At 44.4% G+C, this 121896-nt stretch overlaps 1 protein-coding gene across 4 annotated transcripts; it reads right to left on the bottom strand.

Annotated features, from left to right (window-relative positions):
- Nucleotides 1–1172: 1172 nt before the first annotated feature.
- LOC138638345 (high affinity immunoglobulin gamma Fc receptor I-like) lies at nt 1173–60345 on the bottom strand. 4 transcript variants are annotated; one of them, XM_069727583.1, is made up of 10 exons: nt 60025–60345; nt 49548–49568; nt 49063–49320; nt 46205–46465; nt 44717–45013; nt 43900–43941; nt 39702–39836; nt 38844–38918; nt 23675–23760; nt 1263–1420 (listed from the first exon to the last, which is right to left on the bottom strand). In XM_069727583.1, exons 1-9 carry the CDS (start codon nt 60059–60061, stop codon nt 23690–23692), a joined length of 1197 nt encoding a protein of 398 aa, XP_069583684.1. In that variant the 5' UTR covers nt 60062–60345; the 3' UTR covers nt 1263–1420; nt 23675–23689. The 4 variants fall into 4 exon arrangements, with proteins under 4 accessions (XP_069583697.1, XP_069583676.1, XP_069583691.1 ...); XM_069727596.1 differs by lacking the exon at nt 43900–43941 and having other exon boundaries at nt 1173–1420; nt 60025–60312; XM_069727575.1 differs by lacking the exon at nt 23675–23760 and having other exon boundaries at nt 1187–1420; nt 60025–60195.
- Nucleotides 60346–121896: the final 61551 nt, after the last annotated feature.

The raw sequence follows: 121896 nt of genomic DNA, 5'->3' as shown, positions 1-121896 counted from the left end.
TGCGGATTTTGCAAATCCGCTGTGGAAAATTCCGCAATGGAATCTGCAGCGTGTGCACTTAGCCTAAGGGTCACTATGGGGGAAAATACTAGGTGGTCCATAGAAGGTCATAGACAGGTCCAATATGAGCTCTGCTATCCATAATGACACTACCCTGGCATACGGTCTGCGCCTACATATGGGGTTGTCAGCATTTATGATTGATTGTTATTGTGACATTTGTGATATTTAGCAGCTTGTCCACTATTTTATTTTAGGCAGCGCTGTACATAGTGATGACGACATGTATGGAACTGTTAGTCTATGTTCACATGTTGCATTTTTGTTAATGCAAATTTAAAGCTGCATTTAAGCTGCTTAAGGTACCGTCACACATAACGCTATCGTTAACTATATCGTTGCTTTTTGTGACATAGCAACGATATCGTTAACGAAATCATTATGTGTGACAGCGACCAACGATCAGGCCCCTGCTGGGAGATCGTTGGTCGCTGGGGAAAGTTCAGAACTTTATTTCGGCGCTGATCTACCGCTGACATCGCTGAATCGGCGTGTGTGACCCCGATTCAGCGATGTCTTCACTGGTAACCAGGGTAAATATTGGGTTACTAAGCGCAGGGCCGCGCTTAGTAACCCGATGTTTACCCTGGTTACCGTTGTAAATGTAAAAAAAAAAACACTACATACTTACATTCCCGGTGTCTGGTCAGGTCCCTCGCCTTCAGCTTCCCGCAGTGCACTGACTGGTGAGCGCCGGCCGGCAGTTAATAAATTGTTTTTCTAAAGCTTTATAGTGTAGTTTTAGGTCAGAGTGGGATGTTGGGGATGAGCTAGCAAGGTGCAGGGACAGGTAGTGATGGCTACTTGCGGACATGTGCGGCACTTGCAGTTTTGCACTTGTGGTGAGACAAAAACACTGCTAACCGGATCGTGGCAAGTGCCACACATGTCTGCAAGCCCCATATTGAACGAATGAGGCCGAACACAGTGTTGCCGTAAGTGATCCGTTACGTGGCAGATGCAGAAAAACTGCTGGATCTGCCGCAAATGGCAAAAATTGCTGATGTCAAAGAAGCCTAAGTCACTGTCGGCAGTATCTGCATTAGTCATACCAATGGGGGAGGCAGCACGAAAAGTGCCTAGGGCAGCATAAACTCTAAATACGGCCCTGCCTTTGGAGGAGTTTGGGATTCATTTGGTGGGATCTCAATGGCTCTCGAAATCGAATTGCTAGACAATGTGGACCATTTCTATATATTTTTGTGGACATCTCATTTTTATTTTGTTCTTCACTGTGAAGATTTTGTGTGCCATCGTCTTTAGATTAACGGATAAATTCAGAGTGCTGGGTTTATTGCTTCATTACATGGCATCAGGCGACGTACAAAGGAGCAGATATTTCCAAAGGAGGAGCTGCTGTCTGTTCCAGGCATCATGGTTGAGAAATCGTTCAAGTAGAAGGAAGGAGAAAGAAAAGAAGACGTTAGTTGTTACTTACAGCACATCTGCAGCCATTTACTACACCATTTGTAAAACACCTGACATTTTAAGTCACAAAGGTACTCTTAAAGCTAACCTTTGCTTAAAGGGGTGTCCATATAGAACATTTATCAATGACCAAGAGACTGAAGCCTCAAGTGGGACCACCACTGCTATAGACGGAGTATGGAATGGTGGTCACACATGAAAAGTACTGCTCCACTGAGACCACCTCTTAGTCACTGAACCTCCGCTGATCATATATTTATCATCTATCCTGTATATAGGTGATAGTTAGATTTTATTTTGCAAGACAACCAATATTTTAAGTGACAAGCTTTTACATTTCCATTGCCTAGTGTGTGGTTTTGTGTGACTTTAGTTCTGTGCTTTTTCCCTGCAGCTTCCCTCCTTTTTCCTTCAGTTAGCATGTCAGGTTTATATTGTGGTAGTCACAACCCAGCATGGTCTCTTTAGGATGATATCACATGAGAGCAAACCTGTCTATGGTGAGAGAGAAGGAGACGGGCCTCTACTGTGGCCGGTTCTGGTGATTTCAGGGTCTTGTTTGGAAAGCTTCATCCACATGCAGCAAAAAAAAAAATTCAACAGATAAAAACGGATTTTTCACTATGGAAGTCACTGTTTACAGAGGTGAGATCTGCTGCAAAATCCACATATATAACATACTGTAAAACATGCCTTTTTGGGGTGTGGAATCACACCCAATCAACAGCAGAAAACTTTTGCCACATGTGACCTTATCTTTAAGTGTCACGTCATGACATTTCTTTCTCCTGAATGTTCCCCCCATCACCTGTGACTGATATTGAAATTTGGAAGGAACCACGCAACTCAACCATGAAGTGGGGACCAATTAATGTTACAGAAAGGGCCGGGCGCTGAGGAGTAGATAGCAAAAAAGTCACCTTCGCTCTGCTGACTCCATAACTGCAGAGTCCAGACCTCCCCTGGTATAACATCAGCACAAACCCTGTGCCCTTCATGGCCGATCAGCTACATGCCGCCATATACAGTATCACCAAGCACAATGCCGAGCTTTGGCTGTTGGAGTGGTGTAAATCCACCACCAGTGGACTCTGAAGGAAACGTGTTCTGTGCAGTGATGGATCGCACTTTTATAGAGGAGTCTGGGTTTGGTGATGCCAGGAGAACGTTACCCGCCTAACTGCACTCTGCCCGCTGTATAGTTTGGTGGAGGAGGATAATTTCTATGGGATTGTATCAGGGCTCGGCCTCTTAGTTCCAGTGAAGGGAAATCTTAATTATTAGCACAAGACGTGGATAATTGTAGATTCCAATTTTGTGAGAATAGTTTGGGGAAGGCCCTTTTGTGTTCTCCAAGGTTCATTAAGACGCGGTTCGGGGAGTTTGGTCGAAGAACATGATAGGCTGCATGAAATCCAGACCTCAACCAACACTTAGAATGGAGATTGTGGGCCTGATGTCTCCCCAACATCAGGGTCTGACCTCACTAATTCTCTTCTGGATGAAAGGGCATAAGTTCCCAAAGAGGGCTCCAAATGTTCTAGAAATCCTTCTCATGAAAGTGGATGCCATTATATCTACAGAGGAGCCAACTTCATATTAATGTTTATGCTTGTAGAATGTGAGGTCAGAAAACCTCCTGTACGAGGAATGTGGAGGGAGAACATACTTTTGTTCATGTGATGGGTGCTGCAAACTCTGCATTTGCCTCAGGAGACGGTTTTTACTATCCGTGTGGTTTTCTTTTGGCCATCCGTGTGTACAATCCTTGTGATAGCTGTGTGTACATGTGTGTGATACATGTTCCGCCCATGTGACCCAAACCAGTATAGAATGCAGAACAGAAATGACAGATTTTTAGGTATTAAAGATGTGCAATCTATCTATCTCTCTATTATCTATCATCCATCTATCATCTATAGATTTAGCTATTTATTATCTATAGATTTATCTATTATCTATCTAACTATACTTCTGTCTATTATTTATCTAATCTATATTATCTATTATCTGTCATCTATCTATTATCTATCTATCTATCTCATCTTTCTATCATCTATAGATTTATCTATTATCTGTAGATCTATCTATAATCTATCTATTATCTATCTAGCATCCATCATCTATTATCTATACAGTATATGTATTATCTATCTATTTTCTATCCATCCATCTATGTGTTATCTATATCATCTATCTATCATCTATTATCTATCTATTATTTATCTATTATCTATATATCATCTATCATCCATCCATCTATTATCATCTGTCTATCTATCATCTGTGTATCTATTATTTACCTATGTATAGATCTATTTATCTTATCTATCTACCGTATATATTGACACCTCTTCAGCGCATAAAAATATGTAATTTCTATTCTTCATTGTATTCCGGTATGTGGCACACGAATGTCACACTTACGTAATCCGTATGCAATATGTATTATCATCTGTGCTGCCGGAAAAAAAGGACATGGCTATGTGTGGGTCACATGGACAAACGGTTTGTGTGAAAACATGGACATGAGTGCAGACTCATAGATTAAAATGGTTGTGCATGTGTACGTTTCTTCAGTACTGTATATGTGAAAACGGACATGACGCGTACCGGAAACATGGACCTGTGAAAAGGCCTAAGGCTTGCGTCACACTAGCGAGTTTTACGGACTTATGAGAGGCGCCGAAAATCCACATTGCACACGGACCTATGATTTTCTATGGGGCAGCTCCTATCTGCCGTATTTTACGCATCCTTATTATACGGTATTGTACGGGCGTAGAAAATCGCAGCATGCTGCGTTTGTCAGCGTATTGCGCAAAAAATTCGCCAATGAAAGTCAATAGGGGCGAGAAAAATACAGATTACACACGGACCAACAGTGTGACTTGCGAGAAATACGCAGCGGTGTTCCTGTTATGGCTGGCAATCAGGCAACACAGCGTGCAGTAATCAGCGCACATACAGAGATCTGGCAATAACCAAAAACAATAGGACGAGCTCTGAGACGTGGAATCTCTGTAGACTGCAGTACCTGATCTATCCTCACACAACTATAAGCAGCAGTGGATTGCGCCTATCACTACCTATGCAACTCGGCACTGCCTGAGGAGCTGACTAGCCTGAAGATAGAAATACAAGCCTGACTTACCTCAGAGAAATACCCCAAAGGAATAGGCAGCCCCCCACATATAATGACTGTTAGCAAGATGAAAAGACAAACGTAGGAATGAAATAGATTCAGCAAAGTGAGGCCCGATATTCTAGACAGAGCGAGGATAGCAAAGAGAACTATGCAGTCTACAAAAAACCCTAAAACGAAAACCACGCAAAGGGGCAAAAAGACCCACCGTGCCGAACTAACAGCACGGCGGTGCACCCCTTTGCTTCTCAGAGCTTCCAGCAAAAGTTAATAGCAAGCTGGACAGAAAAAACAGAAAACAAACTAGAAGCACTTATCTAGCAGAGCAGCAGGCCCAAGGAAAGATGCAGTAGCTCAGATCCAACACTGGAACATTGACAAGGAGCAAGGAAGACAGACTCAGGTGGAGCTAAATAGCAAGGCAGCCAACGAGCTCACCAAAACACCTGAGGGAGGAAGCCCAGAGACTGCAATACCACTTGTGACCACAGAAGTGAACTCAGCCACAGAATTCACAACAGTACCCCCCCCTTGAGGAGGGGTCACCGAACCCTCACCAGAACCCCCAGGCCGACCAGGATGAGCCACATGAAAGGCACGAACAAGATCTGGGGCATGGACATCAGAGGCAAAAACCCAGGAATTATCTTCCTGAGCATAACCCTTCCATTTGACCAGATACTGGAGTTTCCGTCTAGAGACACGAGAATCCAAAATCTTCTCCACAATATACTCCAATTCCCCCTCCACCAAAACAGGGGCAGGAGGCTCCACAGATGGAACCATAGGTGCCACGTATCTCCTCAACAACGACCTATGGAATACATTATGTATGGAAAAGGAGTCTGGGAGGGTCAGACGAAAAGACACCGGATTGAGAATCTCAGAAATCCTATACGGACCAACAAAACGAGGTTTAAATTTAGGAGAGGAAACCTTCATAGGAATATGACGAGAAGATAACCAAACCAGATCCCCAACACGAAGTCGGGGTCCCACACGGCGTCTGCGATTAGCGAAAAGCTGAGCCTTCTCCTGGGACAAGGTCAAATTGTCCACTACCTGAGTCCAGATCTGCTGCAACCTGTCCACCACAGAATCAACACCAGGACAGTCCGAAGACTCAACCTGTCCTGAAGAGAAACGAGGATGGAACCCAGAATTGCAGAAAAATGGAGAGACCAAGGTAGCCGAGCTGGCCCGATTATTAAGGGCGAACTCAGCCAACGGCAAAAATGACACCCAATCATCCTGGTCAGCGGAAACAAAACATCTCAGATATGTTTCCAAGGTCTGATTGGTTCGTTCGGTCTGGCCATTAGTCTGAGGATGGAAGGCCGAGGAGAAAGATAGGTCAATGCCCATCCTACCACAAAAGGCTCGCCAGAACCTCGAGACAAACTGGGAACCTCTGTCAGAAACAATATTCTCAGGAATGCCATGTAAACGAACCACATGCTGGAAGAACAAAGGCACCAAATCAGAGGAGGAAGGCAATTTAACCAAGGGCACCAGATGGACCATTTTAGAAAAGCGATCACAGACCACCCAAATGACCGACATTTTTTGAGAAACGGGAAGGTCAGAAATGAAATCCATCGAAATATGTGTCCAAGGCCTCTTCGGGACCGGCAAGGGCAAAAGCAACCCACTGGCACGTGAACAGCAGGGCTTAGCCCTAGCACAAATTCCACAGGACTGCACAAAAGCACGCACATCCCATGACAGAGACGGCCACCAGAAGGATCTAGCAACCAACTCCCTGGTACCAAAGATTCCTGGATGACCGGCCAGCACCGAACAATGAAGTTCAGAGATAACTTTACTAGTCCACCTATCAGGGACGAACAGTTTCTCGGCCGGACAACGATCAGGTTTATTAGCCTGAAATTTCTACAACACTCTCCGCAAATCAGGGGAGATGGCAGACACAATGACTCCTTCCTTGAGGATACTCGCCGGCTCAGATAACCCCGGAGAGTCGGGCACAAAACTCCTAGACAGAGCATCCGCCTTCACATTTTTAGAGCCCGGAAGGTATGAAATCACAAAATCAAAACGAGCAAAAAATAACGACCAACGGGCCTGTCTAGGATTCAAGCGCTTGGCAGACTCAAGATAAGTAAGGTTCTTATGATCAGTCAAAACCACCACGCGATGCTTAGCACCCTCAAGCCAATGACGCCACTCCTCGAATGCCCACTTCATGGCCAGCAACTCTCGGTTGCCCACATCATAATTACGCTCAGCAGCAGAAAATTTCCTGGAAAAGAAAGCACATGGTTTGAACACTGAGCAACCAGAACCTCTCTGTGACAAAACCGCCCCTGCACCAATCTCAGAAGCATCAACCTCGACCTGGAACGGAAGAGAAACATCAGGTTGACACAACACAGGGGCACAGCAAAAACGACGCTTCAACTCCTGAAAAGCTTCCACGGCAGCAGAAGACCAATTAACCAAATCAGCACCCTTCTTGGTCAAATCGGTCAATGGTCTGGCAATGCTAGAAAAATTACAGATGAAGCGACGATAAAAATTAGCAAAGCCCAGGAATTTCTGCAGACTTTTTAGAGATGTCGGCTGAGTCCAATCCTGGATGGCCTGAACCTTAACCGGATCCATCTCGATAGTAGAAGGGGAAAAGATGAACCCCAAAAATGAAACTTTCTGCACACCGAAGAGACACTTTGATCCCTTCACGAACAAGGAATTAGCACGCAGTACCTGGAAAACCATTCTGACTTGCTTCACATGAGACTCCCAATCATCTGAGAAGATCAAAATGTCATCCAAGTAAACAATCAAGAATTTATCCAGATACTCACGGAGAATGTCATGCATAAAAGACTGAAAAACAGATGGAGCATTGGCAAGTCCGAACGGCATCACCAGATACTCAAAATGACCCTCGGGCGTATTAAATGCCGTTTTCCATTCATCTCCCTGCCTGATTCTCACCAGATTATACGCACCACGAAGATCAATCTTAGTAAACCAACTAGCCCCCTTAATCCGAGCAAACAAGTCAGAAATCAATGGCAAGGGATACTGAAACTTAACAGTGATCTTATTAAGAAGGCGGTAATCAATACACGGTCTTAGCGAACCATCCTTCTTGGCTACAAAAAAGAACCCTGCTCCCAATGGTGACGACGATGGGCGAATATGTCCCTTCTCCAGGGACTCCTTCACATAACTGCGCATAGCGGTGTGTTCAGGTACGGACAAATTAAATAAACGACCCTTAGGGAATTTACTACCAGGAATCAAATCGATAGCACAATCACAATTCCTATGCGGAGGTAGGGCATCAGACTTGGACTCTTCAAATACATCCTGAAAGTCCGACAAGAACTCTGGGATGTCAGAAGGAATAGATGACGAAATAGACAAAAATGGAACATCACCATGTACTCCCTGACAACCCCAGCTGGTTACCGACATAGAGTTCCAATCCAATACTGGATTATGGGTTTGTAGCCATGGCAACCCCAACACGACCACATCATGCAAATTATGCAGTACCAGAAAGCGAATAACTTCCTGATGTGCAGGAGCCATGCACATGGTCAGCTGGGCCCAGTACTGAGGCTTATTCTTGGCCAAAGGTGTAGCATCAATTCCTCTCAACGGAATAGGACACCGCAAAGGCTCCAAGAAAAATCCACAACGTTTAGCATAATCCAAATCCATCAGATTCAGGGCAGCGCCTGAATCCACAAACGCCATGACAGAATACGATGACAAAGAGCACATTAAGGTAATGGACAAAAGGAATTTGGACTGTACAATACCAATAACGGCAGAGCTATCGAACCGCCTAGTGCGTTTAGGACAATTAGAAATAGCATGAGTAGAATCACCACAATAGAAACACAGTCTGTTCAGACGTCTGTGTTCTTGCCGTTCTACTTTAGTCATAGTCCTGTCGCACTGCATAGGCTCAGGTTTACTCTCAGACAATACCGCCAGATGGTGCACAGATTTACGCTCGCGCAAGCGACGACCGATCTGAATGGCCAAGGACATAGACTCATTCAAACCAGCAGGCATAGGAAATCCCACCATTACATCCTTAAGAGCTTCAGAGAGACCCTTTCTGAACAAAGCCGCTAGTGCAGATTCATTCCACAGAGTGAGTACTGACCACTTCCTAAATTTCTGACAATATACTTCTACATCATCCTGACCCTGGCATAAAGCCAGCAGATTTTTCTCAGCCTGATCCACTGAATTAGGCTCATCGTAAAGCAATCCCAGCGCCTGGAAAAATGCATCAACATTACTCAATGCAGAATCTCCTGGTGCAAGAGAAAACGCCCAGTCCTGTGGGTCGCCGCGCAAAAAAGAAATAATAATCAAAACCTGTTGAATAGGATTACCAGAAGAATGAGGTTTCAAGGCCAAAAATAGCTTACAATTATTTCTGAAGCTCAGGAACTTAGTTCTGTCACCAAAAAACAAATCAGGAATCGGAATTCTTGGTTCTAGCATCGATTTCTGATCAATAGTATCTTGAATCTTTTGTACATTTACAACGAGATTATCCATTGAGGAGCACAGAGCCTGAATATCCATGTCCACAGCTGTGTCCTGAAGCACTCTAATGTCTAGGGGAAAAAAAAGACTGAAGACAGAGCTAAGAAAAAAAAATGATGTCAGGATTTCTTTTTTCCCTCTATTGGGAATCATTGGTGGGGCTCCTTGTACTGTTATGGCTGGCAATCAGGCAACACAGCGTGCAGTAATCAGCGCACATACAGAGATCTGGCAATAACCAAAAACAATAGGACGAGCTCTGAGACGTGGAATCTCTGTAGACTGCAGTACCTGATCTATCCTCACACAACTATAAGCAGCAGTGGATTGCGCCTATCACTACCTATGCAACTCGGCACTGCCTGAGGAGCTGACTAGCCTGAAGATAGAAATACAAGCCTGACTTACCTCAGAGAAATACCCCAAAGGAATAGGCAGCCCCCCACATATAATGACTGTTAGCAAGATGAAAAGACAAACGTAGGAATGAAATAGATTCAGCAAAGTGAGGCCCGATATTCTAGACAGAGCGAGGATAGCAAAGAGAACTATGCAGTCTACAAAAAACCCTAAAACGAAAACCACGCAAAGGGGCAAAAAGACCCACCGTGCCGAACTAACAGCACGGCGGTGCACCCCTTTGCTTCTCAGAGCTTCCAGCAAAAGTTAATAGCAAGCTGGACAGAAAAAACAAAAAACAAACTAGAAGCACTTATCTAGCAGAGCAGCAGGCCCAAGGAAAGATGCAGTAGCTCAGATCCAACACTGGAACATTGACAAGGAGCAAGGAAGACAGACTCAGGTGGAGCTAAATAGCAAGGCAGCCAACGAGCTCACCAAAACACCTGAGGGAGGAAGCCCAGAGACTGCAATACCACTTGTGACCACAGAAGTGAACTCAGCCACAGAATTCACAACATGTTCCATAGAAAAGCCGGTAATTCAGTGCGGTGTACAGTAAAATCACACTGACAGGTTAGAATAGAATAGCTAAAATAAATGTCTACACATAGAATAGGGATATATATATATATATATATATATATATATATATATATATCAGTGAGACACACACATATATATATTTATATATATTTATATTTCATACAGCGCTTGATAGCAGAAAGGCCGGTAATTCAATTGCCGGCTTTTACTATCTCCTTCCCAAACCCGACAGGATATGAGACATGGTTTACATACAGTAAACCATTTCATATCCCTTTTTTTTGCATATTCCTCACTACTAATGTTAGTAGTGCGTATGTGCAAAATTTGGGGGCTCTAGCTGTTAAAATAAAGGGTTAAATCGCGGAAAAATCTTTAAGATGCGCCTTCTCTGGCACTTAGCCTCTCTCTTCCCACTCCCGTGTAGCAATGGGATATGGGGTAATAAAGGGTTAATGTCACCTTGCTATTGTAAGGTGACATTAAGCCAGGTTAATAATGGAGAGGTGTCAATGAGACTCCTATCCATTATTAATCCAATAGTAGTAAATGGTTAATAAAACACACACACATTAGGAAAAAAGTATTTTATTGAAATAAAGACACAGGGTGTTGTAATAGTTTATTATACTCTCAATCCAATTGAAGACCCTTATCACCTGAAACAAAGTTAAAATAAAAAATCAACAATATCCCATACCTTCCGTCGTTCTGTCTTGTCCCACGCTGTAAATTCATCGTGTGAATTTTTCTGAATATTTTCTCACGCTCGAGTTCATCTGAGGTCATGCCAGCAAGGGGCGCAGCACCGCAAGTCTAGGTAGCTACGTTCCCCTGCTTTCCATTCATTCCACACTTTTTACAGGCAGGAGCGGCTGCATTAGCAGGCTTCTGCTTGTAAAATTATTTAACCCCTTCAGATGGATTTACAGCGTGGGACAAGACGGAACGACAGAAGGTATGTGATATTGTTGATTTTTTATTTTAACTTTGTTTCAGGTGACAAGGGTCTTCAATTGGATTGAGAGTATAATAAACAATTACAACACCCTGTTGTGAATTCTGCTCTTGGGCTCCCTCCGGTGGTTGTTGATGGTAATGCAGTTATTCCTGAGCAGCAGTCTTGGACAGGTGTTTCTGCTAATTGCAATTCGGACTGGGGTATTTAGCTGTGCAGGACTCATTAGTCCTTGCCAGTAGTCAATGTTCCTTTGGAAATGTTGGTCATCTGCCTGGCCCCTCCTGCTTGCTGCCAATTCAGCTAAGATAAGGGTTTTCTTCATTTTTTTAGACACACTGCTGTGTGTTTATTTTCTGTGCTTATCTTGTTTCTATTTTGTTCCTGCTAGACTGTGCCTGATGATTTTCTCAGTCTAGTTGGAGTCGCATATATACTCTCCACATCTTTAGTTAGGTGGTGGAGTTTTTGTATTTTTCTGCTGTGGATATTTTGTAGTGTTTTATGCTGACCGCATAGTATCCTGTACTATCCTTTCCTATCTAGGTAGAAGTGGCCTCCTTTGCTTATCCCTGTTTTCTGTCTGCGTGTGTCTTTTCCTCTCCTACTCACAGTCATTATTTGTGGGGGGGCTACCTATCCTTTGAGGGTCTACTCTGAGGCAAGAAAGTTTTCCTATTTCCATCTTTAGGGATATTTAGTTCTCCGGCTGTGTCGAGGTGTCTAGGTCTGGTTAGGCACACCCCACGGCTACTTCTAGTTGCGGTGATAGGATCAGGGATTGCGGTCAGTAAAGTTACCACTGGTCCAGCGAAGGTCATTTCATGCTGCTCCAAGGCCACCTGATCATAACAACACCCTGTGTCTTTATTTCAATAAAATACTTTTTTCCTAATGTGTGTGTTTTATTAACCATTTACTACTATTGGATTAATAATGGATAGGTGTCTTATTGACACCTCTCCATTATTAACCTGGCTTAATGTCACCTTACAATAGCAAGGTGACATTAACCCTTTATTACCCCATATCCCATTGCTACACGGGAGTGGGAAGAAGGAGGCTAAGTGCCAGAAAAGGCGCATCTTCCAGATGTGCCTTTTCTGGGGTGGCTGGGGGCAGATGTTTTTAGCCAGGGTGGGGCAATATCCAAGGTCCCTCTCTAAGCTATTAATATCTGCCCTGTTATGATCTGGTGGTTTAGGAACAACATGAGACAAGCTCTGAAGGAGGTGGTATCTGTACTGACCGCAAACCCTGAACCTAGCAGCGCAACTAAAAATAGCCGTGGGGGGTACCTGACGCTCCCTAGACCCCTCGGCACAGCCTAAGATCTAACTTCCCCTAAAGATGGAAACAGGAAATCTATCTTGCCTCAGAGAAAATCCCCAAAGGAAAGATAGCCCCCCACAAATATTGACGGTGAGAGGAGGAGAAAATAACATACGCAGAAATGAAATCAGATTTTAGCATAGGAGGCCAGTCTAGCTTGATAGATAGGACAGGAAAGGATACTGTGCGGTCAGTATAAAAACTACAAAACAATCCACACAGAGTTTACAAAATCTCCACACCTGACTAAAGGTGTGGAGGGTAAATCTGCTTCCCAGAGCTTCCAGCTAACAGAAAAAATCCATACTGACAAGCTGGACAAATATAGAATGCACAGAACAATAAGTCCACAACATATGGACTGAAATGAGCAAAGCCAGAACTTATCTTTGCAGAACTGGTCAGGAAACCAGGAGAATCCAAGCAGAGATGTGAATCCAGCCAGGAAACATTGACAAGTGGCACAGGCTGAAGAAAGAGCCAGACTTAAATAGCGGACGATAAGTGGAGGCAGCTGATGACAGCTAACTCCAAGGAGCAGCCATACCACTAGAAACCACAAGAGGGAGCCCAAGAGCAGAACTCACAAAAGTGCCACTTACAACCACCGGAGGGAGCCCAAGAGCGGAATTCACAACAGTACCCCCCCTTGAGGAGGGGTCACCGAACCCTCACCAGAGCCCCCAGGCCGATCAGGACGAGCCAAGTGAAAAGCACAAACCAAATCGGTAGCATGGACATCGGAGGCAACAATCCAAGAATTATCCTCCTGGCCATAACCCTTCCAGTTGACAAGATACTGAAGCCTCCCCCTTGAAAAACGAGAATCCAAAATCTTCTCAACCTCATATTCCAACTCTCCCTCAACCAACACCGGGGCAGGAGAGTCAACCGAGGGAACAACGGGCACCACATATCTCCGAAACAAAGATCTATGGAAAACATCATGAATGGCAAAAGAGGCAGGAAGAGCCAAACGAAAAGACACCGGATTAATAATTTCAGAAATTTTATAAGGACCAATAAACCGAGGCTTAAACTTAGGGGAAGAAACCTTCATAGGAACATGACGACAAGACAACCAAACCAAATCCCCCACACGAAGCCGGGGACCAACACACCGACGGCGGTTAGCAAAACGTTGAGCCCTTTCCTGAGACAACGTCAAATTGTCCACCACATGAGTCCAAATCTGCTGCAGCCTGTCCACCACAGAATTAACACCAGGACAATCAGAAGGCTCAACCTGCCCAGAAGAAAAACGAGGATGAAAACCAAAATTACAAAAGAAAGGTGAAACCAAAGTAGCCGAACTTGCCCGATTATTAAGGGCAAACTCGGCCAACGGCAAGAAAGGCACCCAATCATCCTGATCAGCAGACACAAAGCATCTCAAATAGGTCTCCAAGGTCTGATTAGTTCGCTCAGTTTGGCCATTAGTCTGAGGATGAAACGCCGAAGAAAAAGATAAATCAATGCCCATCCTAGCACAAAAGGCCCGCCAAAATCTAGAGACAAACTGAGAACCTTTGTCAGACACAATATTCTCCGGAATGCCATGCAAACGAACCACATGCTGAAAAAACAATGGAACCAGATCTGAGGATCTGAGGAACTTAGGCAAAGGTACCAGATGGACCATTTTAGAGAACCGGTCACAAACAACCCAGATAACAGACATCTTCTGGGAAACAGGAAGATCCGAAATAAAATCCATGGAAATATGCGTCCAGGGCCTCCCAGGGACCGGCAAAGGCAAAAGCAACCCACTAGCGCGGGAACAGCAAGGCTTGGCCCGGGCGCAAGTCCTACAGGACTGCACAAAAGCACACACATCGCGAGACAAGGAAGGCCACCAAAAGGACCTAGCAACCAAATCTCTGGTACCAAAAATCCCAGGATGACCAGCCAACACTGAACAATGAACCTCAGAAATTACCATACTTGTCCATCTATCAGGAACAAACAGCTTCCCCACTGGACAGCGGTCAGGCCTATCAGCCTGAAATTCCTGAAGCACCCGCCACAAATCAGGGGAGATAGCAGAAAGAATCACCCCCTCCTTAAGAATGCCAACCGGCTCCAGGACTCCAGGAGAATCAGGCGAAAAACTCCTAGAGAGGGCATCAGCCTTAACATTCTTAGATCCCGGAAGATACGAGACCACAAAATCAAAACGGGAGAAAAACAGGGACCATCGATCCTGTCTGGGATTCAGCCGCTTGGCCGACTCGAGGTAAATCAGATTCTTATGATCGGTCAGGACCACAACACGGAGTTTATAGCTCCCTCAAGCCAATGTCGCCACTCCTCAAACGCCCACTTCATAGCCAACAACTCCCAATTGCCGACATCATAATTGCGTTCCGCAGGCGAAAACTTTCTGGAAAAAAAAGCACAGGGTTTCATCAAAGAACCATCAGACTCCCTCTGAGACAAAACGGCCCCTGCCCCAATCTCAGAAGCGTCGACCTCAACCTGAAAAGGAAGAGAAACATCTGGTTGACGCAACACAGGGGCAGAAGTAAATCGGCATTTAAGCTCCTGAAAGGCCTCAACAGCCTCAGAGGACCAATTCGTCACATCAGCGCCTTTCTTCGTCAAATCAGTAAGGGGCTTAACCACACTGGAAAAGTTGGCAATGAAACGGCGATAGAAATTAGCAAAGCCCAAAAATTTTTGAAGTCCCATCACAGATGTGGGTTGGATCCAGTCATGAATAGTTTGGACCTTAACAGGATCCATTTCTATAGACGAGGGAGAAGAAATAAAACCCAAAAAAGAGACCTTCTGAACTCCGAATAGGCACTTAGACCCCTTCACAAATAAAGCATTATCACGAAGGATCTGGAACACCATCCTGACCTGCTTCACATGAGACTCCCAATCATTGGAAAAAATCAAAATATCATCCAAATATACGAACATGAATTTATCAAGATAATTGCGGAAAATATCATGCATGAAAGACTGGAACACAGATGGAGCATTAGAGAGCCCAAATGGAATCACAAGGTATTCAAAATGGCCTTCGGGCGTATTAAATGCAGTTTTCCATTCGTCACCCTGTTTAATACGAACAAGATTATATGCCCCTCGGAGGTCAATCTTAGTAAACCAACTAGCCCCCTTAATCTGAGCAAACAAATCAGTAAGCAAAGGCAAGGGGTATTGGAATTTGACCGTGATCTTATTAAGAAGACGATAATCAATACAGGGTCTCAAGGAGCCATCCTTCTTAGCAACAAAAAAGAAACCCGCTCCCAATGGTGACGAAGAGGGCCAAATATGCCCCTTCTCCAAAGATTCCTTAACATAGCTCCGCATGGCGGCATGCTCTGGCACACACAGATTGAAAAGTCGGCCCTTAGGGAACTTACAACAAGGAATCAAGTTAATAGCACAATCACAGTCCCTATGTGGAGGAAGGGAACTGGACTTGGGCTCATCAAATACATCCTGGAAATCCGACAAAAACTCAGGGACCTCAGAAGAGGGGGAAGAGGAAATTGACATCAAAGGAACGTCACTATGTACTCCTCGACAACTCCAACTAGTCACCGACATAGCTTTCCAATCCAGCACCGGATTATGTTCCTGTAACCATGGAAATCCCAGCACAACAACATCATGCAGGTTATGCAACACCAGAAAACGGCAATCTTCCTGATGTGCAGGAGCCATGTACATAGTCATCTGTGTCCAGTACTGAGGTTTATCCTTGGCCAAGGTTGTAGCATCAATGCCCCTCAAAGGAATAGGGCTTTGCAAAGGCTGCAAGGAAAAACCACAGCGCCTGGCGAATTCTAAGTCCATTAAGTTCAGGGCAGCGCCTGAATCCACAAATGCCATGACAGAAAAGGACGACAATGAGCAAATCAGGGTCACAGATAAGAGAAATTTAGGCTGTATAGTACTAATGGTAACAGACCTAGCGACTCTCTTAGTACGCTTATGGCAATCAGAGATAACATGAGCCGAATCACCACAGTAAAAACACAGCCTATTCTGATGTCTGAATTCCTGCCGTTCTGTTCTAGTCAAAATCCTATCACATTGCATAGGTTCAGGACTATGCTCAGAGGATACTGCCATATGGTGCACAGCTTTGCGCTCGCGCAGACGCCGATCAATCTGAATGGCTAGAGACATAGATTTGCTCAAACAGGCAGGCGTAGGAAAGCCCACCATAACATCTTTAAGGGTTTCAGAAAGACCTTTTCTGAAAATAGCAGCCAGAGCCTCTTCATTCCATTTAGTGAGCACAGACCATTTTCTAAATTTCTGGCAGTATAACTCTGCCGCTTCCTGACCTTGACACAAGGCCAACAGGGTTTTTTTTGCATGATCCACAGAATTAGGTTCGTCATACAATAATCCGAGCGCTTGAAAAAATGCATCTACATTCAATAATGCCGGATCCCCTGTTTCAAGAGAAAAAGCCCAGTCTTGAGGGTCACCACGCAGCAAGGATATGATGATTTTCACCTGCTGAATGGGATCACCAGAAGAACGGGGTTTCAAAGCAAAAAACAATTTGCAGTTATTTTTAAAGTTCAAAAACTTGGATCTGTCCCCAAAAAACAAATCAGGAGTAGGAATTCTGGGCTCTAAAGTCGGAGTCTGGACAACATAGTCCTGGATACTCTGTACTCTTGCAGCAAGTTGATCCACACGAGAAAACAAACCCTGAACATCCATGCCAAAACATATATCCTGAACCACCCAGATATCAAGAGGAAAAAGAAAAAAAAAAAAAGACAAACCAAAGCACAGAAAAAAAAATGGTTCAGAACTTTCTTTTCCTTCTTTTGAGATACATTTAATTCAATTTTAGCCACTTGTACTGTTATGATCTGGTGGTTTAGGAACAACATGAGACAAGCTCTGAAGGAGGTGGTATCTGTACTGGCCGCAAACCCTGAAACTAGCAGCGCAACTAAAAATAACTGTGGGGGGTACCTGACGCTCCCTAGACCCCTCGGCACAGCCTAAGATCTAACTTCCCCTAAAGATGGAAACAGGAAACCTATTTGCCTCAGAGAAAATCCCCAAAGGAAAGATAGCCCCCCACAAATATTGACGGTGAGAGGAGGGGAAAATAACATACGCAGAAATGAAATCAGATTTTAGCATAGGAGGCCAGTCTAGCTTGATAGATAGGACTGGAAAGGATACTGTGCGGTCAGTATAAAAACTACAAAACAATCCACACAGAGTTTACAAAATCTCCACACCTGACTAAAGGTGTGGAGGGTAAATCTGCTTCCCAGAGCTTCCAGCTAACAGAAAAAATCCATACTGACAAGCTGGACAAATATAGAATGCACAGAACAATAAGTCCATAACATATGGACTGAAATGAGCAAAGCCAAAACTTATCTTTGCAGAACTGGTCAGGAAACCAGGAGAATACAAGCAGAGATGTGAATCCAGCCAGGAAACATTGACAAGTGGCACAGGCTGAAGAAAGAGCCAGACTTAAATAGCGGACGATAAGTGGAGGCAGCTGATGACAGCTAACTCCAAGGAGCAGCCATACCACTAGAAACCACAAGAGGGAGCCCAAGAGCAGAACTCACAAAAGTGCCACTTACAACCACCGGAGGGAGCCCAAGAGCGGAATTCACAACACTGCCCTCAGTCACTGGCTTTACCACTCTGGCGGAGAAAATTGCGCGGGAGCACACGCCAATTTTTTCCGCGATATAACCCTTTATTTTAACAGCTAGAGCCCCCAAATTTTGCACATACACACTACTAACATTAGTAGTGAGGAATATGCAAAAATATGTATGTAAACCATGTCTCATATCCTGTCGGATTTGGGAAGGAGATAGTAAAAGCCAGCAATTGAATTACCGGCTTTTCTGCTATCTAGCATTGTATGAAATATATATACATACTAGCTGAAGAGCCCGGCGTTGCCTGGGCATAGTAAATATCTCTGGTTAGTTATAGCACCTCACTTCTCTTTTTTTCCCATCACGCCTCTCATTTTCCCAATCACATCTTTCATTTTCCCCCTCACATCTCTCATTTTCTCCCTCACACCTCTCATTTTCTCCCTCACTCCTCTCATTCCCCACTAACACTTGTCATTTCAACCTCACATCTGTCATTTTCTGATCACTCCACTATTTTTCCTCACTTCTCTCATTTTGCACTCACACCTTTTCATTTTCACCTCACACCTCTCATTTTCACCTCATCACCTCAGTATATACATGTTTGTCATCTCCCTTATATATAGTATACATCTGTATGTCATCTCCTGTATATAGTATATACCTGTATGTCATCTCCCCTGTATATAGTATATACCTGCTGTGTGTCATCTCCCCTATATATAGTATATACCTGAATGTCATCTCCTTCTATATATAGTATATACCTGTATGTCATCTCCTCCTGTATATAGTATATACCTGTGTGTCATCTCCTCCTGCATATAGTATATATCTGAGTGTCATCTCCTCCTGCATATAGTATATACCTGCATGTCATCTTCTATATATAGCATATACCTGTATGTCATCTCCTCCTGTATATAGTATATACCTGTATGTCATCTCCTCCTGTATATATATGTACCTATATGTCATCTCCTCCTCTATATAGTATATACCTGTGTGTCATATCTCCTGTATATAGTATATATCTGTGTGTCATCTCCCCTGTATATAGTATATACCTGTGTGTCATCTCCTCCTGTATTAGACCTCGTTCACACGTTATTTGCTCAGTATTTTTACCTCAGTATTTGTAAGCTAAATTGGCAGCCTGATAAATCCCCAGCCAACAGGAAGCCCTCCCCCTGGCAGTATATATTAGCTCACACATACACATAATAGACAGGTCATGTGACTGACAGCTGCCGTATTTCCTATATGGTGCAATTGTTGTAGTTTGTATGCTTATTAATCAGATTTTTATTTTTGAAGGATAATACCAGACTTGTGTGTGTTTTAGGGCGAGTTTCGTTTGTCAAGTTGTGTGTGTTGAGTTGCGTGTGGCAACATGCATGTAGCGACTTTTGTGAGATGAGTTTTGTGTAGCAACATGCGTGTAGCAACTTTTTGTGTGTCGAGTTACATGTGACAGGTTAGTGTAGCAAGTTGTGTGCAGCAAGTTTTGCGCATGGCGAGTTTTGCGCGTTGCGAGTATAATGTGTGGTGCCTTTTGAGTATGTGCAAGTTTTGTGTGAGGCAACTTTTGCATGTGTTGCAACTTTCGTGCATGTGGCAATTTTTCCGCGTGTGCAAGTTTTGCGTGTGGCGAGTTTTTCATGAGGAGAATTTTGCACTTGTGGCGAGTTTTGCAAGAGCCTAGTTTTTGCATGTGGCGAGTTCTGCGCGTGGCGAGTTTTGAGTGGCGACTTTTGTGTTTTGACTTATGTGGCGAGGTTGGTGTATTTGTGGTGAAATGTGTGCTGAGGGTAATATGTGTTCAAGCACGTGGTAGTGTGTGGCGCATTTTGTGTGTGTTCATATCCCCGTGTGTGGTGAGTATCCCATGTCGAGGCCCCACCTTAGCAACTGTACGGTATATACTCTTTGGCGCCATCGCTCTCATTCTTTAAGTCCCCCTTGTTCACATCTGGCAGCTGTCAATTTGCCTCCTACACTTTTCCTTTCATTTTTTCCCATTATGTAGATAGGGGCAAAATTGTTTGGTGAATTGGAAAGCGCGGGGTTAAAATTTCACCTCACAACATAGCCTATGACGCTCTCGGAGTCCAGACATGTGACTGTGCAAAATTTTGTTTCTGTAGCTGCGACGCCTCCAACACATTTCCTTTCACTTTTTTCCCCATTATGTAGATAGGGGCAAAATTGTTTGGTGAATTGGAAAGCGCGGGGTTAATATTTCACCTCACAACGTAGCCTATGACGCTCTCAGGGTCCAGACGTGTGACTGTGCAAAATTTTGTTGCTGTAGCTGCGACGCTTCCAACACTTTTCCTTTCACTTTTTTCCCCATTATGTAGATAGGGGCAAAATTGTTTGGTGAATTGGAACGCGCGGGGTTAAAATTTCCCCTCACAATATAGCCTATGACGCTCTCGGGGTCCAGACGTGTGACTGTGCAAAATTTTGTGGCTGTAGCTGCGACGGTGCAGATGCCAATCCCGGACATACACACATACACACACACACACACACATTCAGCTTTATATAGTAGATATCTAATATATAATTGCCTAGAATACTACTTCCTGCAATTTGTGTCAACTTCCGTGGCTTTGTCCGGAGCTAATGTCCGGAGCTAATGTCCGGAGCTAATGTCCGGAGCTAATGTCCGGAGCTAATGTCCGGAGCTAATGTCCGGAGCTAATGTCCGGAGCTAATGTCCGGAGATAGGTGACGTCAACAGTGTCCAGTGTCTGATTGGTTGCCGCCTGCTGCGAGCGACACACTCTGTCTGTGTCTGTGACACACTCCGCCCGCCATTTTGGTGTGATTTTTGAATTTTTACCTCACAGCAAGTTTCTACTGCGTGGAGGCGGGCCCAGTGACGTTGCTCTTCAAGCTCCTGCCGAATTTCAAGTATATATGGATTCTAGACTCCCGATTCTTTAGAATCGGGCTGCCATCTAGTATATATATATGTGTCTCACTGATATATATATATATATATATATATATATATATATACACAGTCATGGCCAAAACTATTGACACCCCTGCAATTCTGTCAGATAATACTCATTTTCTTCCTGAAAATGATTGCAAACGCAAATTATTTGGTATTATCTTCATTTAATTTGTCTTAAATGAAAAAACACAAAAAGAATTGTCCTAAAGCCAAATTGGATATAATTCCACACCAAACATAAAAAAGGGGGTGGACAAAAGTATTGGCACTGTTCGAAAAATCATGTGATGCTTCTCTAATTTGTGTAATTAACAGCACCTGTAACTTACCTGTGGCACCTAACAGGTGTTGGCAATAACTAAATCACACTTGCAGCCAGTTGACATGGATTAACGTTGACCAAACCTCTGCCCTGTGTCCTTGTGTGTACCACACTGAGCATGGAGAAAAGAAAGAAGACCAAAGAACTGTCTGAGGACTTGAGAAACCAAATTGTGAGGAAGCATGAGCAATCTCAAGGTTACAAGTCCATCTCCAAAGACCTGTATGTTCCTGTGTCTACCGTGCGCAGTGTCATCAAGAAGTTTAAAGCCCATGGCACTGTGGCTAACCTTCCTAGATGTGGACGGAAAAGAAAAATTGACAAGAGATTTCAACGCAAGATTGTGCAGATGTTGGATAAAGAACCTCGACTAACATCCAAACAAGTTCAAGCTGCCCTGCAGTCCAAGGGTACAACAGTGTCAACCCGTACTATACATCGGCATCTGAATGAAAAGAGACTGTATGGTGGGAGACCCAGGAAGACCCCACTTCTTACCCCGAGACATAAAAAAGTCAGGCTAGATTTTGCCAAAACTTACCTGAAAAAGCCTAAAACGTTTTGGAAGAATGTTCTCTGGTCAGATGAGACAAAAGCAGAGCTTTTTGGGCAAAGGCATCAACATAGAGTTTACAGGAGAAAAAAAGAGGCTTTCAAAGAAAAGAACACGGTCCCTACAGTCAAACATGGCAGAGGTTCCCTGATGTTTTGGGGTTGCTTTGCTGCCTCTGGCACTGGACTGCTTGACCGAGTGCATGGCATTATGAAGTCTGAAGACTACCAACAAATTGTGCAGCATAATGTAGGGCCCAGTGTGAGAAAGCTGGGTCTCCCTCAGAGGTCATGGGTCTTCCAGCAGGACACACACTTCAAAAAGCACTAGAAAATGGTTTGAGAGAAAGCACTGGAGACTTCTAAGGTGGCCAGCAATGAGTCCAGACCTGAATCCCATAGATCACCTGTGGAGAGATCTAAAAATGGCAGTTTGGAGAAGGCACCCTTCAAATATCAGGGACCTGGAGCAGTTTGCCAAAGAAGAATGGTCTAAAATTCCAGCAGACCATTGTAAGAAACTCATTGATGGTTACCAGAAGCGGTTGGTCGCAGTTATTTTGGCTAAAGGTTGTGCAAAGAAGTATTAGGCTGAGGGTGCCAATACTTTTGTCTGGCCCATTTTTGGAGTTTTGTGTGAAATGATCAATGTTTTGCTTTTTGCTTCATTCTCTTTTGTGTTTTTTCATTTAAGACAAATTAAATGAAGATAATAATACCAAACAATTTGTTTGCAATCATTTTCAGGAAGAAAATGAGTATTATCTGACAGAATTGCAGGGGTGTCAATACTTTTGGCCATGACTATATACGGATGCCATACGGATTACATACGGAGGAAGACATGCGCAAAATACGCTGACACACACTGCCTACGGATGACATACGGATCACTATTTTGGGAACATTTCTGCATATTACGGCCGTAAAAAACGGACCGTATTTTCATACGCCTAGTGTGACGCCGGCCTAAAGGTGTAAAAATGTGACTTTGAAGATAAAAAATTGTTCATGTCGATCTAAGTTTGAGGTTTTCATTTCTTGGTCTTTCTCACCTTGGAGGAAGCAGTAAGTATTTTGCTACTTGTTTGGGTTTGTGTGCTGTGAATAAAGCATAGCATTTCTTCTCTGACTCCTGGAGAGCTGTCGATACCGGTCAGTGAAGAACACTGCAGCTTCGGGGTTGAGTATGCGGGAGGGACTTTGGACTAAGTTCTATGTGATTTTTGCTCTTTTTCCAAGATGCTTTCACTTATGCTGGAAAGATGTTTATGTGATACAGACATACTTGTTTGCCACTGCTTGTCCTGGGAAGTCTGCAGATAATGATGTAGATGGTAATCTGTATCCACACCTGATAAAAGGCTGCCTCGTTACTACACTACCTGGGACATAGAGTACACACTGCTCGACCACCTGAGTGCTACTGTTTATGGGAGAGCCAAGCTTGAGATGACAGTTGTTCAGTAAGTGAATGGTGGTCTTTAGTGTCAAAGAGGTAGAATGGCTGGTTGGTGCATATCAGTATCACCATCTAATTTATGACAAGCTATTCCGTTCACATGGGTCAATGTAACTACAGAACGAGTTCAAAACCTCCTGGAATCTATGCCAGGGAGAATTACTGCAATACTACTAGTTGTGTCTCCCATAAAGTGGTCATTCAGGGTGTATTGCTGTCACTATAGACCGAAGTTAGGCTGAGTTCTCTAAAAACATCCTTCATCCTCGACTCCTATGTAGAAATCTTAAAGGATTAAGAGACAGCTGACAAAGACGTTGAACACCTTACCGAAAAGACGCTAAATTAACACACGATGATGTGATTTTCTTTCACCAAGTCGTTCACGTCTGCTTTATGAGGATTCTGTGAAAAGTCTGTGGAACACATACAACAATCATTCTGTCGTCTTTCTGCAAGCAACATGATTCTAAGGCATGTTCATACACACAGTGACGCAAGCCGAAATGCCGCAGCGTCTTCAAAACCCGGTACAGTTTGCTTTAGGAAAAACAACTGTTCTTTCCTAGTCCTTCCTGGGGCCAGCACTCCAGGTGTATTATTTTCGGGTGTGCTGACATCACTTCTACAGTACTGAGATCAGCGGCTCTGAGCGACTCGTGCCTATGGCTATGTGCACACGATGCGGATTGGCCGCTGCGGATACGCAGCAGTTTTCCATGAGTTTACAGTACCATGTAAACCTATGGAAAACAAAATCAACAGTGCATATGCTGCGGAAAAAAATGTGGAAACGCTGCGTTGTGTTTTCCGCAGCATGTCAATTCTTTGTGCGGATTCCGCAGCAATTTACACTTGTTCCTCAATAGGAATCTGCAGATGTAAAACCGCAGGTGGAATCTGCAGTGCGTTTTACCTGCAGATTTTGCAAAAACGGCGCGGAAAAATCCGCACACGAATCCACAATGTGGGCACATAGCCTAAAACTTACAGTAGATTGAGCTTCTGATCTCATGAAATGGTTAAAGCGCTGTCCATGTGACATCAGAACTGCAGACAATAACATGCACTATTGTGGAGGCTCAATGCTCTATGCTGGTTCCGGCTGAAGGATGACTATAAAATAATTTGTTTATTATAAAACAAACTGCACTGGGACACTGGGTTTTTCCGAAACGAAGGGCATGTCTTGTGTGTCAAGCTGCATACAGACATAACAGTTAAGGTCAGGTAAGGCTACTTTCACATTTCCGTTTATTTGGATCTGTCACAATGCGTCGTTTTGGTAAAAAACCGCATCCAGCAAATTTGTCCGCAGGATGCGTTTTTTTCCCATAGACTTGTATTGCCGATGGATCGCGACGTATGGCCACACGTTGCGTCCGTCGTGCACTGGATGCGTCGGGTTGTGGCGGCCCATCGTTCAAGGGAACGTTTTTCCGTACATCGCATCCAGTGTTTCACACTGCTCATGCCCAGCAGGAAATATCGCTCTCACGATCTTTCCTGCTGGGCAACGCAGACGGAAATGTGAAAGCAAACACTTCCGTCGGTACGTCGCGCCGACGCTTCGTGACGGCCCCGTACCAACGGAAGTGTGAAAGAAGCCTAAGGCCTCTTTCACACTTCCGTCTTTTTTGCTCCCGTTGAAATCCGTCGAGTTTTGAAACAGGATCCTGCAAATTTTCCTGCAGAATCCTGTTTTTCCCCCTAGACTTTAATTAGCGACGGATGGCCAACCGTTTCATCCGTCGTGCACTGGATCCGTCCGAAAATAGCGGTCCGTAGTGTGGAGAAAACGTTCAGAGGAACGTTTTGTTTTCTGCACGTCGGAAAATCGCTCAGCGACGGGTCCTACTGTCCGTCATTGGCTATAACGGAAGCCTATGGACGCAGGATCTGTCGCTGACCGTCAAATCCAGCGACATATTCCTTTTTTTATTCTGAGCATGCCCGGAACCATTTTCCAAGTCAGGGAATCTCTCTCTCTCGACGGAAGTGTGAAAGAGGCCTAAGGCTAGGTTCACATTACGTTATGTGAACCCGTTTAACGGACTACGTTACACCGCGGCATAAAGCGCAGCGTTTGCAGCGTTCGTGGTCCGTTCCTCGCTAGCGCAGATTGGGGATCTGCGCTAGCGGGATCGGCAAACGTGATCCCTTTTGGGACATTGCTATGCGCTAAACGGACCGCCCTAATGCAATGTGAACCTAGCCTAAGGCCGGCGTCACACTTGCGAGTTTTACAGACGTAAGAGCGCAGAAACTACGTCCGTAAAACTCGCAAAAAATACGGCACAATTATTCTCTATGCCCCTGCTCCTATCTGCCGTATTAAACTGATCCGTATTATACAGCTTTCTACGTCCGTAGAAAATCGCAGCATGCTGCGTTTTTCACCGTATTGCGCAAATAAAACATCAATGAAAGTCTATGGAAGCCCCAAAAATACAGATTACACACGGACCAGCAGTGTGACTTGCGAGGAATACGCAGCGCTGTTAGAGAGAAAAGCCGGTAATTCAATTACCGGCTTTTGCTTTCTCCTTCCTAAACCCGACATGATATGAGACATGGTTTACATACAGTAAACCATCTCATATCACCATTTTTTTTTGCATATTCCACACTACTAATGTTAGTAGTGTGTATATGCAAAATTTGGCCGTTCTAGCTAGTAAAATAAGGGGTTAAATGGCGGAAAAAATTGGCGTGGGCTCCCGCACAATTTTCTCATGCAGAGTAGTAAAGCCAGTGACTGAGGGCAGATATTAATAGCCTGGAGAGGGTCCACGGTTATTGGCCCCCCCTGGCTAAAAACACCTGCCCCCAGCCACCCCAGAAAAGGCACATCTCGAAGATGCGCCTATTCTGGCACTTCGCCACTCTCTTCCCATTCCCGTGTAGCGGTGGGATATGGGGTAATGAAGGGTTAATGCCACCTTGCTATTGTAGGGTGACATTAAGCCTAATTAATAATGGAGAGGCGTCAATTCTGACACCTATCCATTATTAATCCAATACTAGGAAAGGGTTAAAAAAAAACACACACACATTATTAAAAATTAATTTATTGAAAAAAATCACAAAGGCTGTGGTATTAATTTATTCTACTCTCAATCCACTCACTGAAGACCCTCGATCTGTAAATTAAAAAAAAAATAATAAACCAACAATATACATACCTTCCGAGGATCTGGCACGTCCAACGATGTAGATCCATCTGAAGGGGTTAAAATATTTTGCAGACACGAGCTCCGCTAATGCAGGATGCTCATTTCTGCAAAACCCCGGCGAATGAAGCTGAATATAGGTCAATGATCTATATTTAGCTTCATTTGCGGTGAGGCGCCCTCTGCTGGTTGTCCTCATATGAACTCGAGCCAGGGAGCTTTCTAGGAAAGTTCCCACGATCTAGGAACAGCCAGCAGAGTGGCCAAGTGCCAGAATAGGCGCATCTTCCAGATGTGCCTTTTCTGGGGTGGCTGGGGGCAGGTGTTTTTAGCCAGGGGGGGGGCCAATAACCATGGACCCTCTCCAGGCTATAAATATCTGCCCTTAGTCACTGGCTTTACTACTCTGGCGGAGAAAATTGTGCGGGAGCCCACGCCAATTTTTTCCGCCATTTAACCCCTTATTTTACTAGCTAGAACGGCCAAATTTTGCATAGACACACTACTAACATTAGTAGTGTGGAATATGCAAAAAAAAATGGTGATATGAGATGGTTTACTGTATGTAAACCAGGTCTCATATCATGTCGGGTTTTAGGAAGGAGAGAGCAAAAGCCGGTAATTGAATTACCGGCTTTCTGCTATCTCGCGCTGTATGGAGTAATAATATATATACATATACCGTATATACTCGAGTATAAGCCGACCCGAGTATAAGCCGACCCCCTAATTTTGCCACAAAAAAACTGGGAAAACTTATTGACTCGAGTATAAGCCTAGGGTGGAAATGCAGCAACTACCGGTGAATTTCAAAAATAAAAATAGATACCAATAAAAGTAAAATTAATTGAGACATCAGTAGCTGCGTTCATATATCCCCATATCTGCCCCATACTGTGCTCTGCTGCGTTCATATATCCCCATATCTGCCCCATACTGTGCTCTGCTGCGTTCATATATCCCCATATCTGCCCCATACTGTGCTCTGCTGCGTTCATATATCCCCATATCTGCCCCATACTGTGCTCTGCTGCGTTCATATATCCCCATATCTGCCCCATACTGTGCTCTGCTGCGTTCATATATCCCCATATCTGCCCCATACTGTGCTCTGCTGCGTTCATATATCCCCATATCTGCCCCATACTGTGCTCTGCTGCGTTCATATATCCCCATATCTGCCCCATACTGTGCTCTGCTGCGTTCATATATCCCCATATCTGCCCCATACTGTGCTCTGCTGCGTTCATATATCCCCATATCTGCCCCATACTGTGCTCTGCTGCGTTCATATATCCCCATATCTGCCCCATACTGTGCTCTGCTGCGTTCATATATCCCCATATCTGCCCCATACTGTGCTCTGCTGCGTTCATATTGCCCCATATCTGCCCCATACTGTGCTCTGCTGCGTTCATATATCCCCATATCTGCCCCATACTGCGCTCTGCTGCGTTCATATATCCCCATATCTGCCCCATACTGCGCTCTGCTGCGTTCATATATCCCCATATCTGCCCCATACTGCGCTCTGCTGCGTTCATATATCCCCATATCTGCCCCATACTGCGCTCTGCTGCGTTCATATATCCCCATATCTGCCCCATACTGCGCTCTGCTGCGTTCATATATCCCCATATCTGCCCCATACTGCGCTCTGCTGCGTTCATATATCCCCATATCTGCCCCATACTGCGCTCTGCTGCGTTCATATATCCCCATATCTGCCCCATACTGCGCTCTGCTGCGTTCATATATCCCCATATCTGCCCCATACTGCGCTCTGCTGCGTTCATATATCCCCATATCTGCCCCATACTGTGCTCTGCTGCGTTCATATATCCCCATATCTGCCCCATACTGTGCTCTGCTGCGTTCATATATCCCCATATCTGCCCCATACTGTGCTCTGCTGCGTTCATATTGCCCCATATCTGCCCCATACTGTGCTCTGCTGCGTTCATATATCCCCATATCTGCCCCATACTGTGCTCTGCTGCGTTCATATTGCCCCATATCTGCCCCATACTGTGCTCTGCTGCGTTCATATATCCCCATATCTGCCCCATACTGTGCTCTGCTGCGTTCATATTGCCCCATATCTGCCCCATACTGTGCTCTGCTGCGTTCATATATCCCCATATCTGCCCCATACTGTGCTCTGCTGCGTTCATATATCCCCATATCTGCCCCATACTGCGCTCTGCTGCGTTCATATATCCCCATATCTGCCCCATACTGTGCTCTGCTGCGTTCATATTGCCCCATATCTGCCCCATACTGTGCTCTGCTGCGTTCATATATCCCCATATCTGCCCCATACTGCGCTCTGCTGCGTTCATATATCCCCATATCTGCCCCATACTGTGCTCTGCTGCGTTCATATATCCCCATATCTGCCCCATACTGCGCTCTGCTGCGTTCATATATCCCCATATCTGCCCCATACTGTGCTCTGCTGCGTTCATATATCCCCATATCTGCCCCATACTGCGCTCTGCTGCGTTCATATATCCCCATATCTGCCCCATACTGCGCTCTGCTGCGTTCATATATCCCCATATCTGCCCCATACTGCGCTCTGCTGCGTTCATATATCCCCATATCTGCCCCATACTGTGCTCTGCTGCGTTCATATTGCCCCATATCTGCCCCATACTGTGCTCTGCTGCGTTCATATTGCCCCATATCTGCCCCATACTGTGCTCTGCTGCGTTCATATTGCCCCATATCTGCCCCATACTGTGCTCTGCTGCGTTCATATATACCCATATCTGCCCCATACTGTGCTCTGCTGCGTTCATATATCCCCATATCTGCCCCATACTGTGCTCTGCTGCGTTCATATATCCCCATATCTGCCCCATACTGTGCTCTGCTGCGTTCATATATCCCCATATCTGCCCCATACTGCGCTCTGCTGCGTTCATATATCCCCATATCTGCCCCATACTGCGCTCTGCTGCGTTCATATATCCCCATATCTGCCCCATACTGCGCTCTGCTGCGTTCATATATCCCCATATCTGCCCCATACTGCGCTCTGCTGCGTTCATATATCCCCATATCTGCCCCATACTGTGCTCTGCTGCGTTCATATATCCCCATATCTGCCCCATACTGTGCTCTGCTGCGTTCATATATCCCCATATCTGCCCCATACTGTGCTCTGCTGCGTTCATATATCCCCATATCTGCCCCATACTGTGCTCTGCTGCGTTCATATATCCCCATATCTGCCCCATACTGTGCTCTGCTGCGTTCATATTGCCCCATATCTGCCCCATACTGTGCTCTGCTGCGTTCATATATCCCCATATCTGCCCCATACTGTGCTCTGCTGCGTTCATATTGCCCCATATCTGCCCCATACTGTGCTCTGCTGCGTTCATATATCCCCATATCTGCCCCATACTGTGCTCTGCTGCGTTCATATTGCCCCATATCTGCCCCATACTGTGCTCTGCTGCGTTCATATATCCCCATATCTGCCCCATACTGTGCTCTGCTGCGTTCATATTGCCCCATATCTGCCCCATACTGTGCTCTGCTGCGTTCATATATCCCCATATCTGCCCCATACTGCGCTCTGCTGCGTTCATATATCCCCATATCTGCCCCATACTGCGCTCTGCTGCGTTCATATATCCCCATATCTGCCCCATACTGCGCTCTGCTGCGTTCATATATCCCCATATCTGCCCCATACTGTGCTCTGCTGCGTTCATATATCCCCATATCTGCCCCATACTGCGCTCTGCTGCGTTCATATATCCCCATATCTGCCCCATACTGCGCTCTGCTGCGTTCATATATCCCCATATCTGCCCCATACTGTGCTCTGCTGCGTTCATATATCCCCATATCTGCCCCATACTGTGCTCTGCTGCGTTCATATATCCCCATATCTGCCCCATACTGCGCTCTGCTGCGTTCATATATCCCCATATCTGCCCCATACTGTGCTCTGCTGCGTTCATATATCCCCATATCTGCCCCATACTGTGCTCTGCTGCGTTCATATATCCCCATATCTGCCCCATACTGTGCTCTGCTGCGTTCATATATCCCCATATCTGCCCCATACTGTGCTCTGCTGCGTTCATATATCCCCATATCTGCCCCATACTGTGCTCTGCTGCGTTCATATATCCCCATATCTGCCCCATACTGTGCTCTGCTGCGTTCATATATCCCCATATCTGCCCGATACTGTGCTCTGCTGCGTTCATATATCCCCATATCTGCCCCATACTGTGCTCTGCTGCGTTCATATATCCCCATATCTGCCCCATACTGCGCTCTGCTGCGTTCATATATCCCCATATCTGCCCCATACTGCGCTCTGCTGCGTTCATATATCCCCATATCTGCCCCATACTGCGCTCTACTGCGTTCATATATCCCCATATCTGCCCCATACTGCGCTCTGCTGCGTTCATATATCCCCATATCTGCCCCATACTGCGCTCTGCTGCGTTCATATATCCCCATATCTGCCCCATACTGCGCTCTGCTGCGTTCATATATCCCCATATCTGCCCCATACTGCGCTCTGCTGCGTTCATATATCCCCATATCTGCCCCATACTGCGCTCTGCTGCGTTCATATATCCCCATATCTGCCCCATACTGTGCTCTGCTGCGTTCATATATCCCCATATCTGCCCCATACTGTGCTCTGCTGCGTTCATATATCCCCATATCTGCCCCATACTGTGCTCTGCTGCGTTCATATATCCCCATATCTGCCCCATACTGTGCTCTGCTGCGTTCATATATCCCCATATCTGCCCCATACTGTGCACTGCTGCGTTCATATATCCCCATATCTGCCCCATACTGTGCTCTGCTGCGTTCATATATCCCCATATCTGCCCCATACTGCGCTCTGCTGCGTTCATATATCCCCATATCTGCCCCATACTGTGCTCTGCTGCGTTCATATTGCCCCATATCTGCCCCATACTGTGCTCTGCTGCGTTCATATATCCCCATATCTGCCCCATACTGTGCTCTGCTGCGTTCATATATCCCCATATCTGCCCGATACTGTGCTCTGCTGCGTTCATATATCCCCATATCTGCCCCATACTGTGCTCTGCTGCATTCATATATCCCCATATCTGCCCCATACTGTGCTCTGCTGCGTTCATATATCCCCATATCTGCCCCATACTGTGCTCTGCTGCGTTCATATATCCCCATATCTGCCCCATACTGTGCTCTGCTGCGTTCATATATCCCCATATCTGCCCCATACTGTGCTCTGCTGCGTTCATATATCCCCATATCTGCCCCATACTGTGCTCTGCTGTGTTCATATATCCCCATATCTGCCCCATACTGTGCTCTGCTGCGTTCATATATCCCCATATCTGCCCCATACTGTGCTCTGCAGCGTTCATATATCCCCATATCTGCCCCATACTGTGCTCTGCTGCGTTCATATATCCCCATATCTGCCCCATACTGTGCTCTGCTGCGTTCATATATCCCCATATCTGCCCCATACTGCGCTCTGCTGCGTTCATATATCCCCATATCTGCCCCATACTGCACTCTGCTGCGTTCATATTGCCCCATATCTGCCCCATACTGTGCTCTGCTGCGTTCATATATCCCCATATCTGCCCCATACTGTGCTCTGCTGCGTTCATATTGCCCCATATCTGCCCCATACTGCGCTCTGCTGCGTTCATATATCCCCATATCTGCCCCATACTGCGCTCTGCTGCGTTCATATATCCCCATATCTGCCCCATACTGTGCTCTGCTGCGTTCATATATCCCCATATCTGCCCCATACTGTGCTCTGCTGCGTTCATATATCCCCATATCTGCCCCATACTGTGCTCTGCTGCGTTCATATATCCCCATATCTGCCCCATACTGTGCTCTGCTGCGTTCATATATCCCCATATCTGCCCCATACTGTGCTCTGCTGCGTTCATATATCCCCATATCTGCCCCATACTGTGCTCTGCTGCGTTCATATATCCCCATATCTGCCCCATACTGTGCTCTGCTGCGTTCATATATCCCCATATCTGCCCCATACTGCGCTCTGCTGTGTTCATATATCCCCATATCTGCCCCATACTGCGCTCTGCTGCGTTCATATATCCCCATATCTGCCCCATACTGTGCTCTGCTGCGTTCATATATCCCCATATCTGCCCCATACTGTGCTCTGCTGCGTTCATATATCCCCATATCTGCCCCATACTGTGCTCTGCTGCGTTCATATATCCCCATATCTGCCCCATACTGTGCTCTGCTGCGTTCATATATCCCCATATCTGCCCCATACTGTGCTCTGCTGCATTCATATATCCCCATATCTGCCCCATACTGCGCTCTGCTGCGTTCATATATCCCCATATCTGCCCCATACTGCGCTCTGCTGCGTTCATATATCCCCATATCTGCCCTATACTGTGCTCTGCTGCGTTCATATATCCCCATATCTGCCCCATACTGTGCTCTGCTGCGTTCATATATCCCCATATCTGCCCCATACTGTGCTCTGCTGCGTTCATATTGCCCCATATCTGCCCCATACTGTGCTCTGCTGCGTTCATATTGCCCCATATCTGCCCCATACTGTGCTCTGCTGCGTTCATATATCCCCATATCTGCCCCATACTGTGCTCTGCTGCGTTCATATATCCCCATATCTGCCCCATACTGTGCTCTGCTGCGTTCATATATCCCCATATCTGCCCCATACTGTGCTCTGCTGCGTTCATATATCCCCATATCTGCCCCATACTGTGCTCTGCTGCGTTCATATATCCCCATATCTGCCCCATACTGCGCTCTGCTGCGTTCATATATCCCCATATCTGCCCCATACTGCGCTCTGCTGCGTTCATATATCCCCATATCTGCCCCATACTGTGCTCTGCTGCGTTCATATATCCCCATATCTGCCCCATACTGTGCTCTGCTGCGTTCATATTGCCCCATATCTGCCCCATACTGTGCTCTGCACCGTTCATATATCCCCATATCTGCCCCATACTGTGCTCTGCTGCGTTCATATATCCCCATATCTGCCCCATACTGTGCTCTGCTGCGTTCATATATCCCCATATCTGCCCCATACTGCGCTCTGCTGTGTTCATATATCCCCATATCTGCCCCATACTGCGCTCTGCTGCGTTCATATATCCCCATATCTGCCCCATACTGTGCTCTGCTGCGTTCATATATCCCCATATCTGCCCCATACTGTGCTCTGCTGCGTTCATATATCCCCATATCTGCCCCATACTGTGCTCTGCTGCGTTCATATATCCCCATATCTGCCCCATACTGTGCTCTGCTGCGTTCATATATCCCCATATCTGCCCCATACTGTGCTCTGCTGCGTTCATATATCCCCATATCTGCCCCATACTGCGCTCTGCTGCGTTCATATATCCCCATATCTGCCCCATACTGTGCTCTGCTGCGTTCATATATCCCCATATCTGCCCCATACTGTGCTCTGCTGCGTTCATATTGCCCCATATCTGCCCCATACTGTGCTCTGCTGCGTTCATATATCCCCATATCTGCCCCATACTGTGCTCTGCTGCGTTCATATATCCCCATATCTGCCCCATACTGTGCTCTGCTGCGTTCATATATCCCCATATCTGCCCCATACTGTGCTCTGCTGCGTTCATATATCGCCATATCTGCCCCATACTGTGCTCTGCTGCGTTCATATATCCCCATATCTGCCCCATACTGTGCTCTGCTGCGTTCATATTGCCCCATATCTGCCCCATACTGTGCTCTGCTGCGTTCATATATCCCCATATCTGCCCCATACTGTGCTCTGCTGCGTTATATATCCCCATATCTGCCCCATACTGTGCTCTGCTGCGTTCATATATCCCCATATCTGCCCCATACTGTGCTCTGCTGCGTTCATATATCCCCATATCTGCCCCATACTGTGCTCTGCTGCGTTCATATATCCCCATATCTGCCCCATACTGTGCTCTGCTGCGTTCATATTGCCCCATATCTGCCCCATACTGTGCTCTGCTGCGTTCATATATCCCCATATCTGCCCCATACTGTGCTCTGCTGCGTTCATATATCCCCATATCTGCCCCATACTGTGCTCTGCTGCGTTCATATATCCCCATATCTGCCCCATACTGCGCTCTGCTGTGTTCATATATCCCCATATCTGCCCCATACTGCGCTCTGCTGCGTTCATATATCCCCATATCTGCCCCATACTGTGCTCTGCTGCGTTCATATATCCCCATATCTGCCCCATACTGTGCTCTGCTGCGTTCATATATCCCCATATCTGCCCCATACTGTGCTCTGCTGCGTTCATATATCCCCATATCTGCCCCATACTGTGCTCTGCTGCGTTCATATATCCCCATATCTGCCCCATACTGTGCTCTGCTGCATTCATATATCCCCATATCTGCCCCATACTGCGCTCTGCTGCGTTCATATATCCCCATATCTGCCCCATACTGCGCTCTGCTGCGTTCATATATCCCCATATCTGCCCTATACTGTGCTCTGCTGCGTTCATATATCCCCATATCTGCCCCATACTGTGCTCTGCTGCGTTCATATTGCCCCATATCTGCCCCATACTGTGCTCTGCTGCGTTCATATTGCCCCATATCTGCCCCATACTGTGCTCTGCTGCGTTCATATATCCCCATATCTGCCCCATACTGTGCTCTGCTGCGTTCATATATCCCCATATCTGCCCCATACTGTGCTCTGCTGCGTTCATATATCCCCATATCTGCCCCATACTGTGCTCTGCTGCGTTCATATATCCCCATATCTGCCCCATACTGTGCTCTGCTGCGTTCATATATCCCCATATCTGCCCCATACTGCGCTCTGCTGCGTTCATATATCCCCATATCTGCCCCATACTGCGCTCTGCTGCGTTCATATATCCCCATATCTGCCCCATACTGTGCTCTGCTGCGTTCATATATCCCCATATCTGCCCCATACTGTGCTCTGCTGCGTTCATATATCCCCATATCTGCCCCATACTGCGCTCTGCTGTGTTCATATATCCCCATATCTGCCCCATACTGCGCTCTGCTGCGTTCATATATCCCCATATCTGCCCCATACTGTGCTCTGCTGCGTTCATATATCCCCATATCTGCCCCATACTGTGCTCTGCTGCGTTCATATATCCCCATATCTGCCCCATACTGTGCTCTGCTGCGTTCATATATCCCCATATCTGCCCCATACTGTGCTCTGCTGCGTTCATATATCCCCATATCTGCCCCATACTGTGCTCTGCTGCGTTCATATATCCCCATATCTGCCCCATACTGTGCTCTGCTGCGTTCATATATCCCCATATCTGCCCCATACTGCGCTCTGCTGCGTTCATATATCCCCATATCTGCCCCATACTGTGCTCTGCTGCGTTCATATATCCCCATATCTGCCCCATACTGTGCTCTGCTGCGTTCATATATCCCCATATCTGCCCCATACTGTGCTCTGCTGCGTTCATATATCCCCATATCTGCCCCATACTGTGCTCTGCTGCGTTCATATATCCCCATATCTGCCCCATACTGTGCTCTGCTGCGTTCATATATCGCCATATCTGCCCCATACTGTGCTCTGCTGCGTTCATATATCCCCATATCTGCCCCATACTGTGCTCTGCTGCGTTCATATATCCCCATATCTGCCCCATACTGTGCTCTGCTGCATTCATATATCCCCATATCTGCCCCATACTGTGCTCTGCTGCGTTCATATATCCCCATATCTGCCCCATACTGTGCTCTGCTGCGTTCATATTGCCCCATATCTGCCCCATACTGTGCTCTGCTGCGTTCATATATCCCCATATCTGCCCCATACTGTGCTCTGCTGCGTTATATATCCCCATATCTGCCCCATACTGTGCTCTGCTGCATTCATATATCCCCATATCTGCCCCATACTGTGCTCTGCTGCGTTCATATATCCCCATATCTGCCCCATACTGTGCTCTGCTGCGTTCATATTGCCCCATATCTGCCCCATACTGTGCTCTGCTGCGTTCATATATCCCCATATCTGCCCCATACTGTGCTCTGCTGCGTTCATATATCCCCATATCTGCCCCATACTGTGCTCTGCTGCGTTCATATATCCCCATATCTGCCCCATACTGTGCTCTGCTGCGTTCATATATCCCCATATCTGCCCCATACTGTGCTCTGCTGCGTTATATATCCCCATATCTGCCCCATACTGTGCTCTGCTGCATTCATATATCCCCATATCTGCCCCATACTGTGCTCTGCTGCGTTCATATATCCCCATATCTGCCCCATACTGTGCTCTGCTGCGTTCATATTGCCCCATATCTGCCCCATACTGTGCTCTGCTGCGTTCATATATCCCCATATCTGCCCCATACTGTGCTCTGCTGCGTTCATATATCCCCATATCTGCCCCATACTGTGCTCTGCTGCGTTCATATATCCCCATATCTGCCCCATACTGCGCTCTGCTGCGTTCATATATCCCCATATCTGCCCCATACTGTGCTCTGCTGCGTTCATATTGCCCCATATCTGCCCCATACTGTGCTCTGCTGCGTTCATATATCCCCATATCTGCCCCATACTGTGCTCTGCTGCGTTCATACTGCCCCATAGATGCTCGGTATAAATCTGTGCCGCCGCTGCTGCTGCTGCAATAAAAAAAAAAAAAAGCCATACTCACCTCGCTGATTGCAGCTCCCAGCGTCCGGTCCCGGCGTCTCTCCGCTCTGACTGATCAGGCAGAGGGCGCCGCGCACACTATATGCATCATCGCGCCCTCTGACCTGAACAGTCAGAGCGCAGATAGACGCCGGGAAGATGGATCGGCGCCCGGCGGCTGGAACGGGGACAGGTGACTATAACATACTCACCTAGTCCTGGCGATCCTCGCGGTGTCCCTGCCGTCCCACGGTCTTCGGTGCCGCAGCTTCTTTCTCTATCAGCGGTCACCGGCACCGTTGATTAGAGAAATGAATAGGCGGCTCCACCCCTATGGGAGGTGGAGCCGCCTGTTCATTTCTGTAATGAGCGGTCCCACGTGACCGCTGAAGAGAGGAAGAAGCTGCAGCACAGAAGACCGTGGGACGGCAGGGACACCGCGAGGATCGCTGGGACGAGGTAAGTATGCCTCAGCGCCCCCTCCCCCTCACCCGCTGACCCCACCGCTACCGTGACTCGAGTATAAGCCGAGGGGGGCACTTTCAGCCCAAAAATTTGGGCTGAAAATCTCGGCTTATACTCGAGTATATACGGTATGTGTCTCACTGACATATATATAGAGAGAGAGAGAGAGAGAGACAGTACATATGTTTTTGTTTTTTTTTAACACATGGATCCCTTGTATAGCCGTATGTCGGTTTTGTAAGCCTGTGATAAAAACACGCATTACGGCTGCCATACGGATTACATACGGAGGATGCCATGCGCAAAAAACGGTGACACACCCTGCCTACGGAGGAGCTACGGACCACTATTTTCGGGACTTTTCAGCGAATTACGGCCGTAATATACAGACCGTATTTTCATACGCTGTGTGTGACGCCGGCCTAAGTCATTCAACAGCAGCAGGTGCAACACATTCCTTAAGTGAAAAATGTTCCTGCACATAGAGTGCTGGCAGAATGCTGATGAAGAGGAGCTACCCTGGATGGCAATTTACAGAGCATGATAATCTGAACAGTGTTTGGTGTATTGTATGTGTATCACATTTTGGTGATTTTTCTACAGGGTTTTATATGAAAGGATGGATATACTTTATAGATTCACTCACACAGGTTATGCATTTTGGAAATTGCAGTTACAGAAATGTCTGATATTCTGTAATATTTTAACCCTACCCTCTGTCTTTTTCTCTATTGGTAATAGCCCAAACCACCAATACATCGGCTGGGTATTTTTCACACATCTGACCTCTTGGGAACATAGGCAGAGCTATTAGTATGACGATGCATAGACACAAATGGGACATAACCATATGAAGGCTTCCCATTGCTTTATCTGCCTTGGCCAAAATAAGTCTAAACTGAGGCAATCTATTTCGCTCATGGCGTGTTGGGTTTACCTGGAATACTGTGAGTACTGTCTGAATGGTGCGATGAGGAGTGGTAAGAAGGTGTGCACAGCATATGCTCATGTGGGTCTATTCACACAGGTATGGCTGTCATTTTACCTTCTGCAAACAGGTGGTTTATTTGTTCAAAAAGATGCATGGTTACATAGGAAATAGAGACATATTTCAACACTACTTGAATGAGTCTTCATCTTTGCACTTACTTTGCCATCTGGTGGTGTTCGCGTCCAGATCCGTATAAATATTCTCAGTTTCATCATCCGGCTCTACAGGTTCAGCTATTGGGAAATAGGAAAATATATATAAAAAAATCCCAAAACAGGGAGAGCCTGAGAGAGCATTTTATCAAGAAAAACATTAAGGGTATGTTCACACGATATAATTGTGCAGTGTGGTAAAAATGCATCATCATTCCCCGATTTTCAAGAATCGTGGAATGACCGCATGTGAACATACCCTTTTAGTTTTTGTATACCTGAGTAAACTTGTAAATCTTTCACTTTGCCGTGAGATAGGAACTGCCATGACAAGTAATTGGCAAAAAGTGCTATTGGTAGGGGAACCTGCATGCAGTGAACTACAGTAAAATGATATTGATGGGGTCTGACAACTGAACACCCCACCAAGCAGCTGGATAGGGAACACCTGGCAGCAGGATCTGGATGTGCATTGTTTAGCTCTGAATACTGTGCACATTTGGCCTCTTGCACATCAGACATGGATATCAGACCATCATTGATCTATCCTATGGTCCACGCATCAATATGTGAGACCCGGTCCACCCTTTTAACAGTCAGAGGCGAAAAGGTCTCTGCCTCTGATGGTTACGCCATGATAATATGGCAGATCCTTTCTCCTTTGACATCTGCTGTTTAGGTTGAGTCAAGGCATCTTCTTTATACCCGTTAGGTGGTGGATTTCTCCAGCCTAAATCGAGTTTAATCTCTTTGGGCTCTTAAATTTAAATGCAGTAGCTCTAAATCTGCAGTTTTATTCTATATCCCTAAGTTTATGAAAACAGTACTTTTCTTCCCTTTTCGGGATCTTTAATGATCAGTTACCTTTTGATGATGGGTGGTTATTACCACGCAATGGAAAATGTTTTTTTCTGTACAGGAAAATTAGCGCTGTGATGAAGAGGAATAGGACTAAGACCAATGAAGTCACCGCTACTGCTGTGATAACATGACTTGTCCCTGTAACAAAACAGAAAAAAAAATTGCCTTTGGAATTCTTCTTAACTAACTGACAAATATCTCCATCACTATTATTACAACTACCCTGGAATTATTACAGTGGCTCGCAAAAGTATTCACCCCCTTCACATTTTTTGTGTTTTGCTACCTAACAACCCAGGGTTGTTGTTTTTTTGAGGGTTTGCATCAATTCATTTGAAGAACATGCCTACAACTGTGAACATATGGTCTTTTTATTGTGAAGCAAACAATAAGTAGGACAAGATAAAGGAAAGCTTAATTGTGCATAACTATTTACCCCTTTAAAGTCATTACTTTGTAGAGCCTCCTTTTGCGCCAATTACTGCTGAAAGTCACTTTGGATAAGAATCTGTGAGCTTGCCACTGGGGTTTTTACCCATTCCTTAAGATAAAACTGCTCTAGCTCCTTCAAGTTAGGTTCCCGTCACACGTCTGTTTTTTATGTCCGTATGCCATCAATTTTTTGAGGTCTGCAAATACGGACACACACAGTGATGGTGCACACATGTCTGGTTTTTCATGTACCAGATTTGACACATCTTATTCATGTCCCACTTCTGGGGCAGCTGAGAGCTGATGCTATTAACCTGGAAAGGGGGCCAATATCCTTGGCTCCTTCCCTGGCTATTAATATTAGCCCACAGCTGTCTGTTTAGTCTTTGCTGGTTAGAATTTATAAGGGGACACTACATTGTCTTTTTTGGGGGTCCCCCTGTAAACTAACCGGTAAAGGCTAAGGAAAAAGCTGTAAGCTGTTATTAATAGCCTGGGAACATTTAGGGCTAGTGGCCTCTTTGCAAGATTATTAATATCAGCCCCCTGCGGTCAGCTTTCCCTCTGCTGGTTTTGAAAATTACACGGAAACTCACACATTTTTTTTTTATTTAAATGTGATGCACAGACAGCAAAGAGATGTACAGATGTCACATACGGATGACACGCGGACCACGGTTCTCACCAGTACTGGTTTTTCCAGTTCAGGAATCACCTAGACGTGTGAAAGGGGCCTTAGGTGGTTTCCTCTGGTGAACAGTAATCTTCAAATCTTACCACAGATTCTCAGTTGGAGATGAAGTTGGAGATGAAGATTTCATTTTTCAGCACGACCTGGCACCTGCTCACAGTGCCAAAACCACTGGTAAATGGTTTACTGACCATGGTATTACTGTGCTCAATTGGCCTGCCAACTCTCCTGACCTGAACCCCATAGAGAATCTGTGGGATATTGTGAAGAGAAAGTTGAGAGACGCAAGACCCAACACTCTGGATGAGCTTAAGGCCGCTATTGAAGCATCCTGGGCCTCCATAACATCTCAGCAGTGTCACAGGCTGATTGCCTCCATGCCACGCCGCATTGAAGCAGTCATTTCTGCCAAAGGATTCCCGACCAAGTATTGAGTGCATAACTGAACATTATTATTTGTTGGTTTTTTTGTTTGTTATTAAAAAACACTTTTATTTGATTGGATGGGTGAAATATGCTAATTTATTGAGACAGGTTTTTTGGGTTATCAGGAGTTGTATGCCAAAATCATCAGTATTAAAACAATAAAAGACCTGACAAATTTCAGTTGGTGGATAATGAATCTATAATATATGAAAGTTTAATTGTAATCATTACATTATGGTAAATAATGAAATTTAACACTATATGCTAATTTTTTGAGAAGGACCTGTATACAAACAGGAGAAAGCAAACCTGGTCGGAAACATACCTTTGCAAAACTCCTGGTTCAATAATCGGAATGAGAAAGCTTATCTCCTTCTGGAAGTAGAATGAGTTACTAATGTAGCAGGTACAACGCTGCATGGTATTGTTCCCCATGTACTCTTCCATGTTTGATATAGCACCTAATTTCTAGTGCAGTATTAGCAATGTATCTTAAGTTGACTCTGCCGATAGTTTTGGTGCCTCTTAATGGGAGCAGTCATCTAATAACTGATTTCACATCTTCAGTATGAATGCCATTGAGCACAATCATATCTAGGTGTCTGATCTTTATAGTAACTTCCTCACCTTGGAACTTTCTATTCTGACATACTAAATGTTTATAATATTAGGTTTATTCAAGAAATGTTGATACTGCAGCAGATCTTAAAAATAAGGTTTGTAGTTTTATTCAGATGCTCCTGTCCTACAATCTCCCAAAAAACTCAAAATTAGACACCAGCCCAGAAGGAGATAAGCAATAAGTTATCTCTATTTATAAGAAACCAATGAAACATGTAAACAATTTATATGGATGCATACTGTTTTTTTTAACATAACCTAATAAACCATAGTGGCTTTAAGGTTTATGCACACAAAGTTTATTTGGTGAACGACCAAAAATAAAATGCTTTTTCTATAAAAATTACTTTCTTTTTTTTGGGCTATGTGCACACAATGTTTTTCAAGGAGTTTTTTTGGAGCGGAAACTGAGTGGAAAAATCCCAAACCCCCTCCAAATCCCAAACTCCTCAAATACAATGAGTTCCTGCTCAGAAAACTGAGCAAAAGGCTCCATATACACATAACCACAGATAGTTTTTTGAGTTTTGCTTCCTGTAGCCATCATTAAAGGGAACCTGTCACCCCGAAAATCGCGGGTGAGGTAAGCCCACCGGCATCAGGGGCTTATCTGCAGCATTCTGTAATGCTGTAGATAAGCCCCCGATGTTACCTGAAAAAGGAGAAAAAGACGTTAGATTATACTCACCCAGGGGCGGTCCCGCTGCTGGTCAGGTCGGATGGGCTTCTCCGGTCCGCTCCGGCGCCTCCTATCTTCTTTCCATGACATCCTCTTCTGATCTTCAGCCACGGCTCCAGCGCAGGCGTACTTTGCTCTGCCCTGTTGAGGGCAGACAAAGTACTGCAGTGCGCAGGCGCCGGGCCTCTGACCTTTCCGGCGCCTGCGCACTGCAGTACTATCCTCTGCCCTCAAGAGGGCAGAACAAAGTACGCCTGCGCCGGAGCCGTGGCTGAAGATCAGAAGAGGACGTCATGGAAAGAAGATAGGAGGCGCCGCAGCGGACCAGAGACGCCCATCCGACCTGACCAGCAGCGGGACCGCCCCTGGGTGAGTATAATATAACGTCTTTTTCTCCTTTTTCAGGTAACATCGGGGGCTTATCTACAGCATTACAGAATGCTGTAGATAAGCCCCTGATGCCGGTGGGATTACCTCACCCGCGATTTTCGGGGTGACAGGTTCCCTTTAATAGGTTTTTCAAGGGTTTTTTTTCTTTTATTGAAGCAGTGTTTAATGCCTTTTAGGCTATGTTGGTTATGTTCACACAGTTTTTTTAAGGATTTTTGAAGCAAAGACTGAGTAGTAACTTTCTTAATTCTCATACAAAATCTCGTAACTCCTCAAAAACTGAGTTTTTAGTCAGTGGTTGTATGCACACAGAATTATTTTATGAGGTTTTGGAGCAATGAGCATAAACTGAGAGGAAACTAAATCGTTTCCAAAACTTGGGAGTTCTTGCTCAGTTTCCACTGTGAAAATCACCAAAAAGTCTCCACGTGCACATAGCCATTCTCCAGAAAATCATCAAAAAGACTCTGTGAGCACATAGCCTTAATTAGACAATGTCTAGTTTTGAGTGTTTTCCACCAGGAGACACTACAGAGGAGTGACAAGAACTTTCTTTTCTCCTCACAGGAGGTGTTTTTGTAAATCAGAATTGGAAGAAAAATGCTCAAAAGACTGAATAATTGATAGTTGTTTTACAACTTTTTGGAGTAGACCCACTGTAAAAATCTGTGTGCGCATACCCTTAATTTTTGTGCTGGACAGGACACAATTACTTTGCAGTTGCCCTTCCTTCTGCTGTTTGCTCTCAATCGTTGCGGTGAGTAACATTTATCAAGCCCTGTAAGCCAAGAGCCCACAGGGAGCCCCACAATTAGGAATGTAGTTTTGGATGTGATTGAAGACTTTAATATTTAACCTTATATAATTTCTGACCAATATATACAAATTAATATTCAAAATGAGAGCTGGAGAGCTGGTGGAGGATTCAGGTGAAAATTCTTGCTTTTAGCTAAATAAATCACCTGGTTTTGAAGTCACTTCTGTCTCCGACTGATTAAACAGCTCTACAAGAGAAGAAGAATAACAATAGGAATTTACCAAATATTTTTTTTAAAGTCATATGGTAAAGGTGTAAACCAGCTAAAAGGATCTGAGAAGATCACCTCCAAGCCTGAGCTCACTCAAGGGAACTGATTTGAATTGAATTTGTTTCAAAGTTCTTCAAAAAATCACTGCACCCAGAAAATTCTAATAATTTGCGCTTAGCCCAAAAATGCTCTCCACCATTTTGCACATCAAGCATTGAAGGCTCACATGACCCCAGGTCTCCCTATAATGCTTTGTAGCTATCGCATGACATGGTATAGCACAGCCAATCAGGAAGGAGTAGCATAGCCTGCATAAAAGCTGAAACTGGGAATGCAGCAGCCGTTTCGTGTTCAATTAGGATAGTGAGAAGTTGTCACAGCTTGTGACAGCACAGCAGTGAAAACTCCTACCATGTGTTTATCCTTATCGCATATGTTGAGGTCACTTTGACAATACTAAGGCTGTGTTTGCATTAAAGGACCCCAGCGGTTGAGAAGTTATCCCATCTGATATGGAAAAGGGATAACTTCAAAACTTGGGACAATTCCATTAAAGTTAGTGCTTTCAGAGAAAACAAAATGATGCTCATTGGCAATGTTCCCTTCCAAAAGTTACTCTCCAAAAGCTAATGGGAATACAACATTTTTAAATGCATATCTATGTGTGACTGAAGTTTTTGGCCAGATGAAAAGCAAAGTTCCCGTGCACTGTGTAATGCCATAATTAACAATCTCTGATGGTCCCACTCACCACGCTCTCCGATCCTGTTCACTTGCATAGTCAGGCTTGTGCTCGCCTTCTTTATTCTGTAATTAGACGTCTGGACTTCACATTTATAATCCCCAGAATCGCTCAGTTTTGCAGACAGAATTTCATATTTATTGGTCGAGCTGAATTCCTGAATATTCTGTCCCTCTCGGTAAAAGGCAAACTGTAGCTCTGCGGTCTGCCTGTGGGGACTAAGCCTTGTGTGACACGTGAGGGTCATCTGGTCACCTTCTTTCACTAACTGTGGGCTCAGACTTATTGTTGGAAGTGAGAAGAGTTCTAGAAAGTAAAATCAACACCAAGAAATATGGACACTCATATGTAAGCTGTAGACTAGTTTACACAATACATTGTAGGCTATGCAGTACATAGTACGTAATGGCTTTAAGGAGATGCATTTACTTCATGTTGTGATTCTGAATTTATTTATTGGCAAAAGTTGAAGTGAATGCTAAGTTTTTGGGTTTTTTTTTTTACAGATGCAAAAAAAATTGTTCAAAAGGTATGTGCAGTGTTTTTTCCCCTAAAGTTATTTTTGATTGGCAAGCTGATATTCCCTGGATTTACTCAAAAGATGTTGGATGCCCTGTTAGCTTTGTCCAATGCTAATAAAGTAGTAATAAAATATACAAAAAAATGTCTAAGTGGTTTTTAAATCACTTAACACTCCATGAGATTTTTATCCATCATGAGCATTTTTTATTTAGTGCCCTGTGATGAATGTCTCCATCATAGCGATCCCTTGGGTACTAGTTCTGTACCCATCTGATCAGCTGCAGGAGCTCGACTGATATACATAGCTTCTGGTTAAGGCACTGATACCTGCAGATGTCACGTGAATAGTCGGGTTGGTGCAAGTCGATTCGCACAACCCATGGCAGTAATCTCTCTTCTTTCAACAGGAACCATGAGATCCGCTTCTTAAATAGGGTCATCTGCAGCTCTTCTTTTGATTAGCTGGCCTGTCATGACGGAAATGGGACATTTCATAAGGCCAGCTAATCAAAAGATGGCATGCTGTCAGGTAAGAAGCAGGTCTCACGGCTCCTATCCTGTTGTCAAAGATTACTGTTTTGCCCAACAGGTTGGGTCATGTGCATCGATCCGTACCAGTTCTAATCTATAGTGAATAGTTGAGGTTGAGGGAATGTGTGCCCTCTGTTAGACTTTCTAAAAGAGCTAATGAAAGTTAATAACTTGCTTGTGCTCCAAAATAAAAATCAATCTGCAATTTAAAAAGCAATCATACAGCTATATGAATGGAAAAATAGAAGATTTAGGACATGCCGTAGGAAGGCCTGTTAATTAGCACTAGTCTTAAAAAGAGTTACTGTGGCGCTGCCTTGTTAGCATCAATGTCTGCTACTCTTTATGAGATATGCTGTAAAAGCCTGATGGGTGGAGATGATATTTTTTTATCAATTGTAAGCTTTTGTCTTAACTCCGATATAGAAATTAAACATAATTTACCTTGAACTGAAACAGAGGTTTCATCTGAATGCTGATAATATAATAGATGATGGTTGACCTGCTTTATACATTTGTATTTGCAACTCAATGTCATGTTGACGTTCTCGATGTGTAATTCATCCTCCGAACCCCAGTCTTTTATAACTGCATTATTCTTGAAAAATATAGTCTGCTTTGCTGGATGGCCAGGGTAATGGTGGCATCGAAGGATGATGTCTTCTCCTTCGTAAACGTTAGGAGGCGTCTGTAAGATGACATAGCCTAAGAAGAAAGATAATGCGTTTTTAGTAAAATCCATTTCACTATAAGATTGGAACATTCTTAAAAACTGTTTTGGAAAAGCTCTTTCCATATCAATTACAGTGCCACTTTCAGTTAATAGATTGGAACAAGTGTGTCTCTCAAGGCTCCCATACACATTAGATTAGAGAGCTAAGTCGATAGTCTGTGCATAGACTGCCCCAACTCTAGCCGTACAGATAATGTCATGGGAGATAAAGATCCGTCATGCTTGATCTCTGACTGCTGTCAACAGAGACATTTAGTTCTCGTAGAGAACATCGGCGCACCCGGCAGAGAGAGCACTCCTGTGTATGGGAGAGTTGGGCAAGATAGCTGCCAGCCGATCGATTGTCCAACACCTATAGAAAGCATATGGTGGAGCTTTACTCTTAAAGACCATCGTGGGCTGTTGAAGTAGGAGGAGGCCAAAAAAAAATTTGCTCTCGAAGTACCAATATCGGCTCTGGATTAATGTATATCACAAATTCTAATCATATTTAAGAGATACTGTCAGCTGTGATCATCAAACGTCAAATATATAAGATAGTTTAATATTTTACACATCTTATAAGTCTGATAATTTTAAGGGACCAGCCCTGATGATGGTGCATGAAGATTTACAAACGGCACAAAATTTATTAAAAGCTTCGCTTATGATACTAAACTCATCTACTGTGTTTTCAAAGTTCCTATCTTTCTAAGGAAGTCGCTCAGACTGACCTGATGGTACAAACTAAGCGCAGAGCCTTGTACGAGATAAGGCCACTGTAAAGATCGCACCTAAGTGTTCTAATCACTGCCTCTGTTCTGCATAAGATGAAGTTTTATCAAATATGTTATTTTAGGGTACACAGTGCACACTGGGTGTAGCCAAGAGCTCCTGTACACTGGTTTCCCATATCCCCACCTCCTTCACTGATGAATTTGCCTGGCGCAAGCCTTGACTGCATAAAAACTTTTGGCAAGGCAATGATGTCAATCACCAGTGATGGAGACAGGGCGTGAAAAACAAATCAATGGAAGAGTGAACTGAGCTTCTTGGCCATATCAATATCAACCTAATTGGCATATATGATTAAAGGGAACCTGTCACCAGATTTTTCCTATATAAGCTAAATTCACAACCTTTAAAGGGGTAGTCCAGGACTTTAACATTGATAACCTATCCGACACACGAACCCCCGCTGATTAGATGTTTCTGGTGTCGGCAGAGGATGGAATTGCTCAGTTACAGAGCTATATAGCACAGTTCTGTCGACTGCATAGTGGCTGTTCCGGGTACTGCACATCCGCCACCTATTCAAAGCAATAGGTGGTGGATGTGGAGTACCCAGCCGTGGCCACTATTGTGTTGGCCGGTAACAGCTGATCAGTGGGGGTGCTTTGTGTCATACCCCCACGGATCAGACATTGATGACCTAGCCCAAGGATAGTTCATTAGTGTTAAAATTGTGGACAAGGCCTTTAAGTTATCTTAAACAGCACCCCTCCAACTTGTTTGCAAGAGCATAGCTCCCCCACAAATCTAAGAAAATAACCCTTTATAATCCTCCCACACCGTTGTGAATCATTCCGGTCAAATAGGTGTTGCTAGTCTGTGTTGTGCACAATCTCCTGTCTCAATTTACATAGCTGATGTCATCCATACAGCAAGTTGCGCCTGAGCAAATTTTGTTTTTGTATTTTTTAAGTCTGCAGGCGCGAGTTTTGAATAGACCATAGATGACTTAACTATGCGCTTGTTACCCGATGTTTACCCTGGTTACCGGCATCGTTGGTCGCTGGAGAGCGGTCTGTGTGACAGATCTCCAGCGACCAAACAGTGACGCTGCAGCGATCCGGATCGTTGTCGGTATCGCTGCAGCGTCGCTTAATGTGAAGGGGCCTTTAGAAGATGTCAACCATGTCAGTCAAGGCAGGAGGGTTGACGATTGTGTGGATAAGGGAGGCGCCGAGCACAGACCAGAGACACCCATCAGACTGAACTGCACCAATTAGCATATAGCACAGGGACAAAGGTATTTTCTCAGATAGATGGGGAAGTTGAGATCCTATAAACAAATTATCAATCGAGTGAAGAAAAATGGATCCAGCTCCAGAAATCCCATTAAGCAAATGTTTATTGAAAATTCTTAAGATCCATTATAACAGCATAGTAGCCACTAACCCTGTAGGGGGGAGTTTATACTGGCAGACGCGTTTCAGACCCCATGGTCTTTAATCATTGTATTAATGCAATGACTAAAGACCTTGGGGTCTAAAACGCATCTGCAAGTGTGAACTCTCCCCTTTAGTGTTAGTGGCTACTATGATGGTATAATTGATTTTAAGAATTTTCAATAAATATTCGTTTAATGGGATTTCTGGAGCTGGATCCATTTTTCTTCACTCGATTGATATTCCTGCTGCACTGCTGACCTGTCCGCGCCTCGGACCCCTTGCATCAGCTGTGTTATCTGACTTTTTCCCTTTTTCTTCCTATAAACAGATTGGTATATAGATTATTTATATAGTTGATTTTACATGTAAGTTTTTATTGTTTATATAACTCAATATACTGTTTTAGTGCTAACGACCATTGTGGACTTCCAGTTTTGTAGAGTCACTTCGATCAGTAGTACTCGTCTGGCATTGGTAATTTCCACCGTCTGATGTTAGTGCAGATGATATTGTAAATGTTTTCTCAGAGTGTATCCAGTAATCGTTTTTAAACCAGTAATATGTGACATTTCCTTGTTCAGTAGAGTTCACATTACAGGTCATCTGTAGAGACTCTCCTGTGAAGATCTTATTCAAGTTTGGGTTAAAAGTCACCACCGCGCTGACTACTGTTCCTGTAAAACAAGAAATGGACATGGCCATGTTATTAACATACAACTAAAGGAAATTCTATAACACTGCCCCTATAGATAGTCTGATGGACCTAAAGCATCATTATAATAACTTTTTAAAGTTAGGATTTTTTCCTAACCGTTAGTTTTCTTTTATCACTTCTGTTTGTATTGGGAACATTTAGAAAAATTATCCTTCACTAGTATAGACAATAAAAAAATGTACTTACCTGCATTTTCCATGATTAATGCTGAAAAAAAAAAGAAGTGCATTATAATACTGCCCCTTATATACAAGAATATAACTACTATAATACTGCCCCTATGTACAAGAATATAACTACTATAATACTGCTCCTATGTACAAGATTATAACTACTATAATACTGCCACTATTTACAAGAATATAACTGATATAATACTGCCCCCTATGTACAAGAATATAACTATTATAATACTGCTCCCTATGTACAAGAATATAACTACTATAATACAGCCCCTGTGTACAAGAATATAACGATTATAGTACTGCACATATGCACAAGAATATAACTACCGTAAGGCTGCCCCATGTACAAGAATATAACTACTATAATACTGCTCCTATTTACAAGAATATGACGATTATAGTGCTGCCCCCTATGTACAAGAATATAGCCACTATAATACTGCTCCCTATGTACAAGAATATAACTACTATAATACTGCTCCTATGTACAATAATATAACTACTATAATACTGCTTCTATGTACAAGAATATAACTACTATAATACTGCTCTTATGTACAAGAATATAACTACTATAATACTGCTCCCTATGTACAAGAATATAACCATTATAATACTGCTCCTATGTACAAGAATATATCTACTATAATACTGTCTCCTATGTACAAAAATTTAACTACTATAATACTATCTCCTATGTATAAGAATATAACTACTATATTACTGCTCATATGTACAAGAATATAACTACTATAATACTGCTCCTATGTACAAGAATTTAACTTCTAGAATACTGTCTCCTATGTACAAAAATATAACTACTATAATACTGCCTCCTATGTACAAGAATATAACTACTATAATACTGCTCCTATGTACAAGAATATAACTACTATAATACTTATCCTTTGTACAAGAATATAACTACTAGAATACTGTCTCCTATGTACAGAAATATAACTACTATAATACTGTCTCCTATGTATAAGAATATAACTACTATATTACTGCTCATATGTACAAGAATATAACTACTATAATACTGCTCCTATGTACAAGAATATAACTTTTATAATACTGCCCCTATGTACAAGAATATAACTACTATAATACTGTCTCCTATTTACAAAAATATAACTACTATAATACTGTCTCCTATGTATAAGAATATATCTACTATATTACTGCTCATATGTGCAAGAATATAACTACTATAATACTGATCCCATGTGCAAGAATATAACTACTATAATACTGCTCCCTATGTACAAGAATATAACTACTATAATACTGCTCCTATGTACAAGAATATAACTACTATAATACTGCTCCTATGTACAAGAATAAACTACTATAATTGTTGTGAATTCCGCTCTTGGGCTCCCTCCGGTGGTTGTAAGTGGCACTTTTGTGAGTTCTGCTCTTGGGCTCCCTCTTGTGGTTTCAAGTGGTATGGCTGCTCCTTGGAGTTAGCTGTCTTCAGCTGTCTCCACTTATCGTCTCTTCTGTTTGGCTATTTAGGCCTGGCTTTTCCTTCAGCCAGTGCCACTTGTAAATGGTTCCTGGTTGGATTCACATCTCTTTGGAGTTCCCTGATATCCTGACCAGTTCAGCAAAGCTAAGTTTTTGCTTGCTCTTTTCTGTCCATAGATTGTGGACTTATCCTTTCTGTGCTTTCTATTTTTGTCCAGCTTATCAGTGTGAATTAATTCTGTCTTGCTGGAAGCTCTGGGAGGCAGATTTGCCCTCCAAACCTTTAGTCAGGTGTGGAGAATTTTTTTGTAAACTCTGCGTGGATTTTTGTAGTGTTTTATACTGACCGCACAGTATTCCATCCTGTCCTATCTATTTAGCTAGACTGGCCTCCTGTGCTCATCCTGGTTTCATTCTGTGTATGTCTTTTCCCTCTCCACTCACAGTCATTATTTGTGGGGGGCTAATCTATCCTTTGGGGATTTTCTCTGAGGCAAGATAGCTTTCCTGCTTCTTTCTTTAGGGGTAATTAGCTCTTAGGCTGTGACGAAATGCCTAGGGAGAGTTAGGAGCATTCCACGGCTACTTCTAGTGTTGTGTTGAGCTTAGGGACTGCGGTCTGTACAGTTACCACTTCCTTCAGAGCTCATTCCATGTTGCTCCTAGACCACCGTATCATAACAGTACAAGTGGCCAAAAATGAATTAAATGCATCTCAAAAGAAGGAAAAGAAAGTTCTGAACCATTTTTTTTTCTGTGCTCTGATTTGTCTTTTTTTTCCTCTTGATATCTGGGTGGTTCAGGATATATGCTTTGGCATGGATGTTCAGGGTTTGTTTTCTCGTGTGGATCAACTTGCTGCAAGAGTACAGAGTATCCAGGACTATGTTGTCCAGACTCCGGCTTTAGAGCCTAGAATTCCTACTCCTGATTTGTTTTTTGGGGACAGATCCAAGTTTTTGAACTTTAAAAATAACTGCAAATTGTTTTTTGCTTTGAAACCCCGTTCTTCTGGTGATCCCATTCAGCAAGTAAAAATCATCATATCCTTGCTGCGTGGTGACCCTCAAGACTGGGCTTTTTCTCTTGAAACAGGGGATCCGGCATTATTGAATGTAGATGCATTTTTTCAAGCGCTCGGATTATTGTATGACGAACCTAATTCTGTGGATCATGCAGAAAAAACCCTGTTGGCCCTGTGTCAAGGTCAGGAAGCGGCAGAGTTATACTGCCAGAAATTTAGAAAATGGTCTGTGCTCACTAAATGGAATGAAGAGTCTCTGGCTGCTATTTTCAGAAAAGGTCTTTCTGAAACCCTTAAAGATGTTATGGTGGGCTTTCCTACGCCTGCCGGTTTGAGCGAATCTATGTCTCTAGCCATTCAGATTGATCGGCGTCTGCGCGAGCGCAAAGCTGTGCACCATATGGCAGTATCCTCTGAGCAAAGTCCTGAACCTATGCAATGTGATAGGATTTTGACTAGAATAGAATGGCAGGAATTCAGACGTCAGAATGGGCTGTGTTTTTACTGTGGTGATTCGGCTCATGTTATCTCTGATTGCCCTAAGCGTACTAAGAGAGTCGCTAGGTCTGTTACCATTAGTACTATACAGCCTAAATTTCTCTTATCTGTGACCCTGATTTGCTCATTGTCGTCCTTTTCTGTCATGGCATTTGTGGATTCAGGCGCTGCCCTGAACTTAATGGACTTAGAATTTGCCAGGCGCTGTGGTTTTTCCTTGCAGCCTTTGCAGAGCCCTATTCCTTTGAGGGGTATTGATGCTACACCCTTGGCCAAGGATAAACCTCAGTACTGGACACAGATGACTATGTACATGGCTCCTGCACATCAGGAAGATTGCCGTTTTCTGGTGTTGCATAACCTGCATGATGTTGTTGTACTGGGATTTCCATGGTTACAGGAACATAACTACTATATTACTGCTCATATGTGCAAGAATATAACTACTATAATACTGCTCATATGTACAAGAATATAACTGCTATAATACTGCCCCCTATGTACAAAAATATAACTACTATATTACTGTCCTATGTATAAGAATATAACTACTATAATACTGTCTCCTATATACAAGAATATAACTACTATAATACTGTCCTATGTATAAGAATATAACTACTATAATACTGTCTCCTATATACAAAAATATAACTACTATAATACTGTCTCCTATGTATAAGAATATAACTACTATATTACTGCTCATATGTACAAGAATATAACTACTATAATACTGCTCCTATGTACAAGAATCTAACTTTTATAATACTGCCCCTATGTACAAGAATATAACTACTATAATACTGCTCCTATGTACAAGAATATAACTATAATACTGCTCCTATGTACAAGAATATAACTCCTATATTACTGCCCCTATATACAAGAATATAACTACTATAATACTGCTCCTATGTACAAGAATATAACTACTATAATACTGTCCCTATGTTCAAGAATATAACTACTATAATACTGCACCCTATGTACAAGAATATAACTACTATAATACTGTCCCTATGTTCAAGAATATAACTACTATAATACTGCTCCTATGTACAAGAATATAACTACTATAATACTGTCCCTATGTTCAAGAATATAACTACTATAATACTACTCCTATGTACAAGAATATAACTACTATAATACTGCTCCTATGTACAAGAATACAACTATTATAATACTGCTTCTATGTTCAAGAATATAACTCCTATATTACTGCCCCTATATACAAGAATATAACTACTATAATACTGCTCCTATGTACAAGAATATAACTACTATAATACAGCTCCCTATGTACAAGAATATAACTACTATAATACTGTCCCTATGTTCAAGAATATAACTACTATAATACTACTCCTATGTACAAGAATATAACTACTATAATACTGCTCCTATGTACACGAATATAACTACTATAATACTGCTCCTATGTTCAAGAATATAACTACTATAATACTACTCCTATGTACAAAAATATAACTACTATAATACTGCTCCTATGTACAAGAATATAACTCCTATATTACTGCCCCTATATACAAGAATATAACTACTATAATACTGTCCCTATGTACAAGAATATAACTACTATAATACTACTCCTATGTACAAGAATATAACTACTATAATACTGCTCCTATGTACAAGAATATAACTCCTATATTACTGCCCCTATATACAAGAATATAACTCCTAAACTACTGCCCCTATATACAAGAATATAACTACTATAATACTGCTCCTATGTACAAGAATATAACTCCTATATTACTGCCCCTATATACAAGAATATGACTACTATAATACTGCTCCTTTGTACAAGAATATAACTACTATAATACTGCTCCTATATACAAGAATATTACTCCTATATTACTGCCCCTATATACAAGTATATAACTACTATAGTACTGCTCCTATGTTCAAGAATATAACTATAATAATAATAATAATAATTTTTATTTATATAGCGCCAACATATTCCGCAGCGCTTTACAAATTATAGAGGGGACTTGTACAGACAATAGACATTACAGCATAACAGAAATACAGTTCAAAACAGATACCAGGAGGAGTGAGGGCCCTGCTCGCAAGCTTACAAACTATGGGGAAAAGGGGAGACACGAGAGGTGGATGGTAACAATTGCTTTAGTTATTCGGACCAGCTATAGTATAAGGCTCAGGTGTTCATGTAAAGCTGCATGAACCAGTTATCAGCCTAAGTATGTAGCAGCACAGACTGCATAAAGTGTATGAGAACATGATGCGAGGAACCTTTTTTTTTTTATTTTTTTTATTTTTTTTTATTTTTATTATAAATAGGCCACACAGGGATCGTTAGGTTAATGCATTGAGGCGGTAGGCCAGTCTGAACAAATGAGTTTTTAGGGTACGCTTAAAACTGTGGGGATTGGGGATTAATCGTATTAACCTAGGTAGTGCATTCCAAAGAATCGGCGCAGCACGTGTAAAGTCTTGGAGACGGGAGTGGGAGGTTCTGATTATTGAGGATGCTAACCTGAGGTCATTAGCGGAGCGGAGGGCACGGGTAGGGTGGTAGACTGATACCAGGGAGGAGATGTAGGGTGGTGCTGAGCCATGGAGTGCTATTATAACTACTATAATACTACTCCTATGTACAAGAATATAACTATTATAATACTGCTCCTATGTACAAGAATATAACTCCTATATTACTGCCCCTATATACAAGAATATAACTACTATAATACTGTCCCTATGTACAAGAATATAACTACTATAATACTGCCTCCTATGTACAAAAATATAACTACTATAATACTGCTCCTATGTACAAGAATATAACTACTATAATACTGCTCCTATGTACAAGAATATAACTACTATAATACTCCTCCCTATGTACAAGAATATAACTACTATAATACTGCTCCTATGTGCAAGAATATAACTACTATAATACTGCTCCTATGTACAAGAATATAACTACTATAATACTGTCCCTATGTTCAAGAATATAACTACTATAATACTGCTCCCTATGTACAAGAATATAACTACTATAATACTGTCCCTATGTTCAAGAACATAACTACTATAATACTACTCCTATGTACAAGAATATAACTACTATAATACTGCTCCTATGTACAAGAATACAACTACTATAATACTGCTCCTATGTTCAAGAATGTAACTCCTATATTACTGCCCCTATATACAAGAATATAACTCCTATATTACTGTCCCTATATACAAGAATATAACTACTATAGTACTGCTCCTATGTACAAGAATATAACTCCTATATTATTGCCCCTATATACAAGAATATAACTACTATAATACTGCTCCTATGTACAAAAATATAACTACTATAATACTGCTCCTATATACAAGAATATAACTCCTATATTACTGCCCCTATATACAAGAATATAACTACTATAGTACTGCTCCTATGTTCAAGAATATAACTACTATAATACTGTCCCTATGTACAAGAATATAACTACTATAATACTGCCTCCTATGTACAAGAATATAACTACTATAATACTGCTCCTATGTACAAGAATATAACTACTATAATACTGCTCCTATGTACAAGAATATAACTACTATAATACTCCTCCCTATGTACAAGAATATAACTACTATAATACTGCTCCTATGTGCAAGAATATAACTACTATAATACTGCTCCTATGTACAAGAATATAACTACTATAATACTGTCCCTATGTTCAAGAATATAACTACTATAATACTGCTCCCTATGTACAAGAATATAACTACTATAATACTGTCTCTATGTTCAAGAATATAACTACTATAATACTTCTCCTGTGTACAAGAATATAACTACTATAATACTGCTCCTATGTACAAGAATACAACTACTATAATACTGCTCCTATGTTCAAGAATATAACTCCTATATTACTGCCCCTATATACAAGAATATAACTACTATAATACTACCCCTATGTACAAGAATATAACTACTATAATACTGCTCCTATGTACAAGAATATAACTACTATAATACTGCTCCTATGTACAAGAATACAACTACTATAATACTGCTCCTATGTTCAAGAATATAACTCCTATATTACTGCCCCTATATACAAGAATATAACCACTATAATACTGCTCCTATGTACAAGAATATAACTACTATAATACTGCTCCTGTGTACACGAATATAACTACTATAATACTGCTCCTATGTTCAAGAATATAACTCCTATATTACTGCCCCTATATACAAGAATATAACTCCTATATTACTGTCCCTATATACAAGAATATAACTACTATAATACTGTTCCTATGTACAAGAATATAACTCCTATATTATTGCACCTATATACAAGAATATAACTACTATAATACTGCTCCTATGTACAAGAATATACTATAATACTGCTCCTATATACAAGAATATAACTCCTATATTACTGCCCCTATATACAAGAATATAACTACTATAGTACTGCTCCTATGTTCAAGAATATAACTACTATAATACTACTCCTATGTACAAGAATATAACTACTATAATACTGCTCCTATGTACAAGAATACAACTCCTATATTACTGCCCCTATATACAAGAATATAACTACTATAGTACTGCTCCTATGTTCAAGAATATAACTACTATAATACTGCTCCTATGTACAAGAATACAACTACTATAATACTGCTCCTATGTTCAAGAATATAACTCCTATATTACTGCCCCTATATACAAGAATATAACCACTATAATACTGCTCCTATGTACAAGAATATAACTACTATAATACTGCTCCTATGTACAAGAATACAACTACTATAATACTGCTCCTATGTTCAAGAATATAACTCCTATATTACTGCCCCTATATACAAGAATATAACCACTATAATACTGCTCCTATGTACAAGAATATAACTACTATAATACTGCTCCTGTGTACACGAATATAACTACTATAATACTGCTCCTATGTTCAAGAATATAACTCCTATATTACTGCCCCTATATACAAGAATATAACTCCTATATTACTGTCCCTATATACAAGAATATAACTACTATAATACTGTTCCTATGTACAAGAATATAACTCCTATATTATTGCACCTATATACAAGAATATAACTACTATAATACTGCTCCTATGTACAAGAATATAACTACTATAATACTGCTCCTATATACAAGAATATAACTCCTATATTACTGCCCCTATATACAAGAATATAACTACTATAGTACTGCTCCTATGTTCAAGAATATAACTACTATAATACTACTCCTATGTACAAGAATATAACTACTATAATACTGCTCCTATGTACAAGAATACAACTCCTATATTACTGCCCCTATATACAAGAATATAACTACTATAGTACTGCTCCTATGTTCAAGAATATAACTACTATAATACTACTCCTATGTACAAGAATATAACTACTATAATACTGCTCCTATATACAAGAATATAACTCCTATATTACTGCCCCTATATACAAGAATATAACTACTATAATACTGCTCCTATGTACAAGAATATAACTACTATAATACTACTCCTATGTACAAGAATATAACTACTATAATACTGCTCCTATGTACAAGAATACAACTACTATAATACTGCTCCTATGTTCAAGAATATAACTCCTATATTACTGCCCCTATATACAAGAATATAACTACTATAATACTGATCCTATGTACAAGAATATAACTACTATAATACTGCTCCTATGTACATGAATATAACTACTATAATACTGCTCCTATGTTCAAGAATATAACTCCTATATTACTGCCCCTATATACAAGAATATAACCCCTATATTACTGTCCCTATATACAAGAATATAACTACTATAATACTGCTCCTATGTACAAGAATATAACTCCTATATTACTGCCCTAATATACAAGAATATAACTACTATAATACTGCTCCTATGTACAAGAATATAACTACTATAATACTGCTCCTATATACAAGAATATAACTCCTATATTACTGCCCCTATATACAAGAATATAACTACTATAGTACTGCTCCTATGTTCAAGAATATAACTACTATAATATTACTCCTATGTACAAGAATATAACTAATATAATACTGCTCCTATGTACAAGAATATAACTCATATCTTACTGCCCCTATATACAAGAATATAACTACTATAATACTGCCCCCTATATACAAGAATATATCTACTATAATACTGCTCCTATGTACAAGACTATAACTACTATAATACTGCCTCCTATGTACACGAATATAACTACTATAATACTGCTCCTATGTACAAGACTATAACTACTATAATACTGATAATACTGCTCCTATGTACAAGAATATAACTACTATAATACTGCCCCTATGTACAAGAATATAACTACTATAATACTGCTCCTATGTACAAGAATATAACTACTATAATACTGTCCCTATGTACAAGAATATAACTACTATAATACTGTCCCTATGTTCAAGAATATAACTACTATAATACTGCTCCTATGTACGAGAATATAACTACTATAATACTGTCCCTATGTTCAAGAATATAACTACTATAATACTGCCTCCTATGTACACGAATATAACTACTATAATACTGCTCCTATGTACAAGACTATAACTACTATAATACTGATAATACTGCTCCTATGTACAAGAATATAACTACTATAATACTGCCCCTATGTACAAGAATATAACTACTATAATACTGTCCCTATGTTCAAGAATATAACTACTATAATACTGCTCCTATGTACGAGAATATAACTACTATAATACTGTCCCTATGTTCAAGAATATAACTACTATAATACTGCCTCCTATGTACACGAATATAACTACTATAATACTGCTCCTATGTACAAGACTATAACTACTATAATACTGATAATACTGCTCCTATGTACAAGAATATAACTACTATAATACTGCCCCTATGTACAAGAATATAACTACTATAATACTGCTCCTATGTACAAGAATATAACTACTATAATACTGTCCCTATGTACAAGAATATAACTACTATAATACTGTCCCTATGTTCAAGAATATAACTACCGTACTGTAATACTACTTCTACCTCACATGAAAGATTATATTTCTTGCAGTGAAACCTGGAGCTTATGTTTAACAGGAGTAATAATAGAGTGAGAGGTAATCTGCTTCAGTAACTGTTTCAGGAGTTGGTACAAAAAAATTACTCTTTGTTTAGTAGGTGAAGGAATGGCTTGTATTCCCCCACTTGTTAAAATGCAGTTCAGGGGATTGCCTAACTTTTGTTTACTGCTCAGTCTGCCCCAGACAGTCCATGTTCTCATAGACTGACACATCATGAAAAACACTTATCCTTTAACAATCATTTGCAATATTTGTGATTATGTTGTAGCAGAAAAGTTAAAAGGTTCATAAAGTTGAAAAATTATACTTACATACAATAATGAGTAGTGATAGTGATATCACAAACATGGTGACTGCCCTAGGCTTGTGTGACGCAGCTTGTCTGAAATAATGAGTTGGAATTTTGCTGTATCCTTCTTGTTTTTTTTTTCCCTCTATACGGAAAGGAGGGGTGTTTGCAGAGATGGAGCACAGGGGTTTGTGAATGCCACCAGAGCAAGTTGACCTTGAAGCTTTAGCAGTTCCAAGGTCCAAAGTATATATTTTGATGAAGTACAATCCTCCTCATTGACTGCATGCTTTGAGCAGATGTCCCATCTGGCAAAAAAAGGGTCAAGTGTGGAATGCTGCTTATTAAAAGTTTTTCCGAATATTTCCATGACTCTGATTCGATGGTATTTTGGACTAAGTCAAAATGTTTTGATCCCTCAAAGTGAAACTAACTAATGCAAAAAAAAAAAAAAAAATCCCGGAGTCCTTTTTTTATGCTGTTCTGAAGATCTGAGTGTCACAACTCTGTTGTCAGGTGTCCCGGGACCAGGGCGCCCGCACGTCAATAGTTAACCACAGCCGCCAGCCAATTGGAGGCTGGCAGCTGAAGTCAGCCGCAGGCGCAGCGCACACGTCGCCGGCATCTGACGTCATTGTCAGTCGCTGGCGAGTGCGCGCTGCTGGTGGGAGCTCGCCGCTGGAGCGCTGGTCAGGTGAGGAGAACTCGGGTTTTTTTTTTGCTAACGGCAATCCGGAGGGCCTGGGCGGGCCAGAATGCTGGACACTGTCTGTGGGCAATATGCTGGACACACTGGGGCAGATTGCTGGTGGACACACTGTCTGGGGGCAATGCTGGAGACACTGGGGCAGATTGCTGGACACACTGTCTGGGGGCAATGCTGGACACACTGGGGCAGATTGCTGGACACACTGGGGGCAATGCTGGACACACTGGGGCAGATTGCTGGACACACTGTCTGGGGGCAATGCTGGACATACTGGGGCAGATTGCTGGACATACTGGGGCAGATTGCTGGACACACTGGGGGTAATATGCTGGACACTGGGGCAATATGCAGGACATACTGGGGCAGATTGCTGGACACACTGTCTTGGGGCAATGCTGGACACACTGGGGCAGATTGCTGGACACACTGGGGGCAATATGCTGGAGTCAGACACTGGGGCAGATTGCTGGACACACTGTCTGGGGCAATGCTGGACACACTGTCTGAGGGCAATGCTGGACACACTGGGGCAGATTGCTGGACACTGGGGCAATATGCTGGACACACTGGGGGTAATATGCTGGACACACTGGGGGTAATATGCTGGACACACTGGGGCAGATTGCTGGACACACTGGGGGAGGAGCTGTTGTGTCGCTCCGAAACGCGCGTCGGGGTGGGCTTGGGGTCCCCCATCTGCTGCACATACCAGGTATGACATACTGTTTATATTTATTTAAGTACTGGATATTGGGCCATTAATATTACTATTTATTGTAGCATACTTATTTGTCCTTAAGGGTCAATATCCGAGTGGATTTTAATATGGTGTGTGTCGGCTATGGGTGGTACCTTAGGCCCTTTGCTGTACAGTGTACTGTTTATTAGTGCTTTATCATCCCTACCATTGTCTTCTGTACCTGTTTATATGTACTGATTTTAGTCTGATTTAATAAAAGTGATATTTTATGGGACTCATCTGTTTTGTGTGGTGATTAGGATATCTGTCTTTTTGTAGTTGTCCTTATTAGTCCTTAGCATACATATATGGGATAGTTGATTAGTTGCGTATACACTGGGGGCAGGACTGGAGGCATGGGCAGAATGTAGATACGGGCATGATTGGAGACACGGGGCAGAATGAAAGACATGGGGCAGGATTGGATCATGGGGCAGGATGGATACGATGGAGACAGATGGGGCAGGTTGGGGAGATCATATGGAGTTGAATGGATACTCATGAGGGCAGGATGCGAGAACATATGGCTGGAGCCAGGAATTAGATAAATGTGGCCAGGATGGGGAATATTATTACCATAGGGGCTAATTAAGGGATATTATTCCTGCAGTGATGTATTTATTTTATTTTTTGAGTATACTGTTTTAAATGGGGGGGCGGTCCTGTTACTGTGCAGAGTGACACTATATCACCTTTTTTTCTTCATGTGGTGTAAGGTAGAAGTTGTGAAAAATTAAGTAATGTGTTCTGCAAGCGGAGCTTGAGATAACTGTGTCATTTCCTGCAGAGATGAGTCCTGGCTGGAAGAAATGATGGCGGTCTGTGCTGGATGAAAGATAAAGGACTTCACCTAGAGACATCACTGGTGAGGCAGTGTTACCTATACACTGACACTATACACTGTATACTATATACAGAGGTCCTGTGTACAATTTCACCAGTGATCACTGTATTACCTATACATTATATACAGAGCTCCTGTGTATAATACCACCAGTGATCTCTGTATTACCTCTACACAGACACTGCATACTAAGTACAGATCTCCTGTGAATACTGGCACTTATGGTGATAGTATTGTGTTGTTTTTTATTACTGATCAGTATTGTAGTATTCAGTCACTATGTGGAGGTAAAATGTGGTCTGGAAATGGTGTTGCGGTATTTGTCCCTTGTATGTGCTATTTGGTCACCAAGTGGTGGTAATATGTGGTCTTGGCATGGTGCTGTGGTATTTGTTCCTTGTATGTGATATTATTCGATCACTGTGGTTGTAATTTGTGGTCTGGTCATGGTGCGGTGGTATTTGTTCCTTGTATGTGATATTGGTCATTTTAAAAATTGAAAAATAAATCAAAATATACCTAAATTGTATTGCATATTTTAACAAATATTTAATAGGTTACAGTAGAGTAGGGACCGGCCATTTTTCTGGAATAATCTGTTTCAGGTATATCATGACCCCTGTCACATGACCCCCGTCACATGACCGGGGGGGCCCACAGTGTCTGAACAGCCCGGGGCCCTGGCTACCCTTAATCCATCCCTGCCATGCAGCATAATCTATCTCTGGCAGTGAGTGCTAGCTTGGCCCCTGATTATATAAATGTGAACTGCTGAGAGCCTTTATGCAGGAAAGCTTCGAAGAGCTCTCAACTGAGCAGATTAACCCCTGAACTGCTAAATGAAGCCTGCACTGTTTAATATGAAGGTGAATGCTTTTAAACAGTGCAGCAGTAGGAGAAATCAGACACTGCAGCCTTCTGGCTCCTCTCTGTTGTGGTAAACCCATGACAATGAGATTGAGGGTTGTAATATTCACCTAGGCAGGTAAACGATGCAACTATTTTTTATTCCTAACGTCCATGGTCTTACTACAACTCTGGGTAGATGGCCAAAATACTTTGTCCCCAGTCCATAAGATGCAAACCCAAGATCAGTAGTTCACTCACTAGACATGGCTTACTGTTCTCACTCTCCTGGGATTAGCCTCTTCGATGGGCAGACATGTTCACACCCTCCATCTTTAAACATTTGCTGAATAATGTTCCAGAAGCCCAGTCGCCAGCCTGTCTGCAGCCCCCGGCAGAGAGGAGCATGACACATGTTTCCAGCAGATACAAGACAGAAATACTAATGTAGGCTTTAGGTATACATGAGATCCAGCCCACATGTCTTCCTTTGCTTACTGTCAATGACTGGAAACATTAATTTGTGAGGCTAGACACTTTCCAGGAGAGATTTGTGCACCTTAAACTGATGAGCAAGCAAATCTCTAATAAACACAACACAACATAAGCAGAAGATCGACGTACCGATGCTCCATGCTGGAAAAAGTCTGTGGCCAGCTTCTCGCACTCCTCCACCACTTTCTCAGCATGGTGAGTGGAGGGCTCCAGTTGATGAGATTGACTATCTGCCTTCACTTATTGGGACAGTCCATTGGCATTTCTTTCAGCACAGGCACGGATGTAAGCTTTCACCATGAGAACAAAACTTTGTATCATCCAGTTTCCTCAAAACATATTACACCTTTTCCTTGTGAATAAACTCCACAATCCCGATTCCATCCTTATGTACATCAGCATAGTGTTACGCCCAATGGTGGCGCAAGTGAATATGTGGACCCACTGTGCCATACACCGGGCCTGCCTAGGAAGGGACTTAGATAAGCGGCTACCAGGTGTTCACTGGAGCTCCTGATGGTGTAGAGAGACTGGCACTACTCATAGGCAGATCCCGGTACTGCAGCCCCTGACCCAGGGATCAGGGACATTGACTAGCGCTACGTTCAGACACGACAGTCTAGAATGAATCAGAGACCGGCTGCACATGGACCTTGTTCAGGCACTGGCCACACTGGGAACAGGGAACTTTGGGAACAGGACTGACCACACTGGGACCAGAGGACTTCGGAACAGACTGGCCACATCGGAACCAGGGGAGAAAATTCAGGCACTGGCTGCACACAGACCATGGGAGCAGGTTCAGCCACTGGCCGCACATGAACCAAGGGGACAACATTCAAGTATAGACCGCACTGGGACCAGGGGATCAGGTTCAGGCATTGGCCGTACACGGGCCAGGGGAGCTGGTTCAGAACACTGGCTTCACCGGGACCAGGAATTTGGGATCAATACACTGGCTACACCAGGAAAAGGGGTTCTTGCAACTCACAAGTAGGAGAAACTTCACACTAATGAACATTGTTGCTTTGACGACTCCCTTAAGAGGAGGGAGTCTTTAATACAAGGTGACTCCCAGCAGTTGGTTTTAGCACCGCGATGTAGCATTGGCACAGAGCAAACTTTGGAGGTTGTTGTCAGTCACCGTGTAGCCTGTAGCCCTAGTGTTAATTAATTTGGTGCATCTTCCTCCTGTGCTCCCTTTTATTAAGCTTGATGTACAACGTGACAGGATTTATCTATTGGGCCCATGTGTTATGGACCTTGATGTCCAAGAAATTTATCTTATATAATTTCTGCATTTCAAGAGCGATTTATTTCTTTATATTTTCTCTTCATGAAAATGACTTTTTTCCTGGATGTTTCTGACAATCCAATGTGTATGGGGTTATGTAGTTTGATGGCTGCTGAACGGAATCCTTCACCCCTTGAGATTGAGTTGCATGGAGACCAGGCACTGACAGCGAGAGCCCCTCTTTCTGTCAAACAGCTTAGATGCTGTAGTACAGTATGTCATGCTTTTTCTGAAGCATCACCATAAAAGTAAGGCACATCAGAAGAAATCCTGTCTATGGCAGTTGTATATTTAAATTTTTTCTAAAACTTTTAACTGTGCTCAGATCTGTCCTTGGTCTATCAATATGGGACTGATTCATGAAGACTAGCATTGTTCACCCTAGTCTTATTATAGTCATGGAATTTTAGAAGTCATTCAGAGGTACATGCCACGTAATGAATTAAGTGTTTCTCTCAGTGGCATGTGCCCAGGCGCGGACTGGCCCAGGTGGCAGGAATGCATATGCCCCCCGGGCCGGTGCCTAAGCAGCTGCACAGGGCCGCTGGAGGACTGGCAGTAGCAGTGATTGCAAGACATAGCGCCACCTGTAGTGCGCGGTGGCGTCATCCCGCCAGCAGCCGACATGTAGGCTGCAGGGGTATGTGAGGAGCAGGCTCCTGTGCGGCGCTGCCACTCTGAGGGAGAGAGCCAGCAGCAATCAAGATGAAAGGTCAGCGACTCAGCATACCCGCCTGTGTGTGCATGGAGCTCCAGCTTCTCCTGCTCTTATCTGTTATCCCGGCAGAGAAGGAGAGACGGGGGAGGTGCCGGACAGTGCAGAGCTGTGAGCAGGAGAAACTGAAGAGCTGCACATGGACATCAGCCGCCCCTGCACCACAGAGGAGAGTGTGTGATGTGTGTATGAGCCTGGTATCTGGTGTGTTGTGTATGTGATGGCTGCATGCATGTGTGTGATGGCTGCATGCATGTGTGTGTGATGGCTGCATGCATGTGTGTGTGATGGCTGCATGCATGTGTGTGATGGCTGCATGTGTGTGATGGCTGCATGCATGTGTGTGTGATGGCTGCATGTGTGTGATGGCTGCATGCATGTGTGTGTGATGGTTGCATGCATGCATGTGTGTGTGATGGCTGCATGCATGTGTGTGATGTCTGCGTGAACAGGGGCGGATTATAAGAGGGTCAATATAAGCAGTAGCCCAGGGCCAAGTGGTGTGGGGGGGGGGGCCTGGGCTACCGCACAGATTGCCCGCCACCATCAGGGCATTACTGCCTGTGCCCTGACTGGCGTATCATATATGGGCCCGGTTGGCAGAGAGAGGGGGCCCGCATCGGGCCCCGTCTCATCTGCTCACCGGGCCCCTACCGGCGCTGTGGCGGTTTCCTATTGACGTGCGGGCGCGTGCCCGCACGTCAATAGTTAACAACAACAGCCGCCAGCCAATTGGAGGCTGGCAGCTGAAGTCGGCCGCAGGCGCACGCGCAGCGCACACGTCGCTGGCGTCTGACGTCATTGTCAGTCGCCGGCGAATGCGCGCTGCTGGAGGGAGCTCGCCGCCTGGAGCGCTGTTAAGGTGAGAACTCAGTTTGTTGATTGCTGGACACACTGGGGCAATGCTGGACACACTGGAGCAGATTGCTGGACACACTGGGGGTAATATGCTGGACACACTGGGGCAGATTGCTAGACATACTGGGGCAGATTGCTGGACACACTGGGGGCAATGCTGGACACTGGGGCAGATTGCTGGACACTGGGGCAGATTGCTGGACACTGGGGCAATATGATGGACATACTGGGGCAGATTGCTGGACACACTGGGGCAATATGCTGGACACACTGGAGCAGATTGCTGGACACACTGGGGGTAATATGCTGGACACACTGGGGCAGATTGCTGGACACACTGGGGGCAATGCTGGACACTGGGGCAGATTTCTGGACACTGGGGCAATATGATGGACATACTGGGGCAGATTGCTGGACACACTGGGGGTAATATGCTGGACACACTGGGGCAGATTGCTGGACACACTGGGGCAGATTGCTGGACACTGGGGCAGATTGCTGGACACTGGGGCAATATGATGGACATACTGGGGCAGATTGCTGGACACACTGGGGGTAATATGCTGGACACGCTGGGGCAGATTGCTGGACACACTGGGGGTAATATGCTGGACACACTGGGGCAGATTGCTGGACACACGGGCAGATTGCTGGACACACTGGGGCAGATTGCTGGACACACTGGGGCAGATTGCTGGACACACTGGGGCAATATGCTGGACATACTGGGGCAGATTGCTGGACACACTGGGGGTAATATGCTGGACACACTGGGGCTGATTGCTGGACACACTGGGGGTAATATGCTGGACACACTGGGGCAATATGCTGGACACACTGGGGTAATATGCTGGACATACTGGGGCAGATTGCTGGACATACTGGGGCAGATTGCTGGACACACTGGGGGTAATATGCTGGACACACTGGGGCAGATTGCTGGACACACTGGGGGTAATATGCTGGACACACTGGGGCAGATTGCTGGACACACTGGGGCAGATTGCTGGACACACTGGGGCAATATGCTGGACATACTGGGGCAGATTGCTGGACACACTGGGGGTAATATGCTGGACACACTGGGGCAGATTGCTGGACACGGGGGCAATGCTGGACACACTGGGGGTAATATGCTGGACACACTGGGGCAGATTGCTAGACATACTGAGACAGATTGCTGGACACACTGGGGGCAATGCTGGACACTGGGGCAGATTGCTGGACACTGGGGCAGATTGCTGGACACTGGGGCAGATTGCTGGACACTGGGGCAGATTGCTGGACACTGGGGCAGATTGCTGGACACTGGGGCAATATGATGGACATACTGGGGCAGATTGCTGGACACACTGGGGGCAATGCTGGACACTGGGGCAGATTGCTGGACACTGGGGCAGATTGCTGGACACTGGGGCAGATTGCTGGACACTGGGGCAGATTGCTGGACACTGGGGCAATATGATGGACATACTGGGGCAGATTGCTGGACACACTGGGGGTAATATGCTGGACACGCTGGGGCAGATTGCTGGACACACTGGGGGTAATATGCTGGACACACTGGGGCAGATTGCTGGACACACTGGGGCAGATTGCTGGACACACTGGGGCAGATTGCTGGACACACTGGGGCAGATTGCTGGACACACTGGGGCAGATTGCTGGACACACTGGGGCAGATTGCTGGACACACTGGGGCAGATTGCTGGACACACTGGGGCAGATTGCTGGACACACTGGGGCAATATGCTGGACATACTGGGGCAGATTGCTGGACACACTGGGGGTAATATGCTGGACACACTGGGGCTGATTGCTGGACACACTGGGGGTAATATGCTGGACACACTGGGGCAATATGCTGGACACACTGGGGCAATATGCTGGACACACTGGGGCAATATGCTGGACATACTGGGGCAATATGCTGGACATACTGGGGCAGATTGCTGGACACACTGGGGGTAATATGCTGGACACACTGGGGCAGATTGCTGGACACACTGGGGGTAATATGCTGGACACACTGGGGGTAATATGCTGGACACACTGGGGGTAATATGCTGGACACACTGGGGGTAATATGCTGGACACACTGGGGGTAATATGCTTGACACACTGGGGGTAATATGCTTGACACACTGGGGGTAATATGCTGGACACACTGGGGGTAATATGCTGGACACACTGGGGGTAATATGCTGGACACACTGGGGGTAATATGCTGGACACACTGGGGGTAATATGCTGGACACACTGGGGGTAATATGCTGGACACACTGGGGGTAATATGCTGGACACACTGGGGGTAATATGCTGGACACACTGGGGGTAATATGCTGGACACACTGGGGGTAATATGCTGGACACACTGGGGGTAATATGCTGGACACACTGGGGGTAATATGCTGGACACACTGGGGGTAATATGCTGGACACACTGGGGGTAATATGCTGGACACACTGGGGCAGATTGCTGGACACACTGGGGGCAGGACTGGAGGCATGGGCAGAATGTAGATACGGGGCATGATTGGAGACACGGGGCAGAATGAAAGACATGGGGCAGGATTGGATTATGGGGCAGGATGGGGAGATCATATGGAGTAGAATGGATACTCATGAGGGCAGGATGCGAGAACATATGGCTGGAGCCAGGAATTAGATATACGGGGCCAGGATGGGGATTATTACCATAGGGGCTAATTAAGGGATATTATTACTGCAGTGATGTATTTATTTTATTTTTTTTAGTATACTGTTTTAAATGGGGGGGGGGCAGGCCTGTTACTGTGCAGAGTGACACTATGTCGCCTTTTTTTCTTCATGTGGTGTTGTGTAGAAGTTGTGAAAAATTAAGTAATGTGTTCTGCAAGCGGAGCTCGAGATAACTGTTATTTCTTGCAGAAACGAGTCCTGGCTGGAAGAAATGATGGCAGTCTGTGCTGGATGAAAGATGAAGGAGTTCACCTAGAGACATCACTGGTGAGTCAGTGTTACCTATACACTGACACTATACACTGTATACTATATACAGAGGTCATGTGTACAATGTCACCAGTGATCACTGTATAACCTACACATTATATACAGAGCTCCTGTGTATAATGTCACCAGTGATCACTGTATTACCTATACATTATATACAGAGCTCCTGTGTATAATACCACCAGTGATCACTGTATTACCTATACATTATATACAGAGGTCCTGTGTACAATGTCACCAATGATCTCTGTATTACCTCTACACAGACACTGCATACTAAGTACAGATCTCCTGTGAATACTGGCACTTATGGTGATAGTATTATGTTTTTTTGATTTTTTTATTTCTGATCAGTATTGTACTATTCAGTCACTATGTGGTGGTAATATGTGGTCTGGAAATGGTGTTGTGGTATTTGTCCCTTGTGTGTGCTATTTGGTCACCAAGTGGTGGTAATATGTGGTGTTGGCATGGTGCGGTGGTATTTGTTCCTTGTATGTGATATTATTCGATCACTGTGGTTGTAATTTGTGGTCTGGTCATGGTGCAGTGGTATTTGTTCCTTGTATGTGATATTGGTCAAAATATTCCTAAATTGTATTGCATATTTTAACAAAAATTTAATAGGTTACAGTAGAGTAGGGCCCGGCCATTTTCCTGGAATAATCTGGTTCAGGTATATCGTGACCCCCGTCACATGACCCCCGTCACATGACCGAGGGGGCCCACAGTGTCTGAACAGCCCGGGGCCCTGGCTACCCTTAATCCACCCCTGGCTGCCGGTGTGTGTGATGGCTGCCTGTGTATGTGATGGCTGCGTGTGTGTGATGCATTTGTGTCAGAGTTGCGTGTGTGTGTGATGGCTGCGTGTGTGATGCATTTGTGTCAGAGCTGCGTGTGTGTGAGCTGCATGCGTGTGTGTGAGCTGCGTGCGTGTATGTCATTATATAGTGGGGCTGTGTGTGTGTGTGTCATTTTACAGTCGTGCCGTGCGTGTCATACATTATGGCTGTGCGTATGTGTCATTATACAGTGGGGCTGTGTGTGTATGTGTCATTGGTGCATTCACTCTGTGTCATTCTATGTGACTGCAGACTTGTGCATCTCACATTGCTCGCAGAGCTGTGGTTATTTGGCATGTCTGGCTGCAAGTTTGTGATTGGCATACATGCGGTCACATGCCGACAAGACTTGCATGGCGAATGCAACTGTATTGAACAAGGCCCAAAACCGTCTAGTCGAAATGTGGCTGGGAATATATATATTGCATGATTGTGGTCACAAGACCACCTGTTGCCGGCACCAGAGAATCCTCATAACGCACAGTGCGCACGATATGAGGATTCACACATAGTGACTGTAGACATGTAGCATTATATCCGACAACCCCTTTAAGGATGAGCCGCTCCTCATGGGCCACTGCTGTGCTTGCCCCCCAGGCCAAAATTTGCCAGTCAGCCCCTGCATGTGCCTCACCAGAATTACATTTTGGTGTAATTTTTAATTAACTCAGCAGGTGGCTGCTGCATTCCGTTCCACCCACTTTAGCCGAGTTGGCTGGGGTTGGTGTGAAAACTCCAAAGTGGCAAAAACTTTGCGGCTTTTCAAAGTGTTTTAGGGTATGTGCACACGATGCAGATTTAGTGCAGAACTGCAGCAGATTTTTCTGCAGCAGAAACGCTGCAGATCTGCACTGTGATTTACAGTACAATGTAAATCAATGTGAAAAAAAAAAAGCTGTGCACATGGTGCAGAAAAATCTCCACAGAAACGCTGCAGATTTCAAAGAAGTGCATGTCACTTCTTTTGTGCAGTTCTGCAGCGTTTCTGCACCCCTCCATAATAGAAATCCATTGGTAAAATCTGCACAAAAAACGCATAAAAAACGCACAAAAAACGCATAAAAATTTCTGGATTCTGCCAGGAGATGCAGATAGATTTAGTGCAGATTTTATGCAGAAAATTCTGCACCAAATCTGCATCGTGTGCACACAGCCTTACACTAGAACACTGGTGTAAACACTGAAATGAATCATGTTGTTCTTTATTTTTACTAGTCCAGCTCTTTGTAGCAGCTATGGAGTTAACATTTTGACATTCACCCAGTCGGTATATACCCCCTCTTTTTCTTCACACTTGTGTCTCCATCCTGTCTGTGGAGTCAACACAAAACTGAAAGTTTTGTAATTCAAAGTAATTTGAGCTATAACTGCGAAGTGGAGTAAAAGGGAATAACCTAAGGTCACAATTCCATTTTTCTGATTAAAGCATATGTTCCCCTTTGCAGCCATGACAGCTCCCACTCTTCTGGGAAGGTTTTCTACAACATTTTGGAGATGTCTGTGGGAAATTTTTCCTATTCATTCAGTAGAGATTTCGTGAGGTCAGAAACTGGTGGTAAAAGAGAGGGGCAGGCTCACAATGGCCATTATAGGTGTTGGATGGGGTGAGGCTTGGACTTTGTGCAACCGTTCTTGTTCTTCCACCCAAAACTCCTCCAATCATGTCGTTATGGACCTTCTGTACTGGGCACTGTCATGAAGGTCAAAAATAGCCAGAATCCTGTGGTAGCAGCTTTTCACCACTCCACTTAACTCTCGGCATTGTGCTTGGTGATGTATGGCTGCATGCAGCTGCTTGCCCATGAAGCTCCCAGTAGGAGTGCAGTGCTTGTGCTGATGTTAATACCAGATGAGGTCTGGACTCTGCAGTTATGGGGTCAGTAAAGTGTTGGTGACTTTTGTACCCTCAACACTCAGTGACACCTCTCTAAAACATTACATGGTCTCCACTTCATGGCTGAGTTGCTGCATGTGATAGATATAAATGCAATTCTATAAGTCATCTCGTAGTGATAGTGAATACTGAAGCAAGGCTAGCACTTGTGGAAATGCTACTAACTTGGGTGCGTGGAGAGGTAACACACGAACCGTTTCCATTTAAAGGGAACCTGTCACCCCGTTTTTTGAGATTGAGCTATAAATACTGTTAAATAGGGCCTGCGCTGTGTGTTCCTATAGTGTATGTAGTGTACCCCGATTCCCCATGTATGCTGAGAAATAACTTACCAAAGTCGCCGTTTTCGCCTGTCAATCAGGCTGGTCAGGTCGGGAGGGCGTGGTGACATCGCTGGTTCTTCCTCAGCTTTACGTTGGTGGCGTAGTGGCGTAGTGGTGAACAAGCAGCGCGCGATCTGCGCTGTCATCCCTTTCGTCGGTGGGGGCGGCCATCTTCCTGGGGCCGCGCGTGCGCAGATCGAGTGCTCTGCTGCACGGGGCTTCAGGAAAATGGCCGCGGGATGCCGCGCGTGCGCATTAGAGATCGCGGCGGCCATTTTCCCAAAGCCGAGATGCAAACTCGGCTTTGGGAAAATGGCCGCCGCGATCTCTAATGCGCACGCGCGGCATCCCGCGGCCATTTTCCTGAAGCCCCGTGCAGCAGAGCACTCGATCTGCGCACGCGCGGCCCCAGGAAGATGGCCGCCCCCACCGACGAAAGGGATGACAGCGCAGATCGCGCGCTGCTTGTTCACCACTACGCCACTACGCCACCAACGTAAAGCTGAGGAAGAACCAGCGATGTCACCACGCCCTCCCGACCTGACCAGCCTGATTGACAGGCGAAAACGGCGACTTTGGTAAGTTATTTCTCAGCATACATGGGGAATCGGGGTACACTACATACACTATAGGAACACACAGCGCAGGCCCTATTTAACAGTATTTATAGCTCAATCTCAAAAAACGGGGTGACAGGTTCCCTTTAAATGTTCATGCTGGTTTATTGGTGCTTCATAAACTGAAAAGCAAAGGATAATAAGTGGCTTTTTAGTGTAGGCAAAGCAAAGTAAGTTGTTCCAACAAAGTCATTTTAGTAATTCCTGGTCACACAGGCTGGAGGTGGAGGGGGGGCCCTGCAGGGCAGCTAATAATGAGGGCAGTCTGGCTTGTTTTCCAGCCCCGAGGCTCCTGGGGGCCACTGGCCAGATTGCCCTCATGTGCGGCAGGCAGGGAGAGATCCCTGCAGCTCCGCTGTCTACAAGAGAAAATGGCAGCGGAGCTGCAGCGATCCGTCCTGCTTCCTGCCCTTGCTTCCTGTCTCGCACAACAGTCAGCAGTGCGGCTGGATGACATCATCATTCAGTGCGCGGCTGTGCCAGAGAGAGGAAACTGCCAGCGACGGTGATGCTGCGGCTGTGGGAGAGTATGCGGAGAGGTGAGAGGTGCTGTGTGTGTGTGGAGATGAGTGGTGGTGGTGTGTGTGCATATTTCTGCGGGGGAATGTGCAGAGAGGTGAATGGTGCTGTGTGTTCCTGTGTGTGTGTGTAGGTGGAGGAGAGGGCAATGATGGAGGTGATGGGGAAGAAGGCAATGATGGGGTGGTGGGGTAGAAAGCAAAGATGGAGATGGTGGAAAGGACAATGATGGGGTGGTGAAAAAGGGCAATAATGAGGGTGGTGGGGGAGGAGGAAATAATAGAGGTGGTGGAATGGGCAATGGTGGTGGTGCGGGAGAAAACAATGATGGTGGTGGAAAGGGCAATAATGGGTGTGGTGGGGAGGAGGAAATGATGGATGAGGTGGAATGAGCAATGATGGGGGTGGTGGAAGAAAAGGCAATGATGGTGGTGGTGGAAAGGACAATGATGGTGGTGGGGGAGAAGGCAATGATGGTGGCAGTGGAAAGGACAATGATGGGTTGGTGGGGGAGAAGGCAATGATGAAGGTGGTGGAAAGGACAATGATGGGGCGGAGAAAGCAATGATGGAGATGGTGGAATGGGCAATGAAGGGGTGGTGGGGGAAAAGGCAATGATGGTGGTGGTGGAAAGAACAATGATGGTTGTTGTAGAAAGGGCAATGATGGGGTGGCGGGGAAAAGACAATAATGGTGGTAGTGGAAAGGACAATGATGGTGGAAAGAGCAATGATGGGAGTGGTGGGGGAGGAGGAAATGATGGAGATGGTGGGAAGGGCAATGATGAGGGTGGTGGGGAGAAGGCAATGATGTAGGTGGTGGAGAAGGCAATGATGTAGGTGGTGAAGAGGGCAATGATGGGGTGGGGGGAGAGGACAATAATGGGATGCAGGGGGAGGAGGACAATGAGGGGTGTGGGGGATTGGGATGTGAGGAAGGGGGATTTATAATGGATTTAGGAACAGGGGTGGTGGAGGAAGACGTTATTATTGCTTATTATGTCTAACACAGTCCCTTAGTATATAGTGTACTCACTTATTATGTATAGCACAGTCCCTTAGTATATAGTGTACTTGCTTATTATGTATAGTGCCATCCCTCAGTATATCAGCAATCTCTGCTTGCTGTCATCTGCTGCCTATCATCCTGCAACAATCCCTTTAATGGTACAATCTCTGCTTGCTGTCATCTGCTGCCTATCATCCTGCAACAATTCCTTTAATGGTACAATCTCTACTCACTGTCATCTGCTGCCTATCATCCATCAACAATTCCTTTAATGTGCCTGCTGAATGTTTGCTAAATTCATTTGTGGCATTGTATTCAATACTTTCTGCTGTATATCCATGCTGTGATCACAGGAGATATTTTCTGGTGCAAGGTGTTACAGCATATGGTTGTAGGTAGCCAGGCCCAGTGCCTTTGATCATTTAACCTCCCCTGGTATGTTGGCCAATTGCTAATTTATCCCAAATATGGTCCCACAATCCCTCTCACCTGATCCTCTACTTAGTCCTATAAATTTAGTAGCATTCTAGGGGGCACGCGTGCGGGTCAGGCATGCGTTTCCCGGCAGCAAAGTATTTTGAAGTTCAGTTATTTCAATGGCAGTTAGTCACTGCAGGAGTCAGGACTCCACACTATGTATCTGTCTCTTTTGGGTGTGTCTGCTGAATAAGCACTTCTTATTCCTTTGATCTACCTTTTGTATTAACCCATCTTACTCCTTCACCATTTGCCCTTACAGTGTTTGCTCCACTAATCCTTTCTCTCCTTCGCTATCCAGAAACCCCAGCACTCTCTAACCAAATAATCATCTCCCCTTTCCTCTTACCTACCCACCTGTCCTCCTCTGCTAAGCTGCTCCTCAAACTCAAATCTGTCCTAATAAAACATAGAACAAGCCGTCCACTCTCCTTCTCCCACCCGCTCTCCTTTCTTCTTCTTCTCCTCACTGCTGGTGACTTATCTCCCAACCCTGGATGCTCACAGCTCATACCTCCCATTACTACCCCCTCCTACCGCTCCCTATCTAATATGAACTACCGCAGTCTTTCCAACTTAAAATCCATGCCCCTGGTGCGCACACCCCTACTCCCTCTCTCTGGAGCACTCTAGAATGCCCGCTCAATCTGCAATAAGCTTCATGTGATTCATGACCTTTTTCTCTCTCGCAAGCTTGCCTTCCTCAGCCTCACAGAAACATGGCTAACACCCTCTGACATCGCCTCCCCTGCTCCACTATGTTATAGCAGACTCCACTTCACCCTCACCCCAGCAACAGACATGGTGGAGGAATGGGTCTTCTCCTTTCTTCCAACTGTACCTTTAACCCAATCCCACCTCTACCCTCCCTTATCCTCCCCTCTTTTGAAGTCCACTCTGTCCGCATCTACTCTCCCTCCAACCTCCAAGTGGCTGTCGTATACCGACCTCCAGGCCCAGCCACTGCCTTTATTGACCAATTCTCCACCTGGCTTCTTCACTTTCTCTCTGCTGACATTCCCACCATCATCACCTCCAAACTCCTGTCCCTTACTTCATCTTTTGGACTTACTCAGTGGTCCTCCGCAGCCACCCACACAGACGGACATACAATACACCTGGTCTTCTCCCGTCTCTGCTCTCTATCTAAACTTCACCACCTCCCGTCTCCCTCTATCCGACCACCATCTTCTCACTTTCTCATCCCTTTCCTCCTCATCGGTCACCCATGTCCAGCAACATGCGCACCCCCGCAGAAACCTTGCACACCTAGATGCCCACTCTCTGACTCTATCCTACCACTGGCATCCATATCCTCACTCCACGACACAGACAGTGCCACTGCTTTTTACCATGCCACTCTCGCATCAGCTATTGACACGGTTGCCCCTCTTGTTCATGGCAGAGTGAGACGTATCAATAGACAACCCTGGCACAATAACACCACTAAAAAGCTCTGGCAAGTTTCCAGGGTTGCAGAGAGACATTGGAAGAAAACACATTCGCAAGACGACTTCACTGCATTCAAACAGGCAACACTAGCTTTTAAATCTGCTCTCACCTCTGCTAAACAGACCTACTTCACAACCCTCGTATCTTCCCTATTCTACAACCCCAAACAGTTATTCAAAACCTTTAACTCCCTCCTCCGCCCCCTCTCTGCTGAGGACTTTGCCACACACTTTAAAAATAAGATCAACCAAACAAGGCAAGTCTTCATTGTTCAACCACCACAACCCCTTTGTACACCAGACCAATGCCCAAACCCCATTACCTCCCTATCCAACATCATTGAAGGGGGGCTTAACTGTCTCCTTTCCAAATCGCACCTCACCACCTGTGCGCTCGACCCCATCCCACCTCCTCCCCAACCTCACCACCACTCTTATCCCATCCCTAACCCATCTTTTCAACCTATCACTATCTTCTGGCACCTTCCCTTCTGCTTTCAAACATGCCACAATTACGCCTATCCTTAAAAAGCCAACCCTCGATCCAACTGCTATGTCGAGCTATCGCCCAATATCGCTGCTCCCATTCGCTTCCAAACTCCTGGAGCAGCACATCCATGCTTAATTTTCTCCCACCTCTCATCTAACTTGCTATTTGACAATCTACAATCTGGTTTCCACTCCCATCACTCAACTGAGACAGCCTGACCAAAATTACTAATGACCTACTTACAGCCAAAGCTAACGGACAATACTCTGTACTCCTCCTTCTAGACCTGTCCTCTGCTTTAGACACAGTTGATCACTGCCTCCTACTACAGATCCTCTCCTCCTTTGGCATCAAAGACCTCTCCCTATCTTGGATCGTTTCATACCTTTCCAACTGCACATTCAGCGTCTCCCACTATCACACTACCTCCTCATCCCACCCTGTCTCTGTTGGAGTCCCCCAAGGCTCTGTTCTAGGACCCCTACTCTTTTCAATCGATACACTTAGCCTGGGACAACTCATAAAGTCCCATGGATTCCAGTACCACCTTTATTCTGATGACACTCAGATCTACCTTTATGGCCCAGATGTCACCTCTCTGCTGTCCAGAATCCCAGAATGTCTATCAGCCATATCCTCCTTCTCCTCTCGCTTCCTCAAACTCAATGTGGACAAATCTGAACTCATCATCTTTCCCTCATCTCATAGATCTCCCTTACCTGACCTATCTATCTCAATTAACGACATCTCGCTTTCCCCCATACCGGAAGTCCGCTGCCTATGAGTAACCCTTGACTCTGCCCTGTCCTTCAAACCACACATCCAAGCTCTTTCCACCTCCTGTCGCCTCCAGCTCAAAAATATCTCCAGAATCCTCAACCGTCAATCTACTAAAATGCTTGTGCATGCCCTCATCATCTCCCACCTTGAATACTGCAACATCCTTTTCTGTGGCCTCCCTGCTAACACCCTTGCACCTCTCCAGTCCATCCTTATCTCTGCTGCCCGACTAATTCAGCTCTCTCCTCGCTACTCCTCCGCTTCCCCCCTATGCAAATCTCTTCACTGGCTCCCATTCCCTCAGCTTATCCATTTCAGATTACTAATACTAACCTACAAGGCCATCCATAACCTTTCTCCTCCATATATCTCTAAACTAATCTCCCGATATCTTCCCTCACGTAATTTCCGGTCCTCCCAAGATCTCCCTCTCTTCTCCACTCTTATTCACTCCTCACCCAACCGCCTCCAAGACTTCTCCCGAATATCCCCCATCATCTGGAATGCTTTGCTCCAACACGTCCGACTATCAACCACATTTGGATCCTTCAGACGGAACCTGAAAAGCAACCTCTTCAGGAAAGCCTACAGCCTGCACTGACCTCGATGCCTCCTCACCACTACTGAAGCTACTGCCTCACCAACACGGGAGCTCCTGCAACCCTCAACATATTGTCTCCTTCCCCATCATCCTGTAGAATGTAAGCCCGCAAGGGCAGGGTGCTTGCCCCTCTGTATCAGTCTGTAATTGTTAGTTTGCTTACTGTAAGTGATATCTGTAATTTGTATGTTACTCCTTCTCATGTACAGCACCATAGAATCAATGGTGCTATATAAATAAATAATATAGTGTAGTCACTTTTTATGTATAGCACAGTCCCTTAGTATATAGTGTACTCACTTATTATGTCTAACACAGTCCCTTAGTATATAGTGTACTTACTTATTATATATAACACAGTCCATAAGTATATAGTGTACTCATTATGTATAACACCATCCTTAGTTACATAGTTTCCTCTTTTATTATGTATAACACTGTCCCTTATTACATACCATGCTCTCTAGTTATATATGATGCTGTCCATTATTATAAAGCTTCCTCTGCTGTTATGTACAGTACTGTCTCTTACATAGTGTATTCTTGTTATTTTTGTTATTCACAATGCCATCTTTTATTACATAGTCCCCTCTCTTGTTAGATATAAAATTTCTTCTGATGGAGCAGCCGGTGACCAGACTACCAGTCCATCAGCTGCTCCATTAGAAAAGAAGCTTTCCCATTCTCCATCAGCCATCATTGCATTATACAGCTAATGCAGCTAACAAGACAGGGCGGTATATAATCCCATATGTAAGGGACGGTGCTGTACATAACAAGAGAGGGCACTGTATACTAAGGGACCGCAATATACATAATAAAGGAGACTATGTAATACTAGATGGTGGCCCGATTCTAACGCATCGGGTATTCTAGAATATGCATGTCCACGTAGTATATTGCACAGCCCACGTAGTATATTGCCCAGCCACGTAGTATATTGCACAGCCCACATAGTATATTGCCCAGCCACGTAGTATATTGCCCAACCACGTAGTATATTGCCCAGCCACGTAGTATATTGCCCAGCCACGTAGTATATTGCCCAGCCACATAGTATATTGCCCAGCCACATAGTATATTGCCCAGCCACGTAGTATATTGCCCAGTCACGTAGTATACAGCACAGAGCCACGTGGTATACAGCACAGACACAAAGTATACTGCCCAGTCACGTAGTATATTGGCCAGTCACCTAGTATATTGCCCAGCCACATAGTATACAGCACAGAGGCACATAGTATACAGCACACACGTAGTATACTGCCCAGTCACGTAGTATATTGGCCAGTCACGTAGTATATTGCACAGCCCGCGTAGTATATTGCACAGCCCGCGCAGTACCACGCACGCGGTATATAACACAGGCCACGTAGTGTATAGCACAGGCCATGTAGTGTATAATACAGGCCACGTAGTGTATAACACAGGCCACGTAGTGTATAGCACAGCCCATGCAGTATATTGCACAGCCCGCGTAGTCAGCGTCGGACTGGAGCACCTTGGGCCCACCAGAGAAAATCATTCTTGGGGCCCACTATGTAGCTACATAGAAATAAATGCAAGACCACCAATTATGCGGTAAAAAGCGCTAATATCAGGGTATAATATAAGGTAGTTCACGTCTTAATAATGTAGCAAGGGTTGGGGTAGCCCCCTCACAGAATATAATGTAGCCCCCTCATAAAATATAATGCAGTCCCCTCTCATAGAATATAATGCAGCACCCCACAAAATATAATGCAACCCTCTCAGGTATGACGCAGTCCCCACCATAGAATATAATGTAGCACCCCATAGGGTATAATGCAGCCCCCCCTCATATAGTATAATGCCACCCACCACAGAATATAATGTAGTCCCCTGAGAGAATGCAGTTCCACCACAGAATATAATGCAGCCCCCCATAGAGTATACTGTAGCCTCCTCATATAGTATGATGTAGCCCCCATAATATTATGTAGTCCCCTGAGAGAATAATGCAGCCCCACCACAGAATATAATGCAGCCCCCCATAGATTATACTGTAACCCCTCATATAGTATGATGTAGCCCCCCATAATATAATGTAGTACCCTGAGTATAATGCAGTCCCCCCACAGAATAAAATGTAGCCCCCCAGGGCCTTATTTAGAGTTTCTGCTACCCTAGGCACTTTTAGTGCTGCCTCCCCCTTTGGTGAGTATGACACTATCGGCAGTGACTTTGGCAAGAATCGCTGATGTGAAAGTCGCCTTTTGCAGCAGATCGGGCAGTTTTTCTGCATCTGCCGCGTAACGGATCACTTATGGCAACACTGCGTTCGGCCTCATTCATTCCCTATGGGATTTGCGGCACTTGCCGTGATCTGGCAGATGCGGTACCATACCTCACAACTTTTGAAGAAGGGAAGGAGGTATAAAGTTTGCGGCGCGCGTAGTGCACCGCGGCAAATTTTAGGCCACGTCTCTGACCACACCCATTTCACAACTAGTCACACCCATATCCACGTCCCAACCGCAGCCATTTAGCACTGCTGATCACACTGTTTTATATACAATAATTATAAGCAAACAAAAATATGGCCACACAATGCTCCATACTGTATAATGGCCACACATGATGCTCCATACTGTATAACGGCCACACATGATGCTCCATACTGTATAATGGCCACACATGATGCTCCATACTGTATAATGGCCACACATGATGCTCCATACTGTATAATGGCCACACACAGTTCTTCATACTGTATAATGGCCACACATGATGCTCCATAGTGTATAATGGCCACACATTGCTCCATACTGTATAATGGCCAGACACACATAGTGCTCCATACTGTATAACGGCCACACAGTTCTCCATACTGTATAATGATCCCACATAATGCTCAATACTGTATAATGGCCACAAATGATGCTCCATACTGTATAACGGCCACACATGATGCTCCATACTGTATAATGGCCACACGTGATGCTCCATACTGTATAACGGCCACACATGATGCTCCATACTGTATAATGGCCACACGTGATGCTCCATACTGTATAACGGCCACACATGATGCTCAATACTGTATAATGGCCACACGTGATGCTCCATACTGTATAACGGCCACACATGATGCTCCATACTGTATAATGGCCACACGTGATGCTCCATACTGTATAACGGCCACACATGATGCTCAATACTGTATAATGACCCCCCTCCTGTATGCATGGCTCATATTCCCCCCTGTATGCATGGCTTATATTCCGCCCCTGTATGCATGGCTCATATTCCGTCCCTGTATGCGTGGCTCATATTCCCCCCTGTATGCATGGCTCATATTCCCCCCTGTATGCATGGCTCATATTCCCCCCTGTATGCATGGCTCATATTCCCCCCTGTATGCATGGCTCATATTCCGCCCCTGTATGCAAGGCTCATATTCCCCCCTGTATGCATGGCTCATATTCCCCCTGTATGCATGGCTCATATTCCCCCTGTATGCATGGCTTATATTCCCCCCTGTATGCATGGCTTATATTCCCCCCTGTATGCATGGCTTATATTCCGCCCCTGTATGCATGGCTTATATTCCGCCCCTGTATGCATGGCTTATATTCCCCCCCCTCCTGTATGCATGGCTTATATTGTCCCCTGTATGCATGGCTCATGTCATATTCCCCCCTGTATGCATGGCTCATGTCATATTCCCCCCTGTATGCATGGCTCATATTCCCCCCTGTATGCATGGCTTATATTCCCCCCTGTATGCATGGCTCCATTGGCTCATATTCCCCCCTGTATGCATGGCTTATATTCCCCCCTGTATGCATGGCTCATATTCCCCCCTGTATGCATGGCTCATATTCCCCCCTGTATGCATGGCTTATATTCCCCCCTGTATGCATGGCTCCATTGGCTCATATTCCCCCCCTGTATGCAGGCTTATATTCCCCCCTGTATGCATGGCTCCATTGGCTCATATTCCCCCCTGTATGCAGGCTTATCTCTCCGCACCCGCTCCTGCTCGGCGCGCCGGCTTATGTCCTCCTTCATCCCGTCCCCCATACTCACCTGTCCCACTGCACGGCCGTGCCGACATCCCTCGCGCTCTGTCCCGACTCCAGGCGGCGGCGCCGAAGCAGCACCTTCTTCCTGCTTGAGCGGTCATGTGACACAGCTCATTTAAGGTCATGAATATGCGCATATTCAATTACCTTAATGAGCGGTGTCACGTGACCGCTCGTTCAGGACGAGCTGCAGTGCAGACGCCGAGACCATCGCTGGAGCAGGGTGAGTATTCAAGGCGGGCGGCGGGGGGGCCCTGGAGCAGTGGGGGCCCTGCCAGCAGGTGTCAGTGCCAGGGCCCGCCGGAGGATCCTCCTGTTCCCCGGTGGGCCAGTCCGAGCCTGCACGTAGTACATTGCACAGCCCGCGTAGTACATTGCACAGCCCGCGCAGTACATTGCACAGCCTGCGCAGTACATTGCACAGCCCACACAGTACATTGCACAGCCTGCGCAGTATATTGCCCAGCCACGTAGAGTGCATTGCGGTCTCGCGAGATGATGACGTAGTGGTCTCGACCGCACGTCATCATCTCACGAGACCGCAATGCTTGGAGCGGTCACCGGGGCGTCGCGAGGAGCGGGAAAGGCCTGTTCCTGATCCGACGGACGGTGAGTATATAACTATTTTTTTTATTATTTTTAACATTAGATCTTTTTACTATTGATGCAGCATAGGCAGAATGAATAGTAAAAAGTTGATCACACAGGGTTAATAGCAGCGTTAACCGAGTGCGTTACACCCTGTTTGAGCGCTGACTGGAGGGGAGTACGGAGCGGACACTGACTGCGGGGAGGAAGGAGCGGCCATTTTTCCGCCGGACTGTGCCCGTCGCTGATTGGTTGTGGCTGTTTAGCCACACCGATAGACCAAACAGCTGCACAATCAGCTCTATCCTCACCTACTATATCCTCACCCATCCCTTGTAGATTGTGAGCCCTAGCGGGCAGGGTCCTCTCTCCTCATGTACCAGTTGTGACTTGTATTGTTTATGATTATTGTACTTGTTTTTATTATGTATACCCCTCCTCACATGTAAAGTGCCATGGAATAAATGGCACTATAATAATAAATATAAATATATTTATTAAGAGACCACTGCAAAATTTTCAGTTTGTCTGATTTTTCTCTTTATAGGTATATTTTTAAGTAAAATGTAAATTGTTCTGTTATTCTATAAACTACTGACAACATGTCTCCAAAGTTCCAAGCAATGTATTTTGTATTTGTTTTCTGAAAATGAGAAATGGTCAAAATAACAAAAAAAAATACATTGCTTGCAGATCTCAAATAATGAAAAAAAAACAAGTTCATAATCATTTAGAAACAACAATACTAATTTTTTAACCCAGGAAGAGTTCAGAAATCAATATTTTGTGGAATAACCATGATTTTTAATCACAGCTTTCATGCGTCTTGGCATGCTTTCCACCAGTCTTTTACACTGCTTTTGGGTGACCTTATGCCAGTCATCGTACAAAAATGTAAGCAGTTCTTCTTTGTTTGATGGCTTGTGATTATCCATCTTCCTCTTGATTACATTCCAGAGGTTTTCAATGGGGGTCAGGTCTGGAGATTGGGCTGGCCATGACAGGGATTTGATGTGGTGGTCCTTCATCCACACCTTGATTGACCTAGCTATGTTGCATGGCGCATTGTCCTGCTGGAAAAAGCAGTCCTCACAGTTAGGGAACATTGCCTGAGCAGAAAGAATCAACTGTTTTTCCAGGATAACCTTGTATGCGGCTTGATTCATACGTCCTTCGCAAAGATTAATTTAAATTAAAAATTAATTCCAGACTGAGACACATTCTATGATTTTATGAAGACCAGCCCTGTTGTGAGTCACCTGAGGGGAGGTATGTGGGTGTAACCTGTGTTAATGAAAGCAAATGCAAAATTATAATCTTTGTCAGCCCTGGGAGATGCAGTTTACTGTAGTTCTGTCTCTTGCCCCCCCCCCCCCCCCCAAAAAAAAAAAGGAAGAGCTCCCCTTCATAAAAGCCAGAGCCAACCCTGAAACATCAGGTTGAGTACATTTCTTCAGTTCATCCTTTTTATTTTATAAAATTGTTTATACTATATTGTTCTGTCCACTTTATATTATGTTTTGTATATTTTTTTTAAACACTGCCTTCTTTATTCGGATTAAAAATATAAAACTTAAAAGCTTTGTTCCTCTTGCACTCTAAACTGCACTACTGAAGCCATATGCTACCTGTTGGGTTTCCAGTCGGCCTGTATAAATGATTGGTGGTGGCAGGTAGTTTTTCATGGATAATTGGGAAGCTTGGCGTTGACCGTACCAAAGCATATATATATATATATATATATATATACTCCATGCATTGGAATCAGATGTGTGTATACTATACGTAGAAGCAGCCAATTGTCATCCAATTGTGTAGTTGTCTTGATGACTGGAGGTGGTGGAGTACTGGTTCGTGATCATCTGGCAATGGCGGGAGGTAGCTGCGTGATCTCCCAGCTATTCCCTGACACTGCAGTTTTCTCCACTTCTCAAAAATATCACTCACAGGTAGGAATGAGTAAATTCGTGGATGTCCGAGTTTATCTGAACTTGAGTCCAAAGTTCAATTCTGGTACCCAAACTTGACCCCGAACTCCATATAAGTAACTTTGTTGCTGTAAAATGGTCGTAGCAAGGGCTAGAGGACTGAAAAATGAAGCAAAATGGGGATAAGAGCAGGACAATTGCCCTGCCAACAAATGTGGATAGGAAAATTACTTAAAATAACAGAATTTAAAAAAATCTTGAACCAGGAGGTGGAGGTCCAAGTGGAAGAGTGGAGCAATGCCTTGCTTACGTATTTTACTGTACTAATAAATGATTTACAATTTTGACCACTGTCCCTTTATGAGGCTATAACTCTGGAACGCTTCAACGGATCCCAGTAATTTTGACATTGTTTTCTCGTGACATATTGTACTTCATGCTAGTGGTAAAATTTATTTGATATTACCTGCGCTTATTTGCGAAAAAAATGGAAATTTGGTGAAAATTTTGAAAATTTCGCAATTTTCCAACTTGAATTTTTATGCCCTTAAATCACAGAGTTATGTCACACAAAATACTTAATAAGTAACATTTCCCACATGTATACTTTACATCAGCACAATATTGGAACTAAATTTGTTTTTTCGTTAGGGAGTTATAAGGGTTAAAAGTTAGTTGACCAGCAATTTCTCATTTTTACAACACCATTTTTTTTTTTAGGGACCACATCACATTTGAAGTCACTTTGAGGGGTCTATATGATAGAAAATGCCCAAGTGTAACAACATTCTAAAGACTGCACCCCCCAAGGTGCTCAAAACCACATTTAAGAAGTTTATTAACCCTTCAGGTGTTTCACAGGAATTTTTGGAAAGTTTAAAAAAAAAAAAAAAAAAAAAGAACATTTACTTTTTATTCACAAAAATTTTTCTTTAGCTCCAATTTGTTTTATTTTACCAAGAGTAACAGGAGAAATTGGACCCCAAAGGTTGTTGAACAATTTGTTCTGAGTATGCTGTAAACCACTGTTTGGGCGCATGGCAGAGCTCAGAAGGGAAGGAGCGCCATTTGACTTTTCAATGCAAAATTGACTGGAATTGAGATAGGACGCCATGTCGCGTTTGGAGAGCCCCTGATGTGCCTAAACATTGAAACCTCCTACAAGTGACACGATTTTGGAAAGTAGACCCCCTAAGAAACTTATCTAGATGTGTGGTGAGCACTTTGACCCACTAAGTGCTTCACAGAAGTTGATAATGTAGAGCTGTAATAATAAAAAATCATATTTTTTCAAAATGATTTTTTCGCCTCTAATTTTTTATTTTCCCGAGGGTAACAGAAGAAATTGGACCACAGAATTTGTTGTGCAATTTGTCCTGAGTACACCGATACCCCTTATGTGGGTGTAAACCACTGTTTGGGCGCATGACAGAGCTCGGAAGGGATGGAGCGCCATTTGACTTTCCAATACAAAATTGACTGGAATTGAGATGGGACACCATGTCGCGTTTGGAGAGCCCCTGATGTGCCTAAACATTGTAACCCCCCACAAGTGACACGATTTTGCAAAGTAGACCCCCTAAAGAACTTATCTAGATGTGTGGAGAGCACTTTGAAAACCCAAGTGTTTCACTACAGTTTATAACGCAGAGCCGTGAAAATAAAAAAAAAATTTTTTCCACAAAAAAGATTTTTTAGCCCCCAGTTTTGTATTTTCCCAAGGGTAACAGGAGAAATTGGACCCCGAAAGTTGTTGTCCAATTTGTCCTGAGTACGCTGATACCCCATATGTGGGAGAAAACTACTGTTTGGACGCATGGCAGAGCTTGGAAGGGAAGGAGCACCGTTTGGAATGCAGACTTAGATGGATTGGTCTGCAGGACTCACATTGCATTTGCAGAGCCCCTGATGTACCTAAACAGTAGAAACCCCCCACAAGTGACCCCATATTGGAAATTAGACCCCCCAAGGAACTTATCTAGATATGTTGTGAGCACTTTGAACCCCCAAGTGTTTCACTATAGTTTATAACGCAGAGCCATGAAAAGAAAAAAATCTCTTTTTTTTTTCACACAAATTATTTTTTAGCCCCCAGTTTTGTATTTTCCCAAGGGTAACAGGAGAAATTGGACCCCAGAAGTTGTTGTCCAATTTGTCCTGAGTACGCTGATACCCCATATGTTGGGGTAAACCCCTGTTTGGGCGCACGGGAGAGCTCGGAAGGGAAGGAGCACTATTTTACTTTTTCAACGCAGAATTGGCTGGAATTGAGATCAGACGCCATGTCGCGTTTGGAGAGCCCCTGATGTGCCTAAACAGTGGAAATCCCCCAATTCTAACTGAAACCCTAACCCAAACACACCCCTAATCCCAACCCTAACCACACCCCTAACCCTAATCCCAACCCTAATCCCAACCGTAAATGTAATCCAAACCCTAACTTCAGCCCCAACCCTAACTGTAGCGCCAACCCTAACTTTAGCCCCAACCCTAACCCTAATGGGAAAATGGTAATAAATACATTTTTTTAACTTTTATTATTTTTCCCTAACTAAGGGGGTGATGATGGAGGGTTTAATTTACTTTTATAGCGGGTTTTTTAGCGGATTTTTATGATTGGCAGCCATCACACACTAAAAGATGCTTTTTATTGCAAAAAATAGTTTTTGCATCTCCACATTTTGAGAGCTATAATTTTTCCATATTTTGGTCCACGGAGTCATATCAGGTCTTGTTTTTTGCGGGACAAGTTGACGATTTTATTGGTACCATTTTCGGGCACGTGAAATTTTTTGATCGCTTTTTATTCCGATTTTTGTGAGTTAAAATGAACAAAAAACCATCTATTCATGAAGTTCTTTTGGGGGGGCGCTTATACCGTTCCCCATTTGGTAAAATTGATAGAGCAGTTTTTATTCTTTGGGTCAGAACGATTACAGTGATACCTCATTTATATCATTTTTTTATGTTTTGGCGCTTTTATACAATAAAAACTATTTTATATAAAAAATAATTATTTTTGCATCGCTTTATTCTGAGGACTATAACTTTTTTATTTTTTCGTTGATGACGCTGTATGGCAGCTCGATTTTTGCGTAACAAGATGAAGTTTTCAGCGGTACCATGGTTATTTATATCCGTCTTTTTGATCGCGTGTTATTCCACTTTTTGTTTGGTGGTATGATAATAATGCGGCGCCTCGTTTGCCTCGTTTTTTTTTCTTTACGGTGTTCACTGAAGGGGTTAACTAGTGGGTCAGTTTTATGGGTCGGGTCGTTACGGACGCAGCGATACTAAATATGTGTACTTTTATTGTTTTTTTTTATTTAGATAAAGAAATGTATTTATTGGAACAATTATTTTATTATTTAGGATTTTATTTTTTTTTTACTTTTTTACATTGCCCCAGGGGGGGACATCACATTATAGTGACAGATCGCTGATCTGACACTTTTGCAGTGCACTGTGTCAGGTCAGCAATCTGACTGGCACTGCAGGGAGGCTTCCCATCACCTGCTCTGAGCAGGTGCTTGGAAGCCACCTTCCTGCAGGACCCGGAAGGCCCCCCGTGGACATTTTGGATCTGGGCCTGCAGGGAGGAGGAGGTAGGGACCCTCGGAGCAATGCGATCACATCTCAGGGTCTCAGGGAATCACGCAGGGAGCCCCCTCCTTGCATGATGCTTCTCTGTGCCACCGGAACTTTGCGATCATCTTTGATCGCAGTGTGCCGGGGGTTAATGTGTCAGGAGCGGTCCGTTGCAGCTTCACACTTGATTTTCCGCAATTCATGGGCAGTTATTTTGCGCCTTTTTTGCCCAACACGCTTCTTGCAACCCTGTTGGGTATTTGCCATGAAACGCTTGATTGTTCGGTGATCACGCTTCAAAAGTTTGGCAATTTCAAGACTGCTGCATCCCTCTGCAAGACATCTCACAATTTTGGACTTTCAGAGCCCGTGAAATCTCTCTTCTGACCCATTTTGCCAAAGGAAAGGAAGTTGCCTAATAATTACGCACACCTTATATAGGGTTTTGATGTCATTAGATAACACCCCTCCTCATTACAGAGATGCACATCACCTGATTTGCTTAATTGGTAGTTGGCTCTCAAGCCTGAACAGCTTGGAGTAGGACAACATGTATAAAAAGTATCATGTGATCAAAATACAACTTGCCTAATAATTCTACACACAGTGTATGTCTGAAATCTGCTGACTAACACGTTGGCCAGCGGCTTATCACTGAGAGAAAAATGCGATTTGCAGTCCGAAATCAGACATGTTCGATCAACATATCTCCCGACTATCCGTCGGCAGGTGCCCCCATACACATTAGACATTTGGTAAGACCCATGGATGCCTGCGGGTTCAGACAACTTTACTCTAATGTGTATGAGGCAGTAAATGTTATACTGCTTATTCTGTCCCAGATCTAAAGACCCCATACACATTAGACTGAAATTGGTTGCACAATAATAATAATAAAAAATTTTTTATATAGCGCCAGCATATTCCGCAGCATTTTACATTATAGGGGGGACTTGTACAGACAATAGACATTACAGCATAACAATAATCACAGTTCAAAACAGATACCAGGAGGAATGAGGGCCCTGCTTGCAAGCTTACAATCTATGAGGAAAAAGGGGAGACACGAGAGGTGGATGGTAACAATTGCTTTCATTGTTCGGACCAGCCATAGTGTAAGAATTGGGTGTTCATGTAAAGCTGCATGAACCAGTTAACAGCCTGAATGTGTAACAGTACAGACACAGAGGGCTATTAAATGCATAAAGTGTAATGAGAACATGATGCGAGGAACCTGATTATGGTTTAAGTTTTTTGAATGGACAACACAGGAATAGTTAGGTTAATGCGTTGAGGCGGTAGGCCAGTCTGAACAAATGTGTTTTTAGGGCACGCTTAAAAATGTGGGGATTGGGCATTAGTCGTATTAACCTGGGTAGTGTATTCCAAAGAATTGGCGCAGCACATGAAAAGTCTTGGAGATGGGAGTGGGAGGTTCTGATTATTGAGGATGCTTACCTAAGGTCATTAGCAGAATGGAGAGCACGGGTAGGGTTGTAGGATGAGACCAGGGAGGAGATGTAGGGTGGTGTTGAGCCATGGAGTGCTTTGTGGATAAGGGTAATAAGTTTGTACTGGATTCTGGAGTGGATGGGTAACCAGTGTTATGACTGGCACAAGGTAGCGGCATCGGAAGAATGGTTGGTGTGGAATATATACCTGGCTGCAGCATTCAGGACAGATTGGAGAGGGGAGAGGTTGGTAAGAGGGAGGCCGATTAGTATAGAGTTACAATAGTCCAGACGAGAATGAATAAGAGAAACAGTAAGAGTTTTTGCAGACTCGAAAGTAAGAAAAGGTCGAATTCTAGAAATGTTTTTGAGATGCAGATAACAAGAGCGAGCCAGTGATCGGATGTGGGGGGTGAATGAAAGCTCAGAATCAAGTATGACCCCAAGGCAGCGGGCATGTTGCTTGGGAATAATGGTGGAACCACACACGGAGATGGCAATGTCAGCCAATGGTAGGTTAGTAGAGGTATAAAACACGAGGAGTTTAGTTTTTGACAGGTTCAGTTTCAGATAGAGGGAGGACATGATGTTGCAGACAGTGGTAAGACAATCACTGGTGTTTTCTAAAAAGGCAGGGACTGTTGTGAATTCTGCTCTTGGGCTCCCTCCGGTGGTTATGAGTGGTAGTGCTGCGGTAGTTGGATCGCAGCATTTATCAGGTGTATCTATTTTTTGCAATTTGGGCTGGGCTATATAGCCTTGCTTGATCCTCTAGTCAGTGCCAGTTGTCCATTGTTTTTGGAGGATTCACATCCCTTCTGGTCTCTCCTGTTTGCTGTGCTTTTCTTCAAAGATAAGTCCTGGCTTTATTTTTGCTGTCCACCTGCTGTGGACCTTATAGTTCTGTGCATTTTCATGTTTTTGTCTTGTCCAGCTTAGTCTGTGAAGGATTTTTTGCAGTCTCGCTATTTCTCTGGAGATGCAGATAAACCCTCCATGTCTTTAGTCAGATGTGGTGTTTTGTATTTTCTGTGGTGGATATTTTCTAGTGTTTTAATACTGACCGCATAGTACTCGGTTCTTTTCTTTCTTTTTAGCTAGTATGGCCTCCTATGCTAAATCCTGATTTCATTTCTGCGTATGTTATTTCCCTCTCCTCTCACAGTCAATATTTGTGGGGGGCTGTCTTTCCTTTGGGGATTTTCTCTGAGGCAAGATAGGTTTCCTGTTTCTGTCTTTAGGGGTAGTTAGTTCTTAGGCTGTGTCGAGGGGTCTAGGGAGTGTTAGGTACCCCCCACGGCTACTTCTAGTTGCGCTGTTAAGTTCAGGGTTTGCGGTCAGTACAGGTTCCACCTTCTCCAGAGTACGTCTCATGCTGCTCCAAGGCCATCAGATCATAACAGTACAACTGGCCAACAATGAGTTAATTGCATCTCAGAAGAAGGGAGGAAAGATTTTGAGCCATTTTTTTTCCTTAGTCTGTTTGGTCTGTTCCTCCCTCTTAATCTCTAGGTGGCTGCGGAACCTAGTAATAACATGAGTGTTCAGGAGTTAGTTTCTCGTGTGGATCAGCTTGCTGCTAGGGTACAGGGTATTTCAGAATATATTGTTCAGACTCCTGCCTTAGAACCTAGGATTCCCACTCCTGATTTATTCTTTGGTGACAGATCCAAATTTTTGAGTTTCAAAAATAACTGTAAACTGTTTTTTGCATTGAGACCCCGGTCTTCTGGTGATCCCATTCAGCAGGTTAAAATCATCATATCCCTGCTGCGTGGTGACCCACAGGATTGGGCATTTTCCCTGGAAACTGGCAATCCTGCTTTGCTTAATGTTGATTCTTTCTTTCGAGCATTGGGGTTATTGTATGATGAGCCTAATTCTGTGGATCAAGCTGAGAAAATCTTGCTGGACCTGTGTCAAGGTCAAGAAGCGGCAGAATCGTGTTGCCAGAAATTTAGAAAATGGTCTGTACTGACTAAATGGAATGAGGATGCCTTGGCGGCAATTTTCAGAAAGGGTCTTTCTGAATCCGTTAAAGATGTTATGGTGGGGTTCCCCACGCCTGCTGGTCTGAGTGATTCTATGTCTCTGGCTATTCAGATTGATTGGCGCTTGCGCGAGCGCAGAGTTTTGCACACTATGGTATTGTCCTCTGAGCGGAACCCTGAGCCTATGCAGTGTGATAGGATTTTGTCTAAAGCTGAACGTCAAAGATTCAGGCGTCAGAATAGGTTGTGTTTTTACTGCGGTGATTCTGCTCATATTATTTCTGATTGCCCTAAGCATACAAAGAGAATCGCTAGTTCTATTACCATCAGTACTGTACAACCTAAATTTCTGTTATCTGTGACCTTGATCTGCTCATTATCATCATTTTCTGTTATGGCATTTGTGGATTCAGGCGCCGCTCTGAACTTAATGGACTTAGAATTTGCCAGACGTTGTGGTTTCCCCTTTCAGCCTTTGCAGAACCCTATTCCTGTAAGGGGCATTGATGCTACACCGTTGGCTAAAAATAAACCTCAGTTTTGGACACAGCTGACCATGCGCATGGCGCCAGCCCATCAGGAAGATTGTCATTTTCTGGTGTTGCATAATTTGCATGATGATATTGTGCTGGGTTTTCCATGGTTACAGCTACATAATCCGGTGTTAGATTGGAAATCTATGTCTGTGACTAGTTGGGGTTGTCAGGGGGTTCATGGTCACGTTCCTTTGATGTCAATTTCCTCTTCCCCCTCTTCTGAAATTCCTGAGTTTTTGTCAGATTTCCAGGATGTATTTGATGAGCCCAAATCCAGTTCCCTTCCACCACATAGGGACTGTGATTGTGCTATTGACTTGATTCCAGGTTGTAAGTTCCCTAAGGGCTGACTTTTCAACCTGTCTGTGCCAGAACATGCCGCCATGCGGAGCTATATTAAGGAGTCTTTGGAGAAGGGGCATATTCGGCCATCTTCTTCACCATTGGGAGCAGGTTTTTTTTTTGTTGCCAAGAAGGATGGCTCCTTGAGACCCTGTATTGATTATCGCCTCTTGAATAAGATCACGGTCAAATATCAATACCCGTTGCCTTTGCTTACTGATTTGTTTGCTAGGATTAAGGGGGCTAGCTGGTTTACTAAGATTGACCTTCGAGGGGCATATAATCTTATTCGTATTAAGCAGGGTGACAAATGGAAAACTGCATTTAATACGCCCAAAGGCCATTTTGAATACCTTGTGATGCCATTCGGACTCTCTAATGCTCCATCTGTGTTCCAATCCTTCATGCATGATATCTTTCGAAGTTATCTTGATAAATTCATGGTTGTATATTTGGATGATATTTTGATTTTTTCAGAATGATTGGGAGTCTCATGTGAAACAGGTCAGGATGGTATTTCAGATCCTCCGTAATAATGCTTTATTTGTGAAGGGGTCAAAGTGCCTCTTTGGAGTGCAGAAGGTTTCTTTTTTGGGCTTCATTTTTTCTCCCGCATCTATAGAAATGGATCCGGTTAAGGTTGAGGCCATTCATGATTGGATTCAGCCCACATCTGTGAAGAGCCTTCAGAAATTCTTGGGCTTTGCTAATTTTTATCGTCGTTTCATTGCCAACTTCTCCAGTGTGGTTAAACCTCTGACAGATTTGATGAAGAAAGGCGCTGATGTGACGAATTGGTCCTCTGCGGCTGTTTCTGCCTTTCAGGAGCTTAAACGCCGATTTACTTCTGCCCCTGTGTTGCGTCAGCCGGATGTTGCTCTTCCATTTTAGGTTGAGGTTAACGCGTCTGAGATTGGGGCAGGCGCCGTTTTGTCTCAGAGGAATTCTGATGGTTCCTTGATGAAACAGTGTGCCTTCTTTTCTCGGAAGTTTTCGCTTGCGGAACGCAATTATGATGTCGACAATCGGGAGTTGTTGGCTATGAAGTGGGCATTTGAGGAGTGGCGACATTGGCTTGAGGGGGCCAAGCACCGTATTGTGGTCCTGACCGATCATAAGAATCTGATTTACCTCGAGTCTGCCAAGCGGCTGAATCCTAGACAGGCTCGATGGTCCCTGTTTTTCTCCCGTTTTGATTTTGTGGTCTCGTACATTCCTGGTAGTAAGAATGTTAAGGCGGATGCCCTCTCTAGGAGTTTTTTTCCTGATTCCCCTGGGGTTCTTGATCCGGTTGGCATTCTGAAGGAAGGGGTGATTCTTTCTGCCATCTCCCCTGATTTACGACAGGTTCTTCAGGAGTTTCAGGCTGATAAACCTGATCGCTGTTCAGTGGGGAAACTGTTTGTTCCTGATAGATGGACTAGTAAAGTGATTTCTGAGGTTCATTGTTCTGCGTTGGCTGGCCATCCTGGGATTTTTGGTACCAGAGATTTGGTTGGTAGGTCTTTTTGGTGGCCTTCTTTGTCGCAGGATGTGCGTTATTTTGTGCAGTCCTGTGGGATTTGTGCACGGGCTAAGCCTTGCTGTTCCCGCGCTAGTGGGTTGCTTTTGCCTTTGCCGGTCCCTGAGAGACCTTGGACGCATATTTCTATGGATTTTATTTCAGATCTTCCGGTTTCCCAGAGGATGTCGGTTATCTGGGTGGTTTGTGACCGGTTTTCTAAGATGGTTCATTTGGTACCTTTGCCTAAATTGCCTTCCTCTTTTGATTTGGTTCCGTTGTTTTTTTCAGCATGTGGTTCGTTTGCATGGCATTCCGGAGAATATTGTGTCCGATAGAGGTTCCCAGTTTGTTTCTAGGTTTTGGCGGGCCTTTTGTGCTAGGCTGGGCATTGATTTGTCTTTTTATTCCGCATTTCATCCTCAGACAAATGGCCAGACCGAGCGAACTAATCAGACTTTGGAAACTTATTTGAGATGCTTTGTGTCTGCTGATCAGGATGATTGGGTGGCTTTCTTGCCATTGGCCGAGTTTGCCCTTAATAATCGGGCTAGTTCTGCTACCTTGGTTTCGCATTTTTTTTGTAATTTTGGTTTTCATCCTCATTTTTCTTCAGGGCAGGTTGAGCCTTCTGATTGTCCTGGTGTGGATTCTGTGGTTGACAGGCTGCAGCAGATTTGGGCTCATGTGGTGGACAATTTGGTGTTGTCTCAGGAGGAGGCTCAACGTTTTGCTAACCGTCGTCGGTGTGTTGGTTCCCGCCTTCGGGTTGGGGATTTGGTCTGGTTGTCTTCCCGTCATGTTCCTATGAAGGTTTCTTCCCCTAAGTTCAAGCCTCGGTTTATTGGTCCTTATAGGATTTCTGAGATTATCAATCCAGTGTCTTTTCGTTTGGCCCTTACAGCCTCTTTTTCCATCCATAATGTGTTCCATAGATCTTTGTTGCGGAAGTATGTAGTGCCCGTTGTTCCCTCTGTTGATCCTCCGGCCCCGGTGTTGATTGATGGGGAGTTGGAGTATGTGGTTGAGAAGATTTTGGATTCTCGTTTTTCGAGGCGGAGGCTTCAATATCTGGTTAAATGGAAGGGTTATGGCCAGGAGGATAATTCTTGGGTTGTTGCCTCCGATGTTCATGCTGACGATTTGGTTCGTGCCTTTCATTTGGCTCGTCCTGATCGGCCTGGGGGCTCTGGTGAGGGTTCGGTGACCCCTCCTCAATGGGGGGTACTGTTGTGAATTCTGCTCTTGGGCTCCCTCCGGTGGTTATGAGTGGTAGTGCTGCGGTAGTTGGATCGCAGCATTTATCAGGTGTGTTGTGAATTCTGTTATCGAGCTCCCTCCTGTGGTCATGAATGGTACTTCGGCGAGTTCTGTCCATGGACTCCCTCTGGTGGCTGTGAGTGGAGCTGCTGCTTCTGAGGTTCCTTCCACAGGTGACGTGGTTTATTCCTTGGCTGGCTGCTCTATTTAACTCCACTCAGATCGTTACTCCATGCCAGCTGTCAATGTTCTTGTACTGGTTCAGTTTGCTCTTGGATCTGTCGGGTGTCCTGTCTACTCCAGCAGAAGCTAAGTCCCGGCTAGTTTATTATTTGTTCTTTGTTTTCTTGTCCAGCTTTGCTATCATGATTTTGCTTTGCTAGCTGGACGCTCTGGGATGCAGAGTGGCATCTCCGCACCGTGAGTTGGTGCGGAGGTCCTTTTGCACACTCTGCGTGGTCTTTTGTAGTTTTTTGTGCTGACCGCAAAGTTACCTTTCCTATCCTCTGTCTGTTTAGTAAGTCTGGCCTCCCTTTGCTGTAACCTGTTTCATTTCTGTGTTTGTGACTTCATCTTAACTCACAGTCAATATATGTGGGGGGCTGCCTTTTTCTTTGGGGAATTTCTCTGAGGCAAGGTAGGCTTTATTTTCTATCTCTAGGGCTAGTTAGCTCTTAGGCTGTGAAGAGGCATCTAGGGAGTGTCAGGAACGCTCCACGGCTATTTCTAGTGTGTGTGATAGGATTAGGGGTTACGGTCAGCAGAGCTCTTACTTCTCAGAGCTTGTCCTTTGTTGGTTTAACCATCAGGTCTTTTCGGGTGCTCCTAACCACCAGGTCATAACAGTACAGCTGGCCCAAAGTATTAATGCATCTCAATAGAGGGATAAGAGAAGTTCTGAGACCATTTTTTTTTCTTTGCAGTGTGTTTTGTCTTTCTTTTCCCCTTAACCTCTGGGTGGTTCAAGACACAGGTGTAGATATGGACATTCAAGGTCTGTCCTCTTGTGTGGATCATCTCACTGCAAGAGTACAAAATATTCAAGATTTTGTGGTTCAGAATCCAATGTTAGAGCCTAGAATTCCAATTCCTGATTTGTTTTCTGGGGATAGATCTAAGTTCCTGAATTTCAAAAATAATTGTAAACTGTTTCTTGCTTTGAAACCTCGCTCCTCTGGTGACCCCGTTCAACAAGTAAAAATCATTATTTCCTTGTTGCGTGGTGACCCTCAAGACTGGGCATTTTCCCTTGCGCCAGGAGATCCTGCATTGCGTGATATAGATGCGTTTTTTCTGGCGCTTGGATTGCTTTATGATGAACCAAATTTAGTGGATCAGGCGGAGAAAATCATGCTGGCTTTGTGTCAGGGTCAGGATGAAGCGGAGGTATATTGTCAGAAATTTAGAAAGTGGTCTGTGCTTACTCAGTGGCATGAGTGTGCCCTGGCGGCAATTTTCAGAAAGGGTCTTTCTGAAACCCTTAAGGATGTCATGGTGGTATTTCCCACGCCTGCTGGTCTGAATGAGTCTATTTCCTTGGCCATTCAGATCGATCGGCGCTTGCGGGAGCGCAAAGCTGTGCACCATTTGGCGGTATTCTCTGAGCATAGGCCTGAGCCTATGCAATGTGATAGGATTTTGACCAGAGTTGAGCGGCAAGAACACAGACGTCAGAATGGGCTGTGTTTTTACTGTGGTGACTCCACTCATGCTATCTCCGATTGTACTAAGCGCACTAAGCGGTTCGCTAGCTCTGCCACCATTGGTACGGTACAGTCTAAATTTCTTTTGTCCGTTACTCTGATTTGTTCTCTGTCGTCCTATTCTGTTATGGCATTTGTGGATTCAGGCGCTGCCCTGAATTTGATGGACTTGGAGTTTGCCAGGCGCTGTGGTTTTTTCTTGGAGCCCTTGCAGTATCCTATTCCAGTGAGAGGAATTGATGCTACGCCATTGGCCAAGAATAAGCCTCAGTACTGGACTCAATTGACCATGTGCATGGCTCCTGCACATCAGGAGGATATTCGCTTTTTGGTGTTGCATAATCTGCATGATGTGGTCGTTTTGGGGTTGCCATGGCTACAGGTCCATAATCCAGTATTGGATTGGAAATCTATGTCTGTGTCCAGCTGGGGTTGTCAAGGGGTACATGGTGATGTTCCATTGCTGTCAATTTCACCTTCCACTCCTTCTGAAGTCCCTGAATTTTTGTCGGATTACCGGGATGTATTTGATGAGCCCAAATCCAGTGCCCTACCTCCTCATAGGGATTGCGATTGTGCTATTAATTTGATTCCTGGTAGTAAGTTTCCTAAGGGCCGACTGTTCAATTTATCTTTGCCAGAGCACGCCGCTATGCGGAGTTATATAAAGGAATCCTTGGAGAAAGGTCTTATTCGCCCGTCGTCATCACCGTTGGGAGCAGGGTTCTTTTTTGTGGCCAAGAAGGATGGTTCTTTGAGACCTTGTATTGATTACCGCCTTCTTAATAAGATCACAGTCAAATTTAAGTTCCCTTTGCCGCTGCTGTCTGATTTGTTTGCTCGGATTAAGGGGGCTAGTTGGTTCACCAAGATAGATCTTCGAGGGGCGTATAATCTTGTGCGTATTAAACGGGGCGATGAATGGAAAACAGCATTTAATACGCCCGAGGGCCATTTTGAGTACCTGGTTATGCCATTCGGACTTTCTAATGCTCCATCTGTATTTCAGTCCTTTATGCATGACATCTTCCGAGAGTACCTGGATAGATTCATGATGGTATATTTGGATGATATTTTGGTCTTTTCGGATGATTGAGAGTCTCATGTAAAGCAGGTCAGAATGGTGTTCCAGGTCCTTCGCGCAAATTCCTTGTTTGTGAAGGGGTCTAAATGTCTCTTCGGAGTTCAGAAGGTTTCGTTTTTGGGTTTAATTTTTTTCTCCTTCTACTATCGAGATGGACCCTGTTAAAGTTCAGGCCATTTATGATTGGACTCAGCCGACATCTGTGAAGAGTCTGCAGAAGTTCCTGGGCTTTGCTAATTTTTACCGTCGCTTCATCGCTAATTTTTCTAGTGTGGCTAAACCGTTGACTGATTTGACCAAGAAAGGTGCTGATGTGGTCAATTGGTCCTCTGCAGCTGTAGAGGCTTTTCAGGAGTTGAAGCATCGTTTTTCTTCTGCCCCTGTGTTGTGCCAGCCAGATGTTTCGCTCCCGTTTCAGGTCGAGGTTGATGCTTCTGAGATTGGAGTAGGGGCTGTTTTGTCGGCGCGGAGGTCTTTTTGCACACTCTGCGTGGTCTTTTGTAGTTTTTTGTGCTCCTAACCACCAGGTCATAACACAGGTGTATCTATTTTTTGCAATTTGGGCTGGGCTATATAGCCTTGCTTGATCCTCTAGTCAGTGCCAGTTGTCCATTGTTTTTGGAGGATTCACATCCCTTCTGGTCTCTCCTGTTTGCTGTGCTTTTCTTCAAAGATAAGTCCTGGCTTTGTTTTTGCTGTCCACCTGCTGTGGACCTTATAGTTCTGTGCATTTTCATGTTTTTGTCTTGTCCAGCTTAGTCTGTGAAGGATTTTTTGCAATCTAGCTATTTCTCTGGAGATGCAGATATACCCTCCATGTCTTTAGTCAGATGTGGTGTTTTGTATTTTCTGTGGTGGATATTTTCTAGTGTTTTAATACTGACCGCATAGTACTCTGTTCTTTTCTTTCTTTTTAGCTAGTATGGCCTAGTATGTCTAGTAATGCTACCTAGTGGCTACCTGCAGCTCAAGCCTGACTCCACCATGAGGAGCTCTAGTGAAAATCATGTAGCTGCTTAACTTCGCCCCTCCTAGACAAGCCTATCCCTATCCGTGATCCATGTGCCCCACCTGCGTGTGTGATAGTTTGAAGCCATGGACCTCGCTGATCCCAGGACCTCCTCAGGCTTCAGAGCTGTATCAAGAGTTGATTCATCAGTGAAATCAACAACAAAAAATGTTCTTTTCTGCAGACTGTGAATCCACGGTTGGATGCCCTTACCACTGCTGCTTCATCCGCTCCAGCCCAAGTCGCACCAGCTGCGCAGCAGTTTACTCAGCCTGAAAGCTATGCTCCCGAAGTTAATCTTCGTTTATCATCTATACCACAATTTAAAAGAGACCCTAAACAGTGCTGTGGCTCCCTGAACCAGTGCACCTTGCACAATAAACTATTGACCCATTAGTTTCCCTCTGTTCTAGCTAAAGTGGGATTCCTGATGTCCCTCCTTACAGCATAGGCCCTATTGTGGCTCAACCCCTTGTGGCAGAGGGGACCCTGTGACCTTGGATTTACAAGCATACCTGGTAGCCTTCCGTAAGTTCTTCAATGAGCCTGGTAGTGTATCTGCTACTGCATCTTCCCTTATCAGACTGCATCAGAGAGATCTGCCAGTATGCCATCCGCTGCTGCATCCTGTCTTCTAAACTAGCTTGGAATGATGAAGCGTTGGTAGCCGCCATCTGGGAGGGATTTTCAGAAGGATTAAGGACAAATTGGCTGGTCGTGACATCCCTGCGACTCTAGACAAATTGATATCCATGGCATTCGACCTCAGGTTCCAGGAGTGGATCAAAGAGGTGACATGTGAAAAGAAACTGTTGCTGGCTTCCCAGCGATGTGCCTAGTGCGTGAGCAGCACGTGCTCCTTGAAGATGTCCCCAACCAATAGCTGGGAGGCATCTTGATCCCCGATCCACGTGTTCTACCTGCGTGCGTGACATATTGTACATCTAAAAGAGGCTAAAAGTTTATCTCTATATTGACCACTGATATAATTGTATATAGTAATGAATTGGAGCCTTGAAGTCTTGATCTTCCTACATACAGATGATTTCATCCGTGGGAGATGATATTCTAATAGATGTTGATTGAAATGTTAGACATTCCTTGAAAGGTCATGAATTATTTATCCTTGGTAATACTACCGCATTGACAATATTCTTCAGATAAGAAAATAAAACATTTGAGAGACGACGCAGACAGAAGTCTTTTAGATACTATGGTCCTGATTAATTATTGCAATTGTGCTATTTGTTTGTTGATTTTTATTGGTGTTTTTTGTGGCTGAGTTTTTATTTTTTTGTACCTTTTTATTTTCAAAAATTAAAAAATACAATTTAAAATATTTTTATTATTTTGAATTTGATTTTGGCATAGTCTACACAATTCTTTTTTTATTTTTTAGCTGGACACTGAACTTCACAACCAATTCTTCTTTAACTTTATCTGATTTTTCGGATAAGACAGATTTTGTGAAATTCAAGAGTAGGAGAAAAAAAAGGAATTCTTGGGAAAGTGTACTCCGGCTTGTAGATTCAAGCTGTGTTGGGGGTCAAAATGGGGAGTAAGATCATGGGCACGTGATTGCTCTGGAACGTGCAAAGATGAAAAATCTGGAGAAGAGGAGGTGTCTACACTGGAAAAACGAAGAGGAGACATGGCTGAAAATGGTAAATCAAGAGATGATACCAATTAAGACTTTTGTTCTTGAAACAATGACTGTTCATGATATATACAGGTCCTTCTCAAAAAATTAGCATATAGTGTTAAATTTCATTATTTACCATAATGTAATGATTACAATTAAACTTTCATATATTATAGATTCATTATCCACCAACTGAAATTTGTCAGGTCTTTTATTGTTTTAATACTGATGATTTTGGCATACAACTCCTGATAACCCAAAAAACCTGTCTCAATAAATTAGCATATTTCACCCATCAAATCAAATAAAAGTGTTTTTTAATAACAAACAAAAAAACCAACAAATAATAATGTTCAGTTATGCACTCAATACTTGGTCGGGAATCCTTTGGCAGAAATGACTGCTTCAATGCGGCGTGGCATGGAGGCAATCAGCCTGTGACACTGCTGAGATGTTATGGAGGCCCAGGATGCTTCAATAGCGGCCTTAAGCTCATCCAGAGTGTTGGGTCTTGCGTCTCTCAACTTTCTCTTCACAATATCCCACAGATTCTCTATGGGGTTCAGGTCAGGAGAGTTGGCAGGCCAATTGAGCACAGTAATACCATGGTCAGTAAACCATTTACCAGTGGTTTTGGCACTGTGAGCAGGTGCCAGGTCGTGCTGAAAAATGAAATCTTCATCTCCATAAAGCATTTCAGCCGATGGAAGCATGAAGTGCTCCAAAATCTCCTGATAGCTAGCTGCATTGACCCTGCCCTTGATGAAACACAGTGGACCAACACCAGCAGCTGACATGGCACCCCACACCATCACTGACTGTGGGTACTTGACACTGGACTTCAGGCATTTTGGCATTTCCTTCTCCCCAGTCTTCCTCCAGACTCTGGCACCTTGATTTCCGAATGACATGCAAAATTTGCTTTCATCAGAAAAAAGTACTTGGGACCACTTAGCAACAGTCCAGTGCTGCTTCTCTGTAGCTCAAAAGTGGCTTTACCTGGGGAATGCGGCACCTGTAGCCCATTTCCTGCACACGCCTGTGCACGGTGGCTCTGGATGTTTCCACACCAGACTCAGTCCACTGCTTCCTCAGGTTCCCCAAGGTCTGGAATCGGTCCTTCTCCCCAATCTTCCTCAGGGTCCGGTCTCCTCTTCTCGTTGTACAGCGTTTTCTGCCACATTGTTTCCTTCCAACAGACTTACCATTGAGGTGCCTTGATACAGCACTCTGGGAACAGCCTATTTGTTGAGAAATTTCTTTCTGGGTCTTACCCTCTTGCTTGAAGGTGTCAATGATGGCCTTCTTGACATCTGTCAGGTCGCTAGTCTTACCCATGATGGGGGTTTTGAGTAATGAACCAGGCAGGGAGTTTATAAAAGCCTCAGGTATCTTTTGCATGTGTTTAGAGTTAATTAGTTGATTCAGAAGATTAGGGTAATAGGTCGTTTAGAGAACCTTTTCTTGATATGCTAATTTATTGAGACAGGTTTTTTGGGTTATCAGGAGTTGTATGCCAAAATCATCAGTATTAAAACAATAAAAGACCTGACAAATTTCAGTTGGTGGATAATGAATCTATAATATATGAAAGTTTAATTGTAATCATTACATTATGGTAAATAATGAAATTTAACACTATATGCTAATTTTTTGAGAAGGACCTGTATGTCCCTCACTTCTTGTGATATTACTTGAGAATCATTTTGGAGAAGTATCCAAAATTCTCAAGTGAAGCAACTTGTTTGTTTTGAGTCATACTCATGACAAATGATCATGACATTTCCTCAAAACACAGCTGCCAGTGCAGAGTTTTATGAACTATTGCATAACTTTAAAAAAAAAATGTGCACAAAAAAATGAACCGACAGTTAAAGCAGTGGGCAGTCCCTTAATAAAATAATCTTATGTTCTTATGTATTTATTATATTTATTTTGCTGTTTGTGCAGTCCGATAGGCTGTTGCAATGATTTCCTCTAGCTGGTCAAGTAATAAGACTTCTTCAGGTGAATACACCTGTTGGTTTGCATGTATTTTAATAATCTAGCCTTTGATTTATGATGGCAATTTGTCTCTGTGCTGATTTCTGGTTGGAGATTCAGTTTTTCCATTTAATACAAAGAGATAGACGAGATCAGATTGCTATGATCAGACTGGCCACGGTCGTCCCGACCCAAGTGTGACAGCTGCATAGAAATATATGAGCTCGGGACAAAGATAGCTGCTGGCCAGTCTGAGCATTGCGATCAGATCTCAGTCTGATTTATACGGCCATCTGACTGCGTCCTTAGGGTCCAGTGCATTCTTGTTTCAAACATAAGCAGAGATTTGAAATGGATTTATATAGGTTATGTCTTCTTTCCGTATGTTCTCATTTTTGAAAAACAAATTAAATCTAGCTTGCAAAACTTTGTTATACTATGACAATCAGAAAGCAAATGCCTTCCCTGTGCTTCCATTTGAAACAGGAATGCAGCAGAGCCTAATTCCATTGGTATTTTCCATACTAAACATACTAAATATCCAACAGGACATGGAAACATTGTGTTCATATGATATTGCAGCGCCCCAGAGTCCTGGTTCGTTGCAGTAATGTTATTCTTCCACCAGGGGGAGTGATGTTACGTCTGAAGGCAATGAAGGAGATCTTCCGTCCAAGTATCACAACCACTACACACACTTCACACTCCAGTCCACCAGGGGGAGCCATGCCTTTATCTATTAGGGCACTCCTCACACTTGGGTAAAACTGGTGGGTTGGGGAGGAAGTTAGTGAGAGAAAGGGACAGAAGCTGACTGGAGGGAGAAGGAGATAGTCAGTGGGTCCTGACCGAGTTTGGCAGAGGCTGGCTGGGTTGGGTTCCAGCCAGCTCCAGACTGCAGCCTACGGAAGGAAGGTACACGGAGATGCGCCTGACCCACATGCGGCAGCATCCTAAGAAAGGACACAAAGGAATTGTGTTGCAGTGAGTGAGCAACAAAGTCATAGCAACAGGAGTGAAACATCAGAGGGAGACCAGCTAGAAGCAAGCTGCCTCTTTCTGAAGCGCAGGACCGGTAGCCAGAACACCGAGGGAGTAAAGAGCTCTATGCCGTTACTTCAGAGACTGGCAGGACAGTTAATTCCACGTTAGCTGCCCGACCATTTACCCAGGAGGCAGGGTGGCAACTTGTGGGGGCCGAGGCATCACTAGGGTCCCTATAAAAAGCCTCAGGCCACCCGTCATACGGGTTTGTGCTATCCATCATGGGGACATTGAGAAGAGACTTAACATCTACAACAGTTGTGAGGACCTTACTGAGTTGCTCAGCAGGGAGGTACTACAACACTCAGGCGCTAGAGAAAGGCTATTGAATTGCACCTGGATAAGGGGACTCTGGATTTCCCTTCAGACCGGTCAGACTCTGCCTACCCTGTGGTCCCTACTCTGGACTGTGGATGCTGAAGCCTTCAGTAAAGGTAAAGAGACTGCAACCTTGTGTCCTCATTATTCACTGTGCCTTACATCATCCACCATCCACCATCTACACTCTGGGAAGCCCTGGGGACATACTTCACCTGTGGGAAGGTACACCATCTAGCTGCCATAACATCACCCCAGTGGACCCCAAGCAGCATCGGTCACCCTGACCGAATACCACAGGTGGCGTCACGAACATTATCCTATAAACTTCAGTCATTTTATTTGACGCCCCTCAAAGGGCCACGGGCCAGGTCCAGCCACCGTGACATCCCCACCGACTACAGAAGGGGCCCGGTACCGAGTTCCCCATTGCCCTGACATGGGGGTGATCCAATATTTTACTGAGAAAGCGATAATGAAAAATTAATACTTTTTAATTAATGTTGAAATGAATACTCAAATTATTTTTCATGGCATCCATTCATAGCCCTTGCAAATTGTCTCTTCAAAGAGGAAGCGGTTTAAAACTCTAGTGCCACTTATAGGAAGTAGCGATCCTAAAACTCAATATCTACTCTCCAACGAGCCTTGTCACATGACTTACGATAAAAGCCAAAACAAAAATCTCAATAGGCCTTGTAACACTATCCATAACCCTTTTTAACCCCTTTCTGACCTCGGACGGGATAGTACGTCCGAGGTCAGAACCCCCACTTTGATGCGGGCTCCGGCGGTGAGCCCGCATCAAAGCCGGGACATGTCAGCGATCCACCCGCCGCTATTAACTAGTTAGATGCCGCTGTCAAACGCAGACAGCGGCATTTAACTACCGCTTCCGTCCGCGCAGCCTGAAATGCGCGCATCGCCGACCCCGTCACATGATCGAGGGTCAGCAATGCTTCTGCATTGTAACCATAGAGGTCTTTGAGACCTCTATGGTTACTGATCCTGGCTAGCTGTGAGCGCCACCCTGTGGTCGGCGCTCAAAGCAAGCCTGCATTTCTGCTGCATAACAGCGCCGATACAGTTGTGCCAGCTTCTAGCCTCCCATGGAGGCTATTGAAGCATGGCAAAAGTTTAAAAAAAAGTTAAAAAAATGTGAATAAAAAAAAAAAAATATAAAAAAGTTTAAATCACCCTCCTTTCACCCCATTCAAAATAAAACAATAAAAAAAAATAAAAACTACACATTTGGTATCGCCGCGTTCAGGATCGCCCGATCTATCAATAAAATAAAAGGATTAACCTGATCGCTAAACAGCGTAGCGAGAAAAAAAATTCGAAACGCCAGAATTACGTTTTTTTAGTCACGGTGACATTGCATTTAAATGCAATAACGGGTTTCAATAAGGTGCTGTAGTGCTTATCAAAATGTATATATGCTCCCCAGGATTACATATATATGTACGGATATATATGCACTAGGCCAGATACTTGGAATTGCTTTACATCAAATTGTACTGTGTCTGGTATACATGCATTACGTATGATTGTTATACTAACGGGATCCGCACATATATATGTAATCCTGGGGAGCATTTATACATTTTGATAAGCACTACAGCACCTTATTGAAACAATATATTATACCCTTAACCATCGAACAAGGGACAGGATAGTGGATAGTCGTCGTGGAGCGGGGGCGCCACTGTCGTACTATAATAGGGTGCCAACTGTTGTGAATTCCGCTCTTGGGCTCCCTCCGGTGGTTGTAAGTGGCACTTTTGTGAGTTCTGCTCTTGGGCTCCCTCCGGTGGTTTTAAGTGGAATGGCTGCTACTTGGATTTAGCAGTCTGCAGCTGCTTCCACTGATTGTCTTTTTGCTCGGCTATTTATGCCTGGCTTTCCCTTCAGCCAGTGCTATTTGTCAATGGTTCCTGGTTGAATTCACATCTCTCTTGGATTTCCCTGATATCCTGACCAGTTCAGCAAAGATAAGTCCTGGCTTTGCTCTTTTCTGTCCACATGTTGTGGACTTATTCGTTCTGTGCATTCTACGTTTTGTCCAGCTTGTCAGTATGGATTAATTCAGTTATGCTGGAAGCTCTGGGAAGCAGATTTACCCTCCACACCTTTAGTCAGGTGTGGAGATTTTTGTAAACTCTGTGTGGATTTTTGTAGTTTTTAATACTGACCGCACAGTATTCTATCCTGTCCTATCTCTCTAGCAAGACTGGCCTCCTGTGCTACATCCTGGTTTCATTCTGTGTATGTCTTTTCCCTCTCCACTCACAGTCATTACTTGTGGGGGGCTATCTATCCTTTGGGGATTTTCTCTGAGGCAAGATAGGTTTCCTGTTTCTATCTTTAGGGGTAGTTAATTCTCAGGCTGTGACGAGGTGCCTAGGGAGTGACAGGAGCATCCCACGGCTACTTCTAGTGTTGTGTTGAGCTTAGGGACTGCGGTCAGTACAGGTACCACCTCCTTCAGAGCTCGTCCCATGTTGCTCCTAAACCACCAGTTCATAACAGCCAACCTCTGCTGACAGGTAGGGGCAGAATAGGTAGAATTATAGACCTAATTTTTTCGCTTCTATCATACAAACGATTGTAGGTTTGCTATGACTGGTTATGTGTTCCTATCCCATCCTGTTAGGGCCCAATAGGGGTAGGAGGGATAGTCGATGGTGAGCGGGGGCGCCAATTGCGCAGGATTATAGGGTGCCAACCTCCGCTGACAAGTAGGGTGCAGGTAGTGTAGTATAGGGCGAGGCACCACCCTGGTCTTTTCTATGGTATGTTGTTGTCATGGTGATGGTTTGTGTTAAGTGCACTTATTTTGTTGGTTTTTAATATAATAATAATAAAGGTAATTTTTATCTAGTCAACACAGGGGATTTTTTTCTGTGAATTTTTTAATTATATAGGTCCCCAAAGATATTTTTTCTCTTCTATGAACCTAGTACACGACATGCTAAAACCAATGGTGTCATTCAAAAGTGCAACTCGTCCTGCAAAAAATAAGCCCTCACATGACCATATTGATGGAAAAATAAAAAAGTTATGGCTCTGGGAAGAAGGGGAGCGAAAAACGAACACGGAAAAACAGAAAAGCCCAAGGTCATGAAGGGGTTAATTGACCATATCTAGAACAATAACTCTAGCCATATCCCTCACCCTTAACCCATCCCTTCCCCAATTCCTAACCCTAGTTCTAAGTCTATCCCTCACCATAGCCCTAACCTATAACAAACCCTCTCCCATGTAACGGGGGTGGTGAAACCACTGTGCCGTGGTCCAAGGAGAGCCTGCATGGACGTGACTAGGCAAACACCTGACTTTTCACTAGAGCTAGAGGTGCTACTCCAGGACAGACCTCAAACACCTTGCAGCCGACCCCCAAAGGGCAGGGAGATGGAACAGCCAAGACCAGGTGCACTTGATAAGTTCAGGCAGGCATGACAGGAACACTGGGAGATACAGCAGGTGTAGACAGGTATGGCTAGTATTCAGACTGGAATAGTAGGTGTAGGCAGGTATACAGACTGGCACAGCAAGTGCAAGCATGTACGGCTGGTATACAGAATGGCACGGCTGGTGCAGGCAGGTGCGTCTGGTATAAAAACTGGCTCGGCTGGTGTAGGCAGGTACAGCTGACATACAGACTTCCATGGCAGGTGCAGGCAGGTATGGCTGGTATGCAAACTGGCACAGCAGGTACAGCTGGTATACAGACTAGCATGGCAGGAGCAGGAAGGTAGGCAGGTGCTGGTGGCCATAATTAACATTTTTGCAGCATTATATGGGGCAAGTGTCTATATGGAGCATCTTATGGGGCCATAATTAACGTTTGTGCAGCATTATATGGGGCAAGTGTCTATATGGAGCATCTTATGGGGCCATAATTAACATTTGTGCAGCACTGTATGGGGTAAATGCTCCATAAAGATATCTTATGGGGCCATAATTAACATTTGTGGAGCATTGTATGGGGCAAGTGTCTATATGGAGCATCTTATCGGTCCATAATCGTTTGTGCAGCACTATATGGGGCAAATGTGTCTATGGAGTATCTTATGGGGCCATTATTAACCTTTATGCAGGATTATATGGGGCATATTTTAATATGGAGCACCTTATGGGGCCGATCATAAACTGTATGGAGCATTATATGGGGCTCCTGATTCAATATGGATATTCAAAAACACTTAACCTACTGATGTCTCAATTTTACTTTTATTGGTATCTATTTTTACTTTTGACATTTTCCGGTAACTGCTGCATTTCCCACCCTAGGCTTATACTCGAGTCATTAAGTTTTCCCAGTTTTTTGTGGCAAAATTAGGGGGGTCGGCTTATACTAGGGTCAGCTTATACTCGAGTATATACGGTAATTAGTGCCCAGCTGTCAGCTTTCCCTCTGCTGGGTAATAAAATGTCGGGGATCTCACGGCTTTTTATTTCTGAAGGGAATTTATTTAATAAAAAAAAAATGTACAGAAGTACTGTACTAATTATATATCGCACTCACATATTTATATACCGTATTTTCTGGTGTATAAGACGACTGGACGTATAAGACGATCCCCAACTTTTCCATATAAAATATGGAATTTGGGATATACCCGACGTATAAGATGGGGGTCATCTTATACGCCCAGTCATCTTATACGGCGTGTGTGGTGCGTATGGGTCCCAGGTTCTGGAGGAGAGTAAACTCTCCTTCAGGCCCTGGGATCCATATTAATGTAAAAAATAAAGAATAAAAAAAAAAATATCGATATACTCACCCCTCCGACGTGTGAAGGACCTTCGATGACCGCTCACGTGACCGCGACGTCATCGAATGTCCTTCACTCACTGCATTCTTAGGAACGGAGGCAGACGCTTGCACCGCTAAGAGTCAGGGTCCGTCGGAGGGGTGAATATATGCATATTTTTTATTATTTATTTTTTACATTAATATGGATCCCAGGGCCTGAAGGAGAGTCTCCTCTCCTTCAGATGCTGGGAACCATCCAGGATCGCTCCCTGCACCCGAACCCGGCGTATAAGACGACCCCCGACTTTTGGGACAATTTTTAGGGGTTAAAAAGTTGTCTTATACGCCGGAAAATATGGTATATATCTTTTTGTATCTATTATTTATCATCTATTTATTAATCTATCTATCTAATCCCTCTCTATATATACAGTTGTGCTCAAAAGTTTACATACACCGGCAGAATTTTTGCTTTCTTGGCCTTTATTCAGAGAATATGAATGATAACACCAAAACTCGCCTGACCTTAACCCCATAGAGAATCTATGGGGTTTTGTTAAGAGGAAGATGAGAGACACCAGACCAAACAATGCAGACAAGCTGAAGGCTGCTATCAAAGCAACCTGGGCTTCCATAACACCTCAGCAGTGCGACAGACTGATCGCCTCTATGTCGCGCCGCATTGATGCAGTAATTGATGCAAAAGGAGCCCCGACCAAGTATGGAGTCTGTTCTGTCGTCATACACGTTGATATGGTGTGCAATCTAACATACAGCATAAAGCACTTCTGTCTTCCAAAATAGGTAGACCGTTCTCTGTAGTCTAACTTATTTATTGGTGAACAGGTATAGAACATGAGGTAAAACTTTAAGAATACAAACAACATAGCTAAGTATTGGGCAAATCACACCGCTGACACTTTACAAATAACAGTATGATGCAAACTTTAACATTGAAATACACAGATCTCTAATAATCACATCTCTTGTGTACTGGCTGCTATACAGTTAATCACAATTCTGTACAATCCTGTATTGCAAGAAAGAGATACTAATCTTACCAGATATGCTTTTACCAGATAAACTCAAGTTGGAGCAGTTACAAGAGGGCACATGAACACGTGTGTCCCATGAAGTACACAGAAGAAAATGGAGTTTCTCCCCAGCATAGCTGGTTTCAATCCCACAATGCAACACTATCTGCTGTTAGAAACACAGGCTATAAATTCAGCCATCACTATATGGTGCTAAAACAACAAACCAGCACATAAATACGAACATCGCAGGTCCTGGTACGGTGCCTGCCATCTTCTTGCGAAGCTGCCCTCCTGCTGCTTCATTTCTGCCTGGCATCGCACTCCTGCGCAGGCGTACTTCTCTGCCCTGTTGAGGGCAGAGCAAACTACTGCAGTGTGCAGGCGCAGGGAAAAGTCAGAGAGGCCCAGTGCCTGCGCACTGCAGGGCACTCAACAGGGCAGATCAGTACGCCTGCGCAGAAGCGTGTTGCCGGGGAGCCATGAAGCAAGCAGGAGAGTGGCATCTCAAGAAGATGGAAGGCGCTGAACCAGGACCTGTGACACCCATCGGACCGGATCCCCATGCAGGTGAGTACAATAAAACTTATTTTTCTTCTCTTTGCAGGTCGGATCGGGGGCTTATCTGCTGCATTATAGAATGCTGTAGATAAGCCCTGAAAGGTGATAGCCGTAACTCATATCGGCCAAACTTGGTGACAGGTTCACTTTAATTACCTGTTTCCAAAGGAGGGTGTCAGATTCATAGGGGTTATGAAAGTTAACTTGTTAGATTGCAAGCTCTTGGTTAATTATGAGACTTCTTATAGATTTGCAATCATACCTATAACTCTATTCAAGCCTTCACACATGATGATGCAATTTTCTGTGAATTATAGTACTAGCATCTACTGTTTCTCAGGCCTGCTGGTTAACCTATTGTTTGCTGTAAGCATGACAGAACAGTTATTAGAGACTAATCACATTACTCTGCAATTTGCTATGAATTCAACTTGGTTCTTCTGCTTTTCAAATGTACTCGTTAACCTATTATTTTCTGTAAGCACTATGAACTGTTATTAGAGACTAGGGTTGAGCGACCTTGACCTTTTTAGAGTCGAGCCGTGTTTCGCGAAACCCGACTATCTTAGAAGTCGAGTCGAGTGGAATCGGCCGATTATCGCGAAAAGTCGGGTATCGCCCGAAACACGAAACCCAATGCAAGTCAATGGGGGAGCATAGTCGGCAGTGAGTGGAGGCCAGGAAAACACCTACACTGCCCATTTTAATGGCAAAAACATCCATTCTTGTTAAAGAAGCTTGTCAATCGTAATTTACCTTATAATAATTGGAAGGCATTTGAAATTGGGGGTCATTTGGCTAAAGTTGTGGGGGGTAGGGCTGGTTCAAGTAATTAGTGGGCCCAGTAAATCTGGACCACGTCACGGCAGTGGAGCAGGGAGAGGTAAGTATTTCAACTTTGCAAGTGCTGTGATCCTGAGCAAGCAGGGGGGGGCTCACTCGTTGGCATTGGCACTGGCACAGGGCCCCTCAAAGTACAGCAGCGTGTTTGCATGGCGGGGGCGCCTCCCACCGGCAGCAACACTTTTGCGTACTATGAGAGGCCCTGTGCCAGTGACGTCGCCAACTAGTATTCCTCCCCCCACCTGATGAAGGAACCTGCACTTTCATCTGCACCTTCCTCTTTGTCCCCGTGTAAGGTGGTATGGTATGCGGGAAGAGGAACCTGACTTTCAGCAGGGTCACAATCTTGCTGTGTAGCGTGCACGGGGAATTTTGCGTTATGGGTCAATGTACCAGCAGACTCATCTATCACTGGCTGGGCAATGGGCAGGATGAGGAGGAAACACAGATATAGGCCCAAAGAATAAAGTTGGCTAAATGCAGTTCAAAATTGGTAACACAGGACTAACCAGGGGGCATTGCAGTGGAGGACAACTGGAATGAGAGGCTGACACAGAGAGTAGGCCCAAATCAGTAAGTAGTCGAAATGCAGTTCAAAATTGGCAACCGTAGTAAACAGGCGGCACAGCTTTGTTCAGTGGAGGAGAACAGCAAGGAGTGGCAGACACCGATAGTAGGCCCCAACCCAACTAGTAGGCCAAATGCAGTCTAACATTAACAACTACTTAACGAGAGCCTGAAAATGGAATTTCAGGACAGGAAACCAGGAGAACAGCAAGGAGTGGCAGACACCGATAGTAGGCCCCAAACCAACTAGTACGCCAAATGCAGTTGTTCCGTTTAACCACAATTTAATGAGAGCCTGAAGATAGAAGTTCAGGAAAGGCAACCTGGAGAACACCTTGGAGTGGAACACACCATCTCTCTATACCCCATACCCAATTTGTAGGCCTAATGCAGTGTAGTTTCCAAGAACTACTAAACGAGAGCCGGAAGATCGAAGCTCAGGAAAGGCAACCTGGAGAACACCTTGGAGTGGAACACACCATCTCTCTCCACCCCATACCCAATTTGTAGGCCTAATGCAGTGTAGTTTCCAAGAACTACTAAACGAGAGCCGGAAGATCGAAGCTCAGGAAAGGCAACCTGGAGAACACCTTGGAGTGGAACACACCATCTCTCTACACCCCATACCCAATTTGTAGGCCTAATGCAGTGTAGTTTCCAATAACTACTAAACGAGAGCCGGAAGATCGAAGCTCAGGAAAGGCAACCTGGAGAACACCTTGGAGTGGAACACACCATCTCTCTACACCCCATACCCAATTTGTAGGCCTAATGCAGCGTAGTTTCCAACAACTACTAAACGAGAGCATGAAGATCGAAGCATTGGCGAGGAAACCTGGGGAACACCTTGGAGTGGAACACACCATCTCTCTACACCCCATACCCAATTTGTAGGCCTAATGCAGTGTAGTTTCCAAGAACTACTAAACGAGAGCCGGAAGATCGAAGCTCAGGAAAGGCAACCTGGAGAACACCTTGGAGTGGAACACACCATCTCTCTACACCCCATACCCAATTTGTAGGCCTAATGCAGCGTAGTTTTCAACAACTACTAAACGAGAGCATGAAGATCGAAGCATTGGCGAGGAAACCTGGGGAACACCTTGGAGTGGAACACACCATCTCTCTACACCCCATACCCAATTTGTAGGCCTAATGCAGCGTAGTTTCCAACAACTACTAAATGAGAGCCGGAAGATCGAAGCTCAGGAAAGGCAACCTGGAGAACACCTTGGAGTGGAACACACCATCTCTCTACACCCCATACCCAATTTGTAGGCCTACTGCAGTGTAGTTTCCAAGAACTACTAAACGAGAGCCGGAAGATCGAAGCTCAGGAAAGGCAACCTGGAGAACACCTTGGAGTGGAACACACCATCTCTCTACACCCCATACCCAATTTGTAGGCCTAATGCAGTGTAGTTTCCAAGAACTACTAAACGAGAGCCGGAAGATCGGAGCTCAGGAAAGGCAACCTGGAGAACACCTTGGAGTGGAACACACCATCTCTCTACACCCCATACCCAATTTGTAGGCCTAATGCAGTGTAGTTTCCAAGAACTACTAAACGAGAGCCGGAAGATCGGAGCTCAGGAAAGGTAACCTGGAGAACACCTTGGATTGGAACACATCATCTCTCTACACCCCATACCCAATTTGTAGGCCTAATGCAGTGTAGTTTCCAACAACTACTAAACGAGAGCATTAAGATCGAAGCAATGGCGAGGAAACCTGGGGCACACTTTGGGGAGGCAGACACCGTTAGTAGGCCCTACCAAAGTTGTACCCCCAATGCAGTTTTAAAATTCCTAGAGGCTGAAAACAAGACTATTGACGCTCAGCTTTTTTCAAAGGAACACAGCTGAATTGAGTGGCGCAGACAGACACAGGTAGTAGGACTTAACCCAAAAATGTGGCTCACTGCAGCTTAAAAAAGTTACAGGGGTACACAAGCAGCAGTGCTCTGGGCAGTGGAGGACAATTTCAATAGTGGACCGCAGACAGACTTTGTACGCCTACTATTAAAAAAAGGATGCTCAATGCAATTAAAAATAGGTTCCATGGGTCCACGGGCAGCAGTGGTGTGGTCAGTGGACGAGTATTGGAAGTAGGGACCGCAGACAGGCGTAGTAGGCCTAACATAACAAAATTAGGCTGTAGACACTGTAAAATTGGTTCCAGGGGTACACGGGCAGCAGTGGTTTGGTCAGCGGAGGAAAATTGGAATTAGGGACTGCAGACAGACTTTGTTGGCTGTCCCCTGTGGACCATGCATCCAACACATTAACCCAGTGCGCCGTAATGGACACGTAACTTTTTGTGGACATGCCTACTGGTCCATGCGTCTCTTGTCAGGTGCACCTTTCTACTGTTTGATTGCCTGAGTGCTATGACAATGCAGACTTTTTCATGCCGGTGGAGGGCTGGGATGGCTTTTCTCGCAAAAGAAATGTCGACTGGGTAGCTTGAACCGTTGCACAGCGTAGTTCATCTGGGCTTTCTAAATATAAAACAAAGAAAAAAAGGAGGCTACATGCACTTTCAGCTGGGTTCCAGGGGTACACGGCCAGCATTGGTCTGGTCAGTGGAGAACTATTGGAAGGAGTGACCGCAAACAGGCATCGAAGGCCTAACATAATAACACATTGCTGTTGGCAATTTTAAATTGGTTCCAGGGGAACACGGGCAGCAGTGGCCTGGTCAGTGTAGTAGTAGTAGAAAGAACGGACCGCAGACAGGCATCGAAGGCCTAAAATAAAAAAATTGGGCTGGCTGTAGGCAATTTTAAATTGGTTCCAGGGGTATACGGGCAGCAGTGGTGTGGTCAGTGGAGGCCTAGTGGAAGGAGTGACCGCAGACAGGCATCGAAGGCCTAACAATAATAACACATTGCTGTTGGCAATTTTAAATTGGTTCCAGGGAAACACGGGCAGCAGTGGCCTGGTCAGTGTAGTAGTAGTAGAAAGAACGGACCGCAGACAGGCATCGAAGGCCTAAAATAAAAAAATTGGGCTGGCTGTAGGCAATTTTAAATTGGTTCCAGGGGTACACGGGCAGCAGTGGTGTGGTCAGTGGAGGCATATTGTAAGGAGTGACCGCAGACAGGCATCGAAGGCCTAAAATAATAACACATGGCTGTAGGCAATTTTAAATTGGTTCCAGGGGTACACGGGCAGCAGTGGTGTGGTCAGTGGAGGCCTAGTGGAAGGAGTGACCGCAGACAGGCATCGAAGGCCTAAAATAATAAAACATGGCTGTAGGCAATTTTAAATTGGTTCCAGGGGTACACGGGCAGCAGTGGTGTGGTCAGTGGAGGCCTAGTGGAAGAAGTGACCGCAGACAGGCATCGAAGGCCTAAAATAATAACACATGGCTGTAGGCAATTTTAAATTGGTTCCAGGGGTACACGGGCAGCAGTGGCCTGGTCAGTGTAGTAGTAGTAGAAAGAATGGACCGCAGACAGGCATCGAAGGCCTAAAATAAAAAAATTGGGCTGGCTGTAGGCAATTTTAAATTGGTTCCAGGGGTACACGGGCAGCAGTGGTGTGGTCAGTGGAGGCCTAGTGGAAGGAGTGACCGCAGACAGGCCTCGAAGGCCTAAAATAAAAAAATTGGGCTGGCTGTAGGCAATTTTAAATTGGTTCCAGGGGTACACGGGCAGCAGTGGCCTGGTCAGTGTAGTAGTAGTAGAAAGAACAGACCGCAGACAGGCATCAAAGGCCTAAAATAAAAAAATTGGGCTGGCTGTAGGCAATTTTAAATTGGTTCCAGGGGTACACGGGTAGCAGTGGTGTGGTCAGTGGAGGCATAGTGGAAGGAGTGACCGCAGACAGGCTTCGAAGGCCTAACATAACAAAAATGTCAATACAATGGTATTGTCAGTGGCAGGCATTGAAGGATGTCAGCGCATAGACTAAACATTGGTGGAGCTGTGAGATAATTTTGCAAGTGGTAGAGCACTGTTTGAGCTGGGGGGGGGAGGGAACTGTCTTGTGGCCGGCGGTACAGGCCCAGGGCCCCTCATATTACAACGGTGTGTCTGACGTTGGGTGCGCACCACCACCGCCAGAGACACTTTATTGTACTAGGAGGGACCCAGTGGCAGTGCCGTCGACCAAAAGCGGGCACACCCACCTCTTCAGACAAACAGCACTCTCACGGGTGCTGTCGCCAAGTGTCGATACCACGGCCCCGTGTGGGGAGTTTGGCCATTTAGTGAGGTGTAAACATGTCGTATGCTGGACAATCAGGTGCAGAAAATTACGAGATTGGAAAAGGCATTCAGAATAGTCCACAGGCAAGACCTTTTCATAGGAAAGCCAGGTGTCAGCCGGGCAAGGTGGGGCAAAAGATTTCGAAATCCAGTTGTGGTTCATTTTAATGAAGGTTAGATCATCTACATTTTGGGTAGCCAGACGAGTCCTTTTTTCTGTTAGTATTGAACCTGCAGCACTGAATACTCTTTCTGATAGGACACTAGCTGCCGGGCAAGCAAGCTCCTGCAATGCATATTCTGCCAATTCTGGCCAGGTGTCTAATTTGGATGCCCAGTAATCAAATGGGAATGACGGTTGAGGGAGAACATCGATAAGGGATGAAAAATAGTTTGTAACCATACTGGACAAATGTTGTCTCCTGTCACTTTGAATTGATGCTGCAGTACCTGTCCTGTCTGCGGTCATAGCAAAATCACTCCACAACCTGGTCAGAAAACCCCTCTGGCCAACGCCACTTCTGATTTCTGCCCCTCTAACTCCTCTGGTCTGATGGCCCCTGCAGCTCGTGTGAGAACGATCACGGGCGCTGTGTGCAGGGAATGCCAGAAGCAAACGGTCAACAAGAGTTGATTGTTTGGTTGCTAATATTAGTTCCAAGTTCTCATGTGGCATTATATTTTGCAATTTGCCTTTATAGCGAGGATCAAGGAGGCAGGCCAACCAGTAATCGTCATCGTTCATCATTTTAGTTATGCGTGTGTCCCTTTTGAGGATACGTAAGGCATAATCCGCCATGTGGGCCAAAGTTCCAGTTCTCAAATCTGCGGTTGTGCTTGGTTGAGGGGCAGTTTCAGGCAAATCCACGTCACTTGTGTCCCTCCAAAAACCAGAACCCGGCCTTGCCGCGCCACCAATTTCCAGTGGCCCCGGAAAAGCTTCCTCATTAAAAATATAATCATCCCCATCATCCTCCTCGTCCTCCTCCTCCTCTTCGCCCGCTAACTCGTCCTGTACACTGCCCTGGCCAGACAATGGCTGACTGTCATCAAGGCTTTCCTCTTCCTCAGCTGCAGACGCCTGATCCTTTATGTGCGTCAAACTTTGCATCAGCAGACGCATTAGGGGGATGCTCATGCTTATTATGGCGTTGTCTGCACTAACCAGCCGTGTGCATTCCTCAAAACACTGAAGGACTTGACACATGTCTTGAATCTTCGACCACTGCACACCTGACAACTCCATGTCTGCCATCCTACTGCCTGCCCGTGTATGTGTATCCTCCCACAAAAACATAACAGCCCGCCTCTGTTCGCACAGTCTCTGAAGCATGTGCAGTGTTGAGTTCCACCTTGTTGCAACGTCTATGATTAGGCGATGCTGGGGAAGGTTCAAAGAACGCTGATAGGTCTGCATACGGCTGGAGTGTACGGGCGAACGGCGGATATGTGAGCAAAGTCCACGCACTTTGAGGAGCAGGTCGGATAACCCCGGATAACTTTTCAGGAAGCACTGCACCACCAGGTTTAAGGTGTGAGCCAGGCAAGGAATGTGTTTCAGTTGGGAAAGGGAGATGGCAGCCATGAAATTCCTTCCGTTATCACTCACTACCTTGCCTGCCTCAAGATCTACAGTGCCCAGCCACGACTGCATTTCTTTCTGCAAGAACTCGGACAGAACTTCCGCGGTGTGTCTGTTGTCGCCCAAACACTTCATAGCCAATACAGCCTGCTGACGTTTGCCAGTAGCTGCCCCATAATGGGAGACCTGGTGTGCAACAGTGGCAGCTGCGGATGGAGTGGTTGTGCGACTGCGGTCTGTGGACGAGCTCTCGCTTCTGCAGGAGGACGAAGAGGAGGAGGAGGGGGTGCGAACGGCTACAGCAAACTGTTTCCTAGACCGTGGGCTAGGCAGAACTGTCCCAAACTTGCTGTCCCCTGTGGACCCTGCATCCACAACATTCACCCAGTGTGCCGTGATGGACACGTAACGTCCCTGGCCATGCCTACTGGTCCATGCATCTGTTGTCAGGTGCACCTTTGTGCTCACAGATTGCCTGAGTGCATGGACGATGCGCTCTTTAACATGCTGGTGGAGGGCTGGGATGGCTTTTCTGGAAAAAAAGTGTCGACTGGGTAGCTCGTAGCGTGGTACAGCGTAGTCCATCAGGGCTTTGAAAGCTTCGCTTTCAACTAACCGGTAGGGCATCATCTCTAACGAGATTAGTCTAGCTATGTGGGCGTTCAAACCCTGTGTACGCGGATGCGAGGCTAAGTACTTCCTTTTTCTAACCATAGTCTCATGTAGGGTGAGCTGGACTGGAGAGCTGGAGATCGTGGAACTAGCGGGGGTGCCGGTGGACATGGCAGACTGAGAGACGGTGGGAGATGGTATTGTTGCCGCCGGTGCCCTAGATGCAGTGTTTCCTACTACGAAACTGGTGATTCCCTGACCCTGACTGCTTTGGCCTGGCAAAGAAACCTGCACAGATACTGCAGGTGGTGTGGAAAATGGTGGCCCTACACTGCCGGAAGGGATGTTGCGTTGCTGACTAGCTTCATTGGCCGAGGGTGCTACAACCTTAAGGGACGTTTGGTAGTTAGTCCAGGCTTGCAAATGCATGGTGGTTAAATGTCTATGCATGCAACTTGTATTGAGACTTTTCAGATTCTGCCCTCTGCTTAAGGTAGTTGAACATTTTTGACAGATGACTTTGCGCTGATCAATTGGATGTTTAAAAAAATGCCAGACTGCACTCTTTCTAGCATCGGATACCTTTTCAGGCATTGCAGACTGAGCTTTAACCGGATGGCCACGCTGTCCTCCAACAGGTTTTGGCTTTGCCACGCATTTTGGGCAAGATACGGGCCCGGCAGATGGAACCTGTTGCGATGTTGATGCCTGCTGCGGCCCCTCCTCCTCCGCTTCAGAACTGCTGCCGCCTGCACCCTGTTCCCCCAATGGCTGCCAATCGGGGTCAAGAACTGGGTCATCTATTACCTCTTCTTGTAGCTCGTGTGCAACTTCGTCTGTGTCACCGTGTCGGTCGGTGGTATAGCGTTCGTGATGGGGCAACATAGTCTCATCAGGGTCTGATTCTTGATCATTACCCTGCGAGGGCAATGTTGTGGTCTGAGTCAAAGGACCAGCATAGTAGTCTGGCTGTGGCTGTGCATCAGTGCACTCCATGTCAGATTCAACTTGTAATGGGCATGGACTGTTAACTGCTTCACTTTCTAAGCCAGGGACGGTATGTGTAAAGAGCTCCATGGAGTAACCCGTTGTGTCGCCTGCTGCATTCTTCTCTGTTGTTGTTTTTGCTGAAGAGGACAAGGAAGCGACTTGTCCCTGACCGTGAACATCCACTAACGACGCGCTGCTTTGACATTTACCAGTTTCACGGGAGGAGGCAAAAGAGCTAGAGGCTGAGTCAGCAAGATAGGCCAAAACTTGCTCTTGCTGCTCCGGCTTTAAAAGCGGTTTTCCTACTCCCAGAAAAGGGAGCGTTCGAGGCCTTGTGTAGCCAGATGACGAACCTGGCTCCACAGCTCCAGACTTAGGTGCAATATTTTTTTTCCCACGACCAGCTGATGCTCCACCACTACCACTACCCTCATTACCAGCTGACAATGAACGCCCCCGGCCACGACCTCTTCCACCAGACTTCCTCATTGTTTTAAAAACGTAAACAAACTAACGGTATTTGTTGCTGTCACACAACTTACACGGTGAGCTATAACTTCAGTATGATTTAGCTACCCCTTTACAGGTGAGTGAGACCACAACGAAAATCAGGCACAATGTTACACACTCTGTTGTTGGTGGCAACAAATGAGAGAGATGCCACACACGCAGGACTGTCACTGAAGCACAAATGTAAATATTAATCTCCCACTGATTTTTTTTTTTTTTTTTTTCAGGGAGACTTTAGGAAAAAAAAATAATAGAATAAAATGATTTTTTCAGGAAGAATTTAGAAACCAAATAAAATAAAATGATTTTTTCAGGGAGAATTTAGAAAACAAATAAAACAAAAAAAGGCTTTCTATGGCCCACTGAGTGAGAGATGACGCACACAGGAGTCAGGAGTGGCACACAAGCCCAGAGGCCAATATTTATCTCCCACTGATTGATGTAGTGATTTTTTCAGGTAGATTTTGGAACCCAAATCAAGCTAAAAAAATATTAGACTTTCTATGGCCCACAATTGGAGAGAGAGAGAGAGAGAGATGGCACACCCAGGAGTCAAGACTGGCACACAAGCAGAAAGGGCAATATTAATCTCCCACTGATTTTTTTTTTTTTTTTTTTCAGGGAGACTTTAGGAAAAAAAAAAATAGAATACAATGATTTTTTTCAGGAAGAATTTAGAAACCAAATAAAATAAAATGATTTTTTCAGGGAGAATTTAGAAAACAAATAAAACAAAAAAAGGCTTTCTATGGCCCACTGAGTGAGAGATGACGCACACAGGAGTCAGGAGTGGCGCACAAGCCCAGAGGCCAATATTTATCTCCCACTGATTGATGTAGTGATTTTTTCAGGTAGATTTTGGAACCCAAATCAAGCTAAAAAAATAATAGGCTTTCTATGGCCCACAATTGGAGAGAGAGAGAGAGAGATGGCACACCCAGGAGTCAAGACTGGCACACAAGCAGAAAGGGCAATATTAATCTCCCACTGATTTGTTTTTTGTTTTTTTTCAGGGAGACTTTAGGAAAAAAAATAATAGAATAAAATGATTTTTTCAGGAAGAATTTAGAAACCAAATTAAATAAAATGATTTTTTCAGGGAGAATTTAGAAAACAAAAAAAGGCTTTCTATGGCCCACTGAGTGAGAGATGACGCACACAGGAGTCAGGAGTGGCACACAAGCCCAGAGGCCAATATTTATCTCCCACTGATTGATTTATTGTTTTTTTCAGGTAGAATTTAGAACCCAAATCAACCAAAAACATAAATAGGCTTTCTATGGCCCACTATTTGTGAGAGAGATGGCACGCTCAGGACTGGCACACAAGCCCAGAGGCCAATATTAATCTCCCACTTTTTTTTTTTGTTTCAGGGAAAATTTATAAACCCAATAAAAAAATAAATAAATAGGCTTTCTATGGCCCACTATCTGAGAGAGAGAGATGGCACGCTTAGGACTGGCACACAAGCCCAAAGGCCAATATTAATCTCCCTTTTTTTTTTCAGGGAGAATTTATAAAACCAAAAAAAAATAAATAAATAGGCTTTCTATGGCCCACTATTTGTGAGAGAGATGGCACGCTCAGGACTGGCACACAAGCCCAGAGGCCAATATTAATCTCCCACTTTTTTTTTTTTGTTCCAGGGAAAATTTATAAACCCAATAAAAAAAAATAATAAATAGGCTTTCTATGGCCCACTATCTGAGA

Source organism: Ranitomeya imitator, chromosome 1 (assembly GCF_032444005.1).
Source record: "Ranitomeya imitator isolate aRanImi1 chromosome 1, aRanImi1.pri, whole genome shotgun sequence".
In the NCBI taxonomy this organism is placed as follows: domain Eukaryota; kingdom Metazoa; phylum Chordata; class Amphibia; order Anura; family Dendrobatidae; genus Ranitomeya; species Ranitomeya imitator.
Note: the sequence above shows the minus strand (reverse complement) of the source record. Positions and strands in the feature narration are given on the sequence as shown.

What these genes read in the sequence shown, in the direction of transcription:
- LOC138638345 (XM_069727575.1), bottom strand. Translation starts at nt 60,061, where the DNA reads ATGTTTGTGATATCACTATCACTACTCATTATTGTAT. An exon ending in ATCACTACTCATTATTGTAT is followed by an intron (nt 49,569 to 60,024) that starts GTAAGTATAATT and finishes TTTTTTTTTCAG; the next exon opens with CATTAATCATGGAAAATGCA. An exon ending in GAACACCACCAGATGGCAAA is followed by an intron (nt 1,421 to 38,843) that starts GTAAGTGCAAAG and finishes TGCCTGGAACAG; the next exon opens with ACAGCAGCTCCTCCTTTGGA.